The sequence below is a fragment of the Ciconia boyciana genome, chromosome 5 (assembly GCF_034638445.1).
Source record: "Ciconia boyciana chromosome 5, ASM3463844v1, whole genome shotgun sequence".
Taxonomy (NCBI): domain Eukaryota; kingdom Metazoa; phylum Chordata; class Aves; order Ciconiiformes; family Ciconiidae; genus Ciconia; species Ciconia boyciana.
In genome coordinates, this window is record NC_132938.1 from 69409544 (window position 1) to 69553722 (window position 144179).

General features: G+C 38.1%; 3 protein-coding genes across 16 annotated transcripts; 2 read left to right on the top strand and 1 right to left on the bottom strand.

Moving 5' to 3' along the window:
* Nucleotides 1-10048: 10048 nt before the first annotated feature.
* On the top strand, nt 10049-45206 carry OTUD4 (OTU deubiquitinase 4). 6 transcript variants are annotated; one of them, XM_072862402.1, is made up of 23 exons: nt 10049-10320; nt 12976-13529; nt 15074-15157; nt 18116-18166; nt 20059-20105; nt 23416-23488; nt 23973-24054; nt 24852-24996; nt 26950-27007; nt 27392-27509; nt 27743-27807; nt 29880-29980; nt 31348-31472; nt 31574-31754; nt 32966-33131; nt 34516-34636; nt 36691-36746; nt 37300-37458; nt 38039-38177; nt 39236-39315; nt 39391-39505; nt 40234-40274; nt 42570-45206. In XM_072862402.1, exons 2-23 carry the CDS (start codon nt 13365-13367, stop codon nt 43812-43814), a joined length of 3417 nt encoding a protein of 1138 aa, XP_072718503.1. In that variant the 5' UTR covers nt 10049-10320; nt 12976-13364; the 3' UTR covers nt 43815-45206. The 6 variants fall into 6 exon arrangements, with proteins under 6 accessions (XP_072718503.1, XP_072718501.1, XP_072718504.1 ...); XM_072862400.1 differs by having other exon boundaries at nt 39236-39505; XM_072862403.1 differs by having other exon boundaries at nt 37300-37383; nt 39236-39505.
* A 122-nt stretch (nt 45207-45328) lies between these two features.
* ABCE1 (ATP binding cassette subfamily E member 1) lies at nt 45329-64540 on the bottom strand. Of its 2 annotated transcripts, none has more exons than XM_072862408.1 (18): nt 64521-64540; nt 58311-58478; nt 57916-58001; nt 57276-57373; nt 56766-56883; nt 54664-54801; nt 54440-54509; nt 53216-53312; nt 52157-52246; nt 51434-51555; nt 50530-50751; nt 49984-50043; nt 49841-49899; nt 49567-49677; nt 49329-49471; nt 49110-49232; nt 47868-47979; nt 45329-47621 (listed from the first exon to the last, which is right to left on the bottom strand). In XM_072862408.1, exons 2-18 carry the CDS (start codon nt 58411-58413, stop codon nt 47574-47576), a joined length of 1800 nt encoding a protein of 599 aa, XP_072718509.1. In that variant the 5' UTR covers nt 58414-58478; nt 64521-64540; the 3' UTR covers nt 45329-47573. The 2 variants fall into 2 exon arrangements, with proteins under 2 accessions (XP_072718509.1, XP_072718507.1); XM_072862406.1 differs by lacking the exon at nt 64521-64540 and adding an exon at nt 64331-64486.
* Nucleotides 63888-102879, top strand: ANAPC10 (anaphase promoting complex subunit 10). 8 transcript variants are annotated; one of them, XR_012042650.1, is made up of 6 exons: nt 63888-64148; nt 71615-71731; nt 73139-73229; nt 74022-74142; nt 78149-78309; nt 102499-102637. XR_012042650.1 is itself a non-coding variant. In XM_072862414.1 (6 exons), the coding sequence occupies exons 1-5, from the start codon at nt 63995-63997 to the stop codon at nt 85518-85520; spliced, it is 522 nt and encodes a 173-aa protein (XP_072718515.1). In that variant the 5' UTR covers nt 63888-63994; the 3' UTR covers nt 85521-85549; nt 92293-92424. The 8 variants fall into 8 exon arrangements, 6 of the variants coding, with proteins under 6 accessions (XP_072718515.1, XP_072718514.1, XP_072718510.1 ...); XM_072862414.1 differs by lacking the exons at nt 78149-78309; nt 102499-102637 and adding exons at nt 85482-85549; nt 92293-92424; XR_012042651.1 differs by lacking the exon at nt 78149-78309 and adding an exon at nt 92293-92424 and having other exon boundaries at nt 63889-64148; nt 102499-102633.
* The last annotated feature ends 41300 nt before the right edge of the window (nt 102880-144179 follow it).

Consider the following 144179-nt stretch of genomic DNA (forward strand, 5'->3'; position numbering starts at 1 on the left):
GTATATATCTTTAGCTTCACCTTATTAGCAAATCAGGAAGGATTTTTATTTAGAGAGGTATTTACATAAAATAGTTTGTATTTTCAGAATGTTAAAAGAAATATGAAATTGGGATTTAATGTGGGTGAAATGCCTCTACATCAGTAGGTAATATTACATTGTAAACCACAGAACTGAAAGACGCACATTTTTTTAATAAAGTTGATATGCAAAATAAAATTGTATTTTTAAAAAGATACAAAGATGCAAGTTAAACTTTAAAATAATAAGGTGCATATCTTCAGTTAACAATTTTTGTCTTACATTAATTTATATGCACAATTTATTTATACAGTAGCATTTACTGATTTGTTTTTAAGTAATGTTTTGCTATTAGAAGCCATCTCCCTCTCCCAAAAGCAAACAAACCCCCCTGTGAATAAGTAAAAAAAACCTTTTAGCATTCCTTTTCTACTCAACTTTCTCCATATTTTGACTCCCTTTGTTTTCACAAATTGTTTTCAGAACTGAAACAGGGATGGACAGGGAAACTGGACATGCAAATGGAAAATAAAAGCGAAGGGGTTTTTTTTATTATTAAACCAGATGACAAAGTAACAAATACAGATAAGGTACTGGACAAACAAACCTTTCCTTAGATCACACCTGTGCCTTAAAGTATGGCCATTTTTTACCACTATATCAGTCTAATAACAGATTCGCCTCACAAACCTTTCCTCACTTACTGCCTCCAATTGTCATGGTCATCATAATGCTATCCGGGCTGGAACAAAAAGAATGGGAAAGGGAAAAGGGTACAGAGAAGAAACTCTTGGAATTATACTTGGAAAGAAAAATTTTGAGTAACTGGAAATGCTTGTCTTTTAAAAATCACTATACAAGAAAAGATGCTTTTCTGAGATCATTTTTTCCCTTTCTTTTTACACTGGCTATAGCAGAAACTGTCCTCTTTTTCTTAAACAGCATCTATTTTCTGCTGGGCATAGCAGAATACAACCTCATATAAAACACATACAACCTCACCTCACAGGTGCTGCACACTCTTGCTTTGTTCCAGTAAAACATGTGCTCAACTTTACGTATGTGTACTCCCTGTGAATTAATGTCAACAGATAATAAGCTATTTGATGCAAAAAGCTTTGTTTAATATTATTTAAAAAAAAATTGGTAGGATTCCCAGGCAGGATTTTTACAGACTTTTTCCCACAGAAAATGGGCAATTAGACAGTATGAAAAGTGACTTCCAGTTCTTAAAGTTTCATTTCATTTGGGAGCCAATATGATTTAGTGGCTAGACTAGTTTAAAAGACAAGGAGCCAGAAGAGTTTAACATTTTCAGGAAGGCTGAGCTATTCACTGAATTACCTTGGGCTAATCACTTAACTGTTATGTTCTTTAGTGAAACCAGCTGTAATAGCGGGTCAAAACACCCCCTCCCCCCAGAAAAAAATCCCTCATTGAGAAACAGATGCTTAAGTCTGCTTCAGTTCTCCAAAGTATATAAACTGCAAAAAAGAGCAAGACAAATATGGCATGAGAACAAGACATTCCTTTAGCAACCTTACTAAGTCAAACTGAGATGCAGCTGCAATGAAAGCCTACTCAACTGCAATGTTGTATATCATTGAGCTAAGAGCCAGCACAAAATGATGGCTGCTGTCTACTTGATTATTAAATGCTCACTTTGAAACTAGAAGGCAAAATTCAGCCTTCACTTATATAGCTACAACCTCACTGACTTCAGAAAAAAACAGTGGAAATCCATGGAGTAGCATCCTGTGGAGTCTAAACTTCATGCACACAAAAGACACTTTTAAGTCAAGGAAACAGGCATTGACAGCATTCAGTACTTTGTGTTCTTTGTTGACACATGTGCTTACTTTAAAGTACTGTGCATTTTTATGGTACTCTATCAAAGAGAAAACAGTTGTCATAGCCATTGTTCTAATCTGGACACTAACTCAGACTATCTCATGGAAAACAGCAACGCTATTACCATATAGAGATGTACAGCAAATGGAAAATTAATCTGGCAGTTAAGGCACAAGAATAGAAATCAGGAACCCACTCAGGTTCCACTTCCAGGTATGTCAGACACTTCCTGGATGATCATGTGCATATCGTCAAATCTTGATGTTCCTCATCTATAAAATGGATCTAGCAGCACTTGTTCAAGAAGTTCTGTGCTTTGAGACTGAGATGAAAAAAGGCTTAAAAGGTCTGCAGTTAAGGAAGAACTGCACATTGCTAATTGTGGCAGCCTTACTCAATTCTTTTCCTTTTCAGTTAATGCATCATTCAGTTAATTTGGTATATCATTGCAAACATTCTGCAGCAGAGGCATACACAACTTAAATGCCCCTGTGTGTCATCATCAGCTGAATTAATACTCTTACACAGAACACACATGAATTTTGTACTTAAAAACATGCCGAAGGCCTGTATCCTACTGAAATGCAACACAGTATGTGGAAAATCTATAGTTTCAAACAGCATTACTTGCAGTGGTTCACAAAACCTAGGAACACAATGGTCTTTTCAGCAAAGCAGTGTGCCATCAGTTATACTTCTTTTCATAATCTTAATCACAACTACATACTGCAATACTGTCACTTCACACATCAACAATAGAACTAGACCTAGCCACAGCACAGGGAGCCGCTAATGTATCACTTCAGCATACAAAGAGCCTCTCACGGCATCAAGCCAACAAAACAGTGTATTTCTGTGCCTGTATACAGCTGGCAGAGGCAGAATAAATGGGAAAACAACCTGACAATCCCCTGCTGCTTTATTTACACCTCAGAGTTGTTGTAGTACAATGCCTAGGGACAGACCGAGCTCAGAATTGGACATTTCTCAGCCCTGTGCTGTGGAGCTGGGCTGAATCCTTCATGTTTTCAGTCAAAAATCTCTTTTCATGTTTTTGTCTTTTCTTTGTTTTTGGGCAGCATGCATTCAGTGTACTGACTGTGTTGCCCTAACAAAATAACGGTTCAGAAGTTATTGCTGTGTTCCCTCATCTCACACTTGAACACGTCAGGAAAATTAAAACCTAAAATGTTCAAGGAGCTAATGCCATCTAAAGGCTAATAAGCTGTACTACAATATACGGCCACTAGCCTTATAACCATAAGGCAAACCACTGCACATAAGTGCTACCGATTTTCACTTACTCAGTTGCTGAGAACAGCAGAGGCACCAGAAGGCTTTAGCTGAAATGGCAAAAAAAAAAAAAGTTCTTATTACTCAGCAAGATTGTCTCATACAAAGTCCATTTCTTTGTATATGATTTTTTTTAATTTATCACTAGAGCTTTATTAGTAATATGATTTATCCTGATTTGATTTATGAATATTATTTCATTGCACTTGCACTTACTTTAAGCAAAGTTGATAGTAGTATGAACCGCTGCGCATTTCAAAACACATCAGAAGTCAAAGAATGAATATTCTGCAGCAATATTAGAGATTTATATTTTTAAATTATATTATTTCTAACTTTGTAAAAGGCTCCTCCAATCATGTACAGCCTTCTTAAACATGAAGAAAAGTACCTGGTTTCTAGAAGATCCTGACTTTGTGCTCGATTTAAGTGTAAGGCTAAAAAATGGTTCTTCCCTGGTAACTTATCCAGGTCTCTAAAATAAAATAATAATAAAATCAATCAGGTTGGTTAATTTAAAATTTAATTTTAAATATGTTTGCTTTATAAAACAAATACTACAAAAGTAGTAGTATTAAGCAATATGGACTTTCTGTTCAAGCTATAAGGAAAGTCAAACTGCTGAACGATTAATCTTGGTTTGCTGAAGTGTTAAACCAGTTTTTGACAAGCCTCTTTTTCTGCAAGCAAGGTGGCAGTATTTTCTTCATTTCTGTTTATTCAACTAGCTCACTTAAATGAACTATCCCAGCTGATTTTTTTCATTATTTCCATCCATAAATAAAACACAGATGGAAAGGACAAGATGATCTCTACTAGTTCTACACACTTGAAAGACTGAGTGATCAAACCAATTAAATACTCTTCCTACAAGTATACTTTCATTTTTTTAATAAAAGCTTTTTCAATGCAAAGCATACTTAGATAATCTTCTTAAGAAGAAGGTTCAAATACATTTATAGTATTCTTATTTAACTAAAAGCAACTATAAAGTGGTTTTTTAGTCATGATTTTCTTTCTATTCCCATATTTATCCACTAGGATAAATTTATGATTCTTGATATGAATCACATCAAAAACTTGATATGAATCACAAGTAAAAGCATAATAATTATCTAGTAAAAAGAGAAATGAAACAGTCCTCATCTTCTAAAATAGTAAAATGTACGTAAAAATTAAGAATCAATATAAATGTTATGTTAAAGTCTGAAAGGTCTCATATGTATGTAGATATAGCATGCCCTCTTTGTTAGCAAAAAGAAATGCTAAATTATGCATAAAGACTATAATCAGCACATTTTAATGTTACCAATCAGTGAAAAATCAGTCTTTAAAGAAAAAATACAAGTGTAATTCAAGGTTAAAAGCAATCATTTAAATCAAAGTTTCCTGTTCACTGGTTTGATTCATTTTCTTGATGGCTGATTTAAACCACTCCTCTAATATATGCTACTGTTTACTCATTCTGAGTTACAGAAAATATTTTTTCTGCTTTTGAAACAAAATACTCTTGCCAGACTCCTCACTTTTTCTAGCTGCAGTCACACATTTACTTCTGTAAAGAGGGTTATGTCCCTTCACTTCCTAACTCATACCATGGACTCCCCCTGTCCACCTTTAACTGACATCAATGTACTTGCAGCCAAGCAGTCAGCTGCATCAGTGCCCTGATCCAGATGAAACAAATTTGTTGAAAACAAGAGCAAATTACTTTTTATGAAGGAAGTCTAGGCACAAGAGAAGGGAGCTGGAACAAGCCTGGGGAAAAGGTGGGACTCTTTCTCTGTAACAGTCTTGTGGTGGGTTGACCCTGGCTGGACACCAGGTGCCCACCAAAGCTGCTCTATCACTCCCCTCCTCAGCTGGACAGGGGAGAGAAAATACAATGAAAGGCTCATGGGTTGAGATAAGGACAGGGAGAGATCATTCACCAATTACCATCACGGGCAAAACAGACTTGACTTGGGGAAATTAGTTTAATTTATTACCAATCAAATCAAAGTAGGATAATGAGAAAATAGAAACTAAATCTTACAACAGCTTCCCCCCACCCCTCCCTTCTTCCCAGGCTTAACTTCACTCCCGATTTTCTCTACCTCCTCCCCCAGGGTGGCACAGGGGGACGGGGAATGGGGGTTGCAGTCAGTTCATCACACCTTGTCTCTGCTGCTCCTTCCTCCTCAGGGGGAGGACTCCTCACACTCTTCCCCTGCTCCACCATGGGGTCCCTCCCATGGGAGACAGTCCTCCACAAACTTCTCCCAGCATGGGGTCCCTCCCATGGGAGACAGTCCTCCATGAGCTTCTCCAACGTGGGTCCTTCCCACAGGCTGCAGTTCTTCATGAACTGCTCCAGCATGGGTCCCTTCCACAGGCTGCAGTCCTTCAGGAACAGACTGCTCCAGTGTGGGTCCCCCACGGTGTCACAAGTCCTGCCAGCAAACCTGCTCCAGCATGGGCTCCTCTCTCTCCACGGGTCCACAGGTCCTGCCAGGAGCCTGCTCCAGCACAGGCTTCCCATGGGGTCACAGCCTCCTTTGGGCGTATCCACCTGCTCTGGCATGAGGTCCTCCATAGGCTGCAGGTGGATATCTGCTCCACCGTTAACCTCCATGGGCTGCAGGGGGACAGCCTGCCTCACCATGGTCTTCACCATGGGCTGCAGGGGAATCTCTGCTCTGGCGCCTGGAGCACCTCCTCTCCTCCTTCTTCACTGACTGGTGTCTGCAGTGTTGTTTCTCACATACTCTCACTCCTCTCTTTGGATGCAGTTGTGCATTTTTTTTTCCCCCTTCTTAAATATGTTATCCCAGAGGCGCTACCATCGTCACCGATGGGCTCAGCCTTGGCCAGCAGTGGGTCCGTCTTGGAGCCGGATGGCATTGGCTCTATTGGACACAGGGGAAGCTTCTAGCAGCTTCTCACAGAAGCCACCCCTGTAGACCACCTGCTACCAAAACCTTGCCACGCAAACCCAATACAAGTCTATGTTAGTATAAAGAAAATGGGGAAAGAGTACACTTTTTGGGTACAATGTAACTGTCCACATTACCTACAGTAATATCCTACACCAATTTGAACCCAATTACTCGTGTTTTATCTTTGTACAACTAAAGACATTCTTTTAAATGGATATGGCTCTGCCATCTTCCTTCATATTGGTTTTCTTGGCCCCAGAGCATACTTCGATATCACACAGCACTCCAGACCCCTCATCTAACTCCATAGCTATACTAGAATCCTATATTAATGCATGTAATGTTTTTCTACGTATGTACCAACTACCTCACAAACTTCTCCCTGTGGTCTTCTGTTCTCTTCTGATCACCCAATACCTCAGGTAACAAATTCGGCTTTGAATTAATTGAAGGTTTACAGATAGACTTACATCTTCCCACTTTCGAGTCAAAACCTGACTGTGAAAGGCATTATAAACTCATAAAGACAAACCCTTCACTTATCTTCAACGTTAAGGCTACCACTTTTACCTTAGTTTGCAAAAAAAACCAAGAAAAAAAAGGAAAAAAAAAGGAAAAAAGGATCATTTATACTGTCTGCTTGATTATCTGTTGGTTTCTTCTCTTCTCTCTCACACGTTCGGAATCAATCCGCAGATTGTGAACAAATATGACAGAGGAACAGAAATCTCTGCAATGATAAGATTCTGGAAGTATCATGAAAATCAACATCCGAGTCAAAGAGAAAGACACAAATTACTGTCGCTGTTGAACACTGAAGTTACCTGTGTTGTTTGGCCTCCTGGCTGGATAATGAGCACATGCCAAGCCTCACAGCACATTTCAGAATCAGGCACGACACCTGCTACCTCTTGTTCAGCTAGCACTTTGGGAGTGCAGAGGGAAGATGAATGTATTACAGGGCATGTCAGAGAGCTAAAAGTCTAATGAGGTGCCAGAGCAATGTGTGTGTCATCTAGAAATAAGGGAACACGGCAGGAAGCTTGGGCTATTGCTGTGGCAGGACAGGGGTATAGGTGATACACCCCTATATCACCTAAGACAGAAGACACAAAACTGGGAAACCAGGATTCAGTATTTCTGCTTCTCCAAGATGAGCTATGCTTAGAATGCAACCATTCATGACTTCCAAAACCTTTTAAATGACTTTTCTTGCCTCACCTCTCAATATTTCTTGACTACACAAACCTATGACTTCAGACCAACATCTTCAAGACATTTGATGAAGAAGTGTTCCTCAAGGGCAGAAGGAACAGCTTTTACCACAATGTGCTTTTTATCATTTCTGTTGTACTGAATGGTAACCATTTGTCTAAAAAAATGCAACCAAGGAAAATTTTCTTCCCCAAATTAGAGACTGCAATGGGATATTCTGGCCAGAATCTCAGAACACACCTCCTACAGCAGCATCAAAAATACTTCTGGTAGAGAATTAAGAAATGTGACCATCATGTCACATGCAGCCCTTTTATCCTGTCTTCTTCACTCTGTGTGGGACAGTGTCAGTTAGTTGCTCTCACAGGAATACATTCCACAAACTCAAACCAACCCTTGTGTTGCTTGCTCTATTGTGCTGAGATATTAAGCTGCTGGCTGTGACCATCATTTTCTAGGTACTGCCCACCTGAATGTTAAGCACCTCGAATCTGATGTAGTATTACATCCACATGGAACGAAAGCAGTTAAAATATCAGGGTGGGGTTCTAGCCTTGACCAAAACTCTCCAGAAGGCAAAATGTTACACGATTACTATGTTTTTGAAGAATAATTTCAAACTCAAGTAGACTGCATGTCTGTAGTTCCCTGAGATGTAATGAAGGTATATAATACTGGGAGTGTATGATCTTTGACTCGTGCATAGAACACAAAGATGTAGTTTGCTATAAATAGTATGCAGGAGTAATGCAACTATTACTATATTCAGCTATGATTGCACTGCTGTTCTGCAAGACGGATGTGAAATCCAGGCCTATTCTTCATCAGCAGAATTAAAACCAAGTTTGTCTACACACAGAGATCCATAAATAAAATGGTTTATGTTGAAGATACTCTTATCCTTCTATATTCAAGCCTTATCCATCACCCACTAATGGCAATAGAAATCTTCCTACCGACTCAATTAAATGTTGGACTGAACTATTTACGCTACCTCTGATGTCAGGAAAAGCGTATTTTTTCCTTTCAACAGGTAACAGAATCTCTTACTTACTGTTCAATTATTTTGTATATATTTTTTTAAAGCTTCTGCGTTAGGGGCATAACTGTTTTGTAGATGTCAGTATGAACACAACCTGGATAAGGAATTGTAAACATTCACAAAAGACTCCAAACCCAAGTAATCATGACTTGTCAGAATGCACATATCTGATGGAGAACCAATTTTACCATGGAAGGATTAAACTAAAACTTTGAACAGGCTGTTCAGATTTGGTACAAGGGGTTTGGGACAACTCCTTTAAATGAACATCCTTGGTCTCTCAGGTTGAAGATTGACAAGGATCTGGCCTGTCACTTCACCAGAACCAAAACCTGTCATCTCTTCTTCATCTATTTTCTCTTTCCCACCTTCTCCCTCTCTTGTGCCGGTGTTTGCACAGCAAGTGCACAACAAAATTGTCTGAAGACCTGATCTCACTGAAAAATATTGCAGGGGAACGCTTGCCTGTCAGCTGGGTCAGTTTTCTCAGTGTGCTTCACTGTCCAGCACAAACACACACACATGGAGGCATCACCAGCTTAAATGTGTACTGTTCTGTAACTTTGGAAACCTAAGACCAGATAGGGATAAATGACTTACAATGGACTGTGGCTTAGCCTACTGTCTTAAAAAGTACTGTTCACATGCTAACTTCTATTTAACATGCACAGAAAAGGTAGACTGAATTGCACCTTACCAGATAAGCCTAACAGTTTATATAACCTCATATTCTATTTCAAGCAAAAATGGTCATTTCAAACAAAGACAAAAATCTCACAGTGGACTACTAAGCAAACAGGCAACCTAAAAATATTTTTTTACTGTGTCCCCTTAAGCATCAGGCTTTATCACCACTATTAATATTCATGCTAGCTAGCTTGAAGTATTTATTTATTTATTTACTTAATTCCCCCTAAACACTTTGGTTTGATCATGCATTTGCATGATGAGTTCCTCGCCTGAATAAGCATTTTATTTGGGGGAAAAAAAAATAATAAAATTTGAATTCACTACACACTTGCTTACTCTTCTCACAACCTTCCCATTACTGATTTACAGACATTTTACATATTTCTTCATGTCTGTTACAGCATTTCTGTGCACTATTACTGTAACTGCGTGCACATACCGAGGGCACAGGTTAACAGTTTTTCCTTTTGGCAGCGCGGCCGACCGACACGAAGGCCGGCTTCCCCTCTCCTGTCCCACACCTGTTCTTCTGGGCCATTAACTCATTAAAAAAATTACCTGTCAGAAAAACTCTTAAAAACGTTTCCCGCTGCATCCCACAGTCCGGGGGTGGGGTGGGGGAGCTTACAACTAGGCTAAACTGCTTGAGGAACCGCTGCCCTCAGGCAGCAGCAGCCCGCGCCTTACGCGGCTGTGAGGGCAGGGCGGGCGGGCCCCCCCACTTCGCGGCGGCGGACACGAGCACTGGGACCTGCGGGGTAGCGGGGGGGAGACGTTCTCCGGGCTGTACCACTGCGTGCCCCCTGCGGGTGGAGACATGCGACTGCCGCTCGCCTCGGCGCTATCCGGCTCCTTAAAGCCGCCCAGCGACAAAGCCCAGAGGAACAGCCCCGCGCTAAACGCCGCTCCCTCCTCCAGCACCTGGGCGTTCTCCCCGGCCCCCTCCTTTCTCCCCTGTGCGGCAAGTGGTACGAGCCGCAGCAGCCCGCACAGGTGTGGCCGCTGGGGCAAACCAACAGCAGGCGGAGGGGGAGCGGTGTGGGCGCGCGCTCTCGCTCGCTCGCGCGTGCGGCGAAGAGTGATGAGAGGCGGCAGGGTGAGACCGGGACGGGGCTGGCAGCGGCCGCATCATCGGGGAGCGACGCGAGCAGAGCGGCCGCCGCGGGAGATTGAAGTGCCTGCGCTGCCGCTGGGGCCGCGGCGAGGCGAGGAGGGGGCGGCGCCGCTGCCGCCACTGCAGCCTTTGCCCGGGGGGAGGAGAGGAGGAGGGGGACGCCCGCCCCTCCGCCGGTAAGTGCCAGTCAGCGGGTGGGGGAAGGGTGCGAGCCGCGCCGCGGCCCTTCCGGGGGGGGAGTCCGGCCCCACACCCCTCGGCAGCGGCTCGGGTGCCCGCGCAGGGAGGGCCGCCGAGCAGGCAGGGCCCTAGTGAGTCTGCTCCTGCTCCGGGAGGCCGGCGGGCTGCAGGCCGAGGGGCCGCCCCTGCCCGGGTGCCTGTCCCTGGCCTGTGCCGAGTCGCCCAGGCCAGACTTGCGGGTTGGGAGGAGGCTTCTGGTGAACCGGCGCTGTCTGAAGTGGGAAAGAGCGGGTGTGAAGCTGGGTGAAAAGTGGTCTCCTCTCTCCAAGGTTGCAGTTTGATGAGTAAAGGCAGTGGCTGCCCCCCTCCCCCCACCTTTGCCGGCCCAGGTGTTGGCACAGGCGGGCCGTGAACTGAATCACCAAACTAATCTCAGTTTAAAAATGAAGTGTGTGTGGGGGGTTTTTTTGTATGTATGTGTGGTGGTTTGGGTTTTTTTTTTTTTTAAGCTTGAGTCAGCTTCCTGAGCTGATTCAGGCTATGGGCAGCAGAAACGCTTGTGTGGGCAATAGAGGTTGGTGCAGAGAAGGAACTTGTGGCTGGAGCTGCTGCTTGTGGTAGAAGTGCTGGTTGAAAGTGTTAATAAAGCTACTTGCTAATTGGAATATCTGTAATAACTCATGAGTTATAATTTGGCCATTCTTATATTGATGGAGCATTTATTTTGACGTTGAGGTATTTCAGGTGTCTTTCGGTGGATGTATTTCTCTTTATGCCTTAGAAACTGTGTGGGTACAGGCTAGATTTCTTCAGCGAGAGCTTCAACTTTTTAGAAGTAGATTGCTTCTTGTATAGCAGTACTTGGGGGGGGGGGGGGAAATCTGTGGGTCACCGTTGCTTGATTGACTTCAGGAGTTGGTTGCAAAAAGAGCAGGCTTTTAGGGAACTGACAACTGTATGACTTTAATTCTTTAATTTTCTCAGTGTTTTCACATATCAGAACTACACTTACATTCTGTTACATACTGGATGACCCTGTGTGTACAGGCATTCTTGAGTCTGACAGATGTGATGAGAGGCATTTGCCCTTCCCCTAACTGGCCTTTAGAATCACAGTGACAAAAGGCTTAAATATGAGGGAAGACAAATTTGTGAACGTGTTAGAGGATAGTTCTGTCTCTAACCGTGACAAATAGGGTGATAAAAAAATGGAATATTCCTAAGAAATTATGTAACTGGACACTAGTTTGATAGGTCTCAAAAGCATCTTGTCAAATCACTTTTATGTACAGAAGCAGCACCTGTCACATGCGGGACTCTGCTAGTCTGAGTTTCTTCAGTGAATATGGTAGCTGAGTCAGTGGCAGCAACTGTTTATAGTTCAGTCTTGATAGATGACCTTTCCCATCTTCTGGTGAGAAGTTTGAGCTTTCCCTCCAGCCCCTCGCTAGTATTTTTACCTCACGCTCCTTGTCTCAAACATCCCTGTGCTGCCTAACCAGCTCTCTATGTCTTGGAGGTTCAGATGCCGTTAGGGTTTTACTTTCACTTCTCTCAGTTTCTATTCTCCTTGTCTACAGAGATCCCTGGGAATTTGCTTTTGTTTCCAGTAGACCAACTCCTTCCTGGTAAACCTGGACTTCTGTTAGGAAAAGGGGGTTTGATACTGCTTGTACAGAGCTGCTGGAGCGCTTTCTCCTGACTCAGCCTGGCTTGTAACTTCTGTTTATCCAATCAGTTATTATATGATATACAGATCTCAGCTCAGGTCACAGCCCTCCCTGGTCTTGTCACTGTTGGCTGAAAGTGAAAATCCAGGTTTTCAGTCCTTCTTGTCTTTGCCTCTGTTTCTTGCATCTAAATTTGTTCATTTAAGCTAGGAAGTAACTGGTAGCATTTTTTTCTTCACTAGTGCTACCGAGAGCTTTGTAGCGCTCTCTCCTAGGTAGGTTGCACAACCAAGGTAAAAAGAGCCTTACAGGTTTGGAAAGCTGCCTTTCTTGTTGCATTTTGTGCACCAAAACCTCCTAAAGCCTGTTTACAAGGCCAAGCAAAATTTAGTCATGCAATTGTAATGCGTGTTTGCTGCTTCTTACCTCTAAGAGTGGTATACAGAAAAAGTAGTATATTGTGTTGAATGCCTATGGCTTTTTATATCCCTTTTTAATTAAGCCTCCTGTTACTATCCCAGTTTTATTTACATCTTCTTTCCTGCAGGTGGATGGATTTCAAAAATAATCTTACAATATAATCTGGGGGGGGGCAAAACAAACAAACCCCCAACCCACAAACCCCACATATCTATGGCTTAGGTGTCAGACGTCCCGGTGTTAGTTCTAAAACTAAAAAGTTGTTACGGAATGAAATGAGCCTGACTCTGTGCAGGGCTAACAGCCAAGCCCTGACGCCCCCGAAAGAGGGGCGCGGCGGGTGTTGCCCCCCGCTCCCGGGCCGCTGCGGCCCCCCGGGGGTGGCCCGGCCCCGGGCGCTGTGTCCGCCCGGCTCCCGCTTCTTCCCCCTCCTCCGGGACTACCGCTCCCAGAAGCGCCCGGGCTGAAAGTGAAAATAAACGCCAGGTTACGCTTCTTTTTTCCCTCCTCTCCCCGGCGGCGGTAGCACATGTCCTTTCTCTTTTGTTTTCCGCCTGGCAGGCCGGCTGCGCGCTCGGGCTGCGGAAGCCGCCAGGAATCGCCGCCCCGAGGGAGAAGTGGGACCGGGACCCCGCCGGAGCCGTGTCCGGGAGCTGCCGCCCGGCCCCCTAGAGAAGCCTAGAAGCGACGGTTTTTATGGAGCTGGAAGTCCAGACTGAGGAGTAAAACTTTGCAGTTTCTCTCCGCGATTCCCACATGCAAGTTGATAACGTGAGACCAGCTGCTTTTCTTATTGCTGCTGCTGCTACCTCGAGTGCTGAGGGGCCAGCGCTCTCCTCCCCCACCTGCTGCTGGTTTCTTTAGCCGGCCCTATAGCTGCTCAGCGGGTTTACCTTGCCATGTGGGGCTAGGAGAGGTGCAGCGACTCTCCACAGCGTGAAGCCGTAAACATGGAGGCGGCGTGCAAACCCGACGGCGGGGAGCAGAGTCGTCAAGGCAGCGGCATGGACGCCCCTGGGGACGCTTCTATGGACTGCTACTTGCGATCTCAGGGCTTGTACAGAAAAAGAGTTGCCAAGGATGGATCTTGTCTTTTCAGGGCTGTGGCAGAACAGGTAACTGCTTACATAAACAAAGCTACTTCGCGTGAAAGCATGGGAAGTGGATCTCATTAGTGGGTGATAATTAGTGTTAAAATGCAGACGAGTATAGGTTAAGGTTACACAGTCGTATGCCAGGGGAAAAAAAATTAATTTTTGCCTTGCGGGGTGAGAGGAGTTCTGTGTGTACAGCCGCCTTCTGTCATCAAGAAATTGTTACCTGTTTTGACCTTCCACTGCCTCCCCAGAGCTTTTTTCAGTGTAAGATTTCAGGATTTGGGTACAGCTGCTTTGAATGAGACTGTTTAGGAAATGGAATTTAGTGGAAAGAGCTGAAAAGCTTGGTTCTTACTTTTGTTAATTAGTTTACTATAAAATTAGAGAATTTATTTTCAGTTCTTCCTGTTGAATTCCCCTCCCCCATTTCAGTGTTACTGTTAAAGGAAAAAAGTGACAGCGTCATCTTGTCTTAAATACAAACAAACAGCAGTGGGAGCTCTGGTGCTTCTGATTGTGGGAGCCCAGATTCCTGTGCTAATTATACACAGTTCACTCTTTTTTTTTTTTTTTCTTTAATTACTTTCCTCACTGAATTTACAAGTTAAGGCAAGCAAACACTATTGATCTGAAGTGAGTGGGTTTTATTTCAAGGGAATAATCAATGAATATACATTGATATTCTGGTGTCTTTAATATATATAGAAGGTTTCTCCTGCACTCCAGTGTATATAGAACTTTTTTCAACTATTCATTAAATTTTTAACATCTCATTCTTATTTTATTAAAAGGAAGGTCTTTAATTCAAAGTTAGTAGCTGTTTATCCACAAATTTGGCCTGATCTCTGTACTCTTCATGCAGAAAAACTGAACTGATCTGAATTTGGAAGTGTTTTAAATTGAGGGTAGTGTGTAAGGATTGCAAGAGAGGCTGCAACTTAAATTGACTGGAGCTTCCCTACATTGTAGTAAGGACGCAGACAAAGTCATGTTAGAGATAACTCTGAACCTATGATGAAAGTAATATTTTTTTTTTTCCAGTAGAGATTTGAACAGGAGGTGGAATGCAGGTGTCATATTGGGATCTGAATTCCTGGCTTCCAAATCAGTATTTGGGCAACAGACCTACACCTCTTAAAGTCAAGAGAAAGTAACCCTGCGCTCTCTTAGATTTGATTGGATTTCATTTGAACAAGTGCATGTTGGTAGTTGATTTCCTCATCCGCTCCTGCGGTAACTTACTTCTTCAATTAATTGAAGTCCTTTACAAAGGAGTTGGTTAAAGAATGACAACAAATGCTATTCCTTTCGTTCAGTAAATCCTCATAAAATTGAACTTTTGAATTTAGTAAATTGTGAATTCTGTAGGCACTTAATTTTTGAAGAAGTAATTGAGGTCTCACCTGCATAAAGATGTTGTTACTGAATGAATATGCATTTTAAATATTTTTAAAAATAGAGTATTTCAAGCCTGTATTTAGACAACAGTCATTAATTATTTGTGACCCATCATCAAAACTCCTAAGAACGAGTGTCACTTTCTTCCGTTTCTCCCTGTGTAGGTGTTACACTCTCAGTCTCGGCATATTGATGTTAGGATGGCTTGTGTAGACTATCTTCGGAAAAATAGGGAGAAATTTGAAGCAGTAAGTATTTTTGTTTTCTTTGTGAGCATTTAAAAAAATGGTATTTTATTCCTTCCATTTTTCTAAAGTATGTTCTGCTGTTTGTGACAGTATTCATCATAGCTATTACTAGTTGATGCTTTTTACTAGTGAGTGCTCTTTAAATTAATTGGCACATGTGTGGTAGTAAATAATTTTCATAAGCCTGGAGAAAGACCTGCATACTGCTTGCACTGGAGGGATGTGGGGTACGAAGAGTTTTTAATGCTCATCAAAAACCAAAACAAACTTTCTTTAATAGTCTGTAGTGGAGCTACCAAAATCTGGATTTTATTTTAGTATAATGCCTATTTTAATAAAGGTCATAAAATGTTCTTATTGTTCTATTTAATTGCTTTTACAATATATAAGGGATTTGACTGATGAGATCAGTGAAAATTGTTTTAGGGTCTACAATTTATTATGCATTGCCATTGTGTTTTGGACATAAAATATTTTGATACTGATCTATATTTGGCCAATGTCGTCAGTGTTAACATTATAAAATCCTTTTTTTCTTCCTTTTAAAAGAACAATAATAAATAATGGTGCTCCTGTTTGTGTTTGTATGTGTTCTAGGGTATATACCATTTAACTAATTTCCAGGATAGCCAAAACTGGAGTATGTGTAAGCATTTGTTACTAGAGCATTATTACTCAGCTCTCTTTTTCTGTTCTAAATTTACCCGGACCCAAAATAAAAAGGCTGTTTAGATGCACATTGGCATAGGGAAGAGAAGGAAAGCAGGAATAAGAGTCTGTGTATTTGCTGTAATTTCTGACAGAGTGCCCTATGCTCAAATGTGACTGATCACTGTTAATGTGGAAGTTGTCAAGAATGAAAGACATAAAATACAGTGAATTTCTCTGGGAGAATGCAGCTCTGACTTGTCGGTTTCCATTTGCCAGGACTGTTTGTTTGTTTCCAGTCCATCTGAGGACTTACCAACTCTTAGATCTCTCTCCCTTTTTTATTTTATTTTATTTTTTCACTGCTGACTTCAGTCCCTTTCTTTACAGAAGTAGTCCACTCACTGCAATATCTGCTTCTCTGCTTCTATTTTCCTCTTGTATTGTGTAGTTTTTGGAAATATCTTGACCCTTCTTGACTCTACATGTGTGTTGTTTCCCTTCCCTGGTTCTGGCATCTTCTCAGCTGGGTTACTGCTTTGTCAACCCTAGCTGGTTTTACTGTCTTGGTCTCTCTCCTGCAGACTCCCAGTCTCACTGTTCTTTTTTTCCTCAGACTTGATCCAAGTGGTATGACCTCTCCTCTATCCATCTTTGCTGTCCTTCTGAAAAGTCTCTTTTTTCAAAAGTTTCTTGTCATTTTTCAGAATAGGCATTTCATGTACAAGGTTGAGGTGTTTCATATTTCTTTTCATTTCCTAATGTTCCTACTCCCTCAGGTACCTCACTTCAGCTCTGCTGATCTCCTTTGCTCCCCATCTCTCTTACTATACTTCATGTTTTCCATCTGGAATATAGCATTGTTAACTTCTCTCTCTTAAAATAAACAACAAATGCCTCTTTCCCTAATCTCTTAGTTCAACTATTTACTCATCTGCCCTCTCAGTGGTTACGCTGTATTGACATGTACTGGTGGTACCCATTGAAGTTCCTCTTCCCTCTGCCTGTTGTAACCATTTCAGCTTGGACTTCTGTCTCTTTTGTTCGATTGATACTGCTATAATCAAAGTTTCAGGTGACTGTGTGTAACCATCTTCATTTTTATCCTCATACTTTCTTGAAGTGTTATCTTTGATTGCTGCTGTCTTATATTCATTGTCTTTTTTTAACTCTTCAGTTTCCTATGAGAACTTTCTGGTGCCCTTCCTTTCTTCCTCAGTGCATTATCTTTAGATCATTTAATTTTGACACACAAAACAACTGCTGTCTGTGATCATGTTTTACTGATCTGCCTCTTAACTTCATGCCTGAGTGCTTCTGCCTAAATTAAAAGCTTTGGCCAGACTTTTTTATTCTTCTCATGAACAACACTGTCCAGCCAGGTTCAAAATGGCTGAAGCAGAACTTTTAATCTCACTGCTCTGCTCAGTTTTCCTTATTACCTTGTTTCTTAATCACTATGGGTAAAGAGGCCATCCAGCTTGTAGCTTAAGTTCATAATGGGAATTACTTCTTTGTTTGTGGATCTTTATTTTAATTAAATTGAGCAGATTGTGTCTAAATAGCTTTTTTTAAATACAGCCTCTCTGTTGGCCAGCATGGCTGAAACACTTTGAAGTTAACATGTCTAAATTACTGTAGCATCTTTCTCTGGCCTTGACAAATGTGAATTTGGCCTCTTCGTGCGTGTTAAGGAGTGCAGCTGAAGGATTACTTTCTTAGCCTGGCACTTACAGTGTAGCCCAATTATTTGCATGCTTTCACTGAAAGTAAAAGCAGTTTGTTTGAAGTGATACAGAAAAGAGGAAAAAGTGCTTTATGATTTGCCTGTACTATATCTTACCGCTACTTGGGTGCTACAGAAATGTGACTCCCATTTCTGAGTGTCCATTGCTGCCTATTTCTTTTAACAAGATACTTGAATAAACCCACACATGCTTTCTCCAGTGATGCTGTGCATGCCTGGGTTGAATTGCCCACGAACATCTACTTGACAGTGTCTTTGCTTTCTTTCAGATTTTCCCGTTTGGCTGCTGGATTTTTTTGTTGGGTTTTTTGTTTGTTTGTTTTGTTTTGGATTGTGTGATGACTGCAAAAGCTGTTTATGTGGTTATTTTCTGGAATGCAGACCTATATGTTTGACCATTTATTCCCTCATCTCTACATTGCTTTATACTTAGATTGTAAGCTCTTTGAGAGCAGGATAGTATTAAATTTCAAATGGTACATTCCCATTGGTACAGTGGGTCATAGACTGGGGATTCTATATGCTTCGCTAATAAAAATAATTATTACTTTTTTTTAATACAGTTCATAGAGGGGCCATTTGAAGAGTATTTAAAATGTTTGGAAAATCCACAGGTATGTTAAACTCTATTTATAATAGAAAGCAGTATTTTTGTTGAAGTTAATGGGTAATTGGGATTTTTTTCTCACAAATGTTTTTGACTGAGCTTAAGAGGTTTTTGAATTATGTGAATATATACTTTTATGTGTGTACTGTCTATTGTAAAATGATTTGGGGAATTTTTTTCTATGTCTTGTTTTAAACCTGTTATTCCTCAAAATTGTATCCAAACATTTCTAGCCTCTGCAAATGCCAAGAAACATAGTGTGGCTAGCTTTTTCTTGAAGACAGCCTTGAATAAAGGTCTAAAAATTTAGGTGATGAAGGCACAGTTACTCGTGTAAGGGATTTCATGAACAGCAGCCACAGGCTCTTATGAAGATGCTGATTTGAAGCAAATTTTTTTTTTCCCCCAATTTAATTTTAATATTTTTATTAAGGAGTTAACAATTTGTGTAAGCTGAGGGGAGAGAAAAAGAGAACTATGTAGTACAACATTGCAAAATCTGTTTAATTTTTTTAAGTGCTTGTATATAAACTCTACTAAATTTCCCCTCCTAGAAATCAAAGCATGATTCCCCCCCTCCCCCCACCATGCCTACAGCATCCCTAGTTAGAATGGCTAACCAGATGGTTCTTTATTTCAGTTTCCAAAATGAGCGGTGGAAGGAAGAAAAAAGTGGGTGTTGGCCTATTCTGCTTCTGTCTTGCTTTGTTTATTCTAGGATTTTTAATTGCAAAGCTTTGTTAGTCAAATCCTGGGGTTATATGCTATTCTAAATGGTAAATCAGGCCGTTTTCCAGTAGAACTTATTCTGAACCGAACTATGCCAATGTGAATGGTTTACAGCACTACACTGTGTGTAAGGAAAATGTCTTTTTCGTAGATGTCTACTAATGTTTAAAAAAATCTTACTGAAAAATAAAGCATACAGTAGCTTTTTTACATTATCAGAGAAATTAATATTGTTATTCTATATTTGAAAATTGTCATGAGGATTTAAAAAATTATTTAAAAAAAATTGAACTGCTACAAATTCCTGCCCCAAACTTAATTTCAGTAATTTTTAATTTAGTAAGAATTTAAAAAAGAAAAAAAACAGTTAAAAAAAAAAAGAGAAGAATCTAGTCACATCCTACTGGAGCACAGTACAGCGGTTAGGCTGGTAATGGAAGAAACAACTTTTACTTTTCTATGATTTGAGTCTGGGTTGTGGTATTACTGACACTTCAGTGTTTAACAGCTTTAAAGGGCAGATTTTTGATCTTCAGGTATCGATATACAGCTGCTTGCATGAGAAATGCAACTATCACAAGTTTAATTTGGGTGTTTGGAAATGGTCTGTCTACTTTGTGTTGGAGCACAAGACTGTGTCAAGATAGTTTTATGGAAGTTATCTGTGTTTCAGGCATGAGGGTTAAGCTTCAAGGTTCTTTTTCCATTTCATCTATAGCTAAAGGCCCACAAAACCAGACAGTTTTGAAGGTAGAGATTTTTAAAAGCACTTGATAAATCTCACACTCACTTTTTTCAAAAATCATTTTGAAAAGCTAGGCTGCTGTTTAACAAAAAAACCCCAACCTAAAACACCACTGTATCACCTTTCAAAATCATACTCTTCAATGACAGATCTGCATTTATGTGATTGGTTTTAGTTCTCTCAGTCTTCATACTGATTAGTTTCTACTTTGGGAAAAAATCCCTCTAGCTTGTACCCCTTAATGTTACTGGAATAGTTATTGTTATTTCAGAAAACGTTCAAATACAGTCAAAGTGTCTCAGCTGAACTCCAGACTCAGTGATGGGGTTTTTTTGACAATAATTTATTGCTTCTCTTGATGTACACATGAGGAAGTGTAATAATTGTGTGTTTGATTGAACTTTCATTTTTTTTTTTCGATACAGGAATGGGTTGGACAAGTAGAAATAAGTGCCCTTTCTCTTATGTACAAGTAAGAAAACCTTTAAATATGTTTTATTGAGATCAGTTCAGTTGTCTTGTTAGTTAATGAGTTGGAATAGCAAAGATGGAATTATATGTTATACCGTAGTTCTTCAGAAAATCACAAATATGCTTTGAAAATTGCAGCTGTCAAGGTATCAAATAAAAATAGAAAAGTGAGCTTTGAAAATGACATTTAATCTGGGATTTTGAATGCAGGTTTGCGATAATGTCATGCATCTCACCTGCACAACTAATTGTGGGTAGAGTCATACAGTTCATATTTTGTTAATTTTCATAGCTTAATTTTTCTGTTAAAATTGCTTTTCTTATTTCTCACCAAGGCTTTAATATTAACACTATTGCTATGTGGTGGGCTGTACCCATTTCTTTATTACCTCTGTACAAATGCTCTGATGTAGCTTAGTGATGTGAGTATTGTAGGCTGTATGCTAGAAAGCTGTTCTCACACCTCCCCTGGTATGGAGTTGTATGTACTGGTATAAGACTACCTGGTGTACTGCTGTAGCTTATTCTATTTTTTGTATAAATTTTCCTTTCTCCACCCTATCAGTATAGATGAAATAGTACGAGTTTGTCAAGGGCCATAGCTTGAGCTATTCTTAATAAATGTTTCGGTATTTGTGCATAGACAAACATTCCTCTTGGTGATGACCAGTTTTGCTGATGTGTTTTTATTAGATATAATCCTATATATTAATCTTTCTTCACAAAGTAGTATAAAACAATATGCTGAATATTTATAACTGCTTTCTTATTACTGTGTAAAGGAATGAGCAATGTACAGCATCTTCTCTCCCTGCTGTTTCTAAACCAGTTAAAATTCAATATTTCAGAATGCTTATGTAAATTAGTGACTTTCTTTGTACTCTGACTCTTGATGACACAGTTGATAAGAGGAAAGAAACAAACTAGTTAAATTACTTTCAGGTACTTAGATGAGTGCTAAGTGTGGGAAATTGCATGAAATTCTATCTCTGCAGTTTATGTAGTTAATGGGACAGTTTAGAGTTGCACGTGCTGCATAGGTGGAACAGGACTGAACTGAAAGTCAGAGTAAGGTTTGGCTGAAGAGACTTAAAGAGAAGGTCTGATGGTTAGATTGAGACAGGGTGTAGAGGGACGTAACTCAAGTCAACAAAATTGCATGCTTTATTGGAACTGTATGGTTGTGGTCTTCTGTTTGTTGTATTTCTGGCCATGAGAAATGTATTCTCATGAAATAGAAGCAGTTTATTTTGAAGTCATGATACCTTGGTATCCAGGACCACAGCTGATAAATGAATACAGAGACAAATCCTGGTTGATAATAGTATTTTTTAGATTTCCCTTGGAAGCGTGAGGAGGCTTTTGTGGCATAGTTGCAACTCCATGTAGTGTTTCACTGCAGAGTTGAACACAACAGTTGTTGTGTTCAACTGCCATGCTTGTTTTGGGAAGACTGGCTTCCATTAAAAAGGCAATTTAGAGGCTCTGGGAAAGTAGCAATGGTGATGAAGGTTGGGAGAAAGAGTTGCTTCCCTTTCTGCATGCTGGCAGATTCAAGGAAAGCAGAAGTATGAATTTCCTGTTTGTGCCAAGTGGAGAAGTGAGAGAGTTTTAAACTTTTCAAGCATAGGATAGAAAGGCAGCGTGAATAGGTTTGTTTTCATTTCCACTCCTCAGATCTGTCACAAGTATAATTTGGTTATCTAGTAAATTTTCCTTGCCTCCCTGAAGCGGGTGGGTCCCTGAGCTATAAAATTCTTTTCCTCTCAGAATTGCTTTTTCTGAGTTGCTGTAGAAAGGTGTGGTTTTTTAATCTAAAAACTGCACCTGTGAATATACTTAATCATTTTGCAAGACTAATTAAACTTTTGCTTGTGTGAGCAAGCAAGAAGTTGAAGGAAGTGATAGGTTGTCAAGCAAAGAACGCAAAGGGAGGATTATGGATAAAACAGAAAATAATTAAATTTAAGATCATGACAGAGATTGATTATAGCAGAAAAACAAGTAGCAACATTGATAGTCTTTCAGTTTTTAGAAAATAAAAAAACAAATAGCATGTCACGTCAGTATCAGTTGTGGGTTTTCCTGTATTTGTCACTTTATATCCTGTTCAACTTTTTATGGTTTTTAATCTAACAAGATAAAAGAATTGTAAGTGTGGAGTGTAAATTCTAAATTTGCTTAACTGTAGTAGCTCAACTCTTCATTTATGGTATTTTTAATCCTCTTAAATGTAATGAGGTACCGAAACTTAGTTTGCAGCGATTCAAACTCTTCTAAACCTGTTTTGAAAAACTATGCTGGACTGGCACCCTTGATGATGCGTATCTGCCAACACTGCAACAGCACGCTGTCTGCTGGTTCGGTCCAAGCTTCCCGAAAAGTTTGATTCCATTCTGTCAGTTGAAGAGACAACAGAGGGGTTTCTTTGCCACTTTAAATCCAGCAATTTGAGTCTAACGAACACAATGTGCTGTTTGACTCCAGACTTGCTGGAGTCTTTGTCCAAAGAGAAAGGGAAACTGAGCCTTCTGAATGTCTTTTTTGCAGGGTATTATCCATTTTAAAATGCAGGAAAAGATTCTCCTCGCTGCATGTGGAAAAAAAACTGGGACATGTGGAGGGCATGATTTTCAGAGGTGGTGGAGACTTGGTTATAATAGCTGATACTCAGGCAATGCCCACTGACGGTTTCTTGGGCTTTTGGCATGCTCCTTAGTGGCTCAGCTGCCACAGCGTGCTGTTTGGGGGCAGAAATGTTGTGTGGACCCTTCTGAGCACGAGAACTTGGTTTCGGAGGCAAGAAGAGTTTCTGAGTACAGGCATGGGCTGATCTGTTAGCTGGCCTCTGTGCCCAAAAGGGTTCTCGCACGCATGTAATCAGTCTGCTAGTACAGGTTTAGCCTAAGCCATTGCTCACCTTCTGGAAACTTATCACTGTTTCCTGTCTCTGTTCGTAAAACCAACCTCCTCTTTGTTCTGGTGGGTTTTGAAATGGCAAAGTGTAATGAATTTCTCCAGGACTGAGGAGCCATCATCTTTCTAGACACAGCTCCAGGAAGTGGTGTCTGGAAATTTGTTTTACTTGCTATTGGCTCTGTGCATGCTGTGCCAGCACATCTTATTCTAGTATATGCTTTCATAAAAGTAAGCCTTTTTTTGAGCAGTGATAGTTGTACTCATAATTTTCAGTATTCTTTTCCACTAGGTGTTTTCTGTGGTTATGTATGTTCCTTGAACTTATCAATAAAAACTGGAGTATTCAAGTTATTAATTTTTACATTAGTTCTTAACTGCTACTTTTTTCTCAGGAAAGATTTCATAATATACCGGGAACCAAATGCTTCTCCTTCACATGTAACGGAAAATGGCTTTTCTGATAAGGTAAAAAAAAAATAATTATGGCTGTTGTGAAAGGCTGAATTAAGACTACTCTATAAACAGCAAATAATTTCATGTGAGTTTTATTATTTAGCGCAATTAAATGTTCTGAGAATTCAATTTTAACAATTTCTTTTGTACATATTTGAGGCAGCTATTCTGTTAATATATGTATTACTTATTTTTAAATAGATGGTCCATATTTGGGGTGTGGTATATCTTCCTAGTAATATAAAATTCTGTAAAAATCAATTTACAAGTGCTAACTCACGTAGCTACCTCTATCTTAAATTCTTTTTGACTTTTGGTCAAATTCTTTTTGGTTTAAAGAACATCTACTAAACATTTTGATCGTTTTATTGATACTTTCAGATCCTCAGAGATAACAAAGCACATTGGTATGTTAAATTGAATTTTAAAGGTAGTGCTCATATGACAAATCAAGTGAGAGGCAAAACCTAAAATATCTGTACGATTTTTGTAACAGGTATTGCTGTGCTTCTCAAATGGAAACCACTATGATATTGTTTATCCCATAGAGTATTCGGAAAAGGCTGCTCTGTGCCAGTGTAAGTATTATGTTGATTAGTTAAAAGCACGTATTTTTACCAAAAATATTAAAATTATCACCATCAGGTTTCAGGAAAAGGCTCTATATGAAAGTTTTTTTTATAGTCATTCTTTAGTACCTTAGTTTTCCACTTGAATTGTCAATGACTGTATGATTTTGCAAGAGCATGAATTCTATTGTGTCCTGATTCTTGACAAAGCGGATTATATACCAAGAGGAGAAGACTTATCTGCGTCTTTCAGTCTGGGTGGTGTAATGTAAACAGAAAATGTTGGTGTACTAATTTATAATCTGTTGCATTGTCTTTGGTCAGCATTCTAGTATTAATTTTGTATTTCAGTCTGTTAGAAAACAAATTGTTTGCATTAAAACTATCCTTGCATGTGTAACTTGTCACAGAAACCATGGGGGTAACATGTGCAAAAAATAACTGTCTTCATGGATTATTGTTTTCCTTACTAGATTGCAGAAATGCCCAAAGGTTTGATGGGTCACTGTGACACTCCCTACAAGGATTCTCATTCTTCATGAATACTCTGCCTATGTGCAGAGTTATAAGGCTAAGGCCAAATTTGCCTGTCAAGAGACCTCATTTCTAGTAGTTTCATGCATACCTATTAAGCCATAGTAGCTGCAGCTGGTTTTGCTTCTAATGCCTTCACTGCTTCAGTTAACACATCAAAATGCTTGCTTGCTTTGATTGAAGTCATTTGAAATGCATCTGTAATGGTGGTGTAAAATCTCATTTACCTTGTAACTGATTTTGCCCTTCTGCTTTCTCCTCCCCTTCCCCAGCTCTGCTGTATGAGTTGCTGTATGAGAAAGTATTTGATACGGATGTAAAGAAAATCATAGCAGAACTTAGTGCTGTTGGTGTGACAGAGGAAAGTAATGGTAGCAGTGAAGTATCTGCTTCAGATTCAGAAGATGATAACTACAGGTAAATGCAATTTAAAAGTTAATGTAAGATGCCTGTGAGTAATACATGGTAAATGAGTTTTCTGAATTTCTGGTGGGTAGTAGAATCTAACAGGGTTGAAAACCTTTACAAATTACTAAGAAGAGAAACACAAAGGGGTAAGGTTAGAACTATGAAAGAATGAAATACGTAATCTTCACTGTACCTAAGGACAGGGTTCTGGTTCCTCTGTTTTTCCTGCAGTCTAGCTTTGGGTCTCTTTACATGATGGAATATTGCCATTGCAACATGTCCCTCTTCCCGTTTAAAATAGCAGAATCCCCTGGGAGAATTGTCAGGGTGCCAGTTTGGCGTGGTAAACTCCATGAGAATGACTTGGCTCACTCTTGCAACTGGGTAGAGTTACAGGAATCTAATCCAAGTTGTGTTGCTCCCACATCTTGGGGCTGAAATGCCTGCTTGAGATGTAGCTAATGGAGAAATACAGATGTAGCTTGCTCCATTTTGTTCCTTGATCTTTATGAAGTGATTATATTTGTGGGTTTATATTCCTTTTGCTGGACCTGGATGCTCTAGCTAGCTTTGAGGTTTTGACCTACTGATTCTTTTTGCACAGTAAGTCTTTGACAGTGCCATTTTTGCATTTACGTATTGGCAGTTTTTCTTCTATTTAATACTGTTCTTAAAACCCTGGCTCGTATGAAATTCCATTGAAGCCATGGAGATTATGCTATATTAGTGCATCATGTCCCCTCTTCCTGCTGAATGTCATTAAAGTCCTTCTGGGGGCTCTGCTGTAGTCTGTGTGGCACATGGCAGAAGAAATTCTTTGAGATGTTGGGAGCTGTGTTTTTTTCCTCAAGCTGAAAACAACAGAAAGGAAGATGACAGAAATCACCACAGAAAGAAAACTAAGTTCTGGGAAAGGGATTAGCTTCCTTTCTTGTTTGGGGAAAAAAAAATACTAGGGAACACTTCCAATTAAAATACGAAGTATTTCTGCCTTGGGGAATGATTATTATGGTTAAATGTCAGAGAGTGGAAATCTTCTCTATCCCTTTCTGTTCTTGGAGCTTTCCTGGGCCTCATGCAGTAGCATTACCCTGTATCTTTGGGATTCATAAGAAAATATACTGCTAACCTCCATAGCACCTTTGTAAATGAAGGTCATATACTCAGTTGACACTGTCAAACTCCATGTTTTTTATTTAAACCGTATGTCTTATGATGCAAGAGCTAGTGTGTGTGACTCTTGACGTCGTTAACCCAAACTACAAACACTTTGCTGTGTTTATGAAGTCTTTAAATTTTTTTGCTTGTCTTAATGAAACAAGCTGAAGTCAACTTTACTTAGTTTTCCAGATCTTTTTCATTTTATAAATGTGAACTTTTCAATTATGTTGTTATTAAATGTAATAGTTTATTTTGGTTTTAGGAGAAATTAATGCTGACAGTTGCCTACAACTGCTGTGGGGAGAAATAGTTGTTTTTTCTCTGTGAAAGAAATTTTCCAGTGATGTCAGGTGTGGAAAATAAGAGTAAATTAGGGTGCCTGATGCCAATTAACTAATGGACTGGTTTTTGGTTTTGAGGGTTTTTTGGTGTGTGTGTCTGCTTTTGCTACATTTTTCTTGCAAAAATTTTAAAGGAATTTTTTTTCCCTTGCCTGCCCCACCCCCCCTTTTTTTTTCTTAAGTGATGGCTAAGTCAGTACACATAAGTTAGACTTCCTAAAACTTGTACTTAGAAACAAAAGTCTTATTTTTAGCTTTATATGATATAGAAATGTAGTACTTGTTTTAGACTTAGCTTTTTCATTTTAAGAGGTGAAGATGTTCTGTGGTATGCTTATTGTGGAAAAATATGTAGAGAGTCGTAGTTTCAGTATTTTTATCCACTTCCAAGATGTTTTTTACCTGATTTCCAGGCCTTAGTAATACTGTATTACCACAGCTCGCTTCTGTACTTTTGCAGAAGTAAAGCTACAACAGTTAGTGATATGAATGGATTGAAGTCTCTTTCTGGCAACAAGGTATTTATATGTTAAGATTTATTTTCTTCCTAATAACTTGTACTCTGCTATATTTTTCAGTGTTTAATATTCATGAGAGTATCTTGAGTTTCTAGTTTTCCTAACATGTAATATCTTAAAAACTACTTACTTATTTGAAAAGTAATGTTTGCTTTTGATGTGCCAAAAGGTGGATAGTGTCCTTTTTAATGCTGCTTAGTTCTTAATTTTGTTCTGGTATGGTTAAAAGAACACTATCAAATTATTTTTTCAAAGCTCTTTATGCTTTATGTATTTTCAGCTTCTTTATATTTCAGTTTAAAGCTTGAGCACTATGATTGAAAAATGGAAAACTGTATATCTTTATGTAGTTGGCCATTTAGCACTTTGTTTTGTTTCATACAGCACCTTAAGAGCAATGGGAATCCTACCTTGTTGGTCTTACCTAAAAAAGTTCTTAAATCACTCAATCCATCAGTTTACAGAAATGTTGAATATGATGTTTGGCTCCAATCCAAATGGGGTAAGTAATCAAACACTTAAAAGTTCAAACTTTTGCAAGCTGATATATAAAGTGAAGCCCTCTTGAAGAACAGTGATGCAAATGGCAGTTTGGGTTTAGGCAGTGGTGTTCCTCACATGGGTCAGCATGCAGATTTAGGGCCTGAACTTCTGGTTTGCATTTTTACTGCATCAAGAAAGTAACTCTTTTGCTGTATTTAAACTGACAGTGTATTACTGCTAATGTATTTACAGATCAGCAAAAACAAGATTTTTCTATTGCTGCTGGCATGCAATACTCAGTTGGAGATAAATGTAAAGTAAGTAGTATTGAATTATAGTTTATAGAGACACTAACTTTTTGCTCAAGATGCCAGTTTTCCCTCTGTTAACTATTTTGATATATAATTGGTACTTTCTAAATATTCTTTGCTTGTGTCTTCCAGCTGTGCATATGCTCATTATTTAATTGTTGGTGGTGTTCATGACTTATAGCATACATGTAGAAAAGGCATGTAATAGAACATCTGATCAGTGCAATTTCACTGCATTAAAAAGTCACAAGGTTAACTTCAAGAGTATATTTAATAAGATGACTGTGGGCCTTAATGTTAGGTATACAAATAAGTTTGTGCAGGCTTGCCTCCATGGTGTCTTTACTCGATGTTGTACAGTGCTAGCCTCTGTGTGAGAAGTAGGTGCATTTAGGGCAGTTTACTTGGTTCAGGCTAAGCTCTGTTCTTCTCTTGGTGCTCGTAAGCTTGCTAGTTATTCCCGTGATGTGCAGAAGTGTGGGGTAGGTCTGTTTTACAAAACTAATCATTATCTCCACTGTGTCTTTTGCTGATGGCTGCACTTGCTTTATCACACTGCTGCATGATAAAGTGTTTGCGTGCATACTGTTGCATGATGAAGAATGAAATTTTAGTGTTTTCTGTCATATAGGCTTTTCTTTGGAGAGACCAAAGCCAACATCGTAGCTGTGTATTTATGTTCAACTCTGGAGATAATGATTACTGTCTGTAAACCACATTTGTTCTAATCTCATTACTTTCAAGTAATGGAATACAGCTCACTTTAGTTACTGCAGATCCTGAAGTTTTGGGTGATTCTTTCTCTTGAAGTATTCAAAGTGTGTTACACAATTGCTCTAAATTCTGTTAAAATTTGTAGTATGTATTACTGCTTAAGAAGAAATAAGATTTGCCATTAAATTCTATAGTACTCAAATTTTAGATTAATCTCCTTAGGTGTGCTAGCTAAACTGGTGGTACTTGTTTAAATACAGTTCTTTCTAGGACATTTGACCATCTATTAAAATTATTAATATTAATGTGAAAATATTCAGTTATGTTTATCATGCAGCCTGGGGGCTCTTTCAGTTTGTACTTTTGTGTAATGGAATTAAGCATAGTGAATAAACAGCAGGAAAAACACAGCTCTAAACTTAAAAAAAAAAAAAAAAAAAAAAAAAAAAAAAAAAACCCAACCTCCCCCCCCCAACAAAAAACCCCTGATGTGGAGTTGATTATTGCTTAATAGTACAGGCTTAAAATTTGTATTTAAGACCCTAAGGCTGTCTTGTGTAGTATTTACTAAAGGGTACAGATGATATTAGTAGAAAAAACTCTGGTAATTAACGTACTCTCTCTGTCAAATTTTATATGTACATGGCAAGACAGTAAATATATGGGATAAAAACATGGGAAGGGAAGATGAAGTAAATAGTGAAAAGTGGAGTTGACAATACAACTGGAAAGCCAAATGTTGTAGCAGAACGTTATGAAATTTATTTTATATTTAACAAAAGAATTTTAAGAACATGGAATGTTAGTCAGACAGGTAACACTCTTATCATGTCTGAACAACTTTTTTTTTGTCGTGTTAAAAAATTTTCTGAAGAATAACTTCAGAAATAATTGGCATTCATTATGTTCTTAAACGAAATTTCACTGAAGTTAGTAATGAATTTTTCTTTTCTTTACATAGATTTTTAACAAGGAAAAGCTTTGGGTTTTATTCTAAGAGAAAGTGTTTTCAGTAAAGCTGGAAAGCCTTGATACGCTGATTACTTTTAACTTTCTCATGTAGTTTTGAAAGCCGTGTTTCATTAAGTACTGTTACCCAGCAAGCTTTCTGTTTGGTTTCTGTTTGGTTTTTGTTTTGTTTTTGTTTTGTTAATAGTATTTTTATTTCTTTTTGAATAAGGGATATGGATTGAAGACTTGCTTTTGATACACTTACTGAATTACATGATGTTTATTTCTCAGGTCTTCTGTTGCCCAGAGGAAAAGTTCTATTTTTGACATTGCTGATATTTGAAAGAGTTCCATCCTCTCATTGTCATCTTTGACACTAATGCACCTTTTTTTCTTATTCTTTTTCCTTATAGGTGCGCTTAGACCATAATGGGAAATTTTATAATGCCCATATTCAAGAAGTTTGTTCAGAGAATGGGCCAGTTGTTGTATTTGTAGAAGAGCTTGGAGCAAAGTAAGTGGTTAATCTCTTTTGGAAAAGTGCCAAACTGAACCTTGGTAATGGCAGCATTACTTTAGTTCAGAGTTAATATCAGCCCCTGAAGTGTACCACCTTCTTTACTTGAAGCAGTACTACCACAAAATTGTTAAGAAAACAACATACTAAATAAAAAAAAGGAGAAAACGGTTCTGTGTCAATTGTCACTTCAGAATTTTTTCTTTAGTGCTAAGTAGTCTGGATTTTACTTGCAGAGTAAAACAGTAACTATGTTAGTATTAGAATTTTTTTTTCCACCAGTTTCAGTCCTAAACAGATTGACACCATTCTAGTTAAGTGTTGCTGCTTGTGCTTAATTATTAGATGCTAGATTTGTGACAAGCTTTTCATATTAAAAGGTCCATCAAAGCACCTAGCTTCTCTGATGGTGGTTTAGCTCTGCCTGATTTCATACAGAGAGTGCCAAGTTGCTGTTTAGATCAGTGTCACCTTTGCCCTACCTTGGGACAAACTAAGTGTTTAAAGTTGTGGTGAGGGTTGCAGGGCGCTTCTGTGTGGTGTTGGTTGCCTTTTTTGTTGGCTCTTTTCTGGGGCGGTAGTGTTGGTGGTTTTGGTTGTTTGGGGGGGTGGGAGTTTTTTGTTTTTTGGGGGGGGGGCGGTGGTTTGAGACATCTTGAGCTCTGTTGTAAGTTCTTTAAGTCTTCTGGGGCAAAAAAACAGCCCACAGTTGAGTGTAGTTTGGGAAGAGGAAACACTTTCAGTCAAGGTAAATGAGGGAAGGAGAAAGATGCCCATTAATCTCACGTGATCTCCTTCTGTAAAAAAAAAAAAAGTTGTGAAATCTGAAGATTGTCTCGTAGTTTGTTCCTTTTTTAAATTGAGATTTAACCTGATTTGAACTGTCTGTTATAGATTTGAATGTCTTCCTTTCAAATAATGTAAACAGTTGCTTGGACATCCTACAGCATCCTCCATTAAAAACACAGTAACTGCTCTGGGATATAAACCACCAATATAATGTTTTTCAATTTTGACATCTGTTGCAGTGTTTGTGATAAGTTTATCCAAGTATATTGCTTTTTTCTGATCATTCACCTTTTCTATCTGCCCTGAAGACATTATAATACTCACTTCATACATGGCTGATCATTCTTTACTGGATAAGTTGGCATCAACTTATCAGAGAGTTTTATTTAAAAAAAAAAAGTTTGTTCTTCTTCTACACATTGCTTGAGTGTAATCATAAAGAACAAAGGGCTTTGAATGCAGTGTTCTCAAAAATGGAAAGATCCATCAGTCTTAGTAAACATGTGGTATTAATTTATGCAAGCCCCAGTCTGGTCTTTAAGATATTTTTCCCTCCATAATTCCTTGTTTTGTAGGCATGCTGTCTCACTGAAGAGCCTTAAACCTCTTCCACAGGCCTCTCCTATGGAGGGCTGGAACACTGTGCCAGGGAAGAAGATAAAAAAGTTTTTCCCAACATGGGGGCAGAATGCTCAGCCCGGTAGGACTGTACCTGTCTTTGTGTGGCAGAATCTTTATTGTCCGATGTTTTGTCCCAAAGAGCTTAAAAATGATTAAAAAAAAATCACGTCTTTATCATAGATGCAGATTGCAGAGGGCCAAAGAATCAGAGCAAGTCAATAAAACCCCAGTCAGCACTACCTCCGCGACTTCAGCATACTGTGGGAACCAGGCAGCATCAGTTCTTATGTTCTGGACCCCAACCTCATCAGACCTCAACTGAGCAAAAAGCTCCAGGCAGGAATCCTTCCCAAACTGTAAGGTAAAACTGCAAATAACATCTTCCTTATCGTGAATGCTAGCTGAGCTTCTTGGAGCCCAGTTGCCTGCTTCAGATGCTTCCAACGTGCTCTTTTGAAATATGTTGCCATTGAATTCTTAAGAAGTGTTCCAAGTCCTTAAGAATACACACAAGCACAAGAAAAAGAATTACCTTTTTTTTTTTTTTACATTTTCAAACATTTTTCAAAATTGCTGCCATCGTGAGCTCCCACTTTTTTCCTTGCATGGCAGCATCTCCCCTGGAAGCACCATACAAAAGCTGCAGTTTCTTCTTGGAAAGTGGATGTTTTTTTTTTATTTCTGGTTGGGGCTGAAGCAATGTTGCATGTAGCACTTCTTGGGCATGGCTAAGATCTTCCCTCAGCTTCTGCAGAACCTGTCATAGAGGACTGCTTCATGTTATGACTGATCGCTTGAAGGAGTACAAGAACAGCATTTTGCCTGCATTTGTTGGTAGTGATTTTTTGACTGACTGTGCTGCTGCAGCAGAGTTTGTTTTCATCGTTGCCACTCTTCTTCTGTCCTATCTAAAAGACTGTTCTGTACTTGGCTACAAACCCAAACTCTTTATGGTCTATTCTGTCGCTCTTCTGTATCATAACTCCTTGTGGAATAAATGGGGCTGGGGTGTCTTTGGAGTCTGCCACATACAACATTTTAAGGGCATTTTTCTTCCACCTTTAACCTACATGAGTATCTTAAAATATTTAGTTAAGTAATTCAGAAAGCTGAAACAGTGATGTTGATTTTGTGTAGTGATGCTTCAGACATTGAAAATTATAATGCATTTTCCCTTTTGTTGTATTTACAGAAATCTTCCCCATCTTTCTCTTGCATGTTCATAGATAGCAGATGGAGGGTAGTCAGTTCTCAGTTGGCACAGAAATGGATTAGATCACTTGATGTAGGCATTTGTTTTTTAATTATGATCTAATTATTACAATTTGTTGTAAAGTCTTTCAAAATTGTATTGAACTGAATAAATCATGGATAAAATCCATTCTTGCCCTTCCTTAAATTTTATGTGTATGGGTAACTTGCAATAGACAGGGATCTGGTATATGTGGAATCACATAAGCAGTGCTATATAATTATCTTCTTTCTTCCTTCTAAACTGTGAGTTTGTATTGTGTTTGATACTGGTGAATTTCTTTGCCAAAGTGATCCTGTTTCATTTTTTTTCTTTTACAGAAAACCAGACCGGGAGAGAACCGAGGATCTGAACCACGGCAGCAGAGATTGTAACTACTTTGGCCTGTCTCCAGAGGAACGCAGGGAGAAACAGGCTATAGAAGAATCTCGCTCGCTTTATGAGATCCAGCAGAGGGATGAACAAGCTTTTCCTGCCCTTTCCAATGTATGCTTTTTTCCGTTGTAATTAACAGTGCATTTTTCATACTTGTCCATGAGCCTTTAATTAGCAAGTGTTGTTTTGCTGTCCTTGCATTACAATACTGTTCAAAAGTTATTTTTGTCACACTCACTTTCTACGTAGAAAGTATATGAACCTACAATGCTTTATATATTCAAGATAAGATACAGACATAGTAGTTTCCCCTGGGAATAATTAATGTCCACCATACACAGTTCTTTAGGCATGTAAATACAGTAGACACATGAGCTTCTGAAGCAGTCGGGTTCTTTCCTCATGTTCCTCCTGTCTTTGGAAGGCTTTGCACTCCCTTACAGTTACTCAGATGTTGTCTTTTTCTTGTATGGTCAGATCAAACTTCAAGGTGAGGACAGAACTTGCTCTGAAGTACAGTTTAATTTAGATGAGAAATAGCTCAGTAAAATGGCACTGTGGTGCGTGAATTTGTATCAGAGGTGACTAGGTGATTGTTTCTGATTTGGTTCACATAAAACCTGTTTTATAAGTGACTTTTCTTTTTAGCCTGAGAACTTACTGGTGTGAGAGCTTGCCTGGTGTCATAAGTAATGCAAATTCTTCGTCAGACTTGCTCTTTTTCTCTTGTGGACCTGAGCTGGCTTCAGTGGACTTGTCTATGTCTGAGGGAAGAATGTAGCCATTAGATTTTGAGAGATTATTCTATTGATGCAATTTTTAAAGAAAGTGGATTGGAGTCTCGGTACATCCAGAGAGCAAGCAGATCCTGTGGGTAAAGAGCTGCTGTCTGCGTAGGTTTATTCTAGAGACGTGTGGGGCTTTTTGGATTTAAATACTAGGGCAAACAGAAACAAGAACCAGGCTTGGAAGGAGTAGGTAAAAGGCCTTAAATCTCTTGCTTTATGGAGGTGACTTCCTGCGCTGTATCTTTCAGTTCTTGATCATTAATTACTTATATTGGTGTAATTGAGAAGGAGTGCACAGCTCTTCTGCGCTGCAAAGAGCAGACTAAGACTGAAGCCTAACCGACAGAGGTTGCGCGCTCTCTCTCTGAGCTGTGGTTAACAGTATGCTGTATTTGCTCATCTGCAGGAGAAGGATGTGATTTTAAAGCAGATATTGTCTGAGTGAAGCAGTTTGTTTGTTTGTCATGTAAACTAATGACGTGAATGCTTTTAAAGGACACTGCAAAATTTAGCAATGAATGAAAGGGTGGATCAATCTGAAGGATACTGATCAAGACTGCTTCCCCCCTCCCCCCCCCCCCTTTCTGCATATCACAGAGATAAGTTTTATATATCATGAAGGCATAGTAGTATCATATCAGATGATGGCAAAGTGTCATGGGACTACTTATGTAAATTCATATTTCTGCTTTTGTAAACTTCTTTAGAATCAGTCACTCTGTCAGGCTGCTACACAGACTGTGGATAATTTAAACCAGAAAAAGTTCTCAAATAATGAGAGAAGGAACAGCAAGTGGACAGCAGAGGTGGAAGAGCAGAAGGATAAAGGTAAAAATAAATGTTTTTATATCAAGACTTTTTTTTGTTTGCTTGTTTTTATTACCAGCCTCAGAATTTATTCAAGATGGGGCATCTGTTTAGGCAATGAGGGGAAAATTATCGTAAGTAATGGTGCCAAACTAAGCTAGATGCAAGGTAGCAAAGGTGTGATTTGGGAAGAAAGTACATGTTTTCCTGCTTTGTGAATGTGGCTGAGAGAGCAGGCTCCTTGCTGGGATTTTTGTAGTAAATGGGAAGAGGAATGAGGGAAATGAAAAGACTATCAGAGCTACCCTAAATTAGATCCTGTTGAAAGTCTAGTGAGTGCAGCAGAAAGTGCCAGTGGGAGGAGTATTAAGAGTGCTTACTGGAGTCAGTTAAGAGAAAAGCAGGTAAAAGTATTCAATGTGGCATGGTTAAGAATTAGCATATAATGGTACAGGAAGGGGAGAAGATGGTGTACAGAAGAGTTGAACACACACACCCCTATCCCCCCGCCCTTCTGTTTACAGTAGAAAGAGCTGTCACATGGTCAAAATTTGTTTGGGTTTTCTCCCTCCCCCCAGTCTGTTATAACATCCTAGCTTCTCTTCATTGACTCTAAGCTTTTCCTCTTCTGTGAGGAAGTGGAACGTGGCAGTAACAGATGAAAGTTGTAGCTGTCAGGAGATGGGTAGTAAATCTTTGCTAAATGTAATGGATAGGTTTTTGGTTTCGTTGGGTTTTTTATTATTATTTTTTAATTTTTTTTTTGTCCTGACGGCTTTGCCATAACTAAACACTGAATTTGATCTTGGGTTCTTCCACTTCTTCCACTTCTTCCTCTTAGAAACTGTTCCTTCCCTCCATTTTTTTTTTTTTTAATTTTTTTGTTCCCTTATCTCTGGCAACAATAGAGGCATTGCTGTTGTGTATTTATGGTGCTTGTGCTCCTTAGTCCCTCTTACAACACGTAATGCCTTCTTGAATGGTCTCACAAGGACTGATGTTACCTATTTTTCATTCTCCAAACATCTGAAAACTTGTTTCACTTGAAAACTTCTTTCATCAGCAATGCCAAAAAGAATGTTCATGTAGAGAAAGCTCTTTACTACAGTGTCATGATAGATTTTGCTGAAGTGCATGGCATGTACAGCTTTCTCTGTTTTTTTGTGATGCTCTGGATTGCATTGTTTCTTCTGAAACTAGTTTAAAAATCCTATGGGAATAAACTGTACTTCCTTCTGAGTATTTAGAGATTCCTGTTGGTGCTTGGGGAATTGGCAGTAATTCTCATAATCAATATTGTTTTAATTTACATTGTTGTCTAGTTGTGATGGTGCATATACTAAGCTTTTAAAAAGTACATATCTATTTAGCAGCTACTGTTAAACTTATGTGCATGAATTTGATTGACAAGCAGTGGTAACCAGATTTGAACATCAGCTAGAATGTGAAGAACTTGTACAGATCTTATTATATGAAGATAATGCCATGACTGTTTTTCAACACTGTCTCCCCGACCAAGTGTTTGGTGCTCAAGAAATTAAATTTTCTGCATCAGTCTGAAAACTTTCTAGATCTTTTGAACCACTGAAACCTTCTAAGCTGATCTATGTTTTACTCAGTCAAAAGTAGACAAGACTTTAAAGCTTCTCTTATCTTAACACTTGAATGTGGAAATGCAGATCAAAACATTTGCACTTTAAGCAAAGTACAAACTTATTTCTTTTTCACTAGGAGGGATGTAGGATGAATGATATATGTTTTAGAGCCAGCTACATTTCTTTCCTGCTTCCCTCAAGCATCACCGAAATGGTTAACAAACATAAGTAAAGAACTCCTGCAGAGCTTTGAAAACCCAGGTTGAAGTAGCTGCTCTATTACTGCCCTAACAACTGTTTATTTTAGGATGCTTTGATCTTTGATAAAAGTTGAAGTTTAAGTTTTTTGAAGTAATATGTGCTGAGGTAGGTTTTGTTTTGAAGGTTTAACTTTGGAAAGACAAACTTTAACTGGCTTAAGTTGTGATAGCCATAAATGGTGTAATGGTTCATTTACTAGGTTATGTCTTGGTGTTACAGAGTCAAATTCCAGGCAGATCCACTTAAGTCAGAAGCTTGAGCCAAATTCATCTGAGGTAATCTTAAAGAAAAGACCAAATTTTTTTTTTAATGTTATTGCTTCTCTGATACATGATTAGCACAGCAATAGCTGCTTTTAGAGCTGTGATTGCTGCTGCTGCTGCTTTACAGCTTTTAGTGAAATACGTCTAAGGTTGGAGGCTTGTATTGCTGTCAGCTTTCCTCAGCCCCTGTAACCCATACTTAGAATCTTTCTCTGCAATCTGAGTTCTCAAATCTGGGCTATCGAGAGCACTTACGAATCTGGATTTGTAATTGCTTAGTACAGTCTGTACTTTCAGTATAATGGGACCACAGAAGATTTGATGTTTACTAATAGCTACTGTGCTAACAGACCATGATTTCTGAAGTTCAGTGAAGATTTGTGGCCTATTGTTGGCTTTTAACCTTTGCTGTCCTTTCAATGAGCAAAATGTTATACTAGTATAATAGTGATTGGGTGCCTAGCCCACTTCATATGTAGTGTGGTTTAATATCTTTGAATGCCTCTTTGTAAAGTAAATCTTACTATTAGACTAGCTGTGTCTGTTGTTTCTAACTTTGCTTTAGAAGAATAGTCAAGATGAGAGTTATCCAAAAGCTTCATCTCCTTTGGAACAAGTAAAAACAGATTCTCCGATTCTTGCTGAGCAAGTAAGAAATGTTTGTTTGATTTCAAAGTTTTCCAGTCAGGAGACTTCAGACAAAGGGGAGCTTCATCACAGCCACGTATGTATTATAATACTGGCTTTTAATTACGTAGTCATTTCTATGGTGATAATGCTAAAAGTTCATATTTGCAGTTAGGAATCTGTTATGTCCAACATAAAGAATGTAAAAGGACAACCCTTGATAGAAAAGTAGAAGTACATCCTTTCTTTTCTGACAGAGGGGTTATTTTGTATCTTTCTGCTAAGATAACTATGCTTTTCACTTCAAATTCTTTACCTTTGCTTTTTCAGGTTTCTCCAAGGTTATTGGTAATCATTTGTGAGGGTGGCTTTTCTTTTGGATGGGAGATACTTAAACTTAATGCTTGTGGAGGTGGTTATAACACTGATGGCTGTCTGTGGTACAGGCACATTCTGGATAGAGCTCTGTGCAGAGTTCTTCACACAGTGATGTAATGTATCTCAGATCTGTCTTATGTATACAGCCTGATATGTTACTAGTTAATATTTGCTATGGTGATGGTGGTAGTCTGGATAATACTGAGTCATCAAGCCTTTTCTGGTAGAAATCAGACACAGCAGGTGTCCCCAGCAGTGGTGATTTAGAATTATTTCATGTGATCTCTTTGTTTTTGTAGAACCTGACAGAATGCTTACCAAGCATAACTCCAACACCCTCACCAGTCTTTTCTGAGGTGCATTTACCTCCAGCAGTGCCTTCTGTACCAGCCATTGTGCCAGCTTGGCCAAGTGAGCCAACAACCTATGGACCAGCAGGTTTGAAGAAATACTAACATAAATGGGAAACTACTAACCCTGAAAAATACTTTAACTGTCTTGCTAGATTGAAGATGCCTCCAGGAGACACTGTTTCATATGACTTCACATTCCAAAGGCAGTCACTTATAGGAATATAGTTTCTTGCTGCTGAAAGCTAGTGAGAGTTCTAGTAGATCTTTGATTGCCCATATGTATAGTTTGCTTTACTCCCCACCTGAAGGTGGAAGAGGGATGCATACTCAATTCTCCGTTTTCCTCCTGAGTGGGAGAGCACTGAGTTTTGAGGGGGCTTATTCTGAGGATCTGCTCAAGGTAGAACACATTGTCAGCATGTTGAAGCTTGATACGTGTTTATGCTCTGTCCCCCATGTAATAAGCTCCTTGATTCACTAAGGACTCAGCTTGGGTCTGGTATGTCTGGAACTAATGAGATCCATTTGGACCTGAGCTGCAAAGCCAGTGTAATGGTTTTTCTATACTGTGCATATCTTCTGATACATGGAATTAGCTTAGATTCAGTATCGCTCGTTAGATCAGGTGCTGTATTTTCTCTCCCACTGTTGTGTTTCTGTACAAAAACTAGCTTTCAAATCAGTATACTGTGTTCACATGATACAGTAATAATCCTGTCATATTTGACTGCATCTGTGACAGGAGATGCATAGCCCAGTTAATCTGAGCTCAGATTGAGAGTTGACCGTAAATGACTAGTCAGAATGAGAACTGCAGAGATTCACATATAAGTTCCAGTTTCCCCCCTTTTTCCCCCATCCTATTTCCTTCTGGTATTCATAACTTTAAAAATAAATACGGGAAGGGTTTAGCTGTTTCTGGAAGGCTTAACTGTTTCACTCTTTCTGAAAACTATTCTCTGCATTTAGCCAAATCTTTTGTTTGTAACTTCCTGGCTCAAGAATTTCCTCCTTATGTCTTCCTGAACACCTTTTTTCTTTTTTTTCCCCCCCTCCCCCTGAAACTTGCTTTCCCGTTGTCATTTTTTTTTGCAATTGTATATAGTTGAAAGAGAGAGAGATATATACGTGTTTTTCCCTTAGGTATTCCAGCCCAGATACCTGCTTCTTCATTGATGCCAGCCCCAGCAACGGGACCTGACTCTATTGTATCACAGGCTCAGGTAACATCTGCTCCAGTTGCTGGAGTTCCTGTGTCGCTACAAGCAGTTAACCAGCCTTTAATGCCTTTGCCTCAGACTCTGAATCCTTATCAGGATCCGCTATACCCTGGATTCCCTTTTAGTGAAAAGGGAGAAAGAGCTGTTGCACCCTCTTACTCCCTGTGCAATACTGGGGAAGACTTACCTAAAGGTGAGAAGCTAGAAGAAGGTCTGGATTTTGTACCATTTTTTCCTAATAGGTTTTCTTTTCTTAAAATGTAGATAAAGACAACTTATTTGGTCCTGTTGTTAGTCTGTGTCAAAAGATCTAATTGTTGTCATTCCATGATTTAAGGCGTGGGAGGGAATATTGAATAGAGTTGTAACTCTTCAGTTTGCATTGCTAACATTGCGATTATTTTAAGTGGTTACACCTGGAAATCTCATGATCATTTTGTGGTTCTTAGCTTGACCCACCATAACTGGAGGTTTTGTGAATGTAAAGGACTTTCTTTGGAGAACTGCTTCCTTTTACAGTAACAGGTTTTCTCTTGTAATCAAAAGCTTGGAAGTTGTTGAGCATCTCCTTACTGATCTGGGAAAGTAGAGGTTTTGGCATACTACAAATATGGAATATGCCCATAAAGAACATACCATGTCTGAGTGCAGGGTGCTGTTTGTTTACTGAACTGTTTCTTTAAAAACTAGAAGTTCAGTTCTACAAACTGTTAAAACTGAAATTTAAACTGCAGTTGTGTTCTAGATATCTTACTGTGGCAAAAAAAAACCCCAAAACCAAACCAAAGACATGTAAGCAGCAACTTAATACCATTGTTTCTCTACTGAAATGGAACTCTATGCAGGGACTAATTTTTGGATCAGATGAAGTGTAATATCTTAGGTCTTCATAGATCTTTCTCCGTTGTTTTTTTTTCCTAGATAAGAATATTCTTAGATTTTTCTTCAATCTTGGTGTGAAGGTAACTCTTCAAACTTCCTTATGTTTTTGTGTTTGTTATACCATAAAATTTGCTTGTATTTGGTATTACCTAGAGTGCAGAAGTCTGGTTGCTGCAGCTGTACACTTCAAGTTAATCTTTAAATTTGAAATCCTTTCTTATTTATTAACTGGGATCCCAACAGTGGTCCACATTCCTGTGCAAGTCAACAGAAATGAATTTTATCTCAACAGTGATAGTGAGAACTATTGGCTTCCAACTGTGGCTATACAGTCAACAGATTGTGCTTTACAAATTCACCAATGAATTTGTAGATTCACTCACTTCAAACTCACTCATTCTGAATTTGAAGATGCATTCTTTTGGAAGCAGTGTATAGTAACAGAGAAAAGGTCCTCCGACTTTGACCATGTCTGTGTACTGGCAAAGCCATTGCAGTACAAATACCTAGTATGTCTTTCCCTGTGGACACTCCCTTAAGTAACCTGCACGTCTGTCCTTTCTGCTTAGGTTAAGGACAACAGTATTACTTTTAACCTTCTAAGTAATTGTAATAGCGGTTGATGTGTATATGTGGTGCAAATCTGTGTGTGTGGTTGGGGAAGAGGCTCATCCAAAAAGGCAACATTTTCCATTTCTTGATAAGGACTAGTTGTTTGCTTAGTTTCTTCCTTCTGCACATAAAAATGTTCCTTTTTTTACCTTCTCTTACTCCTCCTGTCAGGCAAACTACTTTGGAAAATGTGCTGAGAGCTCTCAGGCTTATTCCACATGACTTCGGCCATAAGTAACGATTTTCTTTGGTGTCTTATGCATAGAAAGAGGGAATGTTCAGCACAACTTACAAAGTAAATTTAGATTTGATAACTGTGTGCCTAATACAAGTCTCTTTGCTTAATAGAAAATCCATAAGTCATTAGCAAGCATCACTGCAATACATTTAAACAGCGTTCGTTTCATAAGCCTACAAATATTTGGGACTGTCCTTATTGGTACTCTTATTATTTAGGAGATAGTCTGTCCTTTTGGTACTTCAGCACCATCTACTGGTCGAAGTACCATGTTCGAGTAGTTGTGCTCCTCAGCTGGTAGACCTGGGAACTCCTTTCCGCATTACCCTGTCCACTGCTTTGGTCCCAGATCCTGCCGTGCTGTTACGCGCACCCTTCCAGCCGCTCGTTCAGAGCGAACCGACTAGTTCCCGTTGAGAGGAGGTCTGGGTAGGCTTCTCAGGGTGCTTTGCTCCAGGGACTGTTTCTACAGATGGCACAGACAAGACTGTGCCAGGTTTTGGGCTCTGCCCTCTAACTATTCCATTGGTTTCTTAGACAGCCTTGTGCCTCTAGCAGCCTCCTGTGGTGTTCTGTATGGCCTGAAATAGATACGTTTGGCACACTGTATTATAAGAACATCCTACAGTGTTGCTCTTGGGCCAGTTGCTGGGTACCAGAGTACAAACACAAAGTCTCCGTTTATAAACTCTAACTCTGAGCAATGTAACCGTAAGCCGCTGCATGCTAGTTAGTTAATATGGAAGTAGAGGAAAGGGAAGGGGGTCGCTGCCAGAGGTGGATGACTTCAGTATTGTGAATGTAGCTCATGTCCACTAACAGCATGGAAGAGGTTGTTGCTGAAGATGGTGTGTCCCTGTTGTGTGACTCCCACTGGTAGCTGGCAAGTGTGTTGTATACTCTAATGAAACCTGTGCCCCTACTTTATGAAAGGGCTTCTAAGAAAGCTGATCTGTAGGTTGTGTGTATATATATGGATTTCGACCTTTATAAATTGTCCTTGGGGCAATGATCTGACTTTGGGTCTTGGTGTAGTTCATTGGGGTGGTTTTTTGTTTACTTTTTTGTTTTGCCTTTTTTTAAGTGAAAATATGGGCGTGGTATGACTTGTTGCTTTGATTGTTATCCCTTAGAGTTTTGAAAAGTGAGCTAGTAGGGCAAATTGCCCATTAAGAATTGTGATTCTGGAAAACCAATCTGGAATGTGTGTCTTCAAATGCATAACTAAAGCTTGACTTAATAGCATCATGTGTTTAAATTAACTATATAGAAATTGTTACCAAGTTTTCTTACTGGTCATAACTGTTGCCCATTGCAACTGCATTTGGAAGGAAAACAAAAAATGAGAACATCATCCTGGAGTCCTAGATATTTAGAATTGAGGGCAGTCACTGTAAATAAAATTCTTTACTTCCTGTAATTAACTGTTTCAAAATGGTAAATGAACTGGGTGCTGTTATGTCTGTCTGAACATTCAAAAGACCAAATACTTTTTTTCCCTTTTCCTCCCTCCCCCATCTTGCAGGCATACAGCTGTCCCATGTGGGCACCCCATTCTTACTTGTACCCCCTGCACCAGGCCTATTTAGCTGCTTGTAGAATGTACCCAAACGTGTCCCTCCCTGTGTATCCGCACAACCCCTGGTTCCAGGAGGCTCCGCCGACTCAGAATGAAAATGAAACTGCACGAACAAACAGGCACTTTCCTGTTCAGAGCGAGGCCAGATCCAATGGTCAAATTCCACAGGTTGACAGTAGATCTCCATCACTGCCTCTGATTATACCTACAGCTCAGGTGTCAGAAAGTCAAGGACAGGTCTGTATAGAACCGGAGAATCCAGCGCAAGGTCTTCATGCAAACTATGAGGAGTCCCTGAGAGGGAAAAATATGTTCCCACAGCCACCCTTTGGACACAATCACTTTCTAGGAGCTGTTCCAATAGCGCCTCCTTTCTTTCCTCACTTTTGGTATGGGTACCCAGTTCAGGGTTTCATTGAAAATTCAGTAGCAAGACCTAATGTTGTCATGTCACCTGAGGACAAAGAAGCAACAGCTAGCACCTCTGCGGACATGTATGTGGCTAAAGAATGCAGCCCCCCACTTCCTGTAGTAAACTGTGCAGAACAGCTTCAGAAGACTAACAGCAGCAATGGCTCGAACACCGTACCATTCCCTGTGGCTAGTGCAAGCAGTGAATGCAGTGCCCCAAAAGAAACTTCAGCTAGGGCACCTCAGTTGGAGCAAACTTGTCCTTCAGCTTCTCCTGCTAAGCAAAGAACAGCTGGGCAGCAAAATCGTTCTCCGCAAACACAGGGGACTGAGAGACAGACAGCAGTGCCCAACACTCCGCCGCTGTTGGCAGAACCACCGAAAAATGAACTGAAAAATAGCATTCCCAGTCGTAAGGAGAAGACTGATAAAGGTAGAGATTCCAAGGGTGCTGGTAATCTGCAGACAGAAAGCAGGGCACAGAGAACGAGGGAAGAGAGCTCTGAAGACGAGAGTGAAGTTTCTGATATGCTGAGAAGTGGTAGATCCAAGCAGTTTTATAACCAGACTTACGGAGGAGGCAGAAGGCCTAGACTTGAGTGGGGTTATTCCAGTCGGGGGGGATACCAGTTCCAAAGAAACGAGGAAGCCTGGAAAGGACCACCCAGCAGAAGCAGAGATGATGGCTACCAGTATCAGCGAAACTTTAGAGGGAGGCCATATAGGAATGACAGGAGAAGGGCAACACTGGGAGATAATCAGAGGGGGCATCAAGCATAGAATGAATGGGTAATTGGAAATTTAAAAATGCAAAAAGTAATTTGAAGTAGCAGTTTAAAATCTTAATCTTTCTTTTTAGTAAAGTTCAAGGATATGTTTAACTTTTGGTGAGTAAAAACTAGGAGGATGTGAACTCCTACCATACGGTTTTTTTGGTATTATAGAGTTTGTTTGGCTTAGCATTTTTTCAATGTCAAATTAGAAAAAAAAAAATATAGGTTTAGTGTTTGATAATTCTTTCCCCCCCCCCACAAAGGTTTGAGTTTTTGATAGAAGATGGATATGTACGTTTACTAGAGTGACAAATGATAGCATTTGACGTGATCTAGATTCTAAAATTGACAGTAACATTGCACCAAATATAAATGTATATTTTATCATACAATGCCTTAGTTCTGAACTGAGCTAAAGGAATTCTCAGCCTACTGCACTGTTGTCTTTGATATGCTTCCAACCCAAAGGCCTTTCATCTCAAAAAAAAAAAAAAAATCTGTCAAACTTGAATGTTTCTCTTCAGTGTGTTACACATGGCAGCCAGCTAACCCTGTGTCTTAGGTGTGTTGTATATAGTTCTTTTCATATTCATAGGGTATATTTTTGAATTTTAAAAAGCTTTTATTTGTTGAAATCAAAATCAAGACAAGCAGTCAAGAATAGCTGTGTAAGAATTGATAAGAATGGCTGTTTCCACCAAGAATTCTTAATGCTGGTGTGACTAGAGTGGTGCCTATGCCAACTGAATAATTACAAAGACAATAAAAATGTAGATGCTATGCATTTCCAAAATAATTCTGCATCTGTTATAATAGCAGAAGTTTTTTTAATGCCACTTTAACACTAATGCACTGACAAATCCTAGATATTCTGTGGGGAGAGATGCATAAAGTACGTGTTTTTTTAAGTTTGTACAATTGAGCTACTGTTCAGTATTCTTTTGTTGTTGCACTGTTGATGCAAATTTGTTTTGCATGTACAACTCCTTGCTGGAACTACTTTTAAAAGCAAGATGGAGAGTCTTGGTGTGCTCTGCTCTTCCCTACAATTCAGAAGAAAGTGGCTTCTGCCTTATATTTTTACACTGTGTCAGCGTTCTGATGCTGTTTCTTCTGACCCTGATAATGATCTCTGCAGTGTTCCTGTTGCCTTTGCAGTTTGGATGCAGCTGTCCAAACTCAGAGAGTGCAGTGTGCACAGTATTCACTCAGCTCTGTTGCTCTGTAAAATGAACTGTTGTGTATATTTTTATATCTCTGTATATACTAGTGTAGGTGATGGTACCCTTTCATTCATGTCTGAGACTGTACACCCTTGATCAGGAACCTTGAGTGATAGTTATGTGGTAAAGAATTCTTTTCAGATGCATGCCATGTATAAAACCCTACTTAAAATAAACATTTGTCTCTTCTCTTTCTTTCTAAATTATATTTACATATTTGAAACTGTTGCAGTGTCATTAAATGTATGGTTTTGTTCTGATAGAGCCACTTGTAGGCAGCAGCAGAACTATAAACAGTTAATACATAGGCAAGCTGCAAACTAAAAGCAGATGTAAACTGGTTTTCTACTTCTTATTCAAAATGGTAGTGGTAGGGGCTGTGCTGTGGGCTTTTTAAAAAATCTAAATACTTTTCCATTTAGAAATTTATTCAGGATTTTGAAAGAGGCAATCTTTGGTTTTTCAGGCTGAGAACTAAGCAAGCGCTGAGGCATTTAACAGTTGATGCCATTGTGGTCCCGTTTGCTACTTACAAAGACTTAAAAGGGGCTTCTTGTCATCTTTCCTGGGAGGTTCTAAAATGTAACTCCACTTGTAGCCCAGATCTGTCCAGCAGTCGCTGAAATAATCATTCAGTACTAGAGCAGGCATTTAATCATGAGCTTTGTTGCCAGAACAAAGGCAGTACACTTTCTACAGAAACTTACTGGTAAACAATGGAAAACATAGGCATGGCAGTAACTGGCAGGGCTGTGCTTTTAGAATTTACTTTTAAAAGCTGACTTAAAGCTGGGTCTGTGCCCTGCCTTGCTACTCTAGGACAGTTAAGGATGGAAATGTGGAGAATGCAGTATTTTCTCCACCTTCACTGTCATTAAGTATGGTTTCCTCTTATGGTTTTACTGAAAGACTTGTAGATTGATTGGCCAAACCCGCCAAGCCCTTTACCTGGGGCAAGATGTTTTAGGTTGCAGGATCCCACTGGTTAGGAGGGGACTATATGTAATATTTAGCATATAATGAACTGAGATATACAGCTTCAGACATCTTTACCTTACCCTAATTAGGACTGATTAACAGAAGATGCAGAACTCAAGTCCAAAGGGATTATGACTTAACTGTAAGTTTTAGTTAGCCTTTGGAAGTTTTTGTCTAAACACATGGTGGTGGTGGTGTAAGGCTGTATTAATTACCTGTAGTTCTTCACGGAGTACCTCTGCTGGCATAATATAGATGGATTTCTGTTGTCAGATGTAGTGACATAGAGTATATGTAACATCTGATACTGCCAAGGTTATAAAATATCCAAGTTACTAACACACATCACGGTTTGTCTTTCTTTTTTCTAAACCATTGCCTTCTCCTGTAACTTGTGAGACAAAACTGTAAATAAAAAACAAAGCCATGTCTTCTTTCTCATAATGTTTTTCATGTGCCAGTGAAGGCAGAACAGATAACTGTTGCATGGAAAATACCCTTCCTTACTTTTAAGATACATATATAGCTGAAAGTTATTTTTTACATGTTTGCAAAACTTACAGAAGTAAGTAGGAACTCTTAAATACAGGCACTTTTCCCTCTGTCTTCCTGAAGGACTGACCTTTATATAGAAATTGATTTTTGACAAGCCATTTTTTATTTACTTTCTTTTTTGTCTACAGTAAGGATCAAAGCTTTTGCTTTAGGCAAAAGTAATTTTTGCATCTTAACCTTGTAAAAACTTAATCTTTCTGTGGAAAGACAGCAGGTGCCAGCACTGACAGAGGAACGAGTTGGAAAAAACAGACATTAACCTTTCTTCACTATGTAGGTTTAAGTTACAGAAGGTTGAAAGGATTTTAGTATTTTCTTTAAGGCTTTAATTATTCTCCTGTAACTAGGTCTGAGAAGATGCACAGGGACAGATGAGTAAAAAAGGTGTAGATATCTTCCTTTATATTGTTTGTACTCCATCTTCTGTCCTTTTCTATAGCATAAGAAGGTGTGCGTGACATCATCATATAAATATACACACTTTTGAATTAGTAACTGAAGAATTTTTGCACTGTGTCACAGAAGAGCTGTAAGTTAGGAGGATATTTATTTATGAAACCCTCATCCAGAGAGATTCAACCTTTTTAAAATAGGAGTTCCTTCTGTAGCTTGACATTCTTGGTAAGCTTCCCTTTTACACAGAAAAGAGCTTCAAAGATTTTTTTAAAATGAGGAAGTGCAGCCAGTACTTGGTACATGAGTAGGATATACTGAATTGAAAACCTCCCTTAAATTGTGAAAAATCAGAAGACTCATTTGCACAATTTCAGGGTGGTCTATTTTGAAATTATTACACTGAAAATAGGGCTGTGTCACCAAAATATAGAAAGTGGCAGTTTTACTCAGACTAGGATTTACACTGCTACTGGTCTCAGATGTTACACGCAGCGAGATTTAAAGCTCCAAAAGATTAAGTGTTCTAAAACCTGATTGAGCCTTCTCATCCACAAATGTTTAGATTCCAATATGCATTTCTATGTGCCAGTTACGAAGATGCTCAGATTCAATATTTAGTCATCCAGGAAAAAGTAGTTTCCACTCTTCTTTTGTTCCACATCCTTGGGAAGAGAAAAAAGGTCAACGTTACTTGAAGTAGTCTTTGGCAGACTTGAACATAGCTGAAATAAAAGACACTTATCTAAACTCCTTTCTGCTTTCCTTATTACTCTTACTACTCGTTTCACGTGCTGTTTTCCAGCACAGCAAAACTACCAGGGTTAGCCTTCATTTTGTTCCTTACTTTAAAACCTAGCTTTATATTAAACAGTCATGGCTTCTTTACTGTAAAGGTGCTTCTCTCTTACCTTGATTGAATTGAGTTTGTTTATTCTTGGTCTGTAATTGTTGGGGTCTCTTCTAAAAGTGATTTCAAGTTGAGATAAAAACTTATTCATTCCAGCCAAAAGAGTCTGTGGACTGTTAAGAGAGAAGAACATTCCAGCTAAATTTTCTGAAGTTCTATACTATGCAGATTACAGGCAGCTTTGATCTCCATCCTGAGCTCATTCAGGGCTGGTAACACAAATGTGAGCTGTATTGGACATACCAGGATGTGCCACATTTTCAGTCAAATTGTCTTGGACAAGAAGTCATAACTACTACTCCCATCTTCCACCAGTGTCTCACAGCATGGCACTACAAGTCTTCAGACTGCTACCTTTACATTCTTTTTTACGCATGTGTGTGCACACGCTGGCACACATATGTATTTACAGTCAAAGAAAAAAAAAGCAGAGTTGCACTGTTACAAAGATCATAACATACGCTGATGCTGAGAAATGGTTATGAGATCATGATTTTTTTTAAATTCAAATATAACTGTGTTCTTAGAAAGAATACCAACAAAACCAGGGTAGTGGTGTGTTGTACACACAGTGGTAGCCCAATGTGTTTATTTCATCTGCCTTGCGTTAAGAACTTGGTAATTACGTTGTTGTAAAAGCCTGGTTTCTAATAAGGCTGCTCATCAAAAAGTCTCTGTAATTTACCTGAAATTATTTACAGGAACAAAAGTAGACATATCAAAAGGGACAGCTTTGAAAGAGTAAGACTCATAGATAGTGTACATTGTATGTTGCTGTCAAGACTTCCACTTCACAAGATTTGCATACAGGTACCTGCTCTCTTTTAAGACATCTGAAAGTTATTTTCATAAGCATAGTTTATAATTGGTCCTTTTTTCATGGACCTTACAATCCATGCCACTTATTTGTTCTCCTCTCATTGTAATTTAATTGGTGTGTAGTTGCTTAAGGCTAGTTTAAGCCAGGAGCTGTTCCAGTTTTTGAGGGCTTGGTTACATTCCCCAGCTATGCCCCAACATTGTGTCTAGGCAGCCTCTAAGAGTGGATCAACCCCACTTTCTTCTCCTTGCTTCAAAACAAAAGCCAGAACCCTCAGGACACTCTTGGACCACTTTAAATGCAGCTTAAATTTCCATAGGCAGGGATGCTTCACCTCCTTATTTTTGTTGATGCTTCTGATAAACAATTTATTTCTACGTTGTCCTCCTTTATCTTGGTTACTAATCCAAACAAGCCTCTTACCTGTTCGCAAGTGTGTTCTTGGAAGGAATACCATCAAAAACAATCACACGATCAGCAAGGTATGTAGCCATGATAAAATCATGTTCTACGACAAAAGCTGTTTTTTTAGCATGAAGAATGAAACTGAAACAGAAATTAAAAAAAAATAGAGCTGAATGTAAGCTTACTGTAAAACTACTGAAAATTTCAGTTATTTTTCCCCCATCATGCATACTTTACCGTTTAATGACTCTAGCCGCCATTAGACGTTGTTCAGAGTCCAAATATGCTGAAGGTTCGTCAATTAGGTAGACATCTGCAGGTTTACCAAGACAAAGAGCTAATGCAACGCGCTGCAACTCGCCACCAGACAGCGTCTGAACCTATTGGGGCAGGGGGAATAAGGCCATATTTAGTTCAGGTACAGGTAGAGAATTAAAGAAGAAAAGTGACGACTGTTGTCTCAGGCAATTGATACCTCCTGGTCAATGATGTTTTCTATTTGAAGAGGTTTCATTACATCAGTTACAAACTGGGGGTGTGTATAGGCATCTCTGATCTTCTCATGCAGCAGCTGACGGACACTTCCCTATTAGAATAAAAATGTTGCCACTCAGTTTTATGTACCATGCCACAAGAAAACAAGAAGAAACAGAATAGAGCTTTTTGTTCCAGGCATAAAGAAATTCTGTGTGCTACGAACATGCTTTTTGTAGCAAACACAATACTTAATAAATAAGGCTTAAACGTACTGTAGATTTAGGACTGATCTTCTGTGGTTTGTAGCTGACATTTAGAACTGGGACCTCACCTATAAAAAGATAAAGTTTATAATGAAAACAAGAGCCTTTCCAGTATCTTCAAAATAGGTTTCAACCAAGGTATTAAGTACTACCTCCTTCATCAGGCGTAAGTCTTCCTGCAAGCATTCGGATAAATGTAGTTTTGCCAGTTCCTAAAATAAAATTCAAGTTACATATTATTTCAGACTTTTTAGTAACTTAGGCCTCTAACAATTAAGTCACTGATAGAAAAAAATTAAAACTTAATAAAGAATACATTTTAAAATTAGATTACTTTGAGTATTCCTATATTCACTTCCAGCAAGCAGCACTTGCTATTACTTGCTTTTTCAAATGGAAGAGACATCTATAGCTGCAATAGTCTAAAGTTGTGGCTAAGCTCACCAGGTCAGTCATCATCCTGCCAATCTGTTCTTAAAATGGGGTAACAGACAAACACGATGGCATCGTTAACATTCAATAACTTCAAGTTCCCACTTTTTAGAGAGCAAGCTCATGGCGTGACATCTTCACAAGGAAACAAGCAGTTCAACCTGACTCGAACCCAGTAATTTTGAAGTCTGGCTTCCAGAGTGAAAAAGGGCTTTAGGAGCATATTTAGGGCTGTAAAAGAAGTTTCCAACAGGAATTGCACTTACCATTTTCCCCTAACATCACCATAATTTCAGAATCAGTGAATTCTCCAGCTACTATGGATAGTTCAAATTCTCCCATCTTTTTTTTCATTCCTGGATATTTGTACATACACATCTTTTTAACCTCTTCTTCATTAGCTGTCTCAGCCACTTTAAATACCAGAGATGCGTCTCGAAACCTTAGATTTTCTGTTGGAACATAGCCATCTAAGAAAATGTTTATGCCTATGAAGGGAGGAAAAAAGATCATTAAAAAAGGTCTGCAACAAAGCACGAGAAGATGAATTTCAATTCTTGGCTGTAAATCCCAGTCAGATAAGGAGAACACTGGATTTTAAATAACATGTTAAGAGGCAACAAAACCTCCTATTTGAAAGTGTGTACATTATGCAAATTGAATGAAGAAAGATCTTAGTAAAATTACAGAAAGGCTGTAGAAGCTCTTCCTGAAAACCTAGTATTAGTAATGTGTGTAGGGTTTAAAGACACTACTGCTGTTGGACCCATTCTCACAAAAACAGTTATTACTGAGTCTCAGTGCTACAAGTGTGGTCAATTCAGTTGAACACTACATACCTCTGTACTGTGCAAACTGTGTCCTGCCCTTTCTCTACTATTTATAGGGTCTTTTGTGTAACTCCACTGTTTACAAAACACCTGCAAGTATCAAAATTATGTCCATAGCAAAAGACAAAGGGCATTTCATAATTAAGACTTTTGGGTTGAGTTATAAATTTAGGATCATGTAAAACAGAAATTCTGCACAAAATAAAACAGCAGGTTTTTAGTTACTGAACTGCAACAGGAAGAAGACGTTCACATAATAGACATCTAGCATTTTGGTACTTTTTTTTCTTCCATAGAATTTTTTGGGTATGTTTAAAAAGAGTAATATGGCAAGACTTACCTTCTCTTACGCTGAAAGGCATAGTAACAACGCCGTAAGCGCTTGGCACACCATACAGGCAGCAGATAAAGTCAGAGAGATAATCTAACACACTTAGATCATGCTCTACAACAATAATGTACCTGAAAAACAGAGCCAGAGAGATGCTTTTATACATCAATACAAAACATTTCTTTCTTTCTTTCTTACTCTAGTCTTGCATAAGCAAAAGCTATCAACATGATTTTCATTTGATATGGTTTCTTAGCTTTATACTAAATAAGGACAGAGTTCAAATCTCTGATAAGCATTTTTTTAAACTGTCCAATAAACAGACATTGTGAATGACAAGTTGAAAGTCCATCTTCAGGGTAAACTGGCAGCTTCTTTATGTGCAGTAAGTGGAAGCATATTGATTGACTGGAGCAAAAAATACTTAGCACATTTTAAGAAAAAGAAAAACCTTTGTGAGAAGGGGATGGAACAGCAATATTCAGGTGAAAAATAACCTCCTATATTTTCACATCCTTATTACAAAATGCTGAAATCGTACAGAAACTATAGGAAATAAGTTTCCAAAATGCAAAGGAATAGGATATTAATGACTTAGAATATTTTAAACATCTATTAGTGTACCATACTGAGAAGTCAGCATTTCTAGGGGAGATGGACTGGATGTTTCTTCCCTCTGTAAACAGTCACCTATTATTACAGTCTAGCAAAACATTTAAAGTTTGTATTTACCTGTCAGGGTTTATTAGGGATCGAATAGTAATGGCAGCCTTCAAGCGCTGCTTGACATCTAGGTAGCTAGAAGGTTCATCAAACATGAAGCTAGCCCCAAAAGAAAGAATGAAGTCTTAGTGAATGCAAGCTTTCTACATATTCAAACCTAATACTAACATTTTAATAATTAAATACACTGAAATAAAAAATTATCATTCTTTATACTGAGAAAGAGAGACAAAAAGTGAGACTTATGTACTGATGCCTGCCTTGAATCTCTGATGACTGTCACGTGAAACTGTTAAATAGTTCAAGTTAAGTATTGCTTTGCCAAAAGCTCTGACAAAGTTATCAAATGTTACGAGAAATCAGCAATCAGTTAGGAATCCCATGCACTCAGTTCTGATTCAGCTTAAATTTAACATGAACTGAAAAGTGCAAAAATACTCTAGGAGACTGGAAGAAGGACACCTTCCAAAAGAGAAAAACAAAACAAACAAGGAAACCCACCAACCAAAAAAACCCCAGCCAAACAAAAAAACCACGACAACCCAAACAAACAAACAAAATTTTAAAAAAATCAAAACAAAACAAAAAACCCCCAAACTCTGTAACTCTTCTGATCTTGCTTTCTTGGTTCCAAGGAGTCAGGAAACAGCATAGACTAGACAGTAATTTCCTGGTTGCAAGACAGGAGAAGAGGGACACAAGTTCCCGGAGGTGCGGAAGCATCTGTCCATTTCTTATTCAGAGAGGCTAAGTGAAGTACGCTGTCAGACACGACACATTTATGTGGGATTAGGGAAAGCTTATGAAGCTGTGATGCTGAAATTTAACACTGGCCTCTGAAATTAGCTATTTCCAGTCAGATGAACTAAAGTTTAAAAACCCCAGAGATTATATATGGAGTAACTATGGATCTTGGCTGCTGACTTGGTAAAAACAAATTTTTTTGGAAAATCCTTTTGTTTAAATATTTCAAACAGAAGTATTATTTCTAACAATAAATGTAAATTAGAGGACCATATTCTGAGACATTGTTAGAAGCAATGTGTAACAGAAGTAAATTAAACATACATATCAGCCTTCTGAATGCAAACAACTGCACAAGCAAATCTCTGAAGTTCTCCTCCTGAAAGGTCCTCAACATTTCTTTCTTTCAGATGGGTTAAGTCTGCAAATAAGTGGTTAATTTTAGATATGTTATAACCAACACAACAATTCATATTTTTATTACCTACAGAAACATGTATAACCACAGCAGACATCCTACACAGAGGAAAAAACAGAAAGAAGTAAAATAAGTGTTCAGTTTATATAGAAGCATCATAATGCTATTTGTAAGTCACAGCAAGTCACGGCTTCTCTGCAGCATTAGCTGATTAATTTGTATGGCTGCTTCTTATCATGCAGAAGGATTAAATTTCTATTTGTTTTTCCACCATATATTTGGTAAAGATTTCTGGCCCTAAAAAGAAACTATACCAGTTTTAAAACTGTTTCTTGTTAGACCTGGCTGAAGAGTTCTGATTTTCAGGAAAATCCAGTCCCCCAAACATTACAGCAAATGGGTGAAGCCAGTATTTTCTCATCAGCTTTATGAATAGGAAATTTCACAAGTATACTGTTTCACTAAGTTAAGTGGGACTCAAAGACCACGCTCTTCATGGCACAATGCAGCCCCACCTTTACCACCCAGATCTACCAAAAAGAATGCTGTTGTTAATTTAGCAACACCTAAACTAACACCTAAATTTAATAACAAATGAATTCAAAACACCTAGAAAAAATTACCAGGGCTGGACTATGCACATGTTCTTCTTATTAATTGCATTATTCTCAGAAGTCAGCATTACTCCCATTATAATTAGCTATATACAGAGTTTGGGGTGGGGGAGGTTTTTTGTACTTGGATAGCATTTTCTACATGCAATGGTTCTCACGAGAAGGAATGCTAAGATTTTGCCAGAGTTGTAAGCAAGCAAGAGCTGCAGATGGTAACTGGAATTTTTCCAGATTTAAAAATAAACACTTTCTACCATGAAACAGAAACTGCATTAGATTCTGCTAACTAGTATGTATCAATTAGTTTGCCTTTGCCACTAGAAAGTATTATTTGCATTGGTTCAGATAAGCTTACAGCAACACCTAGGCTTTAAACTAAAGCATCTTTACTTTTTTCTCTTTTTTTTTTTTAATTGGTATAATTTAAATCTACTAGCACATTAGCAGTAACTTTATTTTTTCAGTAAATATGAATTTCTCAAGTGCTTTGAAGTTTGACTTTCCAAAATTACTTACCAAGCTGCTGACATACAACAGTTTGTGTCTTAGTTTCATCCTTCCTATCCAGAATTGATCCCACCGTTCCCTGCATGATAAGTAATAAAAAACCCCCACAACATTATTTCAACATTAAAAATTTCAGACAGTACTGGATTTTTGACATTGAATTATGCTGCTAAATAAAATCTTTAAACACAAGAGAAGCTCCCAGCTTTGTATTAGCTCATGAAATTTCTCACCTTTGCAGCTTTAGGGATCTGGTCCACGTACTGAGGTTTAATGATAGCTTTCAGGTCATCTTCCAGGATCTTGGTAAAATAATTTTGTAATTCAGATCCTCGGAAATAAGTCAAAATTTCTTGCCAGTCAGGTGGATCCTGTGACAGAATTAGAGCCTGTGTTTACTTATACCTTTCTAAAAACATCATTAAAAAATATGTAATTTTAAAATTCTAATCAATACAGCAAATAGAATATGCTTGCAAGATCAAAAAAAAAAAAGCCTGGATAAAAGCTAGTTACCAAACTGTTATGTTGCCTCTGCAAAGTTTCCATTAAAAAAAAATAGAAAAATTATAAAATTGCAAAATGGAGGGCGGAAGTTCAGATTTTTTTTTCCAGGTGTCACTAGCCCTTTCAAGAAAAAGCATTTTAAATTTGCACCTAGGACATCCAAAACCGTCCTTAGACAGTTAAGAAGCTACGAGTGAAATTACTTCATGGGGAAAATGATAGCGTGGATTAGTGTAACTGCACTTATTAACTATCTGATCCAGCTAATCCAAAGGAAAAGGGCTGGACTGATAAAATCAACTTGCTCAAAAGATGCAATAGAATTTGGTCATTTTCTCTGCTTCTAGCAAACATTTCCAAGGAAACAGAAGGAGAAGACAAAGGAAAAATGACAAAAAGAAAAAAAAAGGAACTGTTCAGACCAATCACCCAGGAAAAAGTCCCAACTTGTACAGTTTCATTTTGCACAGCGTACTACTCTGAATGGTGCCAAGTAAATTATTTTGATGGTAAACAGTACGGAAACAGAGCGACACAGCCATATTTCCAAACCAAGCAAATACATAGAGGAAATGCTTCATAAGTTTTAGAGCAGAAGCAACATGGAAGATTCAATTCATACCACTTGTTTCTGTGGTCATAATGATTTGGCTCTTCACAGGGAAGTCTGATTTTGCAACCATGGTAATTCAATTAAGTACACATTCAGAAAGTCAAAAGTTTTGCTATTTCTGCAATACTACCACCTGAAACAAGAAGTCCACAAAATAATATAAACCAAACTTGAAAGAGAATGGAAAATGTAGCTGGGAAATGATTATTTCTTTGCAGTTTTAAGTGACAGCCATGAAATGATTACATTACTCTTTCAGGTAAAGAAACTGATGAAGAAAGTTTGAACGCACTTGTTCATACAAGTCCTTCTTGAAGGACAAAAGTAAGCACCAGAATTCAATTGTCATCAAGTAATTTGAAGGTGAGAAGGTGATAACGGAAATACTGTCTGATAAGAAGAGTCACAATAGTTATTAGTTATGTCTTTTCTCTAATAATATTCACTTTGGAGTAGTGCTAGGTAAACAAACCCCTGTAAATTATTTTGCTTGCTGGCTGCACAGTTTGACTTAGTGAAAATACATAGGAAAATGGATTATGATCTCCCATGAAGACCAGCAGATTACAAGTTGTTCTATGTCTGGTTCTCAAAAAATACTATCAAAATGTCTATCTAACAACATGAAGAAACTAAGGATTTTCAGAACTCAGTATTAGTGTACAGTGGGAAATATCTTCAAAAACAACTTATCATAACAACATATTTTACATGTTTATCTGCAAAAGAATCAAAGACAAAAAAGCCTAAGAAATCACAAGGATACATAGTAAGCGCTCATGGACAGTAGAGCTGTTCAGATAAAAACAATGCTGAACTTAAAAAAAGAAACTCCAAAACTTGAGTGACCTAAATCACTTGATGGGGAACAGGTGAATTGTGCAGGGAAAAAAAGCTGACATTTTTGAAGACTGGTATTAAAAAATCCCTTAAGTGTGACTTAAAGACAGAAACCTACCTCTGATACTTATCTTTAGTGAGTTACAATTATAATTAATATCCTTATCTTTCTTGAAAGATATACAGAATTTGCAAAAAAGCCTTTGTTAACAACATCCTTCTACTATTGTTTCTGTGCAGAGTAGGTCACTGGCTGTTAATAGGGAAAGCGCCAGCGTCCTCACAAATTCTATCGCGTTCACAGAAAGTGATTCAGTGAAAAAATATAACCACAGCTGTCTATAATACCAAGTCTATTTTATTGCTGATACATACGTCATATTTTCCAAGGTTTGGCTTCTGTTTTCCTGCTAAAATTTTCAAGGCAGTTGATTTTCCAATACCATTGGTTCCAACCAATCCCAGTACTTCACCTGGACGAGGGATAGGCAACCTGTACACAGCATCGATAACTTTGGATTATATTAATGCCATCAGACACCAACATTTGGTGATAAAGTAAATGTAAACAACCCGTTTCCAGAATTCCTGATTATTTCAGCCTTCTTTGTTAAATTGCCAATATGTAATTCAAATTAAATCAATATTCCTTAAAAATATCATAAGAAAGATTTAAGAGCAGTCTGTTCTTTAAACAGGCACTCTGTAAAATGAGCACTGAAATTTTATTTCATTATAATACTTTTTAATAAGAAAAAAGTAATTATGATTCAAAAAGGAAGCTACTGAGGTAATAACCAAGAACACCTTGATGCGCGTTATGTTTAGACTATCAAAAACTTGAATTTTTTTGTCTCTTTTACATTGATTTGAAAAATAAAATACCTGTGAAGCTTGAAGGCATTGGCACAATATCTATGCGTTGTTTCTTTCTCCAGGTTGCTAGGTAAGTTAACAATTGACAAGGCTCCAAAAGGACATTTCTGTAATTGAAATAAATTTAGATTACTAGTGCACACAAACAATTTATTAACAAAATGCTATGTTCTGTATTGCACCCAGCTGTGCATTTAAATATTTTAAAAAGAACTTTTACCAAATTGCTTCACTTTCATTTACATAGTCAACTTTCCAAGGAAGTTACGTACCACATTTTTCAAATTAAATAGTTAGCAATTCAGACTGTCAGTCTACAATACAAATAAGGCACGCTGCATATATTCCCTAGCTCTTTTACAAAAAACATCTTTCTACTGCTAGGTGTCTATAGCCACAAACAAACAAACAAACCCAAACAAAATCAAATAAAAACAAAGCCACAAACAAAAAGTTACAGCCCACACCCTGCAACTCAACCAGTTCAGTAAACTGACACAGTACTTAACTTTCTATAAACAGTAACAGCTAACAAGGTCTGATTATTCAGGGAAACAAAATTGCTTTTTGAAGTTACAGTATGCATTACTAAATATAATAGCATAATAAGGAAATTTTATCACTTTAAATAAAGCAGCCTAACTCTTACCTTGATGCAAATACCACAACCAATACAAAGTGTTTCTGAGATCCATGCTATTTTGCTCTGTGATGTGACTTCTATGCAAAGTTTTCCTGGTGAAAAAGAATTATATTAACTCAAGAAAGTTTCTGATCAATCAGAATTCTTGCCAGTACTACTAAATTCCACGGAGGAACATGTAACCGATTAACATTCACTGAAGCTTCAGATCATCTGAAGACCTGAAAAGTGGCATTATTAACTATGAATTGTTCATGCTTTCAGTGATACTTCTAAAGGCTTTATGAAATGAAGCATGAATGATAAAAACCTAGCAATTATGAAAAACTAGTTCCTTCTAGTAGAACATTATTTAAAAGTTCTCCAATTTCTTAAATACTTTGTTAAATTACATCTCTTACCCATTCGAACCACAGGACAACTCTTCTTGCATTCCTGACGGCATTTCTTTGGCTTACACTTGTCATGGTTGACAATAGCAATTCTTGTTAATTTGTCTGCCATAATGCACAATTTAGGGTTAAACACATACACCAATTATGAGGAGGAGTAGTGGGAGTCTTCCAGATCTTAAGGAAAAAAAAAAAAAAGAAAAAAAAAATCCTAAAGAGAACATAATTACTCACAGCACAGAGAAGAACACACGTATCTGAAGTCATTACTAACAGAGTTCGGAGATGAAAAAAGCAAAATTATTTGATTTTTTCCTCTTTTAAGAAAGATGACAAACAGGGCAAAGTCTCAGATACAAGTAATAATGTATCTAATAATGCACATCTGTAACTGATGTGCAAATAACTGCACAAATCTTTCACATCAGCTTTCCATTCCATTACTATTTCTCCACTGTAAAATAAAACTGTGATTATATCTGAGAATGTATTTGTTTCCAAGAAAAGCATGTCATAGTAAGAACAGAAGAATCTATACTGCTGCAAATTTCAGTTTCACAAGCTGCCTTGTGTAAAGTAGCCTTTTTCATGCTACAGTGTCTGGTAAAGTCAAATTATGACTACAACTATTACTCCAAGAATCTGATCATAATATTCATTTTGCAAACGGTATGCCAATATTCTGTATTAAATGATTAAAATACTGTAAAATGTACAAGTTTTCAAAGTGAAAATTTGTAGTTGCATATAGAAAAGTAATCCAGGCAATGTGAACAGACATACATTATGCTGTTTGATTCTTTTATCTTGAGTTTCATTAGTATTTTAATAACTTCACTTACATTCCACATTTCCTACTATGGTATCAATGACTATAATATATTCCCATAAAAATAAGCAAGATTCTTTATAAAATTACTGTTAGAGAAGAAAGGTCTTGGAGTACTAGACGATTAAATATTCCTGAAATCACAAATAAATGTACTCAAAGAAGTGAAATTACTACTTGTATTCCTCTACTGTCTCTTCCCTTGCTTAGATATTTGTAATGCACATTGACAAGCACTGGATTGTACTGGGAATTTATGTCAACAATTGTAGCAGAAGGGAGGGAAGGACAAAGAATTTTAAATTTAAGTCTTGATAGATAAAAAAAGGTGGATTATATTTTAAAGTGCATTTATATTTCCTTTACCATATTCACACATAGTACTGAGAATAAGAATAATAATGACTTTTATCTTCCTATGAGCAACACACACCTAAGGACAACTCCCTCCACTCGCTCCTGCTACAGAACAACAAAGACAACTGAATTACCAGGCCCTCGGAAGTTTACAAGATATTACAGATGACAAACAGTTTTTTTTTTTTAAGGTCTAAAGAAAGACCACAAATATAACGTACAACGCACAACACACTTCCCATTCAACACCACTAAATAAAGTGATGGCAGCCCTATAGATGATGCCAATGCAAAATCATTTCAATTCAACGCAATATGTATCACTAGTTCGAAGACATAACTGAGAAGGAGTCTTGAAATACTTCAGGTTTCCACACAGTCCTCACATGCACTTCCTTCCAAGAAAAGGATTCCAACATTTCTTATTAAAGAAAGTATTTTCTGTTGGATGTCCAGTTCATCTTTGCTCCACCAAACAAAAGTATCCTACAGTGGTTTAGAGACTATTTACTACATACAGCTATTATATGAAGAAAGGCTGTGACTTTCAATCTGCTGAAAGAAGCAAGAATAAAATAGGTGTATGGCATGTTTATCACATTAAACTCCATCCTTCCCTAAACCCACCTGTGAACTTTAGTTAGAAGGAATCCTACAGATACTACTCTAATATGAAAGAAAGGAAGAGACTGGCATCTAACAGGGAGCAAAGGTCAGAAATGAAGATGTTATTGTATCTTTAAATCCATTATTACCATAGTTATGAATATTTTAAGTGGTTCCTTTTAAAAGTGGTAGTCTTAGTCTTCTTTTCCATTTCAAATGTATTTTTACATTAATGTCCAAATATATTCTTCATCAGATATAAATGAATGTAATTATTAGTCATGCTGCCAATGTTACTGTGGCAGTTTCTACTTTTAATATTTCTTTTTTTTTTTTCTTTAATCTTTTAACATTTCCTAAGCCAAAAAGTCCTAATAACATAGCTGATGTTTTCAAATAAATGACTGAATATTTTAAAAAAATTTAAAAAGTGATTTTACAGTTCTGTATTGTCAGACCAGATTGACAAAGTAGGGCTGAACATTGCAATTACATCCACAGACCAGGCCAACAGGCATGGAATAATGGGTTTCCAATTCTCACCTTAATACATTTTTCTTACATAGAAAACAAGAAACTGAAAGTCTTATTCTTAAATCAGGTAATTTTCTAGGAGACAGGTACTAGATTTTGTCAGTGCTTCAAATAAAGATACATTCTTTGGGAATATATCCCAGTGCTTTTCATAAAAGTGCTGTAGTTTGCAGCGCATAGAGTATTTGGGGTGAATCACTCACTCTTCGGCTTCCCAAGGGAAGCGCCTAATCTGGGTCAGCCCTTTTTCCAACAATGCCTGTGTAGCTGAGTACCCATATCAGACCACACTGTCTATTGTCTGGGCAGGGCTCTCCCCGCTAGTTATCTTAGCTCTAACTAGCATGTAAACTATTTCTATGGGTTACAAAAGACAAAAGCTGCCGCACTTGAGGAGCTTGCCTCCCCTATCCAACCTCCCAAACCTCTGTTCGAGGTTACTGCCTGAGCAGTACAGATAGCAGACCAGACAAACTCTCCCCTCAGCCACCCACCCTTCCAGTCTGGTGTTTAGCTTAAAGCACCAAAGCAGGAGAATGGGGTGGGGGTTGCTCTAAAAGACCAAGTCAAATATGGCTTGAAACAATTAGTTTTAGCCACCTACACCAGCAAGCTTTCCACCCAGTCTTGGTGGGATAATCAGACTAAAGTTTACACTACTACCCATTGCTGAATCAGACCATGGTTGGTAAGTAATAAAACAGCCTAAGATTTTTTTTTTCTTCTTCTTCTTCTAACTTTCTTATATGGGAAAATGCCTATCTGTGGTAAAGAGTTTTGAAGGGGCCACAGGAGTAAGTACACCAAGCATTTATAAAGTACTTGGTGGGGGGGAATAGAACTAATGAACTGGCATGGAGACATACACGCATGCCTCCCTGCTCCCATCTACATGATGGAAGTGTCAGTTTATCCAAAACTCTCCAGTGGTCTTAAACCATTTTCAGAAAAAAATATTTGTGACTTCTGTCACTTCTGCAATATTTCCAGGACTGTCCTGATGTCTACAATGATAAATGTCCACAAGAGAAAAAACAAACCAACCATCCAACCAAACCTACTACTACTACTAATTGCTACTTAGAACTGACAGTTTAGAGCAAATTAAACAACACTGTCCAAACCCAGGCTGGACTCAAGTTACAAATTTATAAGCAGTTACTTTGGTGGCATTTAACTTAACATACCAAATAGGATCATCTGATTTCAAGGTGCAAACAGCAGAACTCTCAATACACTGAACACAGGTCAGCAACACATACAATATGCATATACTACAATACAGCATACCAGTAATTGTCAAGTACAGTCAGCAGTTTAAGGGCAGGAGAAACTGGTATTCAGAAGCATTTAAGTTCATGTCTGTATTTCTCCTTTCCAAAACAAGAAGAACAGAACAAAAGTCAAAGTATGAAAATATTCATTTGTTACTCACTACAAGAGTAAAGCACTATTTTGAATTAGTGACTTCTGATGGAGCGACAACAGAAAATCTTTCCAGAATGATGGACTGATGACACAGGTGAAAGAGTGAACGAAAGAATAACAACTGCTAGGAAAAAAAAAAAAAGTTCTAAAAACCTTGACAGTATCATTTATTGAAGCCAAAAGCTGTCCAGTAAGTCCAATTGTGACACTTAACAATAAAACATGTCTAAAAATAAGACACAAAACATGTTATCACAGGCATTTTAAGTCAGCATTCTGGGGCTCTCTGACACAGCTGCTGCTCTCTCTGACACATCAGAAGAAATTGAAAAAAAAAAAAAAAGAGGCATGTAAGCAGACCTGGCTACCTGTCACAAAAGCCAACAGTAATGTACAATCTGTACAACAAATGCAATGTACTTGCATTAAGAATATTTCTTTCTTTCACAGGCATTAGAGTTCTATTAGAATTTGCTAAGTCAAGTCAATTATAACCAAGAAGGATTTGTAATTGCATTGAATTATTCAGACTTAAATAAAAAAAACATTTAAAAAAACCCCTAAATGAAGACTGAAGCATAACCAGAGACAATTCAATTAAATGATGCAAAGGCAAGATCTGTGTTCAGAATTGAGCTATACTTTAGTTACTTTGCAGAAAAACAGTTAACATTTTACTAAATTACATTGCATCAGACCTCAAAGAGAAATGCTGTGGAAAGAAGTGTGGATGAGCAGCATTTGCACTCTCCTCTAAAACTAATCAACCTCAAGAATTATCTGTCAATCCATTGCTAATGGACTACATACAGTCACTCCATAACAAGAACAAGAAAGTTAAGAACTAGAATACCCAAAGAAAATTTAAATGAAAGACTAAGAACAGATTTTCAAACTGCATATGGGAGCTCACTACATTTCTAAGTGCCAAAGCAGAAATAATAGTAAATGCTACAAGAACAAAGAACTAGACTATGCTTAAGGTTTTGACGTTTGTTCTAGAAACTGAGACAACGTACAAAAAGAAGTTTAAACAAGCCTCAAATCTCTCTACTGTATTTAACTCACATTACTCATAAGGCATGACATGAATATGAAAATAAATACAATGTTAACATGAAAAGCATATGGCCAAATATACTGACGCAGCATAACGAGTGGGTGTGTTTAGCTGGTGCTGAACAGTATTAATTATCACTCAATCTTTAATATTTTCTTTTAACATGAAGTGAAATGCGTGAGAATAAACCCTTAAATTAGCGATCTCCCACATGAAAACTACAGAAGTATTTCACGACCACTTGTTTAGGACTAGATTTGAGGAAACCATAGCAGAGAAACTTAAATTAGGACTTGAAAACTGTCACAGAAACTTGCCGGGGAAATAACTAAGTGCATTCCAGAGAGGAAACACTACCACGGTCCTAGAGAAAAGCCCTGCCGAGTTTTTATTTTGTTATTACACATACCTTGTAAAAAACAGCCTTACCCTATTACCTCATCAAACCTGCAAGAAGTCTTGATGTCCTCACCACACAAGCACACCCGTGGATACTAACTTTCCCCAAAATAAGGAGAAACATGGCTTTTTCCTCCAGAAAAGGAAGTCCCTGCTTTCACAGGAAAAAAGTGCCGGCTCTCCCTTCCCCGGACCCCGGCCACCACAACGCGAGGAGCCCGCGCAGGGTCTCCACACGAAAGCGATTCCTGCGGCTGAACCCAGCAGCAGAAGGAAACGTTTTCTCTTCACCCCGCTGCTGCTGCACGGCACAGGGCGGCTGACAAAAACGCAAAGCACTGGAAGATGACGTACAGCTCGCCAGAGACGACGGAATGCATGTGCGGACAGTGCCAGCCAGGGAAGGGACGGCCTCCCACCCCACACAGGCCGATCTTTCTGCCCGAGCCGTGCCCACGCCGGGAGTGAGTCCCCGGTTCAATGCAGCATGCGGCCCGGCTCCCTTTGGGCCAGGGGGACAACGACTTCAGCGCGGCTCGGCACTGCCGCGCAGCCGGCCCACCTGCCGGGCCAGGCCGGGAGCAGCCGGCCCTGAGGCCCGGGCGAGGAGCGGTCGGCCGGCCCCGCTCCCGTGGTAGGTAGCCCCGGCGCCGCATGAGGAGGCCGCCTCCCGGGTCGAGCCCAGCGGCGGGGGCAGGGCCGGCAGCACGGGAAGCCGGCGGCGGCTGCCAGCAGGGGGAAGGGGCCCCTTCCCTACCTCCCCCGCCGTGCGAGAACCCCGGTACCCCCTCACCCGCCCCGTCGGAGGCCGCTTACCGAGAGATGGGGAAGAGAGCGAGGCGCCCCCGCTCCCCGGCCGGGCCGCAGCGGGGAACCACGTCCCCTGTCCCGCGGGCCGGCACGCAACGTGCTCCCGCCGCCGCCACCCGGCCAAGATGGCCGCCGCCCCCCCAGGGAGGAGCCTGGGCGCGCACCATAGAGAAGAGGGGAAGGAAGGGAGGCTCACCATAGAGAAAACCGAGAGAGAGCGGCGCTCAGGGAGCGAGAGAGAGAGCGGCGCCGCTCGTCACGGAGAGGGGCGGGGCGCGGCGCGGGCGGTATCAGGCCGCGCGCTGGGAACGCGACTGTTGGTGACGCCATCTCCGGGTGACGCCGCCAGGGAGGCGCGTTACGCGCGAGGTGTGTCAGCTGTCCAGGCTCCCCGCCCTCGTCCCGGGGCGCTCCGTGAGGGGGGGGCCGGGCCGTTACGGCCCACACCGGCTCGACGCCGAGGGAAGCCCCCGGGGCGGCAAGGCAAGCCCAGCCTCGGGCCCCCAGCGCGCGCCGAGCTCCGCCTCTCCCCACCGGGTGCACGCGGGCACCTGTGGGCGGGCTCCGTCCCCCCCCCCCCGCCGTTCTCTTTTAAACCGCGCTCACGCAGCGCGCGGGCTCTGCGCGTGCGCGGCCGGGCGGCGGGAGCCGGCGGGGCAGCTCCCTTGGCGGGCGAGGGAGGGGCGCGGCGGGCGGCCAGCCCCCGCCTGACTTTTGCCCGCGCTGAGGGGACCCGCGCGGCACCGGCCCTGCCGCCCGTTCGCCACCCCTCACCCGCTGCAGCGGCTTCGAGGATCAGGTGGGGATGCTGCTCCGGTACCGACCTGGGGGGGGCGTAGCTCGTAGTCATCGCCTCCCCCCTCCCCCCCCCCCAGCCGGCGACGGGGACCGGGGGGTGCGGCTCCTCCCGCATCTCGCCTCCAGGTGTCATGGCATCCGCAGGAGCCGTGGCCGTGCCCGGGCAGAAGCTCCGCTGGCTGGTGCGGTGTGCTCGCTCGGCGTTTGTAGCGCCCACCGGCTCGGGGTGGGGGACTGGGGGCTGCTTAACTGGGTACCTCCTCCGGGTTCCTCTCTCAGTGCGTGCTTGTGTGTTTGCATTGACCCCCCCCAGCTGGGAGAGGGGAGCATGCTGTGGTGATTAAGCACAGCTGATGTCTTTTGTGAGTAGGTGTTGCTGATTTATTTCCAATCCTTAAGCGTTTTGTAGGCCTGGGGGCCACGGCCATAATACAATGTTGTAAAACTAATAAATTATACCTAAAATCGTAATTAAAAGTCCTACAAAGACGTCGTGGGAGGAGGGCTACCAAGGAGGCCTGAGTGAAAGCAGCTTGATTTGTCAAACTGGCTTCATCCTCTGATTACTGTGTTTTTTAAAGACTGCTTTCACTTAATATAAGCACTTGTAAAGAACTGCTTGCATCCTTTAAAGAACAGCTTGTATCCTTAGTAGGTAACTTTAGAAGTCTGGGCTTGTACAAAAATACATTTTAAAAAATGTATTTATTTAGATTGATTAGGGATACATGTATAAAAGTTGCTAATGTAATTCTTTTGTGCAGATGCTCTAGTTACCTTATTTTTAGTGAAATATATTTATGTTTGTGACAATGAAAGACTTAAGTCATTTTCAGTAACAGGCTTAAAGCAATATACTGAAGGCAGAGTAAAAATAATAAGTGTTTAAAATTGAGAGAATAATCTGAGGGATCAAATGTACTGGTGAGCTAGTTGTTGAAATAGGTTGCTACTGAACACTTACTGTGATTATTAAATGTTAATTAAACATTAGTAATTTGAATGTTCAATGTTACTGTTTAATCTTCCATCTGAATAAAAAATAGGAAGCATAGTAAAAGACTAGTTTCTGGATATATCTTGAGATCTTTAAAGGCCTTAAACCAACAAGGGTCCATCCAAAGAAAATGAGAGCAGGGAAGAGAGCTTGTGAGGTAAAAGGAGTAGTGCATGTAGGAAAGTTAGGGAATCTAAGGTATGAAATCCCATTTGTTACAAAGAACAGGAAAAACAGTCTTATAAGTCATGGATGTTGCAAAAATGCTAGAGTAGTCAGTGCAGCCTTTCTTAAGTTGTCAGATACTTGCTAAAACTGAATAAAATGATACAATGGGAATGCAGTCAGAATAATAATTTTAAAAAAGAGCAAAGCTAGCTGAGCTTTGATCTCCTGAAAGGTTCAAAGGAGGTGGTTTGGGAGGAGAATTTGTCAGTGAGTAGAAGACAATTAAAACCAATGTGCAAAAAGAAAAGGGACTAGTTTCGTTTAAGAACAATCTGGATCAAACTTTTTTTATAGTAGCCAATTAAGTTAATGAGGAAGGAATATAAGTGGTTTGTCTTGAATTTTACAGGGTTTCTGCCATTGTCTGGGTTGATGTTAAAAACAAGCTACTGAAATGTGGTCTAAAAATAATTTTTGTGGATCTTATACAGTTGGTTGAAAAATTGCTTTTGAAGCTGACTTGTAAATAATTCACTTTTAAACAGGGATGGCACGAAGTGTCCTCCTGGGGAGTTCTGTTTTGAATATATTTTCATTGTTTTCTGTAATGGTGAACACAAAATAGATGTGTCGCCAAGTTGGAAGGATTGCAAGCACTGTACAGCTCAGGGTCAGAATTCAAAATGATCTTGAGAAGATTGATAGCAGATTGGAAATCAGTGTAATTAAGTTCAGTTAACAAGAACTGAGGGAGGAAGAGAACACAGGGAGGAAAAATCAAAGGCATAATTAGTGGAAAGGGTATTACTGAACAGCAGACAGTATCCCAAAGAAACATTTGAGCACTGTAGTGCATAGTAAATTAAACATTAATTGATAAAATGATGTCCTTTCAACCAGACAGATGTTATTTTGGCATGTTAAGAGGTGTGATTAAATATAAAGACAAGGAAATTGATTACTCTGTTGAATAAGGGCCTTAGCTAAAATGGTATGGCCTTTTTTTTAGCCAAAGTATGTAGATCTCTAGACTCTGCAAGAATATTAGGTTTATAAAACTTGGTTTGTGAGGGAAACTTGAAAGGCATAGGCACACTAGAAAAGAAGAAACTAAGAGCCAATTTGATGAGTGCCCTCACATCTATAAAAGGGTTGCTACGTAAAGGCTAGTGATTAACTAGTATTTGAGTTCTCTGTAGAGGAAGAGATCATGCTTGTTTTTAGAAGGTAATACTTGGGTTGGATGTTAAAGCAAAACGTTTGGCTTTTAGGCTGACAAAACACTGAAGCTGGCTGTCCATAAAGATTGTGAAATCTCTTGTTGGAGAAGTGAATGGCTGGACAGACATATGTTGAGGACAGTCTGGTCTCTCAAAGGTCCTTACAGGTGTGCGTTTAAACAGTTCTGTGTGTACTAACATGGCAGAATTAGAAATTTTAATTGGAGAAAACTGCTTTGGAGTCTGCAAAAGTTTCCTTGAGCCTGGATTTTTATGGAGCTTTAGTAGGAAAGGACCATGATGTATCCTTCTCTATCTCCTCTTCAGTGTGTTGCAGAAGAGATGTGTGTGCTTAGTGAAGGGTTTGCTTTCAGGTATGCACCTTTGAGAAGTGTCTTCCACTGGTATACTGAGAATGACCTGTCTGTTTTGATTGTGAAAGGTAGACTGTTGAACCATTTAAATCCATTTCGCTCTGTTTATAAGCTGTATGTTTGTTAAAGCATCTTTAATGGCTGCTACTTCACAGGTGTGTTCTCTGGAAAAGAGCAGCTTCTCTAAGGAAGATGCTGAGGGATAAAGAGTTCAAGGAGGGGGGAAAAAAGTTCAGCTGTCTCGTCTTGATCAAAGGATGTGCATACCATATAGTGGAAAGTGGCAAAATGAAAGTGTGACATTGATCATGTCATTGCGACTTTAATATATTAATGTTATTAATAAGGAAACAGCAGCTTATTAATAATCTTTTGGAATAACTGAATTGGAAAATTGGAGATGTTTCCAGCCAATGCCTCTATGGACGTAGTGTGTCTTTCCATATTTCAGCACGTGTCAAGGAGAAGGGCTTCTAGACAGGTTACTTGTCTTTACACAGCCTGAAAAAAATAAGAAAAAACAATCCTCATTCCATTATCTTCTTGGGCTAAGAAAATGTTTTTGTGGTGGTGTTTTTTTTTATTTTATTTGGTGATTTAAATTACTTTTAATGTTAAGTATTTGTGTCTTGTCTAAATGAGGTACTTGTACTTCTGCTAGTAAAATATCCAAAAGTGTAACTTGAGTGAGCTGGCTTGTTGCTGTATTATTTTTCCTTAGTACTTCTATCAGCTTTCTGCTTTTAAAATCCTTAAGAGTATTGGGAAGCTTCAGCAAAGCTATCCAGAATGTATTGTTACTAAATTGGTTAAACAGAAGTTCTGTCATGAAAAGCTGACTTGATTACTTCAACTCATTAGTTCAAACATTAAAGATTTTCAGTCTTTCACATCGCTAGTGCACGATTTGTGGCTGACCTATTTGTCAGCAGTGGTTTGGAGTTGAAATCTGGATCTTGAGTAGCTTTGCCTGTTAGATAGAAGGAAACAAGCTCAGTTTAAGACAGTAGGAAACTTGGATGGCATTTGTTGCTGTATGTTTCAGACCCCCAAAATATATGCCTCAGACTTTCGTGAACCAGTGCAATACAAATCTTGGCAGCGTTAAGTTATTTAGGACTTCCTTGTGTGCCCTGAAGCTTATAAGAAATCTTAACATCGGTGTCTTAAGGGATTCTGCATACTTTAAAATTCTAGTAGTTTGTCTAGAAAGTGTGTGTAATCAACTTTCTGAGATAATCTGAGTGTACAATGTAATTTCTGTGATTTACCTTATTTTGGTGGGTTTTGATGGGATGTTTGCATACTCCTGTCTTAAGGTTGGGTTTTTCATTAATCTGAGAATAGCTATTTCTAGGAATGAAGATGTGACTATCAGATTTGGAGCTTTTTGCTATTTTTCTCTTGAAGTAAAAATAATGGAGTGTGAAGACTTGCTGGTGATGATATTCAAGAGATGTTTTGTATCAAATGAATAATTTAGCTTTACTTTGTGAGGTTGAATTTTCTGTGTATATTTTTAGAGGTGCGGAGAACAGCATTACTGTTTTCTATATAAATCTGAGAACTAAAATGAATGCAACTCAATGTCTCTTAGTTGGTTCATTGTCACAAAAGCAACAAAATAGCGCAGAGTTTGGACTAGTATGTGATTTGCGCTTTAAAATTCATGAGTCCTGGAAAACAGTCTTCCCAATGCTTAATAAACATCATTTGAATTTTGGTATTGGATGGAGATTGGACTAAATGATCTTTAAAGGTCCCTTCCAACCCAAACCATTCTGTGAAAAAGTTTGTTTTTCCAAGAGCTGTGAACTATGTGTTTTGTAATTTTTTCCAAGACTGTTTTAAATTCTTAGAAGATTAGAATACTTGTGGCATTGTGTTTTATTGAAGTTGCTATCAATAAATTTAAAGTTGTATTAAGTAGCAGCTAGTGTAAGTTACTTATTTTCTATTCTAGTCTATAATCTGTTCTACGTATTAACAGGTTTATGGTGTAGCCAATTCAGTAGAGAACAGCTACATTTTAAAGAGCCTATTGTAAATACCTGATAAAAGTTTTAAAACAGATAATGCAATATTTAAATACAGTGAGTGGGGAAGATTTATGTGCTAGTATCTAGTTATAGGAATGGCTAAATGGATTGCCTGTTTCATTTTTTTTAATAGTTTGATATATTTTAACAAAATTTTTCTGCATGGGCAAGGACTTTAAAACATCTTGTTGCATGAGTTTTTTTAATTGGATGGCATCAGGATTAGGATATCTGTGAATTATATGAATATATACGTGATATCTGTAGGATTAGCTGTCTAGTGTTCAACCCACTTTTCTGGAAGGATGGTGTTTGAGCAAGGCTTTCTGTGGCCTTTTGTGACACTTGCTGTTGTCAGTACATAGATTTTACTACACATGTAATTATTTCTATTTTATGGTAGTCAGGACTGCAGTCTTGTATATGAGAAAGTAGCAAAAGAACCCGGAAGTCTGTCTCAAGCCTGTGTTTGCAAAATGAAAAAAAGAAAAAAAATTTAGGCAAGGGCCAATAGAAAATGTTTGGTGTGGACAGCGATTTAACTACAGAATTCAGATTTCCTGGGTCTGACAAAGTTTTTAGCTGCAGAGTTGTGATTACATAGAAAATCTTGTCTCTGCCTTGTATCACTTCTGTAGTGGGTAAGGTCTGGATCCTGTGTATACCAGCCTAGTTCAGCACCTCATTTGCTATCTAGGAGAGGTACTGGAAAACTTTTTCTGAGATTTAGCAGAGCATAATATGATGTCATGAATGTAAGCAAAGGATTAGAAGTCACTCTTAATTTCCTGACTCTTGAGTGCTTTACGTTTAATTTTTAAGGTTTAATGTGGTTCCTTGCATGCAACTTCTGTTTCTTTGGAATCTTTTTTTTTTTTTGAAAAAAGTCTTTTAAGCTACTTTCTAGGAAGTAGTAAGGTGCTCTATACTAAATAAAAATCAACATGATTATGTTGTGGTATATATAGCAGTAGTCTAGGTGTTGAGACTGAGTGTGATTAGTTGAGCAGTGCAAGTCACAGGTTAATGATTCCAGACGAAGTTGTGAAGTTAAGGAAACAGACCATGCACAAATGTGGCAATAACCAATCCCTACCAAATTAGGGACTATACGATTTGTTTAAACTCTCATTTCCTATTTTTAAGGAGAAGTATCTCCAGGAGGACAGGCTTGCTCTAGCTTCTGAATAGGCTTCTGAACTCGCAGATTAAGGAAACTCTTAAGTGTATGTGGAGGGGAAATGAAGTTGTATTGCTAGCCTTTAAATCAACAGGGTCTGTTTTAATTTCTTAAAACCAAACAAAACTGTAAAAAAACAAATCCTGAAACCCTGACTAACTCTGTATGTGTGAATTAGAATGATACAAGTAAAATATCTTATGAATGTTCCAAGTGTGTATTGAATTTTTAAGGACATAAAATTTACATGTATGTGGAACCTCTTATTTAAAGATATATTTTATTTTTTACTCTCTCTATTATTTTATTATATATAAAAATAAAAGAAAGGTTCTACAGCCATGCAAAAATATATACATATACATATGTGTATATGTATAAACCACATATTCTGTAGACTGTTATATAAGTGTGAGGCCAAAGAATTAAAGCATTTATATGAACAAACACAACCCTTTAATTTTCCCATGAAGCTAAAAATATATCAACTAACTCACTTGTTTTCTTTTACTAGAAATGACTACCCCAAACAAGACACCACCTGGTGCTGATCCAAAGCAGTTAGAGAGGACTGGTACTGTTAGAGAAATAGGTTCACAAGCAGTTTGGTCCCTTTCATCCTGTAAGCCAGGTAAAATCACAACAAATGATGTAAAAAGCTGAATGTACGTTTTTCTTCTTAGAATATAAAATGTCTTATCAAAACATAAAACATACATACAGAGAGTAGCAATAAAACTGCTGTGGTATAAGCTGTATGGGTAACCACTACAAATAATTTTGGCCTAGTCTGTATTTGATGGAATAGGAAAGTTATAACTATATCAAAAATCCTACAATGAGGAAATACGTCATATTAGCAAAACAGGTCTTTTACTGATTTTTATACCAAATTTGTTTTTTTACTTACACAGTGAACAAACTAAACCACGTGAGCAGAAACACGCTCAGCACTGTGTAATTGTTTCTATGCTTTGGCATTTTGCCTGGGTATCTTTGATTTTTAACTTAGAAAAACCATGCAGCTGGGTGACCTAAATGTTGTGTCCAGACTTTGCGTGGACTCAGCCATTATAGTGTAGCTCCCTACAATTCTGCAAGTAGAATGAAACTATTGAAAATGGTCCTGAGGTGCAGTTAATGATAGCTTATACCTGCTCAAAATATCTGAAAATCTGCATTCTTTTCATTTGAGGTGGCTGAGTTGCTACTTCAGAAATATCTGTTGGGAACTCATCTTGTTGCAGCCTAGAGTCAATGATCCCTTTATGTCACAATACTGTGCTCAGGCTGAACGTCTTTGGTCTGATATCCTGGTATCTTACTTGGAGAAAAATATCATATGGTTTAGTCGCTTCAAACAGAGTGAAGATAATTTTTTATTGCAGATTAAACTCAACTGCTGAATTAAAACTGCAGCTAGTGTGGGCAATCAATAAAAGGATGTGATTAGTAAAAGGACAGATGATGAGGGAACAGAAAAATAAGGATTTGGAGTTGTTTCTTTAAATGTCACAGCATTAACTTTCAGGAATACTGTTTTTGGCATCTATTGCTTGTTCTAGCTACTAACGTGAAAAAGTAAAAATATTTCAGGAGACTACTTGAAAACAAAATGTTGTATTTGGCTAAAATTTTATAATAAACAAATGGTCTCTGCTAATGATTTTCCTCTAGTTCAGCAGTTAGATTATAGAATAGGTGGAAAAGCCTAACCATTAAGTATTGTTCTTGCAATTAGTATGAATTACTGCTTAACCATTTGAAATTCCAGGACATGTTGAATGGTTTCAAACCCCACAGACTTCAATAGGAGATAGGAATGTAAAGACACTCAAGTACTGAGCTTTGATTGACAGATTCCCCTGTTTCAGTTTTGTGTCACAAAAGCATAGGCACAACTTGGATATCTAGAAATATTTCCTTATATGTTATAACTTAGGATACATTAGTTTGTAACAGCTGAAGAAAAGTTATGTCTGTGATGTCTGCATCATGGTAATGGGATATTCAAGACTATCACATTTTCTTTTCTTAGGATTTGGAGTGGATCAGTTACGAGATGATAATCTAGAAACTTACTGGCAGTCAGATGGATCACAGCCTCATTTGGTGAACATCCAATTTAGGTATTAAAAATTACTCTATATGGGTTAGGGTGTTTTGTATAACTTTGTATTGAATACTGTTCACCAAGATAGGAATTTTGGAAGTGTGAGGACTCCTGGGTTAATCCTCTTATCTAACTGGCTTCTTACCAGTTGGGTAGCATTTATAAAAATGAGATTTTCAAATGTTATGGTTACTAAATGCCTAAATAAACAACAAAAAGGAATGTTTAGTAGTATGTAATTTGTAACAGTTTCACATTTACCTACCTAAGGTGACATTTTTGTCGTGACTTTCTGTCTTTGAGTGTAATTTGAAGGGTAGATGACTGTTTAAAGTAGTCCTGTATGACTTCACTGATTCATTGAGAAACCTTTTCCTATTCTATTCTGTGTACGATGCTTTCAGTCCTTTTTCTTTAACTAAAATCTTAAGATTAGATTAGATGCTTGTCACCTTTATTTGCTTTCTGGAGAACTCTTTGGTGTAGTAATAGAGCCCATATTTGATAAGCTAACTATATGCTTCAATCACATACAAGTGCTTATTTGGCATCTTGACCTTTGTTGTATTTCTTGGTGTACTGACACTTCTGAAGGCAGACAAAGGAGAACAGTGAAAATCAACTCTGTGTATGTAACTTAATGGGGAAAAACACGTAGTTGCTTTGACAGCGGGGCTGTTATAAATCAGTAGACATACTTGTATTACGTTTTAGAACACTTAAATCCTTAGTTATTACAAACTAGCAACAAACTCATCCTGAATATTTTTCTTTACTATGCTTACATAGCTTTTGTTGCTTCTTGCAGAAGAAAAACAACAGTGAAGACATTATGTATCTATGCAGACTACAAATCTGATGAAAGTTACACTCCGAGCAAAATCTCTGTCAGAGTAGGAAATAATTTTCATAATCTCCAGGAAATCCGGGTAGGTCAATGATGCTTTGCTTTCTGTCTTAAAGTAGTTCCCTCTCATTAGGATATCTGATGTAGTAAAATTGTTTTGGGAGGTAAAATATAGCATTGTGCTTGGAGGGGGAAAATGGCTGGGTTTGTTTTGATGTTTGCTTTTAGTTTTTATCTTGTAAATTTACTAGGCTGGCTTCTGTTTTTATCAGGCTCCATTACCAACGTGGTTATAACAGACTTGATACATAGATCCTGTAATGGAACAAAGAGTAATAAAGAGTGGGGTTTTCCAGAACAGGGCTGTTTAGAATTGGTTAAACTTTGATCTCCCTTAAAATATCTGCAAACCCTATGCATTGCATACATCAAAAGGGAGACTTAGCTTTTAAATACTTGCATTTTTGGACTTAACTTGAATTCATGCCCCTTTTTTTTTTTTTTAATGAATGGGTTGCTTAGCTATTGAGTCTCACTAGGAATCAGAATTTAAAACTACAGGTTTTAGTTATGGCTGTGTATAGTGCATAAACATCTTTGGAGTCTGGATTTCATTTTTAGGAGGCTGCATGTACTCTTATTAACTAGTAGCATCTGATTCAAAGCTCACTTGGAGACCCTGGCAAAAAGAGATAGGGACACAAGGCCCAATCATCAGTTATGCAAAGGTTTCTTTGTATTTTACTGGTTAGAGAATCTTCATGAAAGTGAGAATCTGTTACATCTTTGCCAATAGCTGACTCTCCCCACTACTGATGGTAAGAGCTAGGGGAATTGCAACACTATCTTTTCCAAAATCGTATACAAAGCAAGCAAGATACCAATTTAAATTGGAAGTCTAATGTAAATTACAATCGGATGTGTTCATAAATGATGTTTTACTTCTGAGTATAGTTTCTAATCTTTTGCAGTGCTTTTTTTTTATACTGGACAGTCTCCGAGATGTAGACATTTTGGAAGGGATGTTTGTTGTATTTTTGTATGTTTGTTTGATGCATTTTTGTTTTTAACAACATGATGCAAACTCCAGCTTCCATTTCCATAGATATGACATTTGATGCTTAAGACTTCGAATAGGACATAGATTTGTAATGTTTTGTTAATATTTTTATTTACAAAAGTGTAATAGTCAAATTTTGACTATTTTTTAACAGTATTTTTTCATGGTGACACTTCTAGCCAGAAAAAGTTTCTTCAATGGGACAGCTGAGATCAGATTTGAGTTGCTTTAACCGCTTAGTTTTGTTAGCCTTTTGGTAAATAGTAAAAGCAGATTTAAAATAATCCATGATCTTTGTAGAAGTCCACCTTGTAAACTAATCAGGTTACTCATGATCAGGTATCTTTGCTAATTTTGAGTTACAGTAGCCTCGTGTTTCAGATTCCTCTTCTCTGGAGCTCAACAGCTACTGGCTGATATATTGGGAAGGTTTAACTTACCTCCCCTATATGGCAGGTATTACAATAACAGAAGGATCGGAATGATGAGAAGGGAGGTGCTAAATAGTGGTTTGAATTTTTACTTTGGGGATTTTTATTGTTTTCACTTTGTTTTTCAGTGTTTGAAGTCCAACAAGAGCAATTTTTAAGTAGAAGGTTGTAGATGCAGTGGGAATAGAAAGTGTAGTAAAAATGTATGCCTCTGTGTTGGCGCTATGTATCTTATCTATATCCTTTCAATGATTTGTGATGGTCTCTCAAGTTTTCACCTATACTTTTATCCTAAATCTTAAATGGAAGGGTCTTGACTCTTTTTTAAATTAAATATTCTTTTGAAAAGAAATGAATCATCACATTACTTTGACTTTCATCAGCTGCAGATTCTGTCTTTTAATCTTAATTGCATCGCAGCAATTTGGGAGTTGGACACTGTAACAGTAACAGCAGCTGGATCTTTTCCTTGTGAGAGTACGGGTCTGTTTTCCGAGTGTCCACTAGATGTCATTGTTGTCCTTAATTAGCAGTTTGATTTTGTGCTTGTAGTCTACTCTTCCAATAACTACATGATTATCCGTTTATAATAATGTTTAGTACAGCCTTATACATATAACTGCAATAACTTAAGTTTCTTATACAGTGGTAAACTCCCACTTTTGAGGGTATATGTGTTAAAGATCTATAGAAACAATAAAATATATAATAAGCATATTAGTCTTCTGCAGTTTCTCAGGCAATATTTCTTTAGCATTTTCTTGCTAAACACATAATGTATTTAGTTAAAAAAGGCACTTCTAAATGAAACAAGTTACTAGTATCTTTTATAGTATATTAATATTACTGTAATATGTTGCATGAGAGCAGTAATTCTTATGCATACCACATGCTCTTATGCTTTTTTACTTCAAAACTGAGATGAAAATATGGTCAAGCTGCTTACTAATGAGATACAATACTTTGATGTTGTAAAATACTAGTGACTAACTTTGTCACCACTATAATGTTAAATACTGCTATCAATTTTCATATTTCCTAAACTGCTTGATACTCAGAATGTGTTTCTTAAATTTTCCTTCAGTCCTTAAACTTTCTCATTTCTTCAGCTTCTCTGACACATAGGCAGGGTATTAAAGCAGTGTGAACTGTTATGAGCTCTTTAGAGAAATCTGCTTAATTATTCCATTGGCTTCAGGACTGATTAACTGGGTGGAAAATCCAGCTAAATCATTTTATATTTTTCCATGGATGTTTGCCCAGCTCATAGTGTCTAATGAAAGTCCTATGATGCCTCCATGTGTTTTCTTCCTAATGGTCTAATTTTCAAAACAATGCAGTGTGCTGTTAGGCTAGGTTTTATCACTAATACAAGATTCGCTTTAGTTTGTGGTCTAGTATGTAGGCATGTCCTTTTTGGAACTTAAGATGAAATTATTTTCTGAATACAAGTGGGTATCCACCCCCTCCCCCGAGAAACAAGTCATTTGTACCCCATCGTATGGGTGAGAACAGCAGTCATAATCTAGCAGTATTATTCCCTTGCTCAGCTGGAGGAACTACAGTTAAGAAGTGTGTGGTAAGCCTTCTCTTCTGACTTATGTGCCTTTTTATCATAGCTGTCAAGCTTGAAGAGCAAGTATTTTCTCATTTCCAGTCTGACTTCTTCCACAATAAGGTGCAAACAGTCTGGGTGGACAAGGTAGTCTTTAGAGGCATTTTTGGAACAGCATCCAGACTCTTCAGTATGTAACTTAAGTTATTACACTTTCTCATGATATGAAAATAACTCACTGCAAAGGATGCAAGTCAAATGTTGGCTGCAACAGATGTCTGGTCTCTTCAAATAATGCTCACCTACTTTTGTTGCCTTTGTACCTCTCCTGTTTGTGTAGTTCAGAGAAGCTGGCAAGCTTTGCGATAGGACCAAACCACTGCTAGTGCATGGCATTGCTATGTGTACTTTGCTTTTCACATTGCTTAAGGGTAGTAATAATCCACATGGCAGATAAGATGTATTAATGTTCAGGCCTAAAAGGGAACGATCAGAAATATCCCATCGGAGGAGGGGGACAGGAAGCTGCTGGCCATGATTGTGCTCCCTTTATGCAGTAGGGTGAATCTGCAAACAGATAGCATCATGGCTTTGTGTAACCTAGGTAAGCAAGGTGTTTGCTCTTTGCTTCTTTGCAACAGGGTAATTTCCCTGGTTAACAACCTTTATAGGTATGCTGTGATCTATCACTGGGCAGCAATGGATAGGCCTTATGTAGGAAAAAGTTACTGGAAGTCCTATGTAGCAGCCTTTGCATCAAAGAATGATACTAAGTATTAAACATTGCTTTGGAAGAGGCCTGCTTTAACTCAGTTGCTGTACGCTTTCCACCTGGAACAAAAGCATACTTAATGTTTTCAACAGGACTCAGTTCTGAAGATGACTTTGAAGACTCTGGTGAAAGCCCTGTAATCTTAATACGTCTTTGCTGGCAACAGCACGAGTCCTTTGTTTCAACTTTTTGTTGTCTTTTGTTGAATTGCTGTCTATTTTGTTTTCAGTTTGTTTTCTAGCTGTTTTGATCTTGGTGTTTTGTAACCAGGTGCTCCAGAGCCGTCGCAAGCACAGCAGTCTCCCTAGTGGCATGGTATTGTGACCAAGCACCACGGACAGGGCCACTTCTTCACTGATTTAAGAGATTCTGCACTAGACCAGGGAATTATCAACCAGAGGAATGCCCAAACTGGGGAACTTTTCCGAGAGGTAGTTAAGGAAGTCTGACCCTATTGTAATCTCTTTACTCGTACAGCGTCCAGTGATTGTAGGAAAGAGGCTGGACTTTTCTAGACACTTTCTGAAATTCAACAGCTAGTAACCTCAACCTGTTTTCTGTATGTGGAGTAAACTTAGATACTGAGGAACAAGGAGTTGCTAACTTATCATAGGACTGTTGCAAGTTAATGAATCAAGAAAATGTACTGCTTCTGAGTCTCTGATCAGACATCTCTAAGGTGTATTTTAAACTGCTTTCCTCTGAAGATGGAGTACTGAGTTGTTACTGCTTTATTTAGATTCCTGACTAGGCTTCAGGTACTTTGGTTAGAAACCATTCCTCTGTGTTCGTTCTTCCGTATAAGAAAAGATGCATTTCTGACCCCTAACTATTCCTTGGGCTCAGAATGTCAATTAAAAATATTCAGTCTGCTTTCTGCAAACTACACTTGATGCTAAGAAAAGACTGAGTAAGCTTTAGTTTTATAGAATTTCAAACTGTAGTCTTTCTTGTCTGTCTCTAGGATGCTCTGCAGATGAGGTCATCACATCAGCTTGTTCACTTTGATTGTTATCTTGTTGTTATGCTAGTTGGGTATGGATTTAGTTCATCAGACCTGTTCCTTACATCTAAAATTTACCAGTACTGGAAATCTGCAAAGCAGAGGAGTAGAATGATCCACTGGTATTGGTTATAGTTACTAAGCCTTGTGATTGATGTCAAGGCTAGGAGTCAAGTTTAGGAAGCAGGGTTATTTCCATTTCATGCAGTTAGTATTCCATATTTCCACCTTCCAGCAGAGAGGATATTTTGTGAATCACCAACTGGGATGTTCACATGAACCCCTCTTTACAAAAGAAAGGCTAATTTAATGACATAATATCACTATTTCATGCTGATGTCATAATGACTGTAGATGATATGACCTGCTTATCATTCCTATGCTTATGGAAATCAACTAATATATGCTTCAAACTGTGGAAATTATGAACAGGATTGCAGTTTTCCTGCTTTTTATACCCTGGAATGGCCATACATTGGAACGGAGCTTACTGTGCAATCATGAGAAGTGCAGTTATTGAAATGGCCTTTTGTGCATATGAAGTATGTGTGTACAAATAGTGAGATCCACATGAGATCTAGAAGGATTCTGAAGAATGGAAGATTATTTTGGTCCACGCATCATAAAAGTGTTAGGCATTTTTATCTTACCTTGCTCTGAAATGGTATTTTAAGAGAAATAAACATCTCTTCTGTTGGATCTTAGAGAAGAAAAGAGGAAAACAAAACATTGTTTTTATGCTGTGGCATATGTTGCATGCAGACAGATATTTTTTCTTGTTTTGTATTCTAGCATTCAAAAATGAATCTATGAAGTGACCTTTTCTTGCCACAGAGGGACTCAATTAGGCAAGGGTACATTAAAGAGGCCCTGTATTTTTAATACTGTCAGTCTGACTTTACCTTCTGAAGTAGAGGAAAAGCCACGTGAAAGAAAGTGGCAACAGCTCCATGGAAGGCAGGAACTTGATGAAGTACAGAGCTTTCCTCAAGGGAACTCAAGTATATAGAGGCTAGGAACTGATCGAAGCACAGAATTTTACATATGTGAAAGCCTCGCCTGGAATTATAACCTTTTTCATGATTATTTGATCTAAGTTCTACCATGGAAAAGGAATTGGAAAAAGTGTATGATTTTTCATGTAAAAGTGAGAGTTTCTCTCTCCAATGCCAATGAGAAAAGGCAAGATAACTTACTAATAAGTTTGACATTAATCATTTATGTTATTGCTGTGTAATACCTGTTTTGTAGCAAGTGTTTGGTTACATGGTTTCATGTCTTTTCTGTGCATTAAGTTCTAGTTGGAGGATTTGAAGAGATTTCTTAAGAAGCTTGTTTGTTATATATTTTATTTCTGTAAAAATCTTTCTGGTATGGATGGCTTAAAACTGCAGATTAAAAAAAAAGTGTGTTATCAACGCAGGGAAACTGTCCTCCAATATGATGGGGGAATTTTTCATAGGCCTTGATGCAAGCCTCCACTAGTGTAGTCTAATTACAATACTACAAACAAATTCCAGTCCTTTCTTTGGTGGACAGGAGCAGGTTGCAGATACTGCTTGGTGTGTGAGAGGAGAGCACCAAATAGTTGAACTTTTAAAATTAGTATTTTTTAAAAAAAGCAGGGATAGAATTGTGGCCTTATAGCAAGTATAGAATAGTATAGAAAACCAACTGCAAATTTAGATGGGCATAGTCTCCAATGCTCTTTTGAAGTACGCAGGATGATAATACTGTTGTAGAATGGTAATACTATTAGTCGTCTTGTAGAAAGGTTAAGTGATTTGTTTATAGCCTATGCAGATTATCTGTGCTATTGAACCAATATCGCAAGTCAAAGTCCACATCAGGTTGTGTCCAGTTTATACCTGACCAATTGAAACTTGTAATTGTAATGTTCATTGGTATCAGATTGTGAATGCTTGACATTTTTGTTCAAATAAATTAGTTCTGTCTCGAATTTCCTGGTTTGCACTGGTATAATTTACATCTACCTAAAAAACCCCCACAAAACCAAGGTAAAGCACCATACACACTTATGTGTGAAGTTCCTTCTTCAGCTAAGCCAAAATAAAGCATTCCCCCTTCCAGTCCTTAAAAGTTATTGTTCCCATTTGTTCATCAATTTGTTATATTGACTCAACTTTTCTTGGTGACATTTTTCAGAAAAGCTATTTGTTTTCAGTGGTGCTTTAATATTGATTAAATGGCTATTAGAGATTTAATATACTGTGTATACTTCTGTGTTGTTCACCAAGTTTATTGCTTTATGGAATCCATATTTCCTTACTGATTATCTCTGTGATTGTCTCTTGTACTACAGACTTCTCAGATGGTTTAAGTAGGCTTTTCAATTTTTGTAGTATCAGTATAATGCCAAAAGTGGTAGAATACAGCCATGAAAGATAGCTGGTTTTCCATTATAGTTTATTACCTTCTATATGTCCCTGAAGGATTTGTTCAGGGAAGACTTGAGTAATGAAGAACAGTGTCCTAATAGACCAGCCCCTTTACCATTCCTAATTAGTAAAAATGAAGAATCTCTTCTTTGCAAGAAGATTTTTGTATGAAGGGTGAGGGGAGTGCATGTATGTGTTTAAAGTTCTGTGAGACTAGAGTCTGTCATTTTTCCTCTTTGCACATTTTGTCAGCGGCCTGGCTGTGCTGCTGACTTACAAAAATTTTAGCTAGAGCTGTGGAATAGTCTTTTTTTTTTTTTTAAACTCTACCAACTTCTGCAGCTGATTTCCACCCCCCTACCCCTATGCTTTTGGCTTTTGTGAAAGCATTTTATGTAGCCTTTAACCCTTAGTGCTACATATAGCATCTCTGTTTCTTTTAAAGCACGGCTTTTTTCTTTTTAATGCCTGGATAGAGCGGAGATGCTGATCTGTCTCTCTTTGATAGCATTACCAAATTTTTTTAGCTCCTAGAGAGATCAATCAAATGTCTGTGTTCTTTAGCTCCTCGGAATTGGTCCAAATATGTATATTTAGGTACAATATATCATATATATTTAAAACAGTAGGCCCCCCCCCACCCTTCGCTCCCTGAAATTCAAGCTGTAATCAAAGTTATGTGCTATCAGGCTGAGGGAAGAAAAGCATGTTTTTCTTTTACATGCCCAAAATGTAGTGAAAATCCCTGTGGACAGTCGTGTTTACAAGGGTAACTGTCTGTGTTCAATTGTGGGTTATAAAAGCGCTTGCTTGAATAAATACACTGAGCTATCAGGCAGAACAACCAATAGTTCGTTGGACTAATTGACCTTGTCAGTAGAATAGAAACACTTGCAAATAAAATTCCCATTGCCAGCAAAGTTGCAACTGAAAACCCCTGAAGAAACTGTGTATATCCTCTAACTATCTTGGAATGCAATGATTCAAGCAGCAGACATGTGGGGTGGGGGGGTAGAAAGGGGGAATCATTAACTAAGAAAGTTTTATATACCAGTGTTTCTCAGTGATCTTTTTCTCGTAGCATGAGGTTATATGTGTTCCTAAAATTATTAAGTAGTTCACTTTCCGTATTCAGAGTTATGTTTTTCTAACACTTGTTATTACTTTTACCATATCTCAGGTCCCCTTGTATTATTTGTTTTGCTGGTCTGCTTTTATTATAATGTACCCTTTTCAGAAAAGGCAAAGATGTTTGGCTAGTGACCACAGCATGTTGTAATGAGGGTGGAGTGTGTTTGTCATTCTACAGCAATGGTTGACTTAAATGAATGCTAGAGTCTATAACCACGCATACTGTGTCAGTTTATCTTTTTGAGTATATTAAAATTGTGTAACAATGGAAAAGAATCACAGTAAATAACAGAATATCTGGTCTTCCTATCAAAAGCATGATGGAACCATTTTTTACTTTACCAGTGATGAGTCATGTATCTTCTTACTAAAAAAAGGATAATTTTTCACTCCAGAAATAAGTCTTCACAAATGAATTAGTCATATATCGGAGATTTCCTTTTAAAAAGTTGGGTAATGTCATACAGGTGGAAGTAGTATTAAAAAAAAAAAAGCAACAGTGAAAGACATAACAGGCTTCACTGTGTACTATAAAAACATGATTTTATTTCGGTTAGAAAACAAAACAGGAAAAATGGCATTTGGAAAAAATCTGAAAAACAGTTTAGTTAGCTGCTAAATAAACTTCAGAGATGAAGGTTTAAAAAAAGCACCAAGATTTGTAAAAGGGGGAGGGATAGAGTATTTCACCTTAAGTAAGGGACAATGTGTAATAAGGGATTTTGTGGTTTTACAGCTCGGTGCATGTGTTTGAAAGCTGTTCTCTCAGCAACGTGGGTGGCAGGTTATGCTACCATATAATGTATTGTAGTTGGCTCTCCACACTTGTCAGGGTTAGCGTTCAACCATTCGGAAAATTTTCCCATTGTTCTATCATGTGAACCAAGGCTAGTGTTGAATTCCCAATAACCTTCTGCAGGAAAAAGAGGTTTAATTAGAAAGTTTGATATTTTATTACTTCTGTTATTGTCTTAATGTACTCTCTAATTTAGGTGCTTATCTGCAAATGCAATCAATTTTTGCTCAGAAAGATGAAAAACAAACTTAACACTGTACTGCAGTTGCTTCAACACTTTCAAAAGAAAACTTGTATACTCAATTCTGTCTTTCTTCAGCATTAACACTCTATTTCCATCTTAAACATGTTTGCTTTAGATGGATCATAGCTTTTGGCAGCTACTGCATTTTTAGCAAATAATACTGTTTCTAGTAAGAGTTGCAAAAAAAAAAAAAAACTTTGTGTGAGGTCCTTGTAAACTGAACCTTGGGAACGTTATGTTATTTCTGTATTTTCCCTTCTTTTGTGCTTCTTCTCTATTTGTGTCATGGTTATAAATTACATCGTTTGAACTAGAGAATTAAAAACATTTTATTTTGTGATTCCTGTAATTTAGAAAAGAGAATGTTTGTTTTATGTGTATTTTTTTCTTTTTACCTGTTATTTCACAGGCTGGCACACAGAGAAATAAGCAATTATGGTATTGAAATTCCATTGTGCCAGCACCTCCAGGGCATAATCCAAAAAAAACCGAAAAATCGCCTGCTGGGTTGTATGCAGTATGCTTGTGTGAACATCAGTGTCTGCTGTTCACACATAATTTTTTACTGAAAGTTCCTGTTGGAATAGAGGTTCTGTGTTTGGAGAGTGCACTGGGATATTTGTTGGTCAATGGTTTTTCAAAGTTTGTAGGGATTTCTAATTACAGTTTACCAATGTAGGCTCACTAGATACTTCTTGCAGATAGTAATTAATGCTTCAGAAGTAAGAGAAGGAAGCAGAGATTTGGTTTTGGCAACATAAAAACCATATCAAGAAAGAGCTCGATCCTCTTCCGTTCGTTTGAGCATTCTGCTTGAAGACTGAACGTGGGACTGAGGAATAAGGTGGGTGGGTGGAGGGGGAGATGATAGCATGACAGAAGAGACTCAAATACTTAGTGTCCCTACTTCAGTATTTTAACTCCTTCCCTTCCTTCCCCCTCCCCCTCCTCCCTTTTTAATGCAAATGTGTTGTCTAGTTGACACTTTAAAGCAATACAAGTGCATCCAGCATTACAACTTATACTGGGTTTCAGTGTGCAGGCTCATCTAGAATGTCTTCATGGTGCTCGATCAGATCACCCCTCTCAGTTGATCAGAATTCATTTTAACTGTAGCTTACAAAATGTGTGTAATACTATTCACTTGCAAACTGTAGTGTGTAGCAACATCTATTTTCTCATTTGTTTTTAATCTCTCTGCACTTGGGCGTGTTGTTGGAGATCCTGGTAGGCAAATGGTTTAATGCAGGGACAGATGATTACAGTTTCTAGTCTTTTGCTAGATTCATAAAATTTAACAGAAAAGGAAATTATTCTAAACCAGATTATGAGGTTCAAGCTAAGCAAAGTGTGATAGTTTACCTTGATACTCAAGATAATTATCTATTTAGCTGACTGAATAAATGCTGCTAAAGTCATTCTACTAGTATAATTGCCAGTGGCAAATGATGTCAGTGTATGCTTGCCAGTATAGAAATTATGCTTTTGGTTATCTATCTAAAAAAAAATTACAGACTGACTTCACTTGTAGGTTTTTTTTGTTCCTGCCCCCCTCAACTATGATTAAGATCATGTCATATGACCACAGAACTATATACATGTATGTCTTTTTTTCTTTCAGTGAAGTAATTGCAAAAGTGTATGTCGTTCCTTTTTACTGTTATCAATATGGTAATGGGCTATTCTTAGGTATAGGTTATCTTAATTTCTTTTTCAGATTAAGGCATAATGCTTTTCCACCCAGGTGTAGTCTTCTGTGTTAAGCAGCAAATTACTTATGAGTTTATATTACTGTTTTTGTAACTTCTTGTGAACAAATGTGCTACAATCCATTGCAGAAATTAGGTCAACAGGTTGTTTGGGCACATAATTAGATTTTTTTGATCATTGACAAGGGGAATGCCTGCACTCTGAATTTAATTTACAGTGTTAATTGCTGTAACAACATCATGCATCTCTTTTAGTTTTCCTTGCTTGTAAAAATTTGAAGGGAAGCTTCTGGTAACAATTTTAATTGCGTGTGTCCCTAGGGTGAAATTGCTGTGTGGATGGTCAGATTGGATGTTTGAAGAGGCTCCTGGTCACATAAGGCTTCAAGGTTTGAGCTAAGGAAAGCTGAAAATCTTTGCTTTCTTTGTTTGCCTGCTGTATCACTCATGGGCTTTTGGGGAAATGCCGGGGGAATGATGAGTAGTGTAGAAGGAATCCAGGCACCTGACTTTACCAGTTATTTAGCAAAGCAAGAAGGTAGGTACCATTGAAGAAACTGTCTGGAACAAGGGACTCTTCTTTAATCCCTAGGGAGCAGCATGCTAGGCAGGAGGTCTTGGAGAAGTGCTTTCTGATATCAGCAGATCTGTATTTGAAAGGGAAATGATGTTTTTCTGTAGTAAATGGCCCTGCATACTGCATGGAAATTGTTAAATAGAGGGCTATTTACCTATGCCCTCTTCTTCTTCTTCTCCCTACCATATTCTACAACCATGCTCTTTCCTATCTTTGAAGTTCCCCAGACCTGAGAAATCCAAAGTTATCTGCTCTGGTTTTGGATCCCATATGTAAAAGAACATCATGGGAGTCCAATACTGAATGCTAGCATCTTCCTTGAAAGATTTAAAACCAAGTTCTTTTGTGTCAAAGATGATAGTAAGACGTTGCTCACTCACTCCTGCTTTTCTCTTTCTGGAGAGGTTGCTAGCCAGTTGGAAATAGCTTGCAGTGGCATTTGAGCTATTTTTTTTTTCCACGAACTGTGGATCAGGATTGGGAGGATAAAGTCAGTGAATTATAAATAATCAGCTTTGATTTACCTGATTGTCTTCACAGACTTAATTGTGGAAAATAATCCTTAGTGGGAGTAATAGATAATTTCAGACAGTGAGAAGTGCTAAATACGTGCAGAAAGGTCAAATCAAAGATTTATTCTGATCCCTCCGGGTGCTGCTACTAACACACTATTAAAATCCTTCAGAGAGGAAAGCCAGCAGTTGACATTTAATTTGGGTTAAGCATAAGAAAAGAAGATATAAAAGGAATGGGAACTTTCTAGGATACCTAAGAACTAAAAGTCATGTGCTGTCATCTCAATTGGTGCCGGTCATCTGGCATACCACACCTTATTTTCTGTTTCACTTAAATTGTAGGCAACAGCAGCTGGGAACATCCTGTGATTATCTTAACCACTCTTTAATGGTTTAGCAGTAGGGGGGGAGAAAGTGGCCACAGTGTAGAAGAAATTAGGAGCCAATTGGTCCACCATTTACTATTTTCTGGCCTGTGTGGCTTGTATGTTGTAAGTATCTTTATTTGCATCAGTACAAATTCCATCAGATTTAACTATTTGTAGTAGTTGTGGCAAAGTTATCAGGTGCTGCTACTAAGTAAGATTTCAAAAAAACCCCAAAACAAAACCCCAAAACAAATCTATAAAATGCACTGGATGTGCCGTGCTTTGTCAGGCCACTACCAAAACAAACAACCAAAAATTTCCATAAATTTACAAGTAGCGTTAGCATGCATAAACAGTAGTAAGAATATATTATTCTATATCTCTAAAAATGAAAAGACAGACTTTTTCTTCAGGTGAAAGTAGATGAACAAATGTATTTCATGTAGGTACATGAGGGGGTTTTATAATTACAATCATCCTTTTTTTAATTTATTCCTGAAGCTTAACATTTTAGTAGAAAACTGAGATTATTCACACTGTCATTAAAAAAGTAGTTATGGAAAGGAGTGCTGTTCACGTGACAAGTTAAAGCAGTCCTTGAGGTTCAGAAGAAAATGCTACTTGGCAAGTGGTAGACACCTAGAACAAATACAGAGTTCTTGAGCAAGAGATTCAGTTGCTTCAGAGCCATAGTCATGGCTCAGTCCTTCCTAGAGTTAGGTCTTGCTCCCTTCATTGCTGAAATGTTACTTTGGTCAGAGATCTCACGTCCACTAGGAGCTTTGAGAACACTGCTAGACAGTGTCTACATCATATTCTTTGCTAAGTTTTCAGGGGGGTGGGGGGGGGAAATCGAATATGGTTTTATCCTGCTCCTTATCTCAAGTAGTGCATGGAAATATTTCTATAGATCTGAAGTATAATTTATTTCGTTCTGAGGACTGTTCTCTGTCTTATTGTGTCATAAGATAACCAAGATAATGCATTTGAATCAGAAAAACCCTTTTCCCAGGATTTTCCCATTTTCTGCAGGAACACATAACAGGGTGGAATGAGAGTAATGATGTAGCATATGTGTCTGGCTTGAGGGCTGTGCTTTGTAGCCTTTTTTGTCCGATTCCTAAACTAGGTTTATCTCGCACTCCTATTTTATTTGAGAATGAATTTTGGAGTGTTTTATGACTCATGTTAAAGGAATGTTAACAAGTACAGTTTTTATTGAGGCTTTTTATGAACGTTGTTCTGTCACAGTCTTTGAGTGAACTATGAGAGTCTAGCCCCTAATACTTATTATGCTCCTTTCCCCCCCCCCCCCATCTGTATCTGTCAGAGGTCAAATTCAACTGTGTGTATGAAGGATTTTTTGAATAATTTCTACTAGCAAATGCAGAAAATTCTAATTTGTTTCTCTTATGTTGAGATTAATTTGTTACTTCTTAGCAAATTATGTTATTGAGGATAATTAGTAAGGTTAAATCAAATCATATTTTGTTCTTTCGTTGTTGCGAAAAGAGTTGTGTTTCCATATCAGGAGAAATGATTTAGTAAAATTTTCAAGTAGGCTTCCCTCTGTTTCAACAAGTCTCTGTTGTGATTATGACGGTCACCGTGTTTAATGGAGAGGTTTTCATAAATCGGCTTTAGGTAAATCCAGCACTGCTGGGGTAGGAGCTTCTGTTGAGGAATTATTTGACTTTCTTCTTTTTATTTATACTGTCTGTCATGAGGAGATAAAGATTTACTCGCATAGCAGAATTAAATTAAGCAGAGGAGCATATGTACCCACAGGATTTTAAGGTATACAGTAAGTCACATACATTTGTAATCTAATTCCATCAGCTTGTTACTGACTTCATATCTCTAAGCAGTAAGATGATATTCAACAGTAGCTCTAGATTTAGGATTTAGTAGGCCTATTGGTCAGCAGGTTTTCAATTATGCCATTCTTGTGTTTTGTTTTGTCCACTGCTCCCTGATTCTTCAGGAGCGTACACGATGTAATTTTATTTCGATTCTCATACAGTTTATGCTGAAGAGCTGATATTCTTACATCTGTTGAATGTAGCATTAAGACTATGCCAGACTGCTATTTATAGTAGACGTGCTGTTGCAGTAAGGCAGTCATTAGCCCAATGCTGTATAGCTCCATCTGAATGTCTTTTTGAACTGCACATTCTTTGAGTGAATGGTGACTTGAGGAATCTTTGACTCCTAGAAGGAAGTCAAGAAATAGAATTCATATAGATTGAGAGAAGCAAAGTCCAGCATCTGACCTCCACATTAAACAATGAAACATAGCCTTGCATTTTTCTGGACGCACTTACATATGGGTTTGTAAGAAAGCACAAGCAAAAGGCAAAAATGCTACTGCATTTGCTCTAGTATGTTAAAGAAAAAGAAATTATGTGTAGATGTAAAATTAAATGCTTCCATTGGGCAACAGTCCTGATTCCAGCTTTGCAAATTTATGAAAGTGTATTCTGGCTCATATAAAACTACCCAGCTGAACCTCTGACAGACAGAAGAAATACTCCTATTTCTTCTCTTTTAAAGTTCATTCGTATGAAAATATATCTCCAGTGAGACATGTTTATGAATTTGGGATCTTTCTCAGATGAGGCATTGCATTGCATTTTAAATTTACACAAATAGTTTTCACAACAGTCTCTTGCATTTGTTTCCAATGAGTAAATATTCCTTGAGTTGAGCATTACATCTGCTCTGGATCCTGTGAAATGTTACTCTGCATTTGCTTATTGAAATCTGGCATGCTATAATTAACTTGAGTAATGTTACAGTTTATCAGGTTTTGCCCCACTCGGCTTTACTGAGTATCTGCACCCATAGAGTCCTTATGCAGATGCAAAAATGTTTGACTTGTTTGTATACTATACTTCTGCAGGATTTGGGGATTATTTACATAGGTTTAGGGTCTTTAAATTCCTTGATTTTAGGAGAGGCAACCTTCTTTCATTCTCTACTTCCTCAGAAACAAGTAATTCCTGTGGAATCAGGAGAAATGCTTTCACTTAACCCCAGTGTTTTTTGTGTCTTACAAAGCAACAACTTGTCCTCTTGCTGGTAAAGAATAAGTAGGATTTTTTTAATTTGGTAGCACTCGGGTATAATTTATTGCAGTCTTTTCCTACCAATTAAAGTCACTTAGGAACTACATTTTTGTGTAACAGATAAAATGTTAGAGCCATGCAGTTTTGTGGGCCTGTCTTCCGATAGAAGATCAGAAATCTAGTTCTCTTCAATCTGTAATGAGAGCCCTTTTCAGTGAGGGGAATGTTTTTCTTTTGTTTTAGATGTACTTTCTTTGCCTCACCTATAAAGGGTGCTTGAGAGCTAGCAGCTGTCTGCTACTACTACTATTGACTTTTTTAAATCTCGTGATATTCCCATTTTCTTACACTTATTCATTTCCCATATTAATTTTTCTGAAGCATTCCAGCATTCTCTGGGATACAAAGTGCGAGGCATGAAGTGTAATCGCTAGGCTATCTCCGCTAAGTTATTCAAGATGATTTGATATAGGATTAATTCAGTGTGGCTAGTTTTCAGACACTTAAATCTTTAATATTCATTGCATAATCTGATTTTTTTTCCAAATACTTTCTTTGTATAAATTAACTGTAGCTATGTCTAGACATATTTCCTGGATATGGCTAAACAATTCTGAAGGTAAATTATGAGCTGATTTTTTTTTGTGCTTTCGCACAAACATAATATTCCATTATATATGTTAGAACAAATGGGAACTGCAGACATCAGAAGTACAGTTTTCATCCATTTTGCAAACCTCTGCACCTTTGTAAGATTAGTTATTTCCCAGTAGTGTTTTCAGTCATTTAACTTCCATTTGCAACAAATTTGTGCAGTGCATCCATACAGTCCATTTATATTGTTTCTGCTTGTACCCAGCAGTTCTGGTTTGGAAAAATTGGTAGGACTTCTTCCTTTATGCTCTTCTGTCTTCTCGTTTCTGATGTCTTAATTGTATTTGCCTTAAGGTCACCTTTTATAAGGCCATTGCTTAACAAGTAACTATTGTAGGATTTTATTTTAAAGCACTTGTTTCTTTGCTTACAGGAAATTCTGCTTATTCTCTCCTTTCTTGTAGGATTCTGTGGTGTTCTGTTACCTTTCATAAAAGGCAGCTGCCAATATTAACACCTTGTCCTGTTCTTCGGTCCGCAGTCCTATTTGTAATGTAAATTCACCTGAATGTCAGAGTTTTTTAAAAATATGTTTTCAGACTTCTTTGCTGTAGCATGTTCCGCTACTCTTGTTCAATCTCTTTTCTGTTCTCTTTATATAGCTGTCTGCTCTTTCACTTTCTGCTATCCTACTTCCTGGTTTCTCCTACCTCTCTTCAGTAGATGGTTGAAGCTACTATCTTCCCTGAGAGCAGTCTGACTCACCTGGAAATTGTAGGAGATGTCCTTATTTTGGATGGATGCTGCTCTGAAGAGGGACTAAGGTTTTTAGATCTTAGTACAGGAATTGGAAAATCTTAAGGCTCTTCAGTGCTATTTGGGGGGGGGGGGGAACTCAAATTCATTACTAAGATAAGAATTTAAATAAAAGGGCTAGTAATGTGTCGTCTTAAGTAATTTTTAAGAACTTTGTGCCCTGTTTCCTTTGTTATGAAAACCTTAGTCCACATACTTAACCAGGTGGGTTTTTTGATAGTTCTGTCACTATTTTGTTGCGACTAGAAAGTTTGAATGCAGATAGTGCCATTTGTTGGAATGAACTTGGGAAATTGTAGGGTTTTTTGTTTTGTTGTGTTTGACACTTTTTTTGTAAAGCAGTCTCCTTGTTTTTTTTTTCCTGTCTTCTGATCAGGTAAAAGTTACTGGAAGGGTTTTCAAAGAAACACTTCTGTGAATCACATTTGCCATGTTTATGCCATCATTTGCTCCATTTTTACAGCAGTTGATCCTTTAAACATATAATTGTTAGAGAATCTTCTGATTCTATTCTGTATCGTCACACAGCATACCAAAAATGACTTGTATCAGTTGGTCATCATCTGCCAGACTCCTACTTAGTAGAATACTTACCTGTTACCTTGTGTATATGGGGCTTCCTCCTTAGTTACTTGTCCGTAAAATTAAAAAACATTGCACTGAGATAAGCTTTTATGATTTGAAGTGCTTCCCAAAAGGTACAAAATGTTTGATTTCACTAAATGATTTGCACTTCTTTCTAAATGTGTAGTGTTGGCTATATATTTTCTAGTAATTTTTTGTGGTTTTTTAATGTACTTTTTCCTTTCTCCCATCTGCATCTACAATACTCTGAGCTACTGATAATTTTAGTTGGATAGTACCCTGTTTTTTGTTTTTGTTTTGTTTTTTTTAAATAATAATAATAGAAAAAAAAAAATCCCTCATCTTTCAGAATGCGGGAATTTTGGAAAGTTTAAAGACTTGCAGCAAACCGTAGCTTTTCTACCATTCGTTTTTTAGGACCAGACTGTCCAGATGCAGAACCATACTGTTCCAGTATGTCTGCAACTTAGGCTTTAAACAACGTAGGTACCAGAAGTAGGCAAACTGAAGCAGAAAGTTTTTGGGCTGCATTACCTATTTTTGACACTGTCAGCCAGGCTACTGCTCTATAGCATAAGCTCAAGAATTTTTTTTTTGTTGCTTTTTCAGCTTCAGTGTACTATCTGCCAAGCTCAAGGGAAGTAACTGAGATTCGCATTGGAGCCAAGTCCCTGTAGGTCTGAAGGATTTCCCCTGATACCAGGAGTCTTCTCAAAGTTTAATAGCAGTGCACCTGCAAAGGTATGGCATTCCTGTCTATAGTGACAGCTGGTTAATGAGCCGTAGGTCCCAGCAGGAGAATGCTGATGAGCTTAGGATATGTTTGCCTTCCCTTCCTCTACTCGACTGATCCTTAAATGAATTATGAAAACTGGTTTTCATTAAATCGGAGATCCAAAACTTCACAGCTCTTATGACTGATTTCAGTTGGAGACAGTATTTCTTCTGGAGCAACAGGTTCCTGTTAAGGTGGAATCTGTTTTAGCTGAAACCAAACTAGAAACCAAACTAGACTTAGCTGAAACCAAACTAGACTTAATGACTTTCTGCAGTGGGTTGAAGGTTTGCTTTGGAGTTTTAGGCCTTATTTCCATACTTTCCTGTATGAAACTCCATGCTAGACTGCGTTGTCACTCTATATTTGTTGATTTGATCGCTCTGCTTTCCAAAGGGACGGGGAGAAGGTTTTTGTATTTTTCTTAAGTTCTAGTGGATAGGATGGCTGCCACTTAAAACATACACAGACCGGCAGTCCTCCTCTAATGAGATTAATTTACGGATGTGTGAGGCATAAACTCTATGTAAAAGTTCAATTGACCTCGCTCAACAAAAAAATAGGATTTTAAAGATATGGGACCTGAGAGCAAACTGTCCAAGCCTATTTAACATTTTTGGCCTTCTCTGAAATAGTATATACATCTTGAGACATATATTTTTTGTAATGAATTTTGAGCAGCCTATGGATCGTCCCTCACAGAACATATTAAAAAAAAGGGGTATATTGCACAACAAATGTGAAAACAGTGTTCCTTTCTTCCCAGAGAGACTTTTCTAGCAAACAATCTGTGACAAATTCCTGATGGTTTCTGCAGATACATTTTGTAGAATGAAGAGTTGTTTTCAGTCAAATTCTAGAGGACGCAATATTCAAATATTGTTGTCTACTTTTTATTTTTTTCTTTCCTTTCGCTTGCTCTTCTTCTGCCACCCAGAGTTAAGATGACAATATTTTCTGAACTCACAATTGAGTAAGACAGTATTGGCTGATAAATCCACAGTAGCTGAGCATTTGGCAGGCTATTTATTTGTGTCTCAGGTTGCATGTACCTGATTGTACAAGTGTTACCAGCAAGTACTGTGAGCAGATGCAGTAGTGTTGAATGTGATGGGCAGGGAGGTGGTTGCTTAAGTACCACGGACAGGGGCCCTTCCACATGAGTCCAGACCATCCATGTATCAACCTGTGGGACTTCCACCAAAGTGACTTTATCTGTCAGGAGTTTGTGTGCAGTTCAGCACAGCCTTGACTCTTTTGCAAGCATCAGTACTTATGATTCTTTATCACTTGATACTTTTGAAACAGCTTTTTTTTCCTGTGAGTCCATGTCATAAAATTCTTGGTGTTCCACAGCATGTGCAATTGTACCCCACTTTCTCCCATTTGACAATAGTTTTATGTGCATGCTTACTCACCAGAGACTCCACTCATGTCTAAGACTTACTTGTTGTCCTCTTATATGCTCCTCCCCTGATTTCAGAAGATTTCAAAGACAAACTATGAGGGCAATAATAATGCAAAACCTGACTTTCCCTGTTTAACATTTCATGGATTAAATTTCAATGCTGTATTCTTCCTTAGTTTATTCCTGTTGTAGTATTGAAATTCTGTCTGAATCGATGAAGTACATCTGGGAAGAGATTGCATTGTTTTATCAGCAGAATCAAATCAAATGGTTCCTTGCTTTTTTACCATATGGGGAAATTCTAATCAGGACACCTCATTCTAAAGAATATCAAAATGGACCAGTCAATGAAACCATTTCACGAGCTGGCTGGTGAATCATTTCTGCTAAATGAAATTTAGGTTACATCATAGCTCAGTTGATACCATCTGCTTACTTCAGAAACATGCCTGTTTCTGTGATCTACAAGGTGGCAATGTGATGTAACCCACTGACGTTGTCCAACGTGTTGTGCTGCTTATGTCATCCAAATATGAAATTTGGAAAGGCAGTATAAGAATTTCTATTTGAGCATCATAGATGCTAATCCTTGGCCCACTGTGCAAGGAGGATATGGCTTGCTGGTTACCCACACTGGGAACCTATCAATGCATTTCTGTAGAGTAGCTATTTACTTACAGTAACTGTGATTCTTGGAGGTAGTTTAGCTGCTATGATTGAACCTGCATTGTTTTAAGAAACCATAGGAATTTAGCTGTTAAATCATAAGGAAATGAGAATGGATCAAGTTTTTTTTTTTTATATATAGGGGACCACTAGGTGGTATAGGACTTGTACATGACACTGTTTTGAGGAATTCCAGTTCTTCAAACATGTTTTTTGTCCCTGAGATGATGCCCAAAAGGGATGCCCACTGGCAATTCTGTATCACAGTTCCTGTTGGATAGCCATGACAAACCCATAGTGATGCTCAGGTTGATAATGATGGTAATGAGCTGGGGGAGAGAGGAAGGGGCATGGCTTGAATAAACTTCAGATCCCACTTCTGGACAGGTTTGTCAATAGGTTTTTTTTTTCTCATTGTATCAGTGATCTGTCTGCAGATCTCCATCCATCCAGTTGTATGTCTTTGTGTAAAAACTACTTGCAAGTTTTCAGTGATACCTGTGTAGAAGCGTTATATTTTCAGTTCCAAGCATTACACTAGCCTCCAATTTAATGGTTTTATGCTATTTACGAAGTATTGTTTTTTAAAAAAAATCTTCTGTGGCTTGAATCCTTTTTGCATCTCAGTCCGTTGCTCTTTCACAACTTGTCAAGTGTATTTAAAACTTGGCCAATCATTTTAAAGGATGAAATCCTCATAGTGGAATAGCACTGTCTTAGCAGATTCCTTCCCCATCAGAGGCTATAACTCCAGTTTTTAGATGTCTGCCTTTTACTAGGAGTTCACAGTGAAAGATCCTCGAGATGATGGTGAGCTTCTTTTGCTTGACATAATAAAGCAGAAGAGTCACTTTACAGAGCATTTTCTAAATAATATTTAATTTTTGCAGGACTTCTTACCACTTCATTCAACAATTCAGAAATGAGTGAAATGAAGACAGACTGTGGGTGATTCTGGACATATATACACTGTCACTTACAAACAGCTTAATTGCATAAACTGAATTGGCACACTTGATGCATTTGATTATTTATATGGGTACAAATGATTCTGAGAGAAACTCAGCAGGATGTATTGAAAACTGGTATGTGCAAAACGAAGTTAAATTTAGTGCATTCATGAAAATTTGGCCTAATATATTTTGTCTTTTTTCATAGTGTTTCCCTGTTATATTGAGCTGATTGAGCACTTCTCTAGTTTCAGGGTCTCTGTGGTCTAGTTGACTTCTATGCTACTTCTAGGTTCAGATACATATTCTGTGACAAATAGTTATTTTGGTAATCTATATCAGTAAACTTTACTTACTCTTTCTAGCTTGGCTTGTGTGTTTAGTTGTCTTTATCTTAACTGGATACAACTTTCTAACACCTGGGCGTTGGTTAATTTTTACTGTTTTAATCTGGAACAGAATAGTCTGAAGGAGGTTCTAGAAAACCTTTCGCCAGGATCTTTTTGACCTTTCTCTTTTTCAACTTTTCCAGTCTTCCCCAAAGTTATTTCTTTCAGCTCATTTGAACAAAAAGGTTGTGTATGATAGGAATTTTTAGTATTTGCAGGTTTCACTGCCTAATATAGCGTATCCTGCAGCTAGTCTCCTGTCTGCCCAAATCCATAGTTGAATCTTACTGAGGGATGGACTGTGCTCCTCTAGACTCTTCAGGAACTGCTATTTGGAAGAATGGAAAAGTTCTCTTACCTAATGGACTGAAGTTAGATTTCTTGACCGTTTAAGTAGGTGACTGATTAAGACCACAGAGCCACCTCCTTAGGTGGTCGTTGCTTCGTTAGAGCAAAGAAGTGTGCTTTTCACAGTGGGTCCTTTCAGCATGTTTCTGTGTTTCTTGTTAAGCTGCTAATGTGGTGTCCCTCCTTTGACTCGCTTGGAACTTGTGAAGTTTCTTTTGGACATGCTTCATTTTTCTGCTGGAACTGGTGCATCACTGCTATTAACTGGTTCTCTTCCTTCCTAAGTGAAGTGATGGCTGAAGCCCAAGCTCTGCTACTTCATGTGTTGACAGTTCCAATACTTGGAATTATGCAGAGGTCTACTGATTCTGAATCCTGGTAGCTATATGGTAGGACATGGCAGTTATGGAAATTTAGCCAGCTTTCTTTCTCCTTGCCAGTTGTTGTTGTGAAAACATATTTGGATAGCTGTAAAAAAACAATGGCTAAACAGGGAAAAGCCTTTTCCATATTTGATCTCTCAACTTGGAGAAAGTCTGTGTATTGATAAATACTTCATTTCTGAAAATAGCATTTATTTCCTCTGGAACTTAGTTTTATAATCTTCTTCCGCTTGGAAGGATACATTATTTATTGAGAACACCTGCTTTGAAAAGCTTAGGGTTTTTATGTAACTGTATGGTAAGAACTAGTTAAGCACATAGAAAGGCAAAATTATATTTGTGAAGGAGTCTAGCCTCTACTTCTAATTTCAAAGGTGGCTAAGTCACTAAAATAAAAAGAAGCAGCTTTAACAGTTTTATGAGAAAAGTAGGAGTAAAATAAAATGCTGTTTGCTTTCACAGCCTGTTTTAGAGGCAGCCACTAGAAATATGTGTTGCCATTTGCATCTAGTAGTCAGATGATTAAATGGAAATGTGATGAGTTACCAACATCTCAGAATCACGTTGTATCATGCTGAAGCTGTGATGGCAGCAGTAATTCTCAGCTTTTTGTCAGTACATGTGTGCAGAAGAGGATTTTTTTTTTTCTTCAGGGGAAGAAAACAGGCTGCTTTTTCTTCATATGTATGCACAGAAAAACTTACTCCCCTGAAATCTGGGAGCCCTGTCTAGCATATATTCTGGGATGTGTTTGTAATGACCCTGAATATGAAACTACTTACAGTGGTTTCTTTTCCTTTCTGTGTCTTCACAAAAGATATCTTCATAGGGCAACAAAAATCATGTATTGTTTCAAGGATATTAGCCTACTGTAAATATAGCAAACAACTTGGGTTGGGTTTATAAGCCTAGTAGAAGTAGCAGTTTGAGTTATGCCACTTTGAAGACACCACGGAATTTAAGCAGAATATCATAAAGTATGGAAAAGAGGTCAATATTCACTTTAGGATTAAATACAATAGAAAAGCCTTCTTTGGATAAATAATTTCCTATCCTATAGGGAGGCCAGCAATACCAGTGTGGAACAAGCTTTCTCTTAAAAGCTCTGGTCTTGTGTTCAGTCATCTTTCTGAAGTGTAGCCTCAAGTTGCTTTGGCCTTGATTTTTTTTTTTTTTTTGTTGTTGTGTGGTTTGCATCTTCTATGGTAGAACACCCATTAGTTGCAATAGTAGCCTTGCCAAATGTGTATGGAATTCTTTAGAATCTCTGGACTATATAACAAAGTGAAGAAACAGGGCTATTAAATTGGCTGGGGAGGAGATTTCAATTGAGAACATAATTTCTGCTTTGGCTTTCAAAATAACATGGACTACTGGAGTGGGAGTATATGTCCATAGGTAAAGCTGTAGCACACAGAGGACAGGAAAAATAAGAAAGCAATGGAGAAAAAGCAGGAGAAGAGATAGATAAGAGTATATAACAGCAGCAAAGGACAGGTGAGTGATTTTTCCATTTAAATTTTTATCCCTTTGTTCCTTTATTTTGACTTTCATGCTCTTCTTGTTTACCAATTATCACAAAATGTATAGTATTAGAAGCAAATTTAAAAAAACAAACAAACCCAAAAACCCAAACCCTAGGCTTTTAGTATATTGTGTGTAAGATTAGTCTAGAGCTGTGGGAACTGTCCTGAGTTACTAATATTGAACTTGCATTGAATTTTTTCCTTTTGTTTCCCTTTTTTAACCTTTTCTGGTAAAACATATTACAGAAAGAAATGTCCTATTTTTAATTTCACTCAGGTAATTAATACTATAGCTGATTTTTAAAACTTTCCTGGAAGCCAGTTAATTGTGACTGATTCTTCATGACCTACATAGGAGGAAAAAATACAGGAGGAAACTTAATCTCATAGTGGACTTACGCGGTAGATCGAGGTGAAATATATATATATATATATATATATATGTCTATATAGTGGCTAGTGCTTTTAAAGAACAGGGTTGACAGCAAAGTCAACTGAAATGGATTTAAAGTATAATATTTATTATAGGTAGAGTTGCTAGTGCCACCTGTACTTAAGGTTGCGTGACCCTTTCCATTTTAAGGCTTAACTCTTAGTTACTTTATAACTTTTGCCACAGTTCAGTTCAGACAGATTTTTCCATGCCAGATGTCTGCTTTGGGTTGAAGTTTTTTGAAAGTTTCAGCCAAAGCAGTTCTGTTCCAAGAATAAGGCTAGTGAAAAGTATGCTATTTTGCTTGTGTGAGAATATTCTGGTGTCCTTCTTTGATGCTCCAGTGCCCCCAAGCTCTGAAACAAGGATTTGAAATTTGGCAATAGTTCAGCCTTTGTGTTGAGGATGTGCCTTTTGCCTCCCTGTAAAAATCCACCCAAATTTCCAGACCAGTTTACAAGGCTTTGAAAGATTGCCATTTGCATGGGCTTAATAGGAATTTCTTAAAACTTCACAGTAAGTTTCCTTTAGATTCTGTTCACACTGGGAATGCTCCAGGCAGAGTAGAGCTGCATATTTCATTCCACTTCTGCTAGGAATTGTAAGGGCTGGATCTGGGTGCTGACACTGAACTAAGAGTGGGCAGCATTTTGTCTTGTACCACCACTCCCTATTCCCATGTCCTATTCCTTCTCCCTGGTGAAGGATCTGGGCCCTCTGGAAAAAGAAACTCACTCCTCTGAAAGAGCATGACAGATGTGGAGGAGAAGAACTTAGCAGCATGTGTGTGTGTCTGGTTTGTACCATTCCTTTGGTCACGGAAAATGTGTGTATCATACTAGCAAAAATATTATGTCCTTTTCTGGTGGATGTTCAGATAATTATCATTAGGTTTTGTATTTAAACTTCAGTAGTTGAGTGGGTCTCAAGGTTTTAATCATTTTACTGAACTATGTAGGCATCAATTTAAAAAAAAGACTCAAAAAAAGTCACAGTACAGTAATGTTATTTAGAGGGCAAAAATAAAGAGCTCACTTTTTTCAAACATTTAAGTCTAACTCAGACCTCTTGCACTTAATACATTGTAGTACAGCCTCCAACTTCATCACAAGTGTTGCATGCTTTGTCCAAAAGGCAACTATTTGATTGGAATGGGGAAAGGGGTCTATTCTGAGGATAAGTCCAGGATTTATACAGTAAAGGATGTGTATTCATCTGTTATAGAAGTTGCAACGTGGAGTAAGTGAAGTGGAGATTTCAGGAATAAAACAAAAAAAAGGCTTTGTGGCTAAGACAATTGAATGCTGCTTGATGAATTGTGTGCAATCTGTGCTTAGTCATGGTGTTTTTACATGGTGCACTCAAATAACTGTTCCTAGGTGGCTGTTCATAATGTGTGTTCTAGTGACTGGTTTGAGAACTCTTACCAATTTGCAGAAATGCAGACACTTATAACTGCAAGTGAACTTAGTGGGAGCTAAACCTCATGTAAAATACTGTATGTTACTAAGGACAGTAAAAATCAGGTTCAAAGTGTGTGAAATTTGCTATCTGGAACTAGGGAATATTTTAATCTAATTAACCTAATGCCTCAGTTGCCTGCTTTACAGATGTAGAAGTTACTTGTCCCATCTCTGTAGAAAGGCTCATGAAGAAATTGGTCGCCTTTGTAGCAGGACTGAAAAATAACATGCTGTAAATAAAGCATATGACCACTTCCCATTGATCAGGGGTGAAACAAAGCATTGATAAATATGTAATCAAAAGTTGATTTATGTAACAAGATACACGTATATTATTACATTAGTAAAATGACCTTTGCAACTCCTAACTTTCCAATGCTTACCTTTATGACCCTAATCATTCTCTTAAAATAAAAGATGTGATTTTTCTCTGAATTTAATAAGCATCCAACTTCCTTTTGTACAAATAGTCCAATTTTGCCAATCCCTTGGTAGCTCTCTTGGTTCTTGAGGTGGAGTCATTATTTAACTCTTTGCAATTTCTTTCCCAATAAAGCATGCAAACCTGAACTATATTGGATTTGTCTGAAGCCAATTATGGAAACCAATTATGTCAACCTATAGAAAGTGGTACTTTTTTTTTTACTGTATTAACTAATCCATTTCATACTGATCCAAACATAAAAATCCCAATATCGTAGCTCTGGAACTTAAATTTTCCACTTCTAAGCAGCAGTCAAAATTTGTAAACTGTGAGAATAATATTAAAATGCAATTTTAATTAGCAATAACCCTTTCATTATCTTCTAAATCATAGCCACTTTACCTTAGTACTAGTTGAATAAAATATTACTGGGATCCTCATCCTTTCTGTTCACTGTGGAGATGCAAAGCATACTTGCTCAAACCGTTGACTACTACCTCACCATGATAAATTTCCCCTTTGTAAAGCTGCTTCAACAGTACATCATTTTTATCACTTTGTAAAGCCAACCGTTACCTGAAGTTTCCTATGCAAAAAAAGATTTTGTAGGATTTTTGAAAGGGACAGTGTTACAACAAATAACTGAATGTGTGTTTGTGGAGGTGTCTAGCTCCTGGAGTGAGAAGATTTGCTGCTAAGCTTTAGTGAATGTAATGCTTTGGAAATTATTTGTTGGAGAGCCTGCTGCAGTGGAGAGTTTTGGGTTGTGGGTTTTTTCTTTCTTTTATTAAGGTGGAGGTGTGAGAGGTTTTTTTTGTCTCTTTAAACTTAAAGTAGTCATGAAACTTTCTTTTTTCACTTGTTTCTTGGGTCATTCCCTCAGGGTGTTTGCTGCCTCTGAAACAGTAGCTCTCAGGTCTTTTGAAAGCTTCAGCAAAGGCAAGACTTTTGACAGGATGTTTGTCATGCAGTATTTTCAGGAGAAAGATGGGAATTTTGAGCTGCTCAAAGCATAGATCTTTAGAGGAACTTGGCTGCTAAGAACAGCAGTCTTATTTACTTAGCTGTGTGAAATCCACTTGCTTGTGGACAACTGTTTTGGGTTTTTTGCTTGTGTGTTGTTCTTTTTTTTTTTCTCTTTCCCCCCCCAAGACTTCCGCTTACTTGTGTGCTCTTCCATATGTGTTTTGAGCTGTGCTTTGAAGTTGGGCAACTAGCTTTAAACAAAAGCTGTTACCACACTTCTGCATAGCATCTAGCTTGATTTCAGCATGCTGATGTGTCAGTGATGTGGTTTACAGTTAATGAAATGCAATTCTTTGCTTGCTTTGACATTGGTTTCTGTAGGATTAAAATTAAAAAAGAAAAAAATAATCATATTACACTTGGTTTGTTGTATAAAAGCCAAGTCAAAATGGACCTTAGAATGTGATTAAATGGCTGTGCAGCAATTATTCATTGGCCAGGGATCTGTCTTGACACATAGGTGAGATGAAGTCCATGAGTTATCCTGTATTTTTTCCTCTGTCACTTTCCTCTTCCTCTTCCCCAGTCCCCCTAATAATCTAAGGAATTTCTGAAAACCCAGACTTTGTGTAGATTTAGTTTCCTACATAAGTCATTCCAGCATATTTTAGTTCAGAGTGCCTAGATAAAATGATTTAATTTTAAGATGCATATTTTCTGTCATCTTTGAGCAGTGTACTTCAGTAACAAGATCCAAATAGTACTGCTTTGACTTTCTTGAATTTATACTCAAGTCTGTATTTTTTTAATATTGATTTTTATTTTAAGGTTAAGGCACAAAATGAAGGGTAGATTCTGAAAGGCAAAACCAAACAGAACTGTAGTCAACCAAATTAATTTGTATCCAATTACACCAGCAGCAAATTAGCTATGAGTATTCAACTGTACTATTTCAAATTCATTTGAAAAACTAAAATCTGATTTGCAAGACTCTGCTCTATTAAACAGGTTTAATATGTGATCATTTATATTAAGTATGTTAACTGTTTCTGAATGTTTTGCTTTTTTGTCTTGTTTTTGGCAGCAACTTGAATTAGTGGAACCAAGCGGCTGGATTCATGTTCCTTTAACAGATACTCATAAGAAGCCTATTCGTACGTTTATGATTCAGATTGCTGTTCTAGCTAATCACCAAAATGGAAGAGACACTCACATGAGACAAATCAAAGTGTACACCCCAGTGGAAGAGAGCTCTATTGGTAAATTTCCTAGATGTACAACAATTGATTTCATGATGTATCGCTCCATAAGATAAAATTTCTTAATGAGAAATAATGGCATTTTTTGGTGGAAGTATCATTGCTTAAGTATTCAGATACGTAACGAGCAGGGTTTACTTCAGTGTAATTATATCTTTATGTTTATACTTTGTACGATTTTGAAATAAAGATAATCTTGTGTTACAGTATATTGTAGTCTGTAATTTTGCATTACTTTTGCTCAGAGTTTTTGAGTGCTCTTGTAGTATCTGAGAGGAAAAAAAACTGGGCACTTTAAAAGAATGTATTTGTGACTGGGAATCCATAAATGGTCTGATATAACACAGTTCTCTTTTTGGGGTGATTTCTTCCCCTAATCATCATGCATGGAAATAGTTTGTTCTATAGTGTTACTGTTCATTCCTTTACCTAAAAGTTGCTCTTTTTAAAGAGCATTCTTCTTGAACAGACATGGTTTAAAGACGTTACCAGTAGTATTTTCCCATCATTGCTTATGTTAATGTGTTATATCCTTTTCTGTATAAGTTTTTTTTCCTGCTTAATGACTGCATGGATTTAGCTGTCTTCATAACTGAAGCAGATCACAGAATCATAGAATATCTCAAGTTGGAAGGGACCTATAAGGATCATTGAGTCCAACTCCCTGCTCCTTGCAGGACTACCTAAAACTAAACCATATGACTAAGAGCATTGTCCAGATGCTCCTTGAACTCTGACAGGCTTGGTGCTGTGACCACTTCCCTGGGGAGCCTGTTCCAGTGATCGATAATGAAATAAAGATAACAATGACATGAAGAAAACCAAACCTTTCCAAATGACTCAATATAGTATATACATTAATATAGATACACTGAATATAGATCATCTAAATGTGATAGCTGTTCAAAACAGGAGGAGTTAGAAATGCTCCAACATCATACAATTACAGTAGGAATGAATCTGAAGGTCCAATGCACCTTCTAAAGTACCAAGAACTCAAGTGTATAACACAAGGCAATCTCAGACTCATAGTATGGAGTTTCTTTAATGTGTGTTTTTTAAAGTAAAGAACATTGCAAGGAAAATGTATGCTTCATCTACTTGTTATGAGTAGGAATATTTAACACCTCTACTAATGTCTCATAATCTAATTACTAGTTATTTCACCTTTTTAAAAAATTAAGTAGGTTTTAGAGAGGCTGTTGAAGTACAGAGGTTTCTTTTAAAATCTTCAGTACTGATCAAACCCATTCTTCCTCCTGGCACCATAAAAGTTGATGGTAAATCCAGACTAATCTCAGCCAAGGAAAACTTCTGACACTCTTCTTAATTGTGAGCAAGGAAAGGCTAATAATGGTGGAGGCTTATCAAACAATGATATAGTATTCTCCAGAGGAGAAGGAAGGTGAAATAGAGGAAAATGGGAACGTTGTCAAAGAAGGATAAAAATTCAGCTGTTGAAATCCTTTGTATACTTAATGAAGTGAGCTGTTGTTTACTGAACAGTTTTGTCCTCTGGCTGAATTCCACAGTCTTTAGGAGGGTAATTAAAATGAGCATTTCCTGATAATGAACCTTGTAGAGAAGTCCATGACTAGCCTGGGTTCTCTGTTTAAATGTGGATTCAATCATTTCAGGAGGACCATAATGGTACTTTACCTTTCCATGTAAAGGATGTATCAATAGCAGAATTCCTGTTCAGCAGAAGCTGGTTGAACTCTTGCTTTTCACCAAGTCTGTCAGTTCAGTGGATTTTATTATACAGTGTCAAGGAGTTGTACATTCCTATTCACTTATTTGAAGCAGAGTTTGTACTTTTGCTGTACTGCTTCATATTTTTCTGTCCAAAAAACACCTGGATTTATCCAGTTATTTTGTTGATAAGTTAGTTATAGATTTTTAAGAAAGGAGATTATTAGGCATGCAAATTTCCTGTTTTTCTCCAAGAAGGTAAGATTGCAGTTATCCACCCTAGCTTTGTATTGTCAAGCCACTGTTTCCTACTTAATGATTCTACCACAGATAATTCTGTGGTAATTCTGAACTCTGGTCAGTAACACTTAAAATATTTTGATTCAAAGAAACTTTGAAGTATTCTTTTCTCTTATGTGTCACTCTACATTATTTATTACATAATTCAATAACATATGTATTTATTTTCTCATCAGTTCACAAAAGACCAGTCCTTGAAATGCATATGAATACATTCTGCATGAACCATCCCCAAGAATGGTTCAGGTAGGAGTTCAAGGATTCTATAAACAATTACATGTGTCCAAGTTTAAGGGTACATATTTCAAAGCAGCACCCATTATCTTTAGACTAATTAAGTCAAAGTAATATTGTTCTGATGAACGTTATCCAGTAGACTAGGAACAGGCCTGTCAGCACAGTCTTGTTTTGCTTATTTCTGCCCTGCCTCAGTAGGCATTATTTTTGGATCTTTAGAGAGCTATTCCTGCTTTTATTGATGTTTCAGGGCTCCTATGTCCATGCAGGATAGGTGCCAGTATTTGTCTCCAATATTTGTAATTGTTATTCCTGACAGTCTAGTTGAATAAGCTGAAACCTAGCTTGAGTACTTATCCTGCTACTCTGAAATCATAGATGGTGTTCAAGTGGTTTCAACCATAGGTATCAACCTATGATAATGTAGGTTATAAGAACCTACAATACCTATGTTAAACTGGGTGATGTTAAGCTTTACTCTTGGGGAGGGAAACTGTACTTACAAATTAAATTTAATGCAAGTCTTTTAGTAGATACTAAGGTGCACAAGGCTCTTTAAAGGTTAAGGCTGTAGTTACACTTTATTATTCTATCAACAGCAGATCCAGTCTGAAGCTGCATATTCCAATATTTTGTTTCTACTTTATTGCCAGAAATTACAGTCTCCATGGTTGAGCCTCTTCAGATGCTTTCATAGCTGTTCACTAAACTGCATCTGTGAAACACTTAGATCCTTGGTCCATCCTTGGCCTTTTAAAATAAGTGTATTCTTAGTATTGGGTGGAAGCAAGTAATGTGGTAAGACTGTGGGAGTGAACAGTGAGTCATGATGATGAGGATGGGAGTAGATTAAAAGGGAGAGTACAACTAGTAACACCTTCAGCTTCTGCTGACAAAATAATATAGGACCATGCCTGAAAGGCAGTATAAAAATGCAAACTCATTACTACAGTTTGTGTCTTGCTCTTTGATATTCAGTGTTACTTGAAAACAAGTACAGTGGCCATTCTAAATGGGCCCCTCACTACAAGAGAGACATTGAGGTGCTGGAGCGTGTCCAGAGAAGGGCAACGAAGCTGGTGAAGGGTCTAGAGCAGAAGTCTGATGAGGAGCAGCTGGGGGAACTGGGGTTGTTCAGCCTGGAGAAAAGGAGGCTGAGGGGAGACCTTATTGCTCTCTGCAACTACCTGAAAGGAGGTTGTAGCGAGGTGGGGGTCGGTCTCTTCTCCCAGGTAACAAGTGATAGGACGAGAGGAAATGGCCTCAAGTTGTGCCAGGGGAGGTTTGGACTGGATATTAGGAAATTTTACTTCACTGAAAGGGTTATCAAGTATTGGAACAGGCTGCCCAGGGAAGTGGTTGAGTTGCCATCCCTGGAGGTATTTAAAAGACGTTTGGATGAGGTGCTAAGGGACATGGTGTAGTGGTGGTCTTGGTAGTGTTAGGTTTACGGTTGGACGCGATGATCTTAAAGGTCTTTTCCAACCTGTACGATTCTGTGATTCTGTAAATGCATCTTAAATCTTTTCTATGTTGTTTTGTAATAATTGTAGCTACATTGCATTGGTATTTAACATCTGTGCAAGTACATTTGTTTTTTAACATTTTTGGTGCTTTGTCACATAAGGCTGCTGATTTTTAAGTGATGAGATCCTAGAGGATTGTGTCTGAAAATAAAGCAATTTATTGCCTTTGTGTATTAATATTGTGTACTTGGTATTTGAATTGGGATAAACAAACTGGTCTGCCAAACCATTGCAGGAAGCTACTACATGTTTGTTGTGTTTAGCTGCTACTTTTTTTTCTTGCTCATTTTTTTTTCAGACACACAATTGTCTGGGATCTTATCACTTGACAGAGCAATTTTATGTTACTAAGCACTAGAATTGTTGAGCATACAGATTTTTCAAAGACTGTTTGAGAACAGAAAGTTCTTGTAATGTTAATTTAGTTAAAGCTTTATATATTGCCTAGCCACATGCTTTTTTGGAAGGTGTCAACAAGTGCTGTAAATTACAGTTAACTGCTAATGTGTGCTAGAGATCCAAAATTACAAACCTAAAAAAAAAAAGCCAGAATGAGTTACCTTTGCAGTGAAAATTCACAAAAATAAACATTCTTAGACTCATGTATAAATAGTGCTGATGGAATACTAGAACCGTTTTGATGTTGATCATGAATTTGCAGCTTTTTAGTGAAAATGGGAATAACATTTTAGCTCAATATACTTGTCTCATATTCACTTCCCGCTCAGTCTGAAAAAGAAATGTCCTTTGCATCCTTTAACAATATCTTACATTCATAACTATTTTGTTTTATTTTTCCCCACATGCACACTTTGGCTGCTGTTTGGAAGGAGACAAGTCCTGGGAGTCTGTAGTCTTTAGTATGTCCAAGTTGTCAGCCTCTCAGTAGAAATGAATGCAGAACTATACCTCTAAAAAGCATAAAGCCAACAATTGACCTATTTGCCCTACAAGGTGGTTTTACAAATGTTAACTTCAGGGGGTGCTAAGAAGAGACAGGTTGTCAACTTGTTGCCAGCTTAATGCATACTTTTTTAATGATGAGCAAACAAGACTGCTTCTTCAAAGTGATGAGAAAAAATAATCAGATATTCACAAACATGGCTTGCTAAGAATTATAACTCTGTGCCTAAACCTTAGGGTAGTTATGTGAGTATTTTGGCTTGCTTCTCCAAATATGAAAGAGTAAGGTGTAGTGGTTACAAGGACTACTGATCTTAAATAATTTTGATCCATGGAAAAAAGAGAGCTTTTATAGAACTTAAAAAATTTTAGGAGGTGTATGCTCAGAATATACTTTTTTGCTATTTGTCAAATAGAAACATACAATCTTAGCATTGTTTTTGGCATGCTGACTACTAACTGAAGATATTCAAAGTTTAGAATTGACTTCAAATCAGTGATATGTCCAATCTAAAGGCTTTGGAGAGGGGAAGAGGGTGTATATTTGTATTCAATAATGGCCAATACTTCAGGCTAATAAAGGTTAAATGCTTCCTGAGTAACTCTTTACTAAAACAATGCTCTGAGCAGTATACTATAGCTATGTCCCTATGTTAAAGATGTTTCAGAAGCTTCGTCTGTTTTCCCCTGCCCCAAATCACAAGACTTTTCCAGCAGATCGATAAGTAATTTCCCAATTTGTTTTTACAAACCTTGGCTATAAGGACAGATACCTTCTTTACACTGGTGCTCTTCTCCAGCTGGACACGAAGATTATAGTGGATGATTTTGTGTTATTACTGTAGCAGTATCAAAATCGGCTAGTTTATCAAGTAGCAACTATGCAAGAAACTGAACCAAGGGAGTTCAGAGTTGTTTCTCAAGCATTATAAAACTCTTTAGCGTTACTCTCAGCATACAGCTGTATGAGGGAGAAGAGAGGTAGCCAGGAGGCCACCTTTATTCTGTGATGGTCTATTGTGGCCATACCTTAAGATATTTGATAATTTATAGTCCCTTGTGACTAATATGAAAAATTGAGGGAACTACAGAGATATTTATAAAAGCTAGTAAGGCATGAAATTTCTCTTTTGTTTAGCAATGAATTATAGAAAATTTCCAAATTAAGACTTAGAACACTATATCTAAAGCCTGCTTGCTTTTTTGAAAGTGCACTCTGGTAAGTGGATGAGCAATTAATGTACTTGTTTTCTGTTAAAGTTGATGGAATAGTGCTCAGTAATTTCAACAGAGTATTGGGTTAGGTCATTTTGCATATTGAATTACAGTTACTTTTTAAGTCCTAAGTTTTCAAATTTTTTTGGTAGTCTGACTAGTAGTGTTATCTCATGATGACTTTACCTCAACCATTTACATTTTGCATTTTTTACATTTTCTTTACTTGCTAATATTAAAGAAAAAGAGAATTGCAAGTTGCACCATCACTGAAAAGTTGGCAGTTTTCTAACTTCAGGCAAGGTATAAAAGTATATCCTGAACTTTTATGTTTAATTGCAGTATCAAAAGCAGAATTATAGGGTAGATGAGAAATGAAAGGCAGGAATCATCTTGTTTTAACTTGTGCAATGTGGATTTTTTTTTTCTCCCCCTGCAGCTGGAGCATTGTCCTTCACTGTCAAAGCAGGCAGCAGTTTATAATCCTGAATGGACTCACTGAAAAACTAGAGTACCATAAAAAGGGATAAATAACAGACTATTAGTATATTATGTGTGAATTGCTATGATTAGCTGTATTATATAGCAATATCACTCCTTGATTAGCAGATTGTGTTTTCCGTATCTTTTGTTTTGTCATCTAAGATGTCATTGCTAAGTAGTCTTTCTTTTTTTCCTCTTGTATGAGAAATATCTGATAAATATTGAGTAGTGTAAGATTAAGGTAATATTGAAATAAATGAGAGACAAAATGGAAGATGTATTTGTTCTAAGACTTGAATTTGATCATGACTTGACAGTGATCTGAATCATCACTTCAAACAGTAATTTAGAGGTTTTAAAACTTTTTTGGGAAGATACCATGCTAGGCTTTTCTGCCTCGCAGAACAGAAATTTGATTCCTAGCGTAAGTGAAAAAGCCTTCCTTTAATTTAAACTTTGGCTAAAGTCTCTTTGTAGACACTAAGAAGAGGGAGGTAACTGAGTGAGCAGGATCTTGACGAACTCGTGTTGAAATGAATGAGAGTAACTGTGTTTTGACTAAGTCATGTCTGTGTGTCTTCTCAGTACTGCAGTGTAAACAAAAAAGGCAGATGACGGGAGAGGGAGAAAAGAGGTATTTGCTGCTCGTGGTTTCTAAAATGGAGAACAGCAAAACATTTATGTTTTGCTTAAGCTCGCATAGGGAGTCTCTGGCAGAGCTGGAAGTTGAAGCCATATCTCCTTTGTCTATCTTCTCTTTCACTGTGAAGCAGATTTTCAGATAATGATACTGTTTTAAAGACAAATTTTGCAGTAATGCAATATCTATATGTAATTCCATTTTAAAGTTTAAACTATATTTTGGGTTTTGCTGTTCTAGTTCAATCTGTAGGGGAAATACTTTTGCCAACACTGTGTCTATAGGTGCACAACTGAAGCTCTTCAGTTGCTGCCTTGGTGCTTGCTCTTACCTTACCAAAAAGGCATAGCGTATTGTTTAGTGAAAGAGGGATAAGCTACCTTACATTTTGTATGGGATACTTGACATGAGATCGATACTAGCTTGCAGTCTGGCTCGAAGATCTGTGTACATGCCATTTTCCATGCTTTGTTTGGTATAAATGTAGAATATTAGACTTCTATTGATTTTTAACTTTTTTTTTGTATAGCTACTCTGTACATTAGACTTCAGGTGGCTCTCGCCCAGACCCTCAGTTACTTAGACATGAGTGGCCTGCTTAAAGCATTACTTGCTGCCTAATTCTGTAGTTGCCCTAGTCTTCGCAAATAGACGTGCTACTAAGCCGCGGGGTGCTGGGAGCTCTAATTCAAGCTCAAGTAATTCATAACCCAACATGAAGACTATCAGACTAGGTGTTGACTGAACGGTTGGCATGTAGGTAGCTTTTTGAGAATCAAAGGCTTAATCTGACATGAATGAAGTATGAGAGATCAAGAACTGAAGTGAGTCTTACTCTTGGTGCTTGTTTTTCTTCATCTGTGTTATAATAGTTTAAGGGAAGTAGTTGAAACATGGTTTAGGCTTGAAATCTGTTTATGCACTAGAGAGCGAGCCAGATGCCACATTGCCAGTACTGATTAGCAAAAATGCATGAACTTGCATGTAATAAATGAAGTGATTGAAGAGACTGAAGGACCATGGAGAGCTACCGGTTATTGGGAAGGCAAATCATCGCTTCACCTAATACAAAGTGAGCTGCATCTCTAGGCAGCAGGCCATTGCTTGAAAAATCCACACCTCTCACAAAGCAATAGCCAGCAATAATTGTAATTGTCTTGAGTCAAGAACTGCAAGTGAAACAGGTGCTCAGGCAATTTATACCACCACCTTGTGAAGTACGTTGGGCTAGCTACAGAGCAGAGTGCCACTTGTAGTAAGTCAGGGTGACAAGACTGCACCTAGTAATTACAGCTGAATGACATTACATCCTATAAAGAAAAAGAACAGTCAGAAGCTAGTGTAGTAAACTTCTCAGGAAACCCTGAAGGCTTTAGACATTGCCAACCATAAATATGTGTCTTCGTTTCAAAATGACCAGTGGGTTTTTCTATAACTCCTATTTTCAGGATGGATCTGGATTAGTAATACAAAAATTGAGGGTTCGTTGCTATGCCAGGTCTAACTGAAAGAGTAATTGGTCATCATTGCTGTTATGGTGTTTTGGTATGTGAATGAATTATGGAGATCATTTTTAGTGGATATTTTTCTTGAATCCAGCTCTGCAGCTTAAGTAGAATGCATCAGAATTCTCTGGGATCATTGGAGTGACCCCAGATTGACATCAGCACATGCTTGCCTACATGGGGGAAATGCAGGTTTGGAGCTCTGAGAAATAAGGAGTACATGGTTATAACGTGCACTAGGATGCTATGCTTCGAGAGCCTGACTTGTTTAATCAGTGGTAACCTTTGGGCTCTTATTCCTAAATTTTTTCGTTATATGTAAATGGTTATTAAACACTGATCGATTGATTACAAGAATGGTTTGCATTCCTTCGCATGTATACACAAAAATAACTTTATTTAATATTTAACTACCACATTATTTTACTTCTTTAAATGCAATAGGTTTTTGCTGGAGCATGAGATAATAATCTAAATGCAATTAAAATATTCATAGTATTAAGAGTATGTACACTGCCCTCCAAAGATGGGATTGCTGAGGCTTCCAGGCAAAGGTATTGGGTGGTCTGCTGTTGGTTTGGAATACTTAAGTGTTCTGTTTTAGATCAGAAAGGTGTTAAGGTGCTTTTATAAAACTGTATAAACCATCATTAAACATTGTTCATTGAAGTAAATTTTAAGTAATCCTTCACGTGACATATTTGCTGTAGTTCCAGGCTGACATTTCAACAAGCTGTTTTACGTCAGCCTAACAATTACCTGTGACAGTTTCTCCATTTGCACCAAAGAATAAACATTTCTTGCAGCCAGTCAACAGTATTAGCGTGGTTTAGTTTAATGGAAGAGGGGGGAAAAAAACCCCAAGTAATGAAAATGATGCTAATACTGGATGCTGCTAGAGGATATAATCCAGACATAATTATATATGAAATGAGAAAGTAAGTTTGGGATCACTGAAAGCATTAAATATCTGAACTCTGATCCCACTGAAGTGAATTACCCCTGTTAATTATAGTAGGGAACAGTTAAGCCAGTATTTAATACTTTAATTCAAGTAAATTAAATGGGATCAGTGACTTCCCAGTTATGTAGATAAGAACAGGCCGACCTGGAGCAGTTTTGAAAATTTCTTTCTCAAATGCTTCTTTCAATATACAAAACTCCTTTAGGAGTAAATTCCAGACATGTGCAGTGTAGCATTGAACATGTCATTTGTTGAAATCTTTTAAAATTGGAAGGTGAAAATTCCTTGTGTAAGATGAGAGCATCAGAGCTCTGCAACACTTAAGTTTTGGGACAGTTCATGGCTATAGATTCAGTTCTAGTGTTGACTGAAGATGCCTGCCATCATCACACTGTTGACTGGTTATCTTCCCCCATCTTCAGGAAAGCCCAGTGATGACTTAGATCTGGCAGCTGAGATAACAGTGTGATGATTTTTTTTTTTTTTCCCCCCCTCCCCAGACAAGACAGGCTGATTTACAAACACAATGTATATAAACTATCACTTGCTTTTGGTTGAGTTAGGAATTAATCTCCAAGGTATGGAATGATTCACTGGTGTAGTTGGCATACCTGAAGGGTAGTAACTGCTGGTGGGATAGGTTGTGATGAGTGACTTGGCTTATAGGTGAGGGTGGGCATGGATGCAGTAGTCTTGCTGTTGCTGCATGTAGAGCTAGGAGGTGTGTTTTTAGCATTAGTAGCACTTAAATTTTTCACTGCTACTTGTTTGAACTGAAGTTTGGCAGTTGAACTAATACAAGCTGAAAGGGAAAAGCACTGGGTTTGGGCTCTACAGAGCGCCTGATGTTACATATCAGTAAAAAGCTCACAGAGAGAACTATAGAGAATTTCACGCAATTCCTTGAATTGATTTTGGTTACTGAAACCAAGCTAGTAAGAACAATTTAATTCTCTAGTTTTTGTCAATTTATTCTTTAATAATTAAGGGAAATAACCCCCAAAACAAATAATGTTTATAACTTGAATAAAAAAAATTAAAGCTAATATAAATTTAGCTAATTAATCAATTCAAGCAAAATGAAATTTGTAATGAAAAACTCATGTCCTTCTAACTGAAGGTGCTACTAAACTAAAAGGAATATTTAACAAAAGGAGTTACCTAGGTTTCTTGAGTGTAAGGCTGTAATATTGCCAGGGGGACAATATCTAGCTTACAGAATTGACCAAACAAAATAGCTAATGGCTGTTTCATTTCAATATTTACCATATTTTTATACTGGAGTTTCATATAATCTTATAATCTGAAGAAGCATAGGAGAAAGCAGTCTGTAAAATTGATTCTCATTCACCCTAGAACAAACACTATCATGACAAGCAATGAATTTATGAAAAAGTAATGTCTAGGCATTTCAATTAGAAAGCACCTCATAAAAAGAATTGTCTTGTTTTCTGCATTTGTGCATTTCCTTTAAAAATGTTTCTCTGTTTAAACTGAGTAGAAATTTCAAGTAAAAGCTGAACTAATAACTCTTACTGCTCTTTGACAAAGGTATTTGTCTGTTTTTCTATGCAACTGCTTCAGGTTGCTGTCCTGCTGCTATTGAAAATCAGTTGTAAAATAAATAGGTGTTCATTCTGGTGCTTCAGGGTAGAGTCTTTAACCTTGGACCACACAGCTCTGAAAAGAATTTCTACTCTTAGGAACAAATAAGCCCACACAATCTAATCCTTCAATTGTCTTTACATTAATCCTCATGTTCTGTTTGGTGTGATTTTTGATTCTTTTACATTTTATCTTTAAACCCAATGTCATACTTAATATAATACCTACTGCTAGGCCAGGATCTTGTGATAGCTTGTATTCAGTATTAAAGCTTATTCTCCCGCTTTTAATTAAGACTAGTCTTAAATATTTCAAACATTATGCTTTATCTGTTCTGTCTGTTGCAGATATTATTTCCCATTATTTGGCAGGTGACAGTGGAGAATTACAGCACTTTCTAAAGGTACATTTTCCATTGGAAAACCACCAATGTGATTGGTAGTTTAAAGGGGCAAAGTTTTAAACCAAAACCTTAATGTGTGGAAATGCTTACAGGCTATTGTTAATCTTTTAGCAGAGCTAGCTAATCTTTCAATATGAGTTATGTATACCTTCATTATGTTTGATTTTTTTTCTATCCTTCAATGTATTGAAAAAACAGGAGAGAGTCTTTATTTTGTGTTGCTTCTCAACTAAGTCTCCAGTTATACTGTGTCTTCCTGATATGTAGATATGTAAACCTCAGTGGAAGCACATGTACCACATCATCTTGTTGTATCCTACATACCCAATCCTACTGTATTTTCATACTTTTATTCAATGTGGTTTTTTTAAAACCTCAGAATAAAGGAGTGATGTAGGTAATCCAAAAATAATTTTTTTTCTAGTGGTTTTTGTCTTCTTCCCTATCCTCCCTTTTCTACGTTCAGCAGCAATTTGCTTTTGTTTCTTCCCTGTCTGTGATTTTTTTTCTTTTCTTTTTTTCAGATTTTATTAAGGCTTGTTATCAAGTAGTGGTACTTCTAAAAGGAGACAGTTTATCTGGGTATACCTGAAAAAACAGCATGTGATTTGTCTTTGGTATTTACCAACAAAGAGTCTGTGTCATCCCTGGATCTCTCAGAAGTACTATTTTCTGAGTATATCATTCCCATCAAATATCTGTTTAGACTACTTTCCTCTAGACACTGTAATTTTTGTTTCTTCCAGATAGAAGAATTAATTGTGCTCTCATGTTAAGGTAAGGCAAGGGCAACCTCATTAAACCAGTCGAACAGTGTAAGTGAGGAGAGGGTCAGGTCTTGCATATTAAATAAAAAAAAAGATTGATACAAGTATCTTGCAAAGATTGCCATGACAATTAGGTTTATGTTGTCAAAAATTAGGATTATCTACATTGTTTGTGCAATCCTCTTGTTCCCATAAATTATGATGCAGTCTTTATATAATTATGTATTCTTTTTCCCCACCTTGTTTTAGGAATGAATCAAAATAGCATAGTGAAAGGAGTCTGTTACCTCTGGCTCATCTGGAAATTTGAAAAGTATGGAGTGAATGAGGTGAAGCCTTGCAGAAAGGGAGGACATGGTTTTTTGATTAAGGCAGATTGCTGTTCTGGAGAGTTGCACTCCATCTTTAGCTTCTCACACAATGATTCTAGCAATGTCACTTAAATATTTTCATAGGTGATCGCTAATTGTCTGTTTCTTGGAGGATTTACTCTGAAACCCCTGGTTCAGATTTTCTAAAGTACTTAGTGTTCTCAGACGTTGCTGAAGGCAGAGGTTTGCTTGCATCATCCATTCTATTCCACTAAAGAGTTGGCCTGTTTAAAAAAAAAAAACCAAAACCAAACCAAAACCAACTTTGAATTAAAAACAATGTAATTCACTTATATTGGGGACAAAAGCTTGCATTCACTTAGTCCATTTCTCTGGCTTCTAGTGGCAGACCTACATTTCTTGCTCTAGAAGTTGTCATCTCTGGACCCTGCTTCATCTATTTGCAGGACCAGACTCATCTCCAAGTCTGAGTGCTTTCCCACCCGAGCCTTTAGGTATCCCCTTGCTCCCATTCTCCTTCCCCAGAGCTCTCATCTGTCTCCGTCCCTTTCCCAGATTCACTGTTGCAGCATTTCGTATCCTGTTGAGTCATAATTTTTCTCACCCAATACCTGTTTCCTCAGTTTTCCCCCCAAATCCCCTAATCTTCCCATTCCCCCCCTGCCCCCCAATCCTGAAGATTTTCCTTTCTTTCCCAGCTAGTCTCAACTAATACCACATGCTTCCTCCCCATATTGCATAATACATATTCTGCCTGTCAGCTCTCTTCCTGTCCTGCTGAAGTAGCAAGATGATGAGATTGAGAGCACAGGGGAGAGATTTTTCTGCTTTTGGTTATAATAGTCAACCCAGCCCAAGGATACAATGCCTGGAAGCAAAAGGTTAACTTTGCCCTATAGCTTCACACCAGATCATGTTCAGGATTCTTCTGTGGGGTGTGCACATTTTTAGGCTTGGTCAAGATTGGGCAGACTTTCATAAATGGTTATAGGTGTATCTTCTACTCTCTCTCCTTTCCCATCGAATTTCAGAAACTCTACTGTAAAGCATTAGAGTGCTAAAAATTTCCAAATAAAAGATTGTGAGAGTATTTCTCTGAAATGGCTGAATAGTTTTGGCTGGAGTTTTCCCAAATACATTCAGCCTGAGGCAGACAGCTGGTATGGGAAATTTCAGCTAAGAGAGTTGCAATTTGGCTAAGTTTTGAGAAACTCAGAAGAAATTTGTGAGGGAATGAACCATGGGTAAGGTTTCACGTTTCACCACATATCGTCTTCTGGACAATATTATTTATCACTTTGTGTGGACCTTCCCATTTGGTTTACAATTGGTTCTCTATAGGAACTAGCTAAGCTTCAGTACAGGAGAGCAGCTATTTTTATTTGGGGTTTATAGAGTCAAAGAGTTTTTAAAATAATTTATTTGCTTCCCCAGACTAGTTGAAGTAGCTTTCTATATAGGTATAGTCTGTCAGGGGCGTTTGTATTGGAAATATCTTGGTTCTTTTACACTTGTTTATAGCTCGCTGTGGTGGGTTGACCCTGGCTGGACAGCAGGTGCCCACCAAAGCTGCTCTATCACTCCCCTCCTCAGCTGGACAGGGGAGAGAAAATACAATGAAAGCCTCGTGGGTTGAGAAAAGGACAGGGAGATCACTCAGCAATTACTGTCACGGGCAAAACAGACTTGACTTGGGGAAATTAGTTTATTACCAATCAAATCAAAGTAGGATAATGAGAAAATAGAAACTAAATCTTACAACAGCTTCCCCCCACCCCTCCCTTCTTCCCAGGCTTAACTTCACTCCCGATTTTCTCTACCTCGTCCCCCAGGGTGGCACAGGGGGACGGGGAATGGGGGTTGCAGTCAGTTCATCACACCTTGTCTCTGCTGCTCCTTCCTCCTCAGGGGGAGGACTCCTCACACTCTTCCCCTGCTCCACCATGGGGTCCCTCCCACAGGAGACAGTGCTCCATGAACTTCTCCAGCGTGGGTACTTCCATGGGGTGCAGTCCTTCAGGAACAGACTGCTCCAGCATCGGTTCCCCATGGTGTCACAAGTCCTGCCAGCAAACCTGCTCCAGCATGGGCTCCTGTCTCTGCACGGGTCCACAGGTCCTGCCAGGAGCCTGCTCCAGCGCGGGCTTCCCATGGGGTCACAGCCTCCTTTGGGCACATGACCTGCTCTGGTGTGGGGTCCTTCATGGGCTGCAGGTGGATATCTGCTCCACCGTTAACCCCCATGGGCTGCAGGGGCACAGCCTGCCTCACCACGGGCTGCAGGGGAATCTCTGCTCCAGTGCCTGGAGCACCTCCTCCCCTCCTTCTTCACTGACTGGTGTCTGCAGAGTTGTTCCCCTCACATATTCACTCCTCTCTCCAGCTGCAAAATGCACAGGTTTTTTTCCCCCTTCTTAACTATGTTATCCCAGAGGCACTACCACCATCGCTGATGGGCTCGGCCTTGGCCAGCGGTGAGTCTGTCTTGGAGCTGGCTGGAATTGGCTCTATTGGACATAGGGGAAGCTTCTATCAGCTTCTCACAGAAGCCTGTAGTCCCCCTGCTACCAAAACCTTGCCACCCAAACCCAATACACTTAGGCCAGGGATTTGTGCTAGAGTAGCACTGTCACAGAGCTAGTTGTCTTAGACAGTTTTAACCTACCACTGTCTGTAGCACCATGCTGTGAATCTGCTTCCCTAGCATGCAGTCTGTATGGTAATAAAAGAAGCAAAGTACAGTATTCCTGCCCAGTTCTCCTTAACTACTTGTGTGAGCCATACTTATTCACACTCTTGTTTTTCAAGCTCTGTCATTATTAAACTTTTCTTTCTTCTTTCCTACCCCCCCAGCTTTTCACTGGGTTTCAACCCAGGCTTACCTTCATTACTGGAGGCCTTTTGGGGCTAGTTGATGGTTCTTGATTCCTGGTATATGGCTGTGACCTGCCCAATCTATTCAAAACTGTTGAAAAGCCAGTATCTTCTGTCATGCAAGGTTCTCTTTGCTAGATAGGTGTTCCAGCACTCTTTATTGTCTCAAAGTACAAAGCTCACGTACTTTATCTATCTGGCCTTCATATACAAGACTTAATACTGCACATTAGGGCTATCAGGAGCTTCTAAACTCTCAACCTCCTAAAGCCAAAAGCTCTGCTGAAGGCAAGGAAGTACTTGACAAAGACAAATCTGACCATATGGAGCCTTTTTGTGCTCAAATCAAACCAAACGAAAATCAAACCAAATCAAAATCAAATCGGAATCAAACCAAAATGAAAGCAGCCAAAAAAGAAAAGATGTCAGTTCACCCTGGAAGGTAATTAAGACATAGAAAGTCTTTCCCCATCTATTTAATCACAGAATCGTATAGATTGGAAAAGACCTTTAAGATCATCGAGTCCAACTGTAAACCTAACACTACCAAGACCACCACTACACCATGTCCCTAAGCACCTCATCCAAACGTCTTTTAAATACCTCCAGGGATGGCGACTCAACCACTTCCCTGGGCAGCCTGTTCCAATGCTTGACAACCCTTTCAGTGAAGTAAAATTTCCTAATATCCAGTCTAAACCTCCCCTGGTGCAACTTGAGGCCTTTTCCTCTCGTCCTATCGCTTGTTACCTGGGAGAAGAGACCGACCCCCACCTCTCTACAACCTCCTTTCAGGGAGTTGTAGAGAGCAATAAGGTCTCCCCTCAGCCTTCTTTTCTCCAGGCTGAACAACCCCAGTTCCCCCAGCTGCTCCTCATCAGACTTCTGCTCCAGACCCTTCACCAGCTTTGTTGCCCTTCTCTGGACATGCTCCAGCACCTCAATGTCTCTCTTGTAGTGAGGGGCCCAAAACTGGACACAGTATTCGAGGTGCAGCCTCACGAGTGCCGAGTACAGGGGCACGATCACTTCCCTAGTCCTGCTGGCCACTCTATTTTTGATACAAGCCAGGATGCCATTGGCTTTCTTGGCCACCTGGGCACACTGCTGGCTTATATTCAGGTGGCTGTCAACCAGCACCCCCAGGTCCTTCTCTGCTGGGCAGCTTTCCAGCTACTCTTCCCCAAGCCTGTAGTGTTGCATGGGGTTGCTGTGGCCCAAGTGCAGGACCTTGCACTTGGTTAAACCTCATACAATTGACCTCGGCCCATCGATCCAGCCTGTGCAGATCCCTCTGTAGAGCCTTCCTACCCTCAAGCAGATCAACACTCCCGCACAACTTGGTGTCATCTGCAAACTTACTGAGGGTGCACTCGATCCCTTTGTCCAGATCATTGATAAAGATATTAAACAGGACTGGCCCCAGCACAGAGCCCTGGGGAACACCGCTTGTGACTGGCTGCCAACTGGTGTAAACTCCATTCACCACCACTCTTTGGGCCTGGCCATCCAGGCAGTTCTTTACCCAGCGAAGAGAGTGTTAGCTCCTATTACCATCTGGATGGGTGAGTTGGGATAGAGGAGTGCTACCTCAAGACAATCACTCCATTGAATGTAATTTTTTGTTTCATGCACCTGTCTGCATGAAACAGTCTGCTAAAAACTGAGTACTGTCACATTAACTGATTAAAATCATGAATACTACGGAGTGAGTAGGGATTGATTTTATTTCTCCTGCCCCCCCAATGTCTTTTTTCAGTACAAGAATAAGAAGATACCAAGTTATGTCAGCAGATGAGAAGTTCAAAATAAATAAAATAATATTGTTCTCAAAGCTGTATTTAAGCTGTGTAGCTTCTGACTGCAGCAGGTGGAAGACATTTAAAGCTTTTGTGGTTTCTAAATGACTGAACAAATTCATGAGAGAAAAATCCATTGAAGATTATGAAACACAAAAGACATAGGCCATAAATTGTTGGAGATTTCTGTGGTACTGGGTGAAATACCATTACATGGTTGTCCTCTTACACTCTTCCCTAGGTATTTGCTTGCTGACATTGGTCTATACCAGTTTCTTCTTAGGAACAGGATGGTGTCAAGCCCTAGCAAGACCACAGAACTTTTGCTTGGAAAAGGAGGAAGGGATAAGGGAAACAAAAGCTTGGAGAAATGAAGTGACTACAGGGGACAACAAATGTAATAAAAGGAAGGGGTGTTAACTTCAAAGTATCAAAGATGGAAAAACAAGGAATTGGAGGGGATGCTGTTCAGAGCACCCTCCAAAGCACTAGAAAGTGCTTGAAAATATCTAAGGACTCAGTTGATACTTCCCAGGGGCTCCTATCAGGGACAGGTTGTTGAACTAAATGGACCTTGTGGTTTTACTTGATGCTGCCATTCATACATTCTTCAGCAGTTTAAGTTCTTGAACATTTGGCTGTTGGCAAAATTTGCTTAGAATGTGAAGCCAACTGAGAGTAGAAACATTGTGATTTGAGAATTAAGCATTGCATTTCTCTAACCCTAAAAAGCAAACTTTTGAGGGAGGAGTATGTTTTAGAAAGGCAGGGGGGAAAAACCCTAACTGTTTTCTCATCACAGTACACTGAGAAAATGTTTAGACTGATATATAACCTTCATAGTGTTATGTTCTATAAAATTGGCAAGAGCTTAGTTCTTAGTCTGAATGCTATGCTTGTTTTGAAATTTAAATAATAAACAATTTATATATGTATATATTTTAGCTTAAAATCACATTTTGTCGGATTTCGCTGTTAATAAAAGCTTATGGTGGAATCAGCACTCTGTCCATCCAGTGAAAATATGAACAGGACCACACAAAATGCTTCCACTGTGTCACTTCTTTTACTGCTGTTCCATTAAAATAAACTCCTTGCCACAGAACGAACTTGTCATTTCCCACTTCTCAAAAATATCACAAGTAGTGTAGTTTTTCTAAAGCTTTTCCACTTCTAGCTGTGGTACCTACTTGACTGTATTTGCAGAAGATGCCTTTATATTCCTCCCTGCCATTCCTTTTCAACCACATACATTACTGGATCTTAAATATACTGTATTAAATGCAGATTTTGGCCAGCGCTGCTTACAACTAAACGTAGGCTAGTCAGATAGTGTCATATTCATCTTGGTTTCTGTCATCGCTGATTCCAGAAAGAAAGTGCTTTTGATCTTAATGTATGTATTCTTCTGTCCATGTCTACTTTAACATTTACTGAGATAAATTCTTCTTGAATTGTATCTTCTTCTGGTTACAGTATGCTTTTTCTTTTTCTCCTGGATTTTATAGCTTACTGAGCTCCACTGAAGTAAAAAGAAAGAGCCTTTAACTTTATGGGCATTTGTTGGATGGGATAATTAGCTTATCTTGCTTGTGTGTTTGTGCTATCTCCTATAATGTGGCCCTGTGTCATTATCTCATCTACTGGGCTTTCTTAAATCATAAAAACCATGAGTGTATTCTTATTCAACTTTCTTGATTCAAAACTACTTTTTGTTTCATCTGACAATGGGATTTTCCCCCCTTTTTTACAAAGTATGAGAATAATTGTTTAATGTGTGTTTTCAGTACTCCTGAGGTTTTTCTGAGTTACTTTTCTGAAGGCAAGTGCATAACTAAGATTTGTTTAGAAAGCAGACCAACCAGTTTAATAGAGAAATATTTTATGATTTCTGCTTCATATGCATGAATGAAAATTCACAAAATTTATTTGAATGTCATCTTAAAACTCAAAAATGTAGGTAGTGATAGTTTCAAATCACTAATGCCCAGCAAGTAGTGAACTGGGACTCTGGAGGTTTAGGATGAGTTGTCATATGAATTTATTATTCAATACCACCAACTCTGGTATTTCCTTTGGCATTATATCACCGTCAGAGTAGGTAGATGGAATTATTAAGATGCTCTCTGTAACACTCAACTATAACATCATGATTCAAAGACGATCTCCGAAATGATAAGAATATATGAGATTGGTGTCCTAATAGGGCTATAATTCTATTCTGGTAACAAGATACAGTAAAAGCAGATGTGCTGTTAAGATCCTTAACAAAAGTTTTTGTTTTAAGCATGATTCAGGATGCATTTTAGTTTGCAAATTGGCTTACTTCACCTCTTAAAATCCTGGGACCAAATAACAGCGCTTGCTCCTACAGTTGATGAATACCTACAACATTTTGTTACTTCTTTTATGCAGTTAGGTTCCAATACCTTCTCTTAGTTTACAAGAGTGTGAATAATCTGCGTTTACATGCACTGCCAGTAGTGTTCACAAGCTGCCAGGCAGGTAATACTAACTCACAGGGCTGTGCTTGAATGCATCACTTCTGCTATGCTCTTACCCTCCACTGTGCCAACAGCTGAGCAAGCTGTGAGTTTTCCCTACACTCACATCTTTCTGGCTCATTGTCAGTTAAGCTATGCCAACTGCACCAGCCAGTAAAAGCATATAGGAAAAATAAATTTGTCATAGGAAAAGTACAGAAAAGTGATTATTTTCATGCAAGACTACAGTAAAGGCACTGTTAAGCTACACTTCACTAATGCTGAAAAAATAGCTTTCAAAATCAGGGGGTTTTGTCAGTGATAGTGTGCTTGAGGACACTTCCACTCAAAGGGTTAGGACCGAAACTTGTTTTTTAAAACTGCTGTAATGTAAACATTTTTAATAACTCTATGAGTGCATGAGACAACATGATATCATTGTGCTGTATCATTCTCAAAGAATTCTGTGTAAGTAATAGTAAAGGGATGTGCTGGCTGATATGCAAGAAGATACAAGAGATGTGTGTAACACAAATTATGTTTGATGATGAACTGCACTTTCTACAGTGGTTTATTCATTAAGTCTCCAAACATAGCATTTTTCAGGTTGTATATATTGTAATATAAAATAATAGAAAGAAAAATAGTTGTTGAAGTACATTTGTGACTGTTAAAGAAACTCAGCAGTCTTTTGTTTTTTAATCTTCCCATAAACACACACTTACCATTTCCTCTTGTTATTATAGGGAGGGGAAATCAAGCAGGCTCCTTTTTCTGTAGAACTTCACTTCTAAGTACGAATTACAGCTTTGGGATTTGTGTGATTATTTTGTGTCTAATTCTTTGCAGGACCATGCAGAAGGCATTGTGATACTGAATGCTTCAGCTTACGCTTAAAGTTGCTTAGTCTTGGTATACTAATCTAAATAATGACAGTTTGTGGTTTTTGTACTCATACATGTTTAGCAGAATCAGTCTCATGAAAGTCAGTAGTACAACTAAAATTAACATTAAATAATGCACACAGTATTTGTCAGAACCGTCTTAAAGGACTGTTGCAAGTGCATCAATTATTTAACTTAAAGACTAAGGTCAATCTCATTAATCTGTGTTTAATATATTGTATTGACATATCGGAGACCTAATTTCTAGCCTTCACTCAAGACTTACTCCACGTGGCAGAGACAGCTATCGAGTAGAAAGTTCTTTTTTTTGCTCTGGAAATAAGGAGTACAGGTTGTAGAATGGCGTCAGATTTTCTGAAGTCAAAACGTTCAGAGAGTATAAAATGTGCAGAATATTACAGGTCCTTAGCTGTGACATATAGGGACAATCTTGTCAAAACTTGCAGAAACCAATCTGTACCAACACCAAAGACTACATTTTCCATTCTGCTGAGGAGGCTTACAATGCCAAGAACATTTAGGAGTAGGAGTTTTCACAGGAAAAATATTCCCTATGTGGCAGAAAGCTAACAAAGTCTGCCTTCTCTTATACCTGCTATCTCCCTGATCCTGATAGAAGGTGGGGAAGGGACTGTGATGAGAAACTCTGAGTAAGACATGGGATTGGTGCTGGCAAATTGCACAGTATCAACTCCTTTCCTGACATGAAATGCCTAACCAGTTTTAATCTAATGATAGAAAAAGACTGAGTCACCTGTTGTTCCATTAGTTGAATGTGCATAGCACATATGAAGCTATATATCACTTATAGAAAGTTACATATGGGAAATGAGAAGCCAAGAGAAAAATAAAATAATTTCTGCAATATGAAAATATAATTAATTATAAAAGTAATATGGAAAGTAATATTGACATATTTAACATAAGAACCTCTGAAGGCCAGGCTATCACCAGTGTAGTTTACGACAGTCTTTCTTGAGGAGAGGAGACAATGCTTGTTTGGCTTCAGAAGATAGGAAAAAACAGAGTTTCTATTAATGGCAAATCAATTTTGATCGGTTGATCAGAGGATCTTGTCTCAGTGTGCTTATTGTGCATGGGAAGTGAACCTAAGAATGCCAGAAAAATGCTCTGTTTTGCTATATTTCTGATGGCCCTTCAGATACTTTAACTAAAGCTATCTCTTATTCTGTGATAATTTAGAACTTGGCAGAAATGCTATATAAAGTAGGTATAACAACAGTGGATCAATTTCTCCATCTTTTGGAATGTAGATTAGGTGAGCAAAATTCCAGGAGATACATGTACCAGAAAACCTGCAACGATCTTTCACTGGACTCATCTGTGAAGCCCCAGGAACTTAAGTTATTCCAATATCTATTTGAAAGCTCTGGCCTAGATCACAAAGTCAAGTTAGAGGCTTAAATGCTGTCTAAGATCTATCCTCCATTTCCTAACACACTTTTTTGATCTCCAGAATGCCCACTCTCTTATCTGGCTGTATCAAAAAACCATAGGACCTGTATTTTCAGTGGTTCATTTCCTCTGGATATTTATGGAATCACACACATCTGATTTTAATTAGCAATTATTATGAGTCACAGGTGTGTGTTTATGAAAAAGAGCAGAGGAAAATATTCTAGTCTAGTTGTTTGCGCATATCTCTAGGGATGGGGAAAAATTGTGTTCTCTTCCCTGCACTGGCCCAATGAATGTTTCCTTCAAGTAGGCCAGTTTAACATGAAAAACAAATAAACTATTTTCCTTCCTTTGCTTTCCTCATTCTTGTGTCCTCTCAGACCTGCCATACAAGTGATAGATGTGGATTCAAATCACTCTGAATCAGAAAGGTTAGTGAACTCTGGCCTTGCATGTTGGTGATGGGTGAGGGTGAAAGGAGAGGGAATTCCACTGTCCAGTCAAACCCCAGGACAGGGTCCTTCTCAAGGAGTGCTCCTTCCTGTAGCCCAGAGTTAGGTCTTTCAGATCATATCTACACCACCGTCTCAGACTCTGGGCTGGCTCTGTCTGCACACCAATCCTGAAGCTATCAGTACTGAAACCACAGCGCAGATACTGGTGGTGTAGATTTACTGGCTGGATTTCTGCTAGTGTTGTGTAAACATACTCTAGTTCCAGGACAAAAGCAAATCCATCTCCAAGGCATTTGCTGTAGACAAGTCTTAGACAGTTCCAAGCTCAACTTGCTCCCTTTGAGGACTCTTTTCTGAAGTGCCTGTCTCTCACCAAACTTTGCCAAGGGAACTGAGATAGCCAGCTTGGCATTGTGGTTTTCATTGAGTGGCAAAACAACAAAGTTTTGGGAGCTGTTTCAGTGAGTACCTTCTGTGATATAGCTCTGTTTCTCTGTGAAAGCTCTGTGATGTTGCACCTTTATGTTTGTTGTGACTCAGGCTCAATGTCGTCGTCTTGCAAGCTCTGGTAAGCTGGGAAAGGGAGAACAATTTGAATTTTCTGGACCCTTTTTTAGCTTAGAGCCCTGAGGAAAGGTCATGTTACTACAGTGGCAGGTGAGACCTCATCTATAAATGAGTAGAAGACTAAGCAAAGAAGATCCTTCTCAAGGACGGATCTTAGGGATGGTCTCCACAGCCCTATTTGTAGGAGAAAGATAAGTTAAAAGGGAAGCAGGAAAGCCCCATCATAATGTGACTCTGTACAAAACTGTGCTGTGAATTGGAGTGGTAATTTATGGGCCATACTGTTAAAATGTGTTTTAATAGAGTTCATATATTTCTGAGATTACTGTAATGATGCCTGCTTCTCCTGAAAGGTAAACGTGAAATCCCATTCTTCAACGTGAAATCCCACATGAATGGATTAAGCACAGATTGTGACTTTCACTTATACTCCCTTTTTTTGGAAATAATTCTAATTTTTCTTTTGAACTGGCATAAACTGTTCTTGAACAACTAACAACTTCTTTTCATCTTACTCCACCCTCTTTTCCTGGATTTCTCATGCTTCTGAAGGGCAGTGGGAATACAGTTAGTCATTTAATCACCAAGTAAGAGTCTTTTAAGTCCCTGGCTACATGAGTTTTTGATGCAGATAGTTTTTTTCTTGAACTATATGGGCTAAATAAGCCTGAACTTACCAACTTGTCATCTGTCTTGGCTCTTTTATGTACAGATAGAACAAGTCTCTCAATAATTAAAAAAACTCTTGCTGCAGAAGACCCAGCTGACTAAGATTATACGCTTGAATCAGTGAGGGTTTAGCTGCATCACTCATACAGAATTTGGTGCATCAATACTACTTAGTCTAATTGATATGAATGAAGAATTCAGAACATGGACTGACATTTTTTTCATTCACAAGTTTATTTAATATCAATAAAGTTTTAGGTATAATTGATATTTGGGTGAGCTTCTGCAGTTGTAGACTTTTCTTATTCCCACTTTCAACACAATTGTTCCAAAGTTCTAGTCAGGCTCTTATCTTATAGAGGAGTAATATTACTAATAGCTGGAGAATTTTTAAATGTTAATTTCCTTATATACTCAGCAGACATTAGGCCTGCTGGTAAGCTTCTGGACACTACTGTGGCATACTTTATGCAGGTATAAAAGCTAGACAGATGTTCTCCTATGTGTGTGCCAGAGTGGCCCCTGCATCACCTCTTCACAAATTCTGCTAAGACTTGTTGCTGATGAAAAGAGAGGTGGTGTGGCATACAAGCACGATAGTCACCAGCTGCCAAAACCAGCTCAAATTACAGGTGGTAGATGGAGTGAGATTGAATACTTTCTATTTAAAACTAGATTTGCTTCCTTTCTTCAGTTGTGTGAAGTGCTGTTCTCTAACAGTTCAGAATTTGGGATCTGGATTAACTGGAGTAATGAACAGTTGTTGAAACTGCAAGACTGAGCTGGTGATGCTACCAGAACTCATTTTCTCCTAAGAGGGCATGTCCTCAACTAATATAAGCTGACATACTGCCATTAAGTCTAGAATTTCTAATGTTTCTACTGCTTAGCAGTAAGAAGGCAGGAAGAGATTGAAAAAAAACCCAACAAACTTTAATAGAAATAGCTAATGTTCTACAGCATTTTTTCAAGCTGTAATTTAATAGACTAATACATTATTCTATGGGGTACTTATCCTCTTTCCATACTCTGTAGAGGAATAGCGTTCTCCATTTTAATATAATTTCAAAGATATTTTTGTAGAATCATTCCAATTGTCTGGTTCTCAACCGAGCAGATGGAACCTAAATTAGAATTCATAATTCATTTTGTTCCTATAGTTTGTCATTTTTGCTAACTCACAAACGAACCAACATCATTAAATATTAATTTACAATTTCATTTGACAATTTTTTTGGGGTAATGATAGAGATACAGGATTGAAGACACCTTTTAAGTAATCAACTCCAGTCCTCATTTATATCTTATATACGCCTATAGATAATTTAGATAATATCAAATTATACCTGCTTGAAGGAGTATTAAGCTAGACTAATCTTCTCACAGTTGATACCAGGTTTACAGTGGTATAATTATATCGATAGAAGTGGCTTCATTGACTACAACAGGATTACTATAATTTGCAGCAGTCAAGGAGATCAGGGACAACAGTCACACGTTGTTGTGCTGCTTATTGCACATCAGTGGAACAAGACTGGTTACTGAGAATGGTGATTTATTTCCTCCAAGAATACTGTAAAATGTCTTTTAAACTACATTGTGTGATTTCTACAATTAGTAAAATACAGTTTTGTAAATGGCATTTACTTTAATAGTAAGACACCGATATTTGTGCATCGTCTCTCTTTGTTCTTGAATGCACAATAAAAACATTGCTGACCAATTTTCTATATGTAGCTTATGTTATTTAGTTTGAAAGAAATCTATGCATAGTCTGTGCTCAGAAGTTAGGAGATCTGCAATCTTAATAGGGTGCAAAATCTCTCACTTAAAGGACATTAAATCCTTGAAGGCAAAATATATTTTCCTTGGATATCTATGTATTTTTTTTTATTTTTGATGCCACATTACTTTTCAGATTTTTTTCTGGCAGCTCTGATGGTGTTTCATGATTAACTTTAGCATTACAAATGCTATTTATACATTTTTCAATACACACATGGTGACAATGTATACTGTGCTATTATGAAACATTGGAGTATGCATTGCTCTAAGATGCAACTCATTGAAATTCTGTCCTAGAAAAATGAACACATGCTTTTGTTGATAAATATGTTAATCATATTTTAGAACATACTCAAACATCAAATTATTTGTACTTTTGCACTCTTGAGAAAATGTTAAGTTAGAGCTGAAAAAAAGTTTCTTTTTGATGGCATTTGATACATCTTTCTAATGAGTGGGCTATTGCATCATATGCTTATATGTGGTACTTGACAGCAGGTAGAAAAAATTCTGCTAACATTTTGAAGTGTGCTCTAACTGGCAACTTGTGGGAAAGATTTTTAAACTGGATATTCAGGTCTGAGCCAGGAAGTGGGATAAAACATGAAACAATAATGAAAAGAAAAATTAATCTAAGCAGCTTGTTCTACATTGGAAAAATATATAAACAGTCCCATCAGAGGCTTTACTAAAGATGCCATTTTACTTACATGGGATATGAAGAACTTACGAGCTTGCACTGAAAGTTTTAAAAAGTGGCCTTTCCAACAGAAAGTGGAAGTCAATGACTAATTACTTTAACTTCATTTTAATGAAATAAAAATACCAGTTTATCCACAGATAAGAAAACACTGTGATTGTTGTCTATTAGGAATGTTAGCAATTCTTTGAGATAACGTGAACATACATTGCTATAGAATTAATTAAGATGTAATAGTTGCGTTGTGCATCAGCTACCCCAATCTTCAGAGCCTGATCCATCTCACACTGAAGCTAACACAAGACTTCTCAGCTGACATCACGTTTTAAATTAAGTTGCTGTGAGTTAAAAATTTTGAACTATACTTCTCATAATTATTTTGTATTTATTTAATTCAAACCTCTCTCCTTTACAGGACCATAATACATTCATGATCTCCATTGAATTTGGGTGGAATTTTTGTATTGTATTATCTGTTGACCTTGATTTTATATATATGATAATGAACTGTAAATCTCCTGTTTCCAGTCAGGAAATAGATCACTGTAAGTTGTTCTATAGAACTATAAGTAGTATATGAGCTGAAAATTGTTTTTAATGATCCTTTAGAAAGGGAAGGAAGATTACATGAATAGCCCAGAACCTCCCTAAGTCACACATGACTAGACGTGGGAAAGTGTGTCTGAGAAGTATCACTTATGCTTGCCTGTTTCTTTTAGTTTTTTTTTCCATAAGTATTCACCATGACTGCTTTCAGGTAGGGTTCTGGACTATATATATGTGCATGTGTATACGTCTATATGACTTGTTTTGTTCCATACATTAGAAGAGTAACAATGATATGTTTAAAATATTCAGTACAGAAAAATGATATGGACCCTAGAAAGTATCTAATTCATCACTGGCATTTCAAATCTTTTAATGTCAACAAAGGGAATCTAAAGCTATTGTTTTGTATATGTAGCCTTCATCTTGGACAGAAGCTTAATTTGGAACTGCTGGATTGCTGAGAGACAATCATAAAATACTGACATAAATCACTCTCTTAGCAGCCATACCAAGAGGTGATTAGGAAAGAAGGCATGATGGCAACAGTACTGCTATGCTTTTGTGCTCCCAAACCAGCATACGGGTTCCTTGAATGCCTTTATAAACTGGTGAAGCTATGACTAGTCCAGAACTATTTCAAATTCTTGTGGGAACCATACTGACAATGATCTGCCTAAAGGATTGATCAAAGATAACACATTCCCTACAGAGTCCAGCTGGGCTAGCTCCCAAAATTGTAAGACCAGGAGCTTATTTTATGGGGTCTTATACTGTAATTTTGAAGTGTACATTGATCTTCCAAAACCACTGAAGGAGAAATTGAGCTTTACCAATCACAGGCATTGAAAAGTCTTCAGTCAGAACTCTCAAAAGTAGATGTTGTGAATGCCCCTCACTATATGGTGTAATGGAGAGCTGTTCAGTGAAGCACAGAGCTCACTTGACTTTGGAAAGAACAAACTATTGGGGATTTAAGAGGAAGAGTCTCAAAGAAGAGCTAATCTAGTTTCATTAGATAAGCTGATAAAGCTGGAACTCCTCTTTCAAGGTCTCTTTCAAAATATCATTTAAAAGTTCAGAACTCCTACAATCCATGATCACAAAATGATTTTACAGTAGATTGGTAAACAAGAGATACTGTGTAAGTTTATCCTTTCATATATTATTCAAATTGATCTGGTAGCTGGGAGAGACATAGGTAAGTTATTTAGAGTTTAGATGTCTTCAACAGCTTTTTTAATACATGGCTTCTTTTATCTCATGATAGCTCTGAAAAATGTTTTCAAAGTTGGGAAGAGATTGTTGTGTTTAATTGTTCTTCAGGAGCAAGTTAGCAACCTAGAAATCACCATTACATGTAGAATTTTTCAGGCATTCATGCCCTTCTCTTTATCCTGCGCTAGAATACTCTTACTAACAAGATGTTGCTAGGAGAGGAGGAATAAGCATATAATGCCACTTACAGAGTGGCTTTACTGCTTACAGATTTTGGGCTATTGGTGCTGTTGGTCTGCACCTTTGTAAGTGAAAATGTGATTTTTAAGTTAGAAGATAAAAGCTGGAGAGAAAAGAAGTAAATTAACAACAAAGTGCATGGAAGTTTTCAGTATTCTAAGATAATATCTGTTCACATAAACCACCAGGCTACAAAGGATTTTAGAGTTTTACAAAGCTTCTGCTCAGCTTCCAGCTGGCAAAAATAACCACATTTTCAATAGTAGGAAAGGTGGTGGTTACGCTGTTTTGCATTGCGGAGTGTTCCATATCCCATGTTGTGTCATGTCTCAGAGTAGGTCAGTATGAAATCAAGAATGAAAGAAATGAAACTTTGAAGATATTTGTTTTTTCCAGCTCAGTAACTTAATATTTCATCAAGGGCCTTCTGGGAGCTGATCTGAATATGCTGCAGTGAAGAGAGCAGCCAGGGAGGAACTCTAATGAGTGCTCAGTATACATTCCTGACTGCCTTCAAACAATTTGGCGGCCGTAATTTTTTAAAACATTCCAAGCACTCATCTCTCATTGTCTTTTGTGGTTTGGATGGAGAATTGTTGATTGTTGGACTGGTTTTGAGGTAGTCCCTTGAGTGAAATTGTGGATCCTACCTCACACATTATCATCTACATTTGCATATAATTGAGACATAAGCTTTCTGGCAATCTGCAAAAGGAATGCTGTAGTGCTGTTGTTAAATTTTCTAAGAACAAACACAATAGGAGTGCCAGCCTAGGATGTAGGTCAAGAATTTGTCCATGGAATATTCTTTATTAAATCCAGTGGAATCCTCTGGAGGTTGTTAGATATGAGTTAAAGGAAAGACCTGTATCCAAGACTTCCTTCCTATGGGGAGTAAGATAAAATGAGATTTGGATCTCCTTTGCCTCTACACTTTTTTGTTTGAAACTAAAATCATTCCAGGTTTGTTCGTTTTTTATTTTTGACTTTTGTTTTTTTGGAAAAAAGCACCAAACCACCCCCAAAACCAGAGTGTCACGTTTGTAAATAATATCCATGCATGAGTGTGTGTGTGTGTTGGGGGTGGGGGGTCAGTGAGACAGAGAGTGAGAAACCACAGAGGCACTTTATACTGAACATTGCTCCTGCAGCAGCTAGTAGGGTGAGAGGTGACTTTAGCAATGACTTACATTACATAATACCTCCCATCTCTCTGCAGATGTGTGAGTTTGTTTAAATGTTTTACGAGGTTTTTATTACACTGTAATATAGTCCCAACCCCTCTGCAGTTGCCAGTTTGGTCACAAAATATAATAAATTTTAAAATACCTAATGCTTCAGCTATTCAATAATTTTCTGACAGGGCCCCCAATGCAATTATGGTACCACCGTGTTGCTGAGCTACTTTTGTTTGGGATGTGTAGAATAGCAGTTCTAATTCTCTGATCCTGTTCTACAAAATCTCTGTGTTTAAGCAGATTTGAATGTTCTGTACACTTGTAAAAAATTACTGTTCTCTGTCCCTATCTTTTTCATGTGCTGTGATACAATAGCAGGCTGTGTAATCATAACCAGTACTTTCATACTCTTTTGGGGTTGCCATACCTGGGTGATTTGTGGTGTAAGTAGCAATCTCAGCTATGGTGTTTTTCAAGGTTCTGAAATGAACTGAATTCATGGGAAGCATCTGTAGTGTATGCTGCTTTTCACCCATACGATAAAGTTTTCATGGGAGACCACTGAACATTAAACACCAATTCATGAGAGACCTGAGCACAGGACGGTGTAGTCTTCACTTTATATTAGAGCATTACTCCTCAGTATCCCATTCCCTCAAAAATTTTACAAATTTTTATAAAAGAGAGTAAATTCCATTTCTGAAAGAAAAAAAAAAACCAATCCTGTGCTTAAAAAATATACTTAATTTATAAACAGATGATAATTTGTAACTGTTTCAAAGAATACTAAGGGAAGAAATATATGCATAAAGAAAGTGATTCCCTATTTCCAGTTTCCAATTTCTAGTTCCAGTGAGGCAGCTTTCTGCTAGGCTCTGAACACTGTATGGAGGGCCAATGGTCAGATCTTGATTGAGAAGGCCAATTTTCTGTTTTGAAATCCCCTCAAAAAGGAATGGCTCCTGAGATGCAGAAGCAGGCAAAGAGAGCTTGAGTATTTCAGCAGAGTTATGCTCCAAAGGAATTTGTGTCGCTAAGTGGGAGATAGACTGTTGGAAAACAGCAGCCTTAACTTTTGCGTGAAGTTTCTGAATTTGGGGAGATGGAAAGTGGCTGCATTTATGGAACTGTGAGGAATATTAAAATTCTGTACCATTTCTTTGTATGATTACTTCTTTAGGGATGACAGGTAGGAATAGAAACCTTTGGTTTCTGGCATTCAGACCCAAATGGAGACCCAAAATTCTAGAAAAGTAAAGATGTGTGGTTTTCCATAGTTACTCTTCAGTGGACTTTCCAGCAGGTGAATGACTGTCTTCCATACTAAACTAGATTCTGTACATTTCCCTGTTAAGACAACTTCTATTAAAAATACATTGACAAGATGCAATTAAAAATTCCATACTGAAACACATTTAAATTATATCTGTGAAATGCCCAATTGTCAAAGACATCTGTCATGTAAAACAAATGGTCTTACTTTGGCCTACAGCTTTCTGAACAGTCTTTGTAATAATAGGCTACTCAAAGAACGCATTTGGGTCTACATATATCTAATCTATATCTTCTATATAAATATCTGTCTGCCTATTATTTAGAAATATAAAAGTTATTTCCCTAACATAGCTCTGTCAATTTTAAACTTATTTGTAAATTCCTCGGGTCACCTCAGCGATAATGGTATCTTACATTACATTCAGAGGTCACAAAAGGTAGATTTTCACTGATAGGGATTACGACAGGGATTAATAGACTTTGCTGATTTCACACAATTAGCCAGTGACTCAGTAGGGATAAGAACCTAAATCCCTAGACCAAGCTGTATATTCTGGTCTGTAAAAAATTACAGAATAAAGAGCTACCATTTGTTATGGTGTGCTATTCCTATGTCAGATATCTCAAATTCAACAGAGTAATGTCAGATCAGTAGCAGGATGGAGTGTTCCGAAGAACTGCAAGAATTAATGTGAAATAATGCAGTGCTTTTTTTTTCCTCTGGATCAATAATTGCGTGCCTGTGCCCCCTCATGGTATTAGTAAGATATGAAAGCATTGCCCACACATTTCGAACATTTTATAAATATTGTGTGTATGTATCTGTGCCAACTAAAATTATATTTTGAATAATTAAATTATCCTTTTGATAACTTGGGTATGATATATTTCCATTTTTATTCTGCTCCTCTGTGAGGTGTCTTTTGTGTGTGTAAATAGTCATTTTCCATTGGTGTGTAGCTAGCTGTATTGATTGAATACCTCCATATTTGTACCATGCTCTACTTTGGGGGTAAAAGATGGCATATACTTACACTTTTTTAATGTTAGTGGATAAAACACAATTATCCTTATGTGGAAAGGAGTCAGTGAGATGTTCAGTTCAATGGAGAGTGTAACATAATATGAAACACTTTGGTAATTTGCTGTTTTTTCCCCCCTCTGGAAATGAAATATTAGAAATATCAATCTAAGCTGAGAAGAAAGAATTTTAACTTAATTTTAGCCAGATGGAAACAGTTTATAAGCAAGGGTGAGGTGGGAGAGATTTTTCTCTAATTATGGCTTTTGTGACTTGGGTGAAGAGCAAGTGTGCTACCTACAGGGAAAACGGCTAAAGCCTACATATCTCACTTCCAAGGTGTTGGGATTGAAGGTACTGAAAGAAGGTTGTGAAAGCACAGTCAGTACCTCGGGGTGGATGCTGGTCTGTGAAACAGATGTGAAGGGAGGGAGATATCTCTGTCCTTAGCTGGTGTATAGTTCAGTGGGTGTTAACTCCAATTGACATAAGGGTTGGGAGAAAGCAAGGGCAGAGATTTTTGGCTGATGCTTTCTTTTCTTCTGTGTAGCTTTGTGAAGAAAGGAGCCTAATTTTGTTAGAAGCTTTCCTCAATTCAGAAAGAGCCAGCCATCTCCTATGCTGTTTTCCACCATCTGAATAGGAATCGGGCAGAGGGCCCAGGAGCCACATTCTCTACCTTAACCCAGTGACGCCTGAAGAAGCCAAGAGTCCTCTTCCAAGCAGTTGCAGTGGGAAAGGGCCAGCAGCTACTTAAGAGTGCCCCTTACTCACATCAGAGATACTTTGGGGGCTAGAAGGGAAGTAGTAGAAGGCAGCTGGGAGAGCTGCCAAGTGTCACACTTTTGGCAGCTTTGTCACACATTCCTTTAATTTAGGATTTGGCTCTGGCACAGGAAGACTTGCAGGTTTCTGCTTGAAGTTTTCCTTATTTACCACTTGGGGCCACTGTGGCACTCTTGAGCAGGAAACGTGGAGCATCTCCTCCCTGTTGGATCCCAGGCAGGAAGGAGCTCTTGGGAGGTAGAAGTTGCAGCAGCATATAGGCAGGACCACTTCCTATTGTCCTTATTGTCTTTGCTCCGCTCCAGGTGACTGAAACAACCTCGAGCATCCTGGGAACTTCCTATCACTCCTCAGCTAAGCAGGTTCCCTGGTAGCCCTGGACTAGTGCTGCTGGATCCCCATCCCAGTTCCCCATCCAGCTGGGAGTACCTATTCCAGGTGCCAGGGTTGTGTAGTTCTTTACTTTGCCCTTACCCCTCTTCAGGGTAGGGTATGCTGACAGCAGGATTAGGTATTTGGTTATCAAAAATTACACTGGGGGGCAAACTGAAGACAAGATTATACAGAATTGTTAAACAGTGAGGGAAAGCCAGGACAGTGGGAAAAGTTAAAAAAGTCATATAATCCTTGTTGAAGATACACACGCATCTTGAGGTAGTGAAGTTCTCCAATGGTGGCAAAAACACTGGAGTTTTTAATTTAAAATATGGTTGGAACAGCGTGTTAACTCTTACTTTGTTAGGCAAATGCTTTACTATTAAATTCAATACAATTAAACTATTGGTTTTTCAATAGCAGTACCTGAAAGAAAGTGCCACTTTATTTCTGCCTTACTACATTACTCTTTCAGTCTGTAGTTAGGACCATAATTTTCTTGTTCACTTGCATTTGAAATATTGTGGAGTTCAGGCTAAATAACATTCCTTTTTCTAGTTGGATCAATGCTCCTAAGGTGTTTTTTTAATTTACATATTATTAGAGTAGCACTAAATTGGAATGCTGGGGTTTTTTAATACAGTTCTCTATGTGTTTCATACAAATTAGAAGATAATTTGAGAGACTTCACATTGACTCGCACTATTTTCAGCTTCCTTCAGAGAGAACAGGCAGTGGAGATAACTTTGATGGGGTTGGAGAAGATAAATTTGCCTTTCTCTCTCGTTTTAATGATAGCGAGTGACCTGCTTAGCCTGGAGCAGCAAGTCCCTGGGGCCCAGACATCCACTGGAAGCAAAGCTGACCACAGTGACCCACCACAGCTCTGCTTCTCGGTTGTGGGGGTGTGGATTGGTATTGGTTTTCAATTTAGACAAGATGTTGTGTGAGTCACCCTGCCCCCTGCCCTCCCACCAGTGCTATGAATAATAAACTCAGTGAGAAGTTGCAAGCCAACTGATGTGCTGCCAGGGCACGGCTCCTTCTCCCTGCGGTCCTTTCCCTCTCTGCACTTTGCTGGACCTGCAGGGCCTGGTGTGGGTGGAGGTGAAACACATCTGGAAGGGGCTGATTCAAATGGCACTTGTAAGTGAGGAAGGAGGTTCTAATTCTGACCCACCCTGGGGAAAAGGGGCTGAGGTCATAGAAGGGCAGAATGCAGTGTATTATTGTGATGAAAAAGTGAAAAAAAATTACATCAAATGTTTGTTTAAGGATCAGGAGTCCTGGCCCAGCCCCTTTGGTTTGCCAAATATTACATGAAGCTACATAAAAACCAACTCTAACCTCTTACAGCTCTCCCATAAGGTCATATTAAGCTTTGGCAGGGAGGATGGTCCTACTTGGTGGTTTTCTGATTTGTGGTTTGAATTTGGCCAACCTTACTTATTTAAATTTATTTTATTTTGTAAATGCTCAATGATAGAGTAAAACTCTAGAGTAAACTTGTTCTGGCCAACATTTATTGTGGAAACATTCTGTATTATCAAGAGATCTTTGCAGAACAGCTAACAAATTAAAACAAAGCATTTCAAGCACATATTGAAGTTCTTTTTGTAAATGAAGGAAATGTACTGATGGCTTCAAGCCATCACTTTTGGTTGTTATCCACTTCTAGCCCTCTGGGCTTTTATAAAAACTGGTGTCTTTTCACTCTCCCCATGAGGACAGCAGTCCCTTTGGCTGTGGTGCAACCAGGGGAGTGAATCAAAATATGTTCTCCTCCTTTAAACTTTGTTAGCTTTTTAACAAGTTTGTCTTTCCTTCCTTTATGAATACCTCGGTGAGCCTGTTTGCTCACATGGAGGCTCAGTTTGACTGTTGCCATTGAACTAGGAAGAGCTGATTCCAAGTAGGGATCTTCCTAATCTGAAAGAATATTAAGTACACTATATGTAAACTATATTTTGCCCACTGAAAATAGAATCTAAAATATGTGGAGAATGACCTGCTCTTCTTTTTAGGTCTTCTGAATGAAAAATTTGGTTTCTCTATCAGTAATGTGTTCTTTATAGAAAATACCTTAATAAGAAATGGAAAAAAAAAAAATCAGTTGCATTTTCTTTAATGGGACATTTTTGATTTGTTAAAAATAATAGAAATGCTTTATTTTGCCATCAGATTGGTAGGTGACTACCTGTGGTAGAGTAATAGTCCTGTTCTTTCTGAGGACTATGATCTTGTGACATACCTTCTCATCTTTATAGCTTTTTCTAGTGCAGTTGCCAAGCTGCATCACTGAAATATAATCTCACCACAGATAAAAATTTGTACTGCATGGAACCCAAGTAGCTAGAGTTGTGAAGCACTTGAAGTAGCCTTGCTTATGAGCCTACTGTCTTCTAACTTTTACAATTTGGGAATGTTGAAAATTTAATTTAAATGAAAAACATGCAAAGAAACCATTTGAAATGTTTGTAATATTTTTTGAGAACTTCAGGATTTGTGAACTTTCTCGATCTGAGGGGTAAAAATGGCAGACTACTTTTCTCTTTGAAAAGAAATCTTGCAACGGTCTTAAAAATAAGCGACAGTAGTGCATAGGGAGCAATAGCCTAATTATGATGTTATGTATAAGTTGTATGTCAGAAATATGTCTCTTAAATTGTTTTAAGAAACATGACTACAGTTTTGACTCAGCAATTACAATTATGTCCTGCCAAAATTCATGATTTTATTCTGTTCACGTATCTTGTGTAGACCAGCTTTTCCATCGTTTTGAATATGAATTTAGGCTCTGCACGTAGCAGACTGACAGCCCTGTAATCTGGTGATTGTACAGAACAGGTTCAATACATGTAGCAGTGTTTGTACAATGTTCCCTATATTTGGCACTTAGCTAGGTTAATCACTCTGCTTTTTGGCAGGATAATTAACCAAATACCATGCTTGCTGATACCTCTGCAGAATTGTTTCTCGTCCTGGAGTTAGCTTGTTGAAACAAGTTTAAATGTTCTTATACTTAAACTGTAGTGCCGCCAGCAGTGTAGATTTAAAATATATTATAAAAGTAATTTGAAGAAATATAATCTCTGGGGGTTTTTTATGCTCATGCAGTCTTTGAACTATAGGCTGGCTTTTTCACAAATGCTGGCAACTATAGAAATTTTATTGATATGGTCAATTATCTGCTAGTTACTGTTAAAACACTAACCTGTTCTACAGGAGTCACTGTGACACCAGCTACTGATGGCCTGGGTGGAGGTGAAGACTGAACTAAAGATGAAAAATTCCTGTATTCTCTTAAACTCTTGAAACGTTCTGTTTAGCTTAACACTTTTTTCTCTTGACAGTGAAAACACCTTTAAATACCAAAGCCGTATTGTCATAGCTGTCACTGACTCCACAATACAGAGTTGGAGACACTTTTTCACAAGGAGATGTGTCCATAGCATTTGTATTGTTGTTGAGAAGGATTTGAATTTTTAAAAAATTGCAAAGCTGAAGATTGTTGCAGAAAGAGTTTTCCAAGTCTATTTGTATGCTATACGAATTGGCTGCCATATGAAAACATTATTTCCATTTGTTTTTAAAGTATCTAGATAAATGTGACTATGAAAAGACCTGTACAAAATCTCAATAATTTGCTGGATGGAAAGCGTCTGTCTTGTTCATTAACAGCAATCTTTATTATAGTTTATGATTTTGCATTTATGAGTTTGTAGAGTTTCAAAAGTGACAGAAGAGGTAGTATATGATGTTTCTTATTGCAGGGACAGCCTATGAATACATCAGTTCTTCCAATTTGTGATTAGCTATGCTTACTAGCTTGCCAGAGGTTTGGATTAAATGCTTAACCACCATTATGCTAAAGCGGAGGAGAGGTCATTGCTTCCAGTTATATGAATGAGTAAAACCGAGGAATCTAAATAGAGGTTGTTTGGGTCAGTAGTGGGTCAGTACTGGTGATTGCTCCCAAAAACTGCTACAAAATAAGTATCTTGTCAATCTGCTTATATTTGGTGTGGTTTTGGCATAGAAAGCTGTATTAGCTCCCTCAGAAATTTAAATAGGAAGCAACTAGGGAACTGCACAGTTTTTCCTCACAAATCACATTACCCCGTTTGCATTATTACGCTGTATTTTGATTTCTCAACAAGAAATTGTCATTCTATGACAATAGAATTTATACTCATCTTGGCTTTTATTGTGCACTGGCCAGATTTAGACAGATTTAGTCTTTGCTTATTGGTGTATAGGTATATAAGAAATGTATTATAGGGGTAAATCTGACCAATAGTAGGTTGCAATGCCAGGGCTCGCTTTTCTTATTTGACTCCAGATCGGTTAACAATAGTCAAGTTATTTTGATATAAACATGTAGTCTGTATGTTTAAGTTTGTGATGCTGAATACAGTATAAATAATTCACTGAAAGAAGCTAACAGAAGAAAGAAGACTCCCAAAATTATAATTAATATAAAAAATACAAAAGAGCAGCAATTGGCAGAACTGATTGTATAATGTTGAATTTGGGAAAAAAGGACTTGAAAATTTCACACAAAAAAATTTAAAATGCTACTTATCCAAGCAAATGCCAAATATTGCATTGGCATTAAGATAGGCACAGAAGTATTCAACCCATTGCATGGATAAGTTGCTGTGATGGTATACATCCATGATTTGAGAATTATCGTAATAGGTGCCAGTTTGTTTACCCTGGAGCACTTTTTCATGCTTTTCACCCTCAGGTACATGTATATTACAGTTCAGATCATGAGTATGCTTTTGAAACAAACCTCACAGTGGTCTCCACTTGCTGCATTTTTGGTTTGTATCACAGTGAAGTCCCAGAGGACAAAACCTGGATTCCTTTCAAGCAAAACTTGTGCTCCAGGAGCGCACGTAGTACACTCCAGACTCCACTGTTGTCCATCTACAACCCCAAACTAGAGCAATTCTGAAACAGAAACCCTCAAAGGCATATATATGCAGGGATGTCAGGTCCTCGATGCTGTCAGTATAGTAGCTGCTACTTTAATAGATACTTCAATGTTAGTTACTTCCGTAGTCCCACTTGTATTGTACCACACTGCTTGCTAATGCAGATGTAGTTGTAGTATCTCTTACCTTTTCCTCATGATGTATCTAGTTTATTCAGGGTATGCTCAGTGAGGCAGATAAGCTGATGTTTATTCTATGTCTGGTATCATTCTCAAGCAACGATGAGATACCTGCACAATGCTAAGAAATAGCTTGAAATTCTACTGAGAAACATTCTGCTCTTATATGAGTTATGTATGGTAGTATTTGCTTTTTCTTTGAATGTCGGAGCTACCACTTTTCCCTTTTAAGACTCCCCTGTGGTGACAGTAAGCATTGCCAGTCACATGGCTAAGATTCAGAGCTGGGAGAACTGCCATAGTAAACTGAATTTGAACTCTGGTCTTCCCATGCCTCCACTGGGATCTATAACTGTCTAAAAGGCAGGTCTGGCCAGAAAATTTTTGTGTTGCAAAATTACTTTTGATGTGCAGCTGGCTATGTAAAACACTTCTTATTTGTTTGTCCAAATTCCAAAGCTGATTTAAACCACACAGTCTAATCGATAATGCAAGTTCTTTTAAAAAATAAAAATATTTATCTTTTTTATTAGTTGATTTGATGATAATTGAACCCAAGCATTTTTGAACACTGGATGCAACTGAAGCTCTCTAATTTATTATAGACTGGCTAGCAGGCTGGTGAATCACTGTAAAGCCATGTTGGGGCAATGACAAGCCTCAGATAAGTCGCTCTTGTCAGGGTTTTGTATGTAATCCTAAAATATGCATATAATTTCTGTATTATTATATGTTAATTTAATTGTAACAACATTACTTTTTAAAGCACAATATTTTGTGCACAACATCTCTTATATCTGCTGGTGTAAAACAGTGGAGCTTCATTGCATTCAACCATTTGTCAATTTAAACTGAAGACCCTGTCCAAGCTCCCTGTTTTCAGGAACTTTGTTTTAGAAACCTGGTAACACAGCAAGTGAAAGAAAAAGCATGTAGGAAAATTTAAATCAATGACATATGTACTCACTTTGATAGTTCATTGGTTGTCCTTATTTTATAATATATATTCTTGGAGGAAATGTGAATAAAATCTATCGTTAAAACAGATGAAAACAATTGAGATTAACTTATTTTTATTTTGGATGCATTTTAGTATTCAACTATAAATTGGTTATTATACTGTCATTTAAAAGTTGTGAAAAGGTTGCCAATAGAGAGCTGTAGAATTGGAGTAAGTGGCATCATTCTTCTACCGGACATGAAAAGAAAGCTACTTGTCCGCCTGTTTACCTTCAAATGTATAGTAAAGACCAACAGAATGTGAAATGCAGCCAGAGTGTGTATGAAATGTATTTTTCTATGCATGGAGACAACCATTTGTACACACTACCTTTTTCACTATTTCCACAGTTTAACAAATGTGATTTTTTTTTAAAACACCAATTTAAAATCGATTTGGCAGAAGGATAGAGGTTTGAAGGATACTGTGTTCCTACAGTCTTTGTGGAAATTGGTAACTGGATGGAGACCACCATTAGTGCTCTCATTGAAGGAAGAGCATTTGTTTGAGCTCGACAATCATTTGTATTATTTGTTCCAGCGGTTGATCAGTCAGCAAATATGTACTGACTGGCTAGGCAGCACATCCGTACCTCCAAGTCAGCTGTAGCATGTGCTGCTGTTCAACCAGCTACTAACGGAAGTTGTCATGGGAGGTGTGACATATCTCCAGTTATGTGGGTGAGAGAGATAGGAGAAAAAATTTAAAAAATGCTATGAAAAATGTTCGGAAATGTTTAGGGGGATAAGAAGTTCAGGGAAGAGATCAGAAGAGGGGAAGTGATGAATGAAAGAGGAGAAAGGGTATAGGAGAGACCCAGAGTACTACACAGGGGACAGGAAGGGAAGTGGGCACAGGGGGCACAGATCTTGCAATGATCAAGTCTTCGTTTGCTTCACCGATCCCTGAATACAGTAGGCTACATAGGGACTGGGACCTCAGATATGTCTGTCACCAGGCTTATTCTCTGCTTCTATCTGTATGACCCTTAGCTTCTCCATATCTTTTACTTCCTTGTCTTCAGCTATTTCAGATTTGGGGATATAGGACAGGAGAAGGCTGCAACCATTTTTACTCTGGGAGAACATTATTGGAAAATATGTGGGACATAAAGAGCAGGTGGAGGCAGTTCTAGTTTCCCTGCATGACTATAGCTGTCTCTCGGACTTGCAGTCTAGATTTTAGACTGGTCATCTTTACTGGGGAAAATGAACTAGAGGTCAGAGTAAACGTGCCTTCTACAGCCAACCTTACTAGTTACAGACATTCTGCCACAGTGGTTTTGAGCTTTCTGGTTCAGGTATATGTATAAATGAAAATCTTTTGATGGCACTTTATCATTTTCCAAAAAAGCTAGGGGTTTTTTTTCCAGTTTTAAATGGAAAATGTCACTATAATTTCTAAGCTGAAAAGTGTTATCCTCTAATTTTCTCTTCCCGGTTACTTTCTTACTGATTTTGTAGGGCAAATATAAAGAAACAGAGTATCTTTTCTTGAATGATTTTGTTAGAACTCAAAGATACTGGACAGATTCAGGATTTTATTTTGGCCTGCTACAACACTGTGGTCTGACTTCTAGGTTTTAATCATATTTTCTCTGAATATTTTCAGGATTTTATTTTTAATTTATGAGGCCATATTAAAAAGGGAACTGTGGAAATTAATACTGTAATTTTAAGGTAACTTAAATTATTTTCTAAATAATTATTTTCTAAACTATGTAGGTTGAGTTGATTCTAAATAAAAAGAGAAACTTTCCTGCAGGGCTAATGAAACTCTTTGCCCATGCTTATGCAGCCTCACTTTTTTTCCAGATGACCTCATGACTCACATTTTTTAATGCTCTTTATTCATTAATGTATTTTTGCATTTATCAAGTAGGAAATAATTGGTGAGCTACCCATGATAGCATGAAGTATTCAAGTATTATGCATAAACCAGTTTTTCTTTTAAGTTTTCGGTGGATCTCTCTCTTATGTACAAAATAATTATAAACCTGACCCTGCTAGGACCCCTGAAAAGTACCAGCATGACCCTTCAGCTGGTGTTGGAACCAGATGCAATTTGGTTCAGTATAAAATTTGTCCAAAGAAGGTAAAAAAGACACACACCCCCAAGCCCTGTAAGTATGTGGTCTTAAGAAATGCACACAGCTGCAGGAAAGAACTGCCAATTAATGTAATTTACAACAGGTTTCAAAATCTTGACTTAGACTGTGAGTGGAATAGTGGGAGGAAACACAGAACGGAATGGTGTAGAAGTTCAGGCAAAGGATGCAGTGTGGCAGGGAAAAGATGGGTAAGCAACAGCATGGGGAAACTAACTTGGAAGAGGAAACAACCAAAAGTGCAACTAGCAAGAGAGAATCCAGACTACAATAGGTTGGAAAAGATCAGAAGTAGCCAAGAGGAGAGCTTTGTGGTAATGTGGCACACAGCAGGACGCAAACATGATTGTTCCTTTTCACTTGGAAAGTTCTATCACTTTCTTTAAGTATTAGCTGCGTAATTAGTTTGG

Bases quoted from the DNA above. Each gene is read 5' to 3' on its own strand.
- OTUD4 (XM_072862400.1), top strand. From the start codon at position 13,365: ATGGAGGCGGCGTGCAAACCCGACGGCGGGGAGCAGAGTCGTCAAGGC. The intron at 27,510-27,742 runs GTAAGTAATCAA...ATGTATTTACAG, and splicing joins TTGGCTCCAATCCAAATGGG to ATCAGCAAAAACAAGATTTT. The intron at 31,755-32,965 runs GTAAAACTGCAA...TTTCTTTTACAG, and splicing joins AATCCTTCCCAAACTGTAAG to AAAACCAGACCGGGAGAGAA.
- ABCE1 (XM_072862408.1), bottom strand. From the start codon at position 58,413: ATGGCAGACAAATTAACAAGAATTGCTATTGTCAACCATGACAAGTGT. The intron at 49,472-49,566 runs GTATCAATTGCC...CTGCCCCAATAG, and splicing joins AAAACATCATTGACCAGGAG to GTTCAGACGCTGTCTGGTGG. The intron at 47,980-49,109 runs GTAAGAGGCTTG...CTCTCTTAACAG, and splicing joins AAGAACACACTTGCGAACAG to TCCACAGACTCTTTTGGCTG.
- ANAPC10 (XM_072862409.1), top strand. From the start codon at position 63,995: ATGCAGCATGCGGCCCGGCTCCCTTTGGGCCAGGGGGACAACGACTTC. The intron at 64,149-71,614 runs GTAGGTAGCCCC...TTCTTTTACTAG, and splicing joins CGGCCGGCCCCGCTCCCGTG to AAATGACTACCCCAAACAAG. The intron at 71,732-73,138 runs GTAAAATCACAA...TTCTTTTCTTAG, and splicing joins CCTTTCATCCTGTAAGCCAG to GATTTGGAGTGGATCAGTTA.